Genomic DNA, 114247 nt, shown 5'->3' with positions numbered 1-114247 from the left:
CCTTCTTCGATGCCCTCACAGCTTGTGCAAAAGTCGTTGGTGGCAACCTTCGGCAACCTTCTGTCAGCATGTTTTCCGATTAGACAGTGACCTGTCAGACGGACACGATAACTGAGATGTCTGTGATAGCAAAGCGGTAGACCTTTTCAAGTCTAGATTAGGCCACATAGTTTTGGAATGCTCACAGCACCCTCTTTGTGACCATCTATCATTCGTTGCACTTCGGGACTGATCCTGAAAACGTGGCTTACATGTCGCTAGAGGCGCAACCACAGATTCCAGTACCCCTGGAATGGGTAAGGTCGTTCCTAGTCTCCCAAGCTCGTCCGCTTTACAATTCCCTGGAGTATATCAGTGACCCGGCAACCAGAACCGGGGGACTTTATTGCTGTTCAGCCAACTCGTTGAGAGATCTGCGACAGTCGATGGCGGTTTTTGTGTTCGGAAATCAGTTCTCCAGGGATTTAATGGCTGCCTGGCAGTCTGAGAAGATATTTATGTCAGTTTTCGTAATGACATTATATCTAGGCCATTCCCCCACTTACTTAATCGCAAGAATCCCCGCTTGATATGCACTACTGTGGTCGGGTAACCCAAAGCCCACCTGATCGTCTAGTTTGGAACCTTGCCTATAGAAGTCTAGGTTACTTCCATTACCAGGGATATCGTAGCTCCAATCGGTTCTATCAGGAATAGTGGTACAGTACTTTTTATCAAATAAAAAAAAAAAAAAAAATACAGCTCAGGGAGGGTGTAATCTACACTGCCTGGAACATCGGACATTGTATCAAGGATAACATCATAGCCGCCACATGACCAATGAGAAAGCTCCCTTAACCTCACGGCAGTGGTCGCAGCAATTTGTCTAGCCACAATGTCCAGAGGCATTAGATGTAGTATTAAATTCAGTGCATCAGATGGTGTCGTCTATAGTGCGGCTGTGATGCATAAAGAACCCATCCTTTGGATCCAGTTGAGTATTGAACAGTAGGTGGACTTTTGAAGCGCCGTCCATCACACCACAACACCATATAACAATATAGGTCTGACAACTGCAGTATATACCTAATGCATGACGCGCGGTCTAAGCCCCCAAGTTTTGCCAATGGCTCTCTTGCGGGTGTATAGGGCAAGAGTTGTCTTTCTCGCCCTTTCCAAAATGTTGGATTTTTAGTTCAATTTCCTGTCCAGCTAAATATCCAGATATTGATGTCCTCCTCAGGGCGGCTGTGATGCATAAAAAAGCCATTCTTTGGATCCGGTTAAGCATTGAACAGTAGGTGAACTTTTGAATTGCCGTCCATCAGACCACAACACCATATAACAATATAGATCTGTCAACTGCAGTATATACCTAATGCATGACGCGCGTCTAAGCCCCCAAGTTTTGGCAATGGCTCACTTGCGTGTGTATAGAGCAAGAGTTGTCTTTCTCGCCCTTTCCAAAATGTTGGATATTTAGTTAAATTTCCTGTCTAGCAAAATACCTAGATATTGATGTCCTCCTCAGTGGGTATTGAACAGTAGGTGGACTTTTGAAGTGCCGTCCACCAGACCACAACACCATATAGCATTATATGTCTGACAATTGCCGTATATACCCAATGAATGGCACGCGTTTTAAACCCCCAAGTTTTGTCAATGACTCTTTTGCAGGTGTATAGGGCAAGAGTTGCTTTTCTTGCCCATTCCAAAATGTAGGATTCGAAGTTCAATTTCCTGTCCAGCAAAACACCCAGGTATTTTGCGCTTTCTGTAAATGGAACATCCATCCGTTCGGGTATTGAACAGTAGTTGGGCTTTTGAATTGCCGTCCACCAGACCGCAACACCATATAGCATTATATATCGGACAACTGCAGTATATACCCAATGCATGGCACGCGTTCTAAACCCCCAAGTTTTGTCAATGACTCTCTTGCAGGTGTATAGGGAAAGAGGTGCTTTTCTTGCCCTTTCCAAAATGTTGGTTTTGAAGTTAAATTTCCTCTCCAGCAAAACACTCAGGTATTTTGCGCTTTCTGTAAATGGAACATTCTCCCCTCCCAAGGAGACTGGTGCCACTGTAGGTACCTTGCATTTCCTGTTGAAATGAACTGCTTCTGTCTTGCACGGATCTTCGCCTAGACCAGTTTCAGTAGCCCACAAACAGTGGCATAGAAAAGTCTACATATAAAACTCAAAAACGAAATTTTTTTAAAGAACAATTTTTTCTGTCAAATGTCTATTGTTGCTTAAATTGTTTATAATTCCCAGTATTATAATTACTTAACATTTTTAGGGTAGAATTTTATCCTAACTAGGCTACTGTCAATTTACGGAACTGCTATTTATGAAAAGGTATGTAGACATATCTGTGTCACTGTAGCTGTTGCACGTAAAGCTTCCTTAAGTATACCTCTTAGATTGCTGGGAAACTTTCCCCTTACTGCAATTGCAATGTCATCAGCATACATGACCACTTTTACACCTTTTTCTTCCAGAGTTAATAATATATTGTTAATGGCTATATTCCAAAGTAGAGGAGACAGTACACCTCCTCGAGGTGTTCCTCTGCTGCTTCATTCCTTTTTATATCCACCGATCCCAAGCCTGCCGTAATGCAGTAGTAAGTAAGTTGATAACAAACTTTCTTATGGTAGAGTTGATGTCTAGAAACTCCAACTCCTTAATGATTGACGTCGGTGTTACATTATTGAAAGCACCTTCAATGTCAAGAAATTCTACCATTGTATAATACTTGACAACGAGAGAACCTTCTATGTGAGTGACTAGGTCGTGAAGGGCTGTTTCTGTGGACGTGTCTTTACAATATGCATGCTGCTGGCGAGACAGTCGGGCGTAGCCGACTATATAATACCCTACACCTACCCTACAGTTATAAATTCGGGCAATATACAAATATATATGTATATGAGGGCTATATCTAAATCTGAACCGACTTTCAAACAGATCTTTTGAAAATTGTTGTTACTATGGCCAAATAAGTGCAAATCCGGTATGGGTGCTCCATTCGAACATTTGATGAAATCTTGCAGATATGTTAAAATCTGTAACAAAACCATCCGTGCCAAATTTTGTGCAGATCGGTTACAAATTGTGTTAATTACAGCCTTATAAGGACAAATCGAGCGATACATATACATGAGAGCTATATCCAAATCTGAACCAATTTTGATAAAACCTTGCAAGTATGTTAAAATCAGTAACAAAACAATTCATGCCAAATTTTGTTCAGATCGGTTGAAAATTGTAGCTACTACGGCCATTTAAGTGCAAATCGGGCGATACATACATATGGGAGCTATATCTAAATCTGAACCGATTTTGATGAAATTTTGAATCATCGTCATCAGATCAGTAACAAAACCATCCGTGCCAAATTTTGTGCAGATCGGTTACAAATTGTGTTTATTAAAGCCTTATAAGTGCAAATCGGCGATACATATATATGGGAGCTATATCTAAATCTGAACCGATTTCCAACCAAAATCAATAGTGTTCATTCTTTGGCCAAAAAAGTGATATGTGCAAAATTTCGTGATGATTGGACAACAAATACGAACTGCACTTTGATTACAAGAAAACATGGACTCACAGACGGACGGACGGACAGACGGACACCGCTAAATCGAATCAGAAAGTGATTCTCAGTCGATCGGTATACTAATCAATTTGTCTAGCTCTTCTTCTTCTTAGCGTTGCAAACAAACGCATAAACTTGTAATACCCTGTACCACAGTGGTGGTACAAACTACTAACATCATCAAAACAGCTCTTAAGCCGGCCCTTTAGCTTCATATATGGCCCTTCACATGATTTATTCAAATGTGGCGATCCCACATATGTAAGTGTTTATATATACAACAAAATAGCCACACTCACCTACACCCATAGCGGGTGGAAAACACAACACACAAGCATAGCTACAACATGATGACTGCGATAACATCAGCAGAAATATGTTCGCGCTTCGCTAAAACGGATGTGACAATGAGCGCGAACCGTCTTAATAACAATCACAACCATCATATCAACACAATCGCCATCATAATAAACATGACAGTATGGTGTCGGAAGTTGAGCTACTTATATCCTCTGTTAAATCCGCAGCTGTGCAAGCATAACAGAGAGCAAGGAAGAGTAACCGTGTGGGTGTGTATATGTGTACATGTGGTGGGTGGTAAGTTCAATTGTTTGCAAGAGCACCATTAACAACCGCCTCATCAGCACACAAATGCAACCTCCCTCCATCCCCTTTCTCATTCAAACTGATAAAACGTAATTTACGCGAAATCCATCTTATTTTACTTCTTGTGATTGTTGTGCTTTTATGTGTGTGTGTGTGTGTGAGAGAGATTGTCGCTGCATGCCGTGTTATCAACAACATTGCGACAAAAAAGCACAAATAATGAATACTAATTAAACATTGACAATATGAATATATTTCTCATTTTCCTCTTTTTAATTTTGTTGTTGTATTTCTTTACCGCCTTTTAGTGATGCGACGAAAGATAAACTTTTGAGAAACAATATGTAGCCAGACTATTGAAAGAGGAAAACAGGTACACTCAAAATTAAATGTGGGTTTTTGAAATCTATTCAATAAACCAGTAAGGAAAGGCAAAATACCCTACACTACCTAGTATACGTGCTACTTTGAATATATAAAACTTATCTCCAAATCTAGTGAGAATTTAATTTTGCATACCTATTGAAATATTGACATATCGGGTAAAAAATATATATGGAAGTAGTAAACATAAATCGGAACCGAATTTTATGAAATTTTGCACATGTATTGGGACGTTAAATTAAACACCTCGTGCTAAATTGTGTTAAGATCGGACGAAAACACCTTAAAACACTATATCGGATGAAATACATATATGGTAGCTATATCTAAATCTGGACCGATTTTCATAAAATTTTTCACACACATTAGGACGTCAAATAAAACACCTTGCGCAAAATCTTTTAAAGATCGGACTAAAATTGTGCCTCCACAGCCTTAAACGGCCATATCGGATGAAAGATATATATGAGAGCTATATCTAAATCTGGACCGATTTTGACGAAATTTTGCACGCATGTGACAACGTCAAACTCATCACCTAGTACTAAATTTTTTTAAGATCAGACCAAAATTGTGCCTTTTACAGCCTTAAAACACCATATCGGATGAAATACATATATGGTAGCTATATCTAAATCTGAACCGATTTATATGAAATTTTGCGCACATATGTAGACGTCAAATAAAACACCCCATGCAAAATTTTGTAAAGATCGGACCAAAATTGTAGCTTCTACAGGCTTAAAAAGCCATATCGGAGGAAATATATATATGAGGGCTATATCTAAATCTGGACCGATTTTCATGAAATTTTTCACATATATTAGGACATCAAATAAAACGCCTCGTGCAAAATATTTTAAAGATCGGACTAAAACTGAGGCTTCTACAGCCTTAAAAGTTCATATCGGATGAAAGATATATATGGGAGCTATATCTAAATCTGGAACGATTTTTATGAAATTTTGTACACATATGTAGATGTCGAATAAAGCACCTCGTGCCACATTTTGTAAAGACCGGATCAAAATTGTGGCTTCTATAGCTTCAAAAAGCCATATCGGATGAAATATATATATGGGAGCTATATCTAAATCTGGACCGATTTTCATAAAATTTTTCACACACATAAGGACGTCAAATAAAACACCTTGCACAAAATCTTTTAAAGATCGGACTAAAATTGTACCTCCACAGCCTTAAAAGTCCAGATCTGATGAATGATATATATGGGAGCTATATCTAAATCTGAACCGATTTATATGAAATTTTGCGCACATATGTAGACGTCAAATAAAACACCCCATGCAAAATTTTGTAAAGATCGGACCAAAATTGTAGCTTCTACAGGCTTAAAACTCCATATCGGAGGAAAGATATATATGAGGGCTATATCTAAATCTGGACCGATTTTCATGAAATTTTTCACATATATTAGGACATCAAATAAAACGCCTCGTGCAAAATATTTTAAAGATCGGACTAAAACTTTGGCTTCTACAGCCTTAAAAGGCCATATCGGACGAGAGATATATATGGGAGTTTTATCTAAATCTGAACCAATTTTAATGAAATTTTCCACACATATGAAGACGTCAAATAAAGCACCTCGTGCCACATTTTGTAAAGATCGGATCAAAATTGTGGCTTCTATAGTTTCAAAAATCCATATCGGATGAAATATATATATGGGAGCTATATCTAAATCTGGACCGATTTTCATGAAATTTTTCACACACATTAGGACGTCAAATAAAACACCTTGCGCAAAATCTTTTAAAGATCGGACCAAAATTGTGCCTCCACAGCCTTAAAAGTCCAGATCTGATGAAAGATATATATGGGAGCTATATACAAATCAGGACCGATTTTTATAAAATATTGCACACATATGTAGACCTTAAATAAAATGCACTGTGCCAAATTTTGGAAAGATCGGACCAAAATTGTGCCTCCGCAGCCTTTAAAGGCCATATCGGATGAAAGATATATATGGGCCGATTTTCATAAAATTTTTCACACATATGAAGACCTTAAATAAAACACTCCGTGCCAAATTTTTGGAAAGATCGGACCAAAATTGCGCCTCCACAGCCTTAAAACGCCATATCGGATGAAAGATATATATGAGAGTTATATCTAAATCTAAACCATTTTTTTTTTCAAAATCAATAGCGTTTGCCCTTAAGCGAAAAAAGTGTCATGTGCAAAATTTCAAGACAATCAGACAATAAATGCGACCTTTACCTTGAACACAAAAATACATGGACAGACGGACATAGCTAATCGAATCATGAAGTGATTCTAAGCCGATCGGTATACTTAGCAACGGGTCTAACTCTTAGCGTTGCAAACAAATGCAGAAACTTATAATACCCTGTACCACAGTGGCGGTGTAGGGTATAACCCTGTTAAAAGAGAGCTAAGTTCGGCCGGGCCGAATCTTATATACCCTCCACCATAGATTCACCTTGGATCGCATCGCAAACAAAGGATAATGAATAAGAATTGCTAACATTGAGCTGACATAATGTCTTAAAGTGTCAAGACGATCAAAAATATATGTACTTAATGGGGTCTTAGACGAACATTTCGAGGTGTAACAAACGGAATGACGGAATCGGTTTGTAACACCTCAAAATATTGATCTGAGACCCTATAAAGTATAAATATTCTTGATCGTTATGACAGTAGTCGATCTAATCATATCCGCCTGTCCGTCTGTCCGTCCGCCTGTCTGTCCGTCTATCCGTCCGTCTGTCTGTCGGTTGAAATCACGCTGAACACAATGTAGAAGCCATTGTGTAATATTTCAGTTCATTTATTCTGCTTTATAGGGGCTCAAGAAGCAAAATCGGAAAATAGGTTTATATGGGAGCTGTATCAAGCTATAGATCGATTCAGACCATATTAAACACGTATGTTGAAGGTCATAAGAGAAGCCGTGGTACAAAATTTCAGCCAAATTAGATGAGAATTGCGCCCTCTAGAGGTTCAAGAAGTCAAGATCCCAAATTGGTTTATATGGCAGCTAAATCAGGTTCTATACTGATTTACGCCATACTAAGCACAGTTATTGGAAGTCATAACAAAACGCCTCATGCAAAATCATTGGCTCAAGAAGTCAAGATCCATGATCGTTTTATATGACAGCTATACCAGATTATGAACCGATTTGAATTATACTAAGCACAGTTGTTGAAAGTGATACCAAAACATTACGTGCAAAATTTCAGTTGAATCGGATGAGAATTGCTCTTGAGGCTCAAGAAGTGAAGACCCAAGATCGGTTTATATGGCAGCCATATGGACCGATTTGGCCCATTTACAATACCAACTAACCCACACTAATAAAAAGTATTTGTTCAAAATTTCAAGCGTCTAGCTTTACTCCTTCGAAAGTTAGCGTGGTTTCGACAGACGGACGGACATGGCTATGGAATATATATACTTTATGGGGTCTCAGGCGAATATTTAGAGTAGTTACAAACAGAATGACGAAATTAGTATACCCCCATTCTATGGTGGAGGGTATAAATAGCCACATTTACTATCTGATTTTTCTGAAATTTAGGTCAGTGAGTTGTGTTAGTCCCTTCGACATTTTTCTTCAGTTTGGTTCAGATCGATCCAGATTTTGATATAGCTGACATATAGACCGATTAGCCGATTTAGGGTCTTATGCTCATAAAAGCCACATGTATTATCCTATTTTGTCGAAATTTGAGACAGTGAGTTGTGTTAGGCCCTTTGCCATTCTTCATCAATTTGGCCTAGATCGGTCCAGATTTGGATATAGCAGCCATATAGACCGATCTCTCGATTTAAGGTTTTGGGTCCATAAAAGGTGCATTTATCATCCGATGTCGCCGAAATTTGGCGCAGTGAGTTGCGTTAGGCTTTTCGACATTCTTCTTCCATTTGTCTCAAATCGGTCCAGATTTGGATATAGCTGCCATATAGACCAATCTCTCGATTTAAGGTTTTGGGTCCATAAAAGGCTCATTTTTTTCCCGATTGCTCCGAAATCTGGGATAATGAGTGGTGTTAGGTTCTTCGACATTCTTCTTCAATTTGGCTCAGATCGGTCTGTATTTGGATATAGCTGCCATATAGACCGATTTAAACTTGTATAGGGTCAGCTGCTTATAATCGATTTATTTCATTTTACATGTTGCTTTCACATCTGTTGGTGATTTTTCTTTGAGTGTATCGTCTTGAAAGTGAAAATTGCATTAATAACGAATGAAAAAACAAACAAAATATATCATAATAATGAATAAAAAAGAAAATAACAATGTTGCCAATGTATCAAAAATAATTTTCATAGCCTTTGTGATGAAAAGGAGACACCATGCTGTACTTAAAGACCAAATAAATAAAATATTGAGTGAGAATTAAATTATTTCTTGTTCTTTATTACGTTTGCCAGAAAAAGAAATATCGATCTTAATTCAATTTGAGAGTATATTTTGTGAGAGTAAAACATTTTTTGTTAAAATTTTATCTCTTTTATCCGCAGACATCGCTCTACGGGCAATCTTATGGCATTTCTGTCGGAACATTGGAGTCGCTCAATCCACCAGTTTGATGAGAGTAAGGTTGTGGCTCTGGATATCTCCATGGCATTTGATAGGGTCTGACATGGTGCTCTACTAACAAAGCTTGTCGCATTTGATGTCGGTAATGGCTTCGTTCGATTTATTTCGAGCTTTCTCAGAGATCGCACTATACGAGTGGTTATAGATGGGTTTTCATCCAGTGAGCATAAATTGACCGCAGGTGTACCCCAGGGCTCTGTCCTTTCTCCTTCACTTTTTTGTATTTTCTTCAACGATCTGTTGAGTCAGACATCGAATGCGATCTACTCATTTGCGGATGATAGTAATCTCTGTCATTCGTACTCATTCGACCATAGGACGAGTCATCGAGAGATTGAGGACAAGAGGCGGGTTATGGACGATACACTCTGCCAGGATTTATTGGCCATTTCTGTCAATTTTTTCAGGATTTGGAGCAGTGTGAATATCTGGTCCAGGGTGGATTTAAAAGGCCTAAAGCCGCATTGATAGGGCCCAATTATCTCATTGACTTTAGATTTTAATCTTTCACACAATACGCTCGAAAGTATCTTGTATGCGATGGGGAGGAGACTTATCTTGTATGCGATGGGAAGGGAAATAGTATGCTGAAGTTCCAATCATCGGGAATGCGTTCTTCTAGCCAGATTGCGCAGATAAGCTGTGGCATACGCCTTATCACCGTGTCGCCTCCGGTCTTAAATAGTTCAGCGGGTAACCCGTCGACTCCTGCTGCCTTGTTGTTCTTTAGTCGCGTCACTGCTACTTGGACCTCATTCTGACTAGGAAGTAAACATTCTATACCGTCATCAGGGATTGGTTCTGCGGTATCCTCTTCGCCGCCAACATCGGACACTACCAGTTGGGTAAAATGTTCTTTCCATATCAACAAGGGAACATGTTATCTGTGTCAGTTTCCAGATTTCCTTCTCTGTCTCTGCAGGAGGATGCGCCTGCACCAAAGCCATGGGTTTGATGTTTAATTCTTTGCTAGAATTTCCGGACTTCATTCTGACTGCTGTACATCTCAATTCGCTCACACTCACGTCTTTCCATTTCCTTTTTCTTTCTGCGGAATAGACGTTTCTCCTCTCTCCTTTTCTCCCGATACCTCTCCTTCATCTGGCGCGTTGCTACTGACTGCAGGGTTGCTCTGTATGCCGCATTCTTGGCCTCAGTAGCATCTCGGCACTCTTGGTCGTACCATGGGTTTCTTGGAGGGGGCTTCCGGTAACAAAGTACGGATTTCGCGGCATTTTCCATGGTGTGGGCAATAGTTTGCCACTACGTCATTATATCATAGGAACAAGGAGTGCTTTCATCAAGTAGTTGGGTCAGTCTAGTGGAGTATGCCGCTGCCATTTGTTGTGCTTGCAGCTTTTCAATGTTCACCTTCCGTGTAGTGTCAGATCGTACTTTCCTCGCCATGTTCAAACGGGTGCGAAATTTTGCTGCAACAAGGTAATGATCCGAATCTATATTCGCTCCATGGATTGATCGTACATCTAAGACGCTGGATGAATGCCTACCATCGATCACAACGTGATCAATTTGGTTTCTCGTGTTTTGATCGGGTGACAACCATGTGGCTTTGTGGATATTTTTATGTTGAAATCTGGTGCCACGGCGAAATCTATCAGCCTCAACTCATTACTGGACGTTATCTCGTGGAGGCTATACTTTCCGACTGTTGGGTACTTGTGAAAGCACATGAGGCAGTGCTTGGAGTATTTGAGAGAAAGATTCTTTGTAAAATATATGGACCAGGTTGCGGTAATGGAGAATATAGGCGACGTTCCAATGAAACAACGGTTATTACTACTAAATTTCCATGAACATTCAATGAGTGCAGTCTGATTAAGTTTTAAGCTCATTAGCCTTCTTAAAAATACAGATACTTATTAAGCCTATTTTTCCTGTTTAAAGCACCTACATACACACATCTACATGATTTACCATATGAAGGTCATTTACTTAAAGGAAATGTAATAAAATGGAATGCATGTCATGCAAAACCATTTGCATTTCAATTGTTGTTGGAATGAAAATCAACAGACCATCCTTGCAACTCAGCCTGTTGCAGGGTGTGATGTTGCAACTCGGACAAAAAATAAAAGACACAAATGCCACATTAATGAATTGCATACAGAACAAATTAAAATTAATTTGCAATATTGTTGTCTGTCTTTCAATGTTTTCTCCTTTTTCAGTGTAACTTATAGAAGGGAAGAGGAGAAAAACGCAGCTACATACAAAGGATTTCAATTGCGAATGGGGAATACGTGCATGGCTTAAAGATAATGAAGACAATCAACGGGTAAGCTTTTATTGGTTTCCTTTGATGGATTGGTAAAATTAAGATGCTTAAATCGATGAAAATATTGTCAATACAGACTTAAGGTAAATAAAAACTTTCTTTCTTCGTGTGGAAAAATTGTCACTTATTTCTGAAAATATGAAAAGCATTAAATTTATGGCCAACATGTTGTCTAACTTAAATAGGAAACCTTCAAATCCAATAAGCATGACGAAAAAAATTACGAAAATTTCGGCCGGGAAGAATCTTAAATAATATAAGTACTTCAATATTGTCTTCCAATGCGTCAATTGAAGCGGGCTTATCAGTATAGACATGAGCTATAACATAGCCTCACAAAAAATAGTTTAAAGGCTTTAAATTGCATGATCTAGGCGGCCAATTAACTCGTCTCGAAAGTGAAATAAAATGTTCACCGATCTCGCCTCTCAATAAGTCCATTGTTACGCGTGCTGTATGGCATTTGGTACCGTCTAGTTGAAACCACGTGCCATGCACTTTGGGCAAAAAAAAAAGTTGGATATCATTTCACGATAGCGCTCACTATTCACATAACGATTCGCATTATATTTGAAGAAGTACGGTCCAATAGTACCGCCAGCCCATAAACCGCACGAAACTGTGATTTTCATACCCACCACCGAAGGATGGGGGTATATTCATTTTGTCATTCCGTTTGCAACACATCGAAATATCCATTTCCGACCCTTTAAAGTATATATATTCTTGATCAGCGTAAAAATCTAAGACGATCTAGACATGTCCGTCCGTCTGTCCGTCTGTCTGTTGAAATCACGCTACAGTCTTCAAAAATTGAGATATTGAGCTGAAACTTTGCACAGATTCTTTTTTTGCCCATAAGCAGGTAAAGTTCGAAGATGGTCCAAATCGGACTATATCTAGATATAGCCCCCATATAGACCGATCCTCCGATTTAGGATCTTAGACCCATAAAAGCCACATTAATTATCCGATTTTGCTGAAATTTGGGACAGTGAGTTGTCTTAGGTCCTTCGACATCCTTCGCCAATTTTTTCCAGATCGGTGCAGTTTTGGATATAGCTGCCATATAGACCGATCTGCCGATTTAGGGTCTTAGACCCATAAAAGCCACATTTATTATCCGATTTTGCTGAAATTTGGGAGAGTGAGTTGTCTTAGGTCCTTCGACATCCTTCGCCAATTTTTTCCAGATCGGTGCAGTTTTGGATATAGCTGCCATATAGACCGATCTGCCGATTTAAGGTTTTGAGCCCATAAAAGGCACATTTATTGTCCGATGTCGCCGAAATTTGGGACAGTTAGTTGTGATAAAACTTTCGATATTATTTTTCAATTCGGCTCAGATAGGTCCAGATTTGGATATAGCTGCAATATAGACCGATCTCTTGATTTATAGTTTTGGGGCCATAAAAAGCGCATTTATAGTCCGATTTCGCCGAAATTTGGGACATTGAGTTGTGTTAAGCTCTTCGATATGTATCTGCAACTTGGTCGAAATCGGTCCAGATTTGGATATAGCTGCCATATAGACCCATACCTCGATGGAAAACCTTGGCCCAATAAAAGGCGCTTTTACAATCCGATTTCACTGAAATTTGACACAGTGCCGTATGCTAGGCTTTTCGACGTCCGTGTCGTCTATGGTACAGAGTGGTTTATTTTTAGATATAGCTACTAAAAAGAGCAAAATTTTTGTTTTACACAGTTGAACAATGACTTGTACTTATTAGTATTTGGTCCAAATCGGAACATATTTCTATATAGCTGCTAGGGGTCATAAGGTATACATTTTTCCCCGGATTTGACGAAAGGTGGTTTATATATATACCCGAGGTGGTGGGTATCCAAAGTTCGGCCCGGCCGAACTTTACGCCTTTTTACTTGTTCTGGATGCATTGGTAGCTCTTGCAATACTTCTGGCTGATCTTTACTTTAAAAAGCGACAATTCTGCTTATTTACGCAGATTACGCTTATTACGCGCGTCCGCTCATTCGCTGTCTTCGCGGGTTCAAGTCTAGAAAATTTTTCGCTATATCATTTTACGGTCGGCATAGGATATGACCCAACCAAGTCCATTTTCTCTTTCGGATTTCTACTACGTACTTGACACAGCTATTGAAGGTCAAAACAGAACACTATATGCAAAATTTCAGCCAAATCGAACAAAACTTGCGGCTTAAGTAGTCAAATCGGGCTTAAGTGGTCAAATCGGTAGATCGATTTATATGGGAGCTATATCAGGTTATATACCGATTTAGGCCGTACTCGGCACATTTATTGGAAGTCATAGCAGAATACTATGTGCAAAGTTTCAGCCAAATCGGACAAAAATTAAGGCTTCCAGGGGCTCAAGAAGTTAAATCGGAAGATCGGTTTATATGGGAGCTATATCCAAATCTAATCCAAATCCGATATAGCCCATTTGCAATCTCCAAAATTCCAAATGGCTAGCTCTACGCGTTTGACCGCTATCGTGATCTTGACAGACGGACACGGCTAGATCGACTCAGGATGTTGAGACGATCAAGAATATATATACTTTATGGGGTCCGAGATCAGTATTTCGAGGTGTGACAAACGGAATGTCTAGATTAGTCCTATGGTGGTGGGTATAAAGACGTGTTAAGCTCGGCCGTGCTGAACTTTGGATACCCAACACCATGGATTAATTAACCATCCTGTTTTATAACAACTCCACTAACGTATCCATAATAATATGCAAATGGGGACAGGTATGGATTATATTTCATTCGGGTCCCGAAAACTCTTATATTAGTCACAATTTTAGCGAAATCGGGCAACAAATCCGCTTGCTATGGGATTGCAAATTTTGCCCTTCAACATTCCACTAAGGAACAGGGGCAAACTTCTCCCATATCAATGAGTGTAGGCCGATTTAAGTTTAAGCTTAATTATAAGGGACCTCCTTTTAATATCCGAATCCGAACGGCGTGCCGCAGTGCGATAGCCTCTGCGCAGCGGTGGCCTCCATGGGATTAAGACCCTTAATTAGTAGTTCGGTCTATATGAAAGCTACATCTAAACATAATCTGATCTGGACCATATGCTGGTTGGATAACGGGTGGCTTTTTACAAGTCAGAGTATCAAATTTCAGCGTAATCGGTTAATAAATGCTGCTTTTATGGTCTTAGGATCCTAAATCAGCAGATCGCTCTATATGACGGCTAAATCTAAACATGGTCCGATCTGAACCATATATAAGAAGGACGTTGGAAGGCTTAAAGCAACTCACTGTTTTAAATTTCAACGAAATCCGGTAATCAATAAAGCTTTTATGGGCTTCAAACCCTTTATCGGAAGATCCGTTTATATGGCAGCTATATCTAAATGTAGTCCGATCTGAATAATAAAGCTTCAGACCCTTTATCAGCAGATCTGTCTATATGGTAGCTTTATCTAAATATAGTCCGATTTGGGCCAAATTGAAGAACGATGTCGTAGGGCCCAACATAACTCGCTGTCTCAAATTTTGGCGAGATTGGACAATAAATGCGCCTTTCATGGATCCAAAACCATAAATCGAGAGATCGGTCTATATGGCAGCTAAATCCAAATCTGGTACGATCTGAGCCAAAGAAAGATGTCAAGTGGCCTGACACAACTCACTGTGCCAAATTTTGACAAAATCGGATAATAAATGCGTCTTTTATGAGCCCAAGACCCTAAATCGGCTGATCGGCCTATATGACAGGCATATCCAAATCTGGACCGATCTGGGCTAAATTAAAGAGGGATGTCGACTGGCCTAATGCAACTCACTGTCTCAAATTTCAGCAAAATCGGATAGCAAATGTGGATTTTATTGGCCTTAGACCTTAAATCGGCGGATCGGTCTATATGGGGGCTATATCAAGATATAGTCCGATATAGCTCATCTTCGAACTTTACTTGCTTATGGACAAAAAAAAAAATAATCTGTGCAAAGTTTCAGCTCCATTTCTCTATTTTAAGGGACTGTAGCGTGATTTCAACGGACAGACGGACGGTGATCAAGAATATATTGGGTTGCCCAAAAAGTAATTGCGGATTTTTTAAAAGAAAGTAAATGCATTTTTAATAAAACTTAGAATGAACTTTGATCAAATATACTTTTTTTACACTTATTTTCTAAAGCAAGCTAAAAGTAACAGCTGATAACTGACAGAAGAAAGAATGCAATTACAGAGTCACAAGCTGTGAAAAAATTTGTCAACGCCGACTATATGAAAAATCCGCAATTACTTTTTGGGCAACACAATGCATGCTTTATAGGATCGGAAATGGATATTTCGATGTGTTGCAAATGGAATGACGAAATGAATATACGCCCATCCTTCGTTGGTGGGTATAAAAATCGCAGGTTATAACTCAGGATTCATTCAACTCACCTCTCGTCATTTCTGCGCATTCGTTGTGAGTGCAGAACAAAACCATGGATGTTGAGAGACCAAATACAGTTACAAGGGGTCTCACAGTTTTAAAAACTCGGTAAAAAGGGCGTTACTCTGATATTGACTGTAGTAACTGGTACGAGTGTTAAGGGATCTCTTTTAAATTTTATTAATTCTGAGTAGGAAGTGCAGCTTTGAGCCTTCAATCGGAAAATAGGCCACGTAGCTGTCATGTAAACTAAGATCGGTTTATATGGCAGCTATATCAGGTTATGGACCGATGTGAACCATACTTGGCACAGTTGTTGGATATCATAACAAAATACTTCGTACAAAATTTCCAATCCAATCGGATAAGAATTGCGCACTCTAGAGGCTCAAGAAGTCAAGACCCAAGATCGGTTTATATGGCAGCTATATCAAAACTTGAACCGATATGGCCCATTTACAATCCCAACCGACCTACAGTAATAGAAAGTATTTGTGCAAAATTTCAAGCGGCTAGCTTTACTCCTTCGAAAGTTAGCGAGTTTTTCGACAGACAGACGGACGGAGGGATGGACGGATGGACGGACGGACGGACAGACGGACGGACGGACAGACGGACGGACATGGCTAGATCGACTTAAAATCACATGACGATCAAGGATATATATAATTCATGGGTCTCAGACGCATATTTCGAGGTATTACAAATAGAATGACTAAATTAGTATAGCCCCATGCTTTGGTAAAGGGTATAAAAAATCACGAAGCGTAGCCAAAAAAATGTTCCTATGTGGTGGGTATATAGTTCATTCCGGCTGAAACGAATGACGGTTTAGTCGCTTATTTGTCATCTTCTTTTATTGGGTTTCAATTAATCTCCTTCTTAGTCCAATACATAAATTCTTATAAATATGCTCTCTATGGGTTGCCCAAAAAGTAATTGCGGATTTTTTAAATGAAAGTAAATGCATTTTTAATAAAACTTAGAATGAACTTTAATCAAATATACTTTTTTACACTTTTTTTTCTAAAACAAGTTAAAAGTAACAGCTGATAACTTACAGAAGAAATAATGCAATTACAGAGTCACAAGCTGTGAAAAAATTTGTCAACGCCGACTATATGAAAAATCCGCAATTACTTTTTGGGCAACCCTATTTTTTTTTGTGAAATTCTTGTATACTGATTTTTTTTTTAAAAATACTATAAAAATGGCATATATAAATATTTAACATATTTTAACAAAATTCTTATTAACTATATTGCAAAATACAAATCACAGCTCTATAAAATAAATAAATGGCGAGTAACTCATTTCAGAACCCATTTCAAAAGGCAAGCAAAGCCAACTACAATAAATTGCGCTGTAAATTGAGTACCACGCCCATTGCCACCAGTATCAGGTGGCCCTGGATAAATGGGCTCATCTGGGTCCTCTTCCCTTTCATCGTCCTCCTGAGGCATATAGTCATGGCAGGTGGGGAAATTTTTGGGCACTGGCAACATCTGGTCATTGTTGCCCACCTTGAGTACCAAAGCCATACCAATTTCAGCATGAAATTCTATGTGACAATGGAAAAGCCAAAAACCAGGATTATAGGCTTCAAAGCGTATTATGGTGTAGCCACCATCGGGTATGGTAACAGTGTCCTTGACAGGAGGGCTTATCAGATTGCGCTTGAGTAGGTTGTAGCGATCCAATTGTTTGATCTGGAAAGGGAAAATGGCAAATGAAATGGAGGAAATGTTAGGGGCTCATGCCTACTCACCATTTCAATGGTCACATTAGATCCCAAACGTTCCATTCCCACCACACGAAAGGCATTGCCATGCAAATGGAAAGGATGATTGGCATCATAGGTGAAACCCTCATCCACTATGATCATCTCCACGATGGCATTGAGAGGCACCTGCAGCACATGATGACATTTGCAGAACTCCACCCGACAATCAATGCCTTGTTGGGCCAAACTGCTTTCATTGCAAAATATGGACTCATCGATGGTATCTCGAGCAGGCAGCAATGCGGTATGAGGAAACTTCAAGGAGATGTGATTGAGTTGAGGAGTAAAAACACGATTCGCATCATTGATGGTGTCATTCACGCCATAATAATCGCTGGGATGAAATTCGGGATTATCTTTGCGATAGAAATCATAGTAGACAAAGAATTTGTAGTCAGCCACAGGTTTCAGAGCATCACGATCTATGCCCGGAACCTTATCGTAGGCTGGCAAAGCATTTAGCTCAGCCATATTTAGATGGTCAACATAACCCGTTCCCTTGTTCATGGAGTTGAGTTCTATACCCTGCGGCTGATGCTGATAACCCAAATCACCCTGGGGCTCTTCAACTGGGGCATTGGCATAGTGCAAAATGCCCACCTGAAAGGCGGAGGTAAAACGTTCATCACAATCCATAAGACCCTTGAGGCGAATCCAATAATTGCCCACAGGTTGATTGGCATTGACAACGAAGTCGAAACGTTCTCCGGCATAGGTGATTATGGACCCCACATCTACAGCTTCGAAATCGTAGCCATCTGAATTGATGGCTGTCAAGGTGTGATTGTCTATGGAAATCTTTATGGGGCAATTCAGAAACTCTGCATTGATTACACGAAAACGGTAACGAAAACCTCGGCTGACATTGTACTGATGCAGGGGAATGAATTCCAAGGGTACCTTGGGATCCAAAGCACGTTTGGTCAAATGTCTGACTTTAACCTCTGCGTTCAAAGATTCTTCTTGCACTGTGGCCTCCTCCTCCTCCTGCTTCGCTAGAGTTTCATTGCCCACCGTTTGGTTGTTCTGCGGGGCCAAACGTGCCGAACGTGATATCTCATTTTGTTGAATTCTCAAACTATGCACCTTGGGGTCGTTGGAGGGATGCAACATGACAACATCATCATCCAGCTGTTTGTCTGTAACAAATTCCTCCTCCACCTCCACAGGACTCTCGGTTAAGGTTTGGGGGGAAGATTTTGGCATTTCCGTTGTCCAAACTCCACCATTTCCTGTGCGAGGCAAGGGTTTCTCATTCTTCTTTATGTCCTGCCATATGCCATAGTAATAGCGTCCCTTGCCATTCAATAGCAAATTCAGAGGCTTATTATCTCCCTTCGAATGATGATGGGAGGCAAACATGCTAATGCCTGGCACATGCACCCAGTCTTGCAGTATCATTTTGTGCTCACTCAAATCGAAATCGTATAAATGTCCATGGGGATCTTCAGAGCGTGGCCTCTTCACTATGAAAGCTCCAAACACGCCATCGCCTCGTTGCATCCCGGTGTGTGAATGCCAGAAGTGGGTGCCCGAATTCTCCGCCTTAAACATATAACGGAAGGTGGTGTGTGGTGATATGGGACATTGGGTGATATGTGGCACTCCATCCATATAGGGGGTCTCCTTCATATGCATACCATGAAAATGTATGGTGGTACTCTCTCCCAGCAAATGATTCTTGGCATCCACCACTACTATGTCATTTTGACACACCTCTATGGTGGGCCCGGGCATCATGCGATTTACCACCGTCACCGATCTTGCTATGCCATCTGCCGATATGCAATGGGGTCTTTGACAGTCTGTTACATTTTTGGGACAATTGTAGCAAGCCTTCGAAAAGGTCTCATACCATTCCACCACAAAGGTGTAGTGACATGTTTGTGGTGGCTCTCCCACTTTACACTCACGAACACACGAGTGATTGCTGTAAAATTCCTCTGTCCATATATCTTCGGATTTGTTGGCAACACTCGATGCCGGTGTGACAGCTCTTGATTGCTTACAATATTGACAACAGTTTTCAATGTAGATTTGTTCTGCTGGACAGTTTTTGGGTAATTCTGGACAGGTTTTTTGATAGGCATTAATGATGGGCACTCCATTGGGTAGCTGAGAACATTCGAGTAGGGTGCAGTCTTCATTGTTGTGCCATGTTGTGCCGATTTCATAGACTTCATTGCCCAAACGGCATTTAGTTTGCACACATTCACCGCAACAGGAGCCTTCCTTTGGTTTGACCTCCGAGTCCTGAAGGAGAAAAAACACAAGGATAAAAGAAATCAGTAAAAAACAAGTAAAAGCGTGCTAAGTTCGGACGGGCCGAATCTTATATACCCTCCACCATGGGCAAAGAAAGGGTAAAATAAAAGATTCGGACCATAATTGAAATGTTGAAGACCCTAGTAGAAGTCATTGTGTAAAATTTCAGCGAATTCAAATAAGCCCTTTAAGGACTCAAGAAGTCAAGAAACAAGAGATAAAATAGGGCGATCGGTTTACATGGGAGCTGTATCAGGCTATAGACCGATTCAGACACGTATCTTAAAAGTCATGGGAGAAACTGTTGAACAAAATTTCAGCCAAATCGGATAATAATAACGCCCTCTAGAGGCTCAAGAAATCAAGATCCCCGATCGGTTTATATGGCAGCTATATCAGGTTATGGACTGATTTAAACTTTAACTGACATAGTTGTTCGAAGTCACAACAAAACAAGTCATGCAAAATTTCAGCCAAATCGATTAAGAATTGCGCCCTCTATTGGCAAGAAATCAAGATTCAAGAACGCTTTATATGACAGCTATATCAGGTTATGGGCAGAGTTCGACCATACTCAGCACAGTTGTTGAAAATTGTGACAAAACACCTTATGCAAAATATCAGCCAAATCGGATAAGAATTGCGCCTTCTGGTGGCTCAAGATTCAAGTTCGGTTTATATGACAGTTATATCGGTCATACAAACCGGATTTGAACTATACTTAGACAGGTTTAGGAAGTCATAACGAAACACGTCATGCTGAATTTCAGCCAAATCGGATAGGAAATGCGCCCTCTAGAGGCTAAAGAAGTCAAGACTCCAGATCGGTTTATATGACAGCTATATCAGGTTATGGACCGATTTCAACCATACTCAGCACAGTTGTTGGAAGTCACAACAAAGCACCTCATGCAAAATTTCAGCCAAACCGGATGAGATTTGCGCCCTCTAGTGGCTCAAGAAGTCAAGATCCAAGATCAGTTTATATGACAGCTATATCAAAACATGGACCGATATGGCTCATTTACAATCCCAGTCGACCTACACTAATGAGAAGTATTTGTTCAATATTTCAAGACTATAGCTTTACTTCTTGGAAAGTTAGCATTGTTTCGACAGACAGGCGGACAATTGATTTTGTGAACCTCTAAAGGGCGCTATTATTACTCAAAACAAGTAAAAGCGTGCTAAGTTCGATCGGGCGGATTTTTATATACCCCCCATCATGGATCAAATTTGTCGAGTTCTTCTCCCGGTAACTCTGTTATGCTGTTTCAGGCTATAGACCGATGCTGTTTTCGGCTATTGACCGATTCATACCATATTTGCCACATATGTTGAAGGCCAGGGAGAAACCGTTGTTCAAATTTTCATCCAAATCGGATAATAATTGCGCTCTCTAGAGGCCCATCGGTTTATATGACAGCGATATCAGGTTATGGACCAATTTCCACCATACTTAACACAGTTGTTGGAGGTCGTACCAAAACGAGTCATGCGAAATTTCAGACAAATCGGATGAGAATTGCGCCATCTAGAGGCCCATTTGGCCCGATTTGGCCCATTTACAATCCTAAGCAACTTACGCTAATAAAAAGTATTTGTGCAAAATTTCAAGCGGCTAGTTTTACTTCTTCGTAAGTTAGCGTGCTTTCAACAGACGGACGGATGGACAGACAGACGGACGGATGGACAGACAGACGGGCGGACATGGCTAGATCGACATAAAAAGACATGACGATCAAAAATATATATACTCTATGTTACAAACAGAATGACGAAATTAGTGTACCCCTATCCTATGGTGGAGGGTATTCAAATAAATTTGACCATAAACATTCCACTAAGGAGCTGAGGCAAATTTTTCACATTTCACTGAGTGCTGCCCGATTCAAATTTTAAGCTCAATGATAAGGGGCCTCCTTTCTATAGCCGAGTTTGAATGGCGTGCCGCAGTGCGACACCTTATTGGGGAGAATAACACATAAGGCATAGTACCTCATAAATGTTGCCAGCATTAGGAGGGTTTAACCACCGCTGAAATTTTTATCTGATGTTCTCGCCAGGGTTCGAACCCAGGCGCATATGCCGACATGCTAACCTCTGCTTTACGATTACCTGCAATTGTTACTCGATTTGCCTGACATTTTGGAGGTGGTGTATTTCTATGACTTCTAACTGCCATGTACGGTCCATGTCGGTCAATAACTTGTTACGGCTCATGTAAATTTGAACAAGTAAAAGAGTGCTAAGTTCGGCCGGGCCAAATCTTGGGCACCCACCATCCGGAGACCGGTCTATATGGGAGCTATATCAGATTATAGAACGATTTGGAGCGTATTTGGAAGTGGTAACAGATCATCACATGTAAAATTTCAGCCAAATCTGTCATATATTGCGGTTTGTAGGGACCTAAGAAGTCAAATCGGGAGATCGGATTAAATGGGAGCTATATCAGGTTATAGACTGATTTGGACCGTATTTGGTGCAGTTATTGGATGTCGTAACAGAATACTACATGGACAATTTCAGTCAAATCGGACAAAAATTGAGGCTTATAAGGGCTCAAGAAATCAAATCGGGAAATCGTTTTATATGGGAGCTTTATCAGGTTATAGACTGATTTGGACCGTATTTGGCGCAGTTATTGGAAGTCGTAACAGAACACTACATATTCAATTTCAGCCAAATTGAACAAAAATTTCGGCTTCCTGGGGCTCAAGAAGTCAAATCCGGAGATCAGTTTATATGGGAGCTATATCTAAATCTGAACCGATATGACCCCTTTGTAACCCTCAACGACCTTAGTATCTGTGCAAAATTTCAAGCCCCTAGCTTTACGCGCTCGACCTCTGTCGTGATTTCGATAGACGGAAAGCGTGCGGACGGACGGACATGGCTAGATCGACTCAGAACGTCGAGAGGATCAATAATAAGGCTCAGACCTTGAGATAAGAGTGTAAGATATTAATCTTATATGCCCTCCACCATAGATCGCATTTGTCAAGTTCTTTCAATCTAACCATTCCGTTTGTTACACTTCGAAATATTCGTCTAAGACCCCATAAACTATATATATACAGGGTGGCTGATGAAAGCCGCTACCAAAAAAAAATGTAATAACTTTTTTTCTATTTAATGAATGTGGTCGATTTTTTTTTTATTTTGCAGATTGATTCTTAGATTTGACAAAAATGGATAACTGGGACACCGAAACAAGAATTTGGATTGTCCGCCGCTATCACGCACTGGAGTCTGTAGTTTCGGTTCAAAGAGAGTATAGACGCACGTTTGGCGGCAATCCTCCGAGCAGATGGACCATAATGAGACTTGTAAACAATTTTGCCGAGCATGGGACAGTCAACAGAAGACCTTACCATCGAAACCCTTCAGTTCGAACGGAGGAAACAATCGCTGCTGTAGCTGCTGCGATACAACACAATCCAAGAGTTTCGACAAGAAGCTTATCTGCTCAAATGGGTATAAGCAGACAGTCATTACAGTCAATTATGCACAAAGATTTGGACTTATTCCCATATAAAATTCAAATGGCCAACAAACTGAACGCTGCAGACTTGCCGATTCGCTTGGAATTTTGCCAGAAGATGCTTCAAATGGTGGAAGAGGATGGAAACATGTTGAACTGTCTTTTCATGTCTGACGAGGCCCATTTCGATTTGAACGGCAACATAAACAAACAAAATTGTCGAATATGGAGTGCTTCCAACCCACAGACACTCCATGAGACGGAATTGCATCCACTTCGTGTCACAGTGTGGTGTGCAGTTTCATCACGTTTCATTGTCGGGCCCTACTTCTTCGAAGAAAACGGTCACCCCGTTACGGTTACTGGAGACCGCTACTTGAACATGTTGAGAGAGTTTTTCTATCCAGAATTACGCCGAAAGAGAATTTCTTTTAACTCTGTGTGGTTTCAGCAAGATGGTGCAGGTCCTCACATAGCCCAACCTGTTATGACAGAATTGCGACGAAAATTTCCCAATAAACTGATATCCAGAAACTCCACATTCCGTTGGCCACCCAGGTCGCCTGACCTTACTGCACCTGACTTTTTCTTGTGGGGTCATTGCAAACAGGAAGTTTACAAAGCAAAACCAACAAATTTGAATGAACTAAAGCAATCCATTCGAGCAACAATTGCGGCTATTCCTGTCTCAACTCTCCAAGCAGTAATGAATAACTTTTTGCTAAGATGCCGCACATGCATCAACGAGCAGGGGGGGCATTTAAATTCCATTATTTTTAAAACAAATTAAACTATATTTAATAAAATTGAACGAGCTTTAACATGAATAAAAGAAATATGTATTCCATACACCGAAAAAAAATTATTTGAGTTTCTTAATGTAGCAATATTCATCAGCCACCCTGTATATATATATATATATATATATATATATATATATATATATATATATATATATATATATATATATATATAGTTTATGGGGTCTTAGACGAATATTTCGAAGTGTAACAAACGGAATGGTTAGATTGAAAGAACTTGACAAATGCGATCTATGGTGGAGGGCATATAAGATTAATATCTTACACTCTTATCTCAAGGTCTGAGCCTTAATCATATCATTATACCCTACACCACCGCTGTGGTTGAGGGTATTATAACTTGGTGCATTTGTTTTCAACCCTAAGAAGGAAAAGAGCTACCCCCATTGATAGGTATGCCAATTGGCTTAGAATCGCTATTGATTTTGAAAAAAAACGGTTCAGATTTGGATAGAGCTCCCATATATATCTTTCATCCGATATGCCCTTGTAAAGTTGGGGAAGCCACAATTTTGATGACATCTCAGTACGAGTAACAGAAATTTCATCAAAATCGGATCAGATTTAAATGTAGCTCCAATACATTGGAGGCCACCATAGCGCAGAGGTTAGCATGTCCGCCTATGATGCTGAATGCCTGGGTTCGAATCCTGGCGAGACCATCAGAAAAAAATTTTTAGTGGTGGTTTTCCCCTCCTAATCTTGGCAACATTTGTGAGGTACCATGCCATGTAAATCTTCTCTCCAAAGAGGTGTCGCACTGCGGCGCGCCTTTCGGATTCGGCTATAGAAAGGAGGCCCCTTATCATTGAGCTTAAACTTGAATCGGACTGCACTCATTGATATGTGAGAAGTTTGTGCCTGTTCCTTAGTGGAATGTTCATGGGCAAATTTTGTTATACGCACCACCGAAGGATGGGGGTGTATTCATTTTGTCATTCCGTTTGCAACACATCGAAATATTAATTTCCGACCCTACAAAGTATATATATTCTTGATCAGCATAAAAATCTAAGACGATCTAGACATGTCAGTCCGTCTGTCTGTTGAAATCACTCTTCATTCTTCAAAAAATAGAGATCTTGAGCTGAAACTTTGCACAGATTCTTTTTTTGTCCATAAGCAGGTTAAGTTCGAAAATGGGCTATATCGGACTATATCTTAAAATAGCCCCCATATAGACCGATCCTCCAATTTGGGGTATTACGCCAATAAAAGCCGCATTTTTTATCCGATTTTGCTGAAGTTTGGGACAGTGAGTTGTGTAAGGACCTTCAACATCCTTCGTCAATTTGGCTCAGATCGGTTCAGAGTTGGGTATAGCTGCCATATAGACCGATCCTCCGATTTAGGGTCTTAGGCCCATAAAAGCCACATTTATTATCCGATTTTGCTGAAATTTGGGACAGTGAGTTGTCTTAGGCCCTTCGACATCCTTCGTCAAATTGGCTCAGATCGGTCCAGAGTTGGGTATAGCTGCCATATGGACCGTTCCTCCGATTTAGGGTCTTAGGCCAATAAAAGCCACAATTTTTTATCCGATTTTGCTGAAATTTGGGACATTGAGTTGTGTAAGGCCCTTTGACATCCTTCGTCAATTTGGCTCAGATCGGTTCAGATTTGAATATTGCTGCCATATATACCGATCCTCCGATTTAGGGTCTTAGGCTCATAAAAGCCACATTTATTATCCGATTTTGCTAAAATTTGAGACAGTGAGTTGTGTTAGGCCCTTCGACATCCTTCGCCAATTTGGCCCAGATCGGTCCAGAGTTGAGTATAGCTGCCATATAGACCGTTCCTCCGATTTAGGGTCTTAGGCCCATAAAAGCCACATTTATTATCCGATTTTGCTGAAATTTAGGACAGTGAGTTGTGTTAGGCCCTTCGACATCCTTCGTCAATTTGGCCCAGATCGATCCAGAGTTGGGTATAGCTGCCATATGGACCGTTCCTCCGATTTAGGGTCTTAGGCCAATAAAAGCCAAATTTATTATCCGATTTTGCTGAAATTTGGGACATTGAGTTGTGTAAGGCCCTTTGACATCCTTCGTCAATTTGGCTCAATTTGCCATATTGGCCGATCCTCCGATTTAGGGTCTTAGGCTCATAAAAGCCACATTTATTATCCGATTTTGCTAAAATTTGGGACAGTGAGTTGTGTTAGTCCCTTCGACATCCTTCGTCAATTTGGCCCAGATCGGTCCAGAGTTGGGTAAAGCTGCTATGTAGACCGATCCTCCGATTTATGATCATAGGCCCATAAAAGCCACATTTATTATCTGATTTTGCTGAAATTTGGGACAGTGAGTTTTGTTGGGCCCCTTGACATCCTTCTTCAATTTGGCCCAGATCGGTTCAGATTTGGATATAGCTGTCATATAGACCGATCCTCCGATTAAGGGTCTTAGGCCCATAAAAGCCACATTTATTACCCGATTTTGCTGCAATTTAGGACAGTGAGTTGTGTTAGGGCCCCCAACATCCTTCGTCAATTTGGCTCGGATCGATTCAGATTTGGATATAGCTGCCATATAGATCAATCTCTCGGTTTTAAGTTTTGGGGCCATAAAAGGCGCATTTATTGTCCGATATCGCTGAAATTTGAGACAGTGAGTTGTGTTAGGCTCTTTGACGTCGTTCTTCAATTTGGCCCTGATTGGTCCAGATTTGAATATAGCTGCCATATAGACCGATCTCTCGATTTAAATTTTTGGCCCCAAAAAAGGCGCATTTATAATTGGATTTAACTGAAATTTGACACATTTACTTATGTTAGGCTTTTCGACATCCATGTTGTATATGGTTCAGATTGGTTTATTTTTAGATGTAGCTACCAAAAAGACCAATATTTTGTTATACACAATTGAACAATGGCTTGTACTTATTAGTATTTGGTCCAAATCAGATCATATTTCGATATAATTGTTATGGGATATAAGGTATGCGAATTTCACCGGATTTTGATGAAAGATGACAACCGATGGCTTACAAGGCGTTAAGTTCGGCCCGACCGAATGAATGGAAAAGTTCTTCAAAATCGGTTTAGATTTAGATGTAGCTCCCATCTGTAAAATTTGATAATTTGAGATCTTAGCCCCCCAAGAAAGTTGGGCTGGCTTTGCTAATGACTCCCATATATATATTTTAGCCGATATTTGCCTTTAAAACAACGGTAGCCAGAATTTGGGTCCTATTGTAAAAACATCTTGCTATGCTATGGGGTATTTTAAAGTCAGCAGGGCATGACTTTTCCGTACTGGCTTGAACTTAAGTTGTAAATGAACTTACTATATCACAATAAAAGTCACCACAATTGTCCTTTTTAACAACTTCCACCGCAACTCCCTGCTTATTTAGTTCACAAGAATGCAAGGCGCAAGCGTCCTGTGGCGAAATCCATAATGAGCCAATAGGTTTAGCTTCTTTGATGTCATTAATGAAAACCTCACAATAGTCATTTGTTGTATATTCTGAAATGATAGGTAATGAGGGGAAAAAATTTAATTAATTAAAATGTAAAAAGAAATACAATCACGCATACATTTTATTAATAGTTGAAGAACATATGCTTATTTTAATATCATCCTTCTTTAAATGAGACTGTTCTACAATTCCCACCTGTTCAACGAAAAAAATCCCCATTGCCTTATCAAATGCGTATGCCTTTTTGTGGTTTCTCTGTTAGATCATATTCTAACCGCAAAGTCAGCTAAAAAAATCTACTTTCATTGATTTGGGATTTTTGTTAAACAAAATTTCCCCGCCACAACCTCTGCAGAGACGATTTGAATTATAGGTCTTGTGTACCAAGTTTACAAAGTGATCGCATGACCAAAAATTCCAAAAATCATAACAGGTTTCAAATGCACCACGCCATTCGGGGATTTTACGATGAAATTCCACATTTTCATACAATGAATAATGGGCAGAAAAAGCCCGTCATTAGACACACTTTATTAATTTCATAACTTGATTGAACTAAGAGAGACTTCTTCATCATTTCACTAATAACGAGATGACAATAATAATAACAAAGTGTATGTGGGGAAATGGGCAGATAACATATCATCTAAAGGGGGATTACCTGGATAGGTTAAGAAAACAAAGATTTACACAACCTCAATAAATGTTCTACTAGGAATTGTTGTTGTTGTTCTAGCAGTGTGTTGTAGACTGAGGCGGCAGCCCTTGCCAATGAAAGCCTCCATCGGGTCAATCCGGTACGTACAACCGGCTGCCATGGGATGGACAAGGCATTGTAATTAGCTTCAATGAATTTTTTTATGATTTTTTATACGCACCACCATAGGATGAACTTAAACTTATCTATTAATTTATAATACATCGCAATATTGATCTACATAGAAATAAATAGCACGAAAAATTTTTCGATTAAAAATTTAATTGAAAATAAAAATGTTTTCTATTACACAAGTAAAAGCGTGCTAAGTTAGGCCGGACCGAATCTTATATACCCTCCACCATGGATCGCATTTTTCGAGTTCTTTTCCCCGGTATATCTTTTTAGGCAAACAATGGACAGAAAAACAAGAAAAAAGATGTTAAGTTCGGCCGGGCCGAACATTGAATACCACCCACCTCGGGTATATATGTAAACCATCTTTCATCAAAATCCGGTGAAAATTACATTCCTTATGTCCTATAGCAGTTACAACGAAATATGTTCCGATTTGGACCAAATACTATTAAGTACAAGTCATTGTTCAATAGTGTATAATAAAATATTGGTCCTTTTAGTAGCTATATATTGGGTTGCCCAAAAAGTAATTGCGGATTTTTCATATAGTCGGCGTTGACAAATTTTTTCACAGCTTGTGACTCTGTAATTGCATTCTTTCTTCTGTCAGTTATCAGCTGTTACTTTTAGCTTGCTTTAGAAAAAAAGTGTAAAAAAGTATATTTGATTAAAGTTCATTCTAAATTTTATTAAAAATGCATTTACTTTCTTTTAAAAAATCCGCCATTACTTTTTGGGTAACCCAATATAATAACCTGATATAACTGCCATATAAACCGATCTTTAATTTTGATTTCTTTAGCCACTAGATGGCGCAATTCCTATTCGATTTGGGTGAAATTTTTTATGAGGTGTTTTTTGTTATGACTTTCACCAAATGTGCTGAGTTTAGTTAAAATCGGTCTATAACCTGATATAGCTGCCATATAAACCGATCTATGGTCTTGACTTCTTGAGCCCTTAGAGGGCGCAAATTTCTATCCTATTTGACTGAAATTCGGCTACACGTATTTTGTAATGAATTCCAACATCTATGCTGAGTATGATCCTAATCGGACAATAACCTGATATAGCTGCCATATAAACCGATCTTGAATCTTGACTTCTTGAGCCACTAGAGGGCGCAATTCCTATCTGATTTGACTGAAACTTTGTATGAGGTGTTTTGTTATGACTCTCAACAACTGTGCTGAGTATAGTTGAAATCGGTCTATAACTTGATATAGCTGTTATATTATAAACTGATCTGGGGTCTTGACTTCTTGTGCCTCTAAAGGGCGCAATAATGCGTTCCAACATCTGTGCTGAGTATGGTTCTAATCGGACATATAAGCTGCCATATAAACCGATCGTTAATTTTGATTTCTTTAGCCACTAGAGGGCGCAATTCCCATACGATTAGGGTGAAATTTTATATGAGGTGTTTTTTGTTATGACTTTCAACAAATGTGCTGAGTTTAGTTAAAATCGGTGTATAACCTGATATAGCTGTCATATAAACCGATCTGGGGTCTTGACTTCTTGAGCCTCAAGAGGGCGCAATTCTTATCCGATTGGGATGAAATTTTGCACGACGTGTTTTGTTATGATATCCAACAACTGTGCCAAGTATGGTTTAAATCGGCCATAACATGATATAGCTGCCATATAAACCGATCTGGGGTCTTGACTTCTTGAGCCTCTAGAGGGCGCAATTCTTATCCGATTGGGATGAAATTTTGCACGACGTGTTTTGTTATGATATCCAATAACTGTGCCAAGTGTGGTTCAAATCGGTCTATAACCTGATATAGCTGTCATATAAACCGATATTGGGTCTTGACTTCTTGAGCCTCTAGAGGGCGCAATTCTCATCCGACTAGAATGAAATTTTGCACATAGTGTTTTAGTATCACTTCTAACAACTGTGCTAAGTATGGTTCAATTCGGGCCATTACCTGGTATAGCTGTCATATAAACCGATCTTGGGTCTTGACTTCTTGAGGCTCTAGAGTGCGCAATTCTTATCCGATTAGAATGTGTTTTGTTATGATATCCAACAACTGTGCCAAGTATGGGTCAAATCGGTCCATAACCTGATGTAGCTGCCATATAAACCGATCTTGGGTCTTGACTTCTTGGGTCTTGACTTAGAGAGCGCAATTCTTATCCGATTTGCCTGAAATTTTGTACGACGAACCCTCTCATGACCATCAACAAACGTGTTTATTATGGTCTGAATCGGTCTATAGCCCGATACAGCTCCCATATAAATCGATCTCTCTATTTTACTTTTTGAGCCCCCAAAGGGCGCAATTCTTATTCGAATTGGCTGACATTTTACACAGGTTTCCAACATATAATTTAATTGTGGTCTAAACCGGATCATATCTTGATATCGCTCTAATAGCAGATTTTTCTTTCTTTCTTTTCTTAAATCATTTTTTGCCTAAGAAGAGATGCCGGGAAAACAACTCGACAAATGCGATCCATGGTGGAGGGTATATAAGATTCGGCCCGGCCGAACTTAGCACGCTTTTACTTGTTTTCTTTTATCATATTTTTGCCTAAAAATAGATACCTGGAAAAGAACTACACAGATGCGATCCATGTTGGAGGGTATATAAGATTCGGCCCGGCCGAACTAAGCACGGTTTTACTTGTTAAAATCTTAAGCGATTTCAATAGAAAAAGTTATTTACCCTAAGATTATTTTAATATGAGCACCCGTAATAAATATCTGTGTCAATAAATGAATTTCAAAGAAAACATTCAGTGGAGTGTAGAGTGTTCAGTGGTTACAATTACCATTGACATGCACTGTAGCTAATTAATTATTTAGTTAACAAATTAAATGCATTATCTTTGTATTCTACATTCACCCATAGAGTGATACGAGGGAATTGATTTGTGGTCACCATTCTAGTAACGGCTAGCGAATGTTTCATGATAAATGAAATGTTAAAATAATTATTTTGTTTATCGATGTGTGATCACAACATTAGCAACCAAAAGACATTACCGGCATCTGGCCAAGTCTGAATGTCTGTCTGTCTGTCTGTTTGTCTATAAATCACTTTCAATCACTGGCGTATGAACTATTGGTGATTTTATAACAAAACGATTTTTTTATAAGAACTTCAAGCTTAGAAAACCAATGGTTGCCATACAGACGGGCAGTATTAATTTTTGAATGTATGGTGGGGACTAGATTTCTATTGGGGTGAACATACCACCATGTCCGCTTAGATGTTAAATGGTGATGACAATTACAAAATGTTGTACAGTCCTACTTTGATTGACAACATTCTAAATCACTTAAAGTTGAATACAAAATATTTTATAGATTATTTACTTGTCTAAAATCGATAACTTCTGATGGCTTATTGATGTTTACATGCTTGGGCATTTTCAAGAGGGGGATATTGGTAAATGCAGGGGAACAAAGTACATGGGTGCTGGAAAAGAGGTATTCAGTGCTACAAAAACGAAATAAAATTTAAAATAAAACCAGTAATGAAAGGCAAAAGTCGGGCGGTGCCGACTATATAATACCCTACACCACGAGTCTACGTACTGGTGTTAATATTGGGTTGCCCAAAAAGTAATTGCGGATTTTTTAAAAGAAAGTCAATGCATTTTTAATAAAACTAAGACTTAAAGCAAGCTAAAAGTAACAGCTGATAACTGACGGAAGAAAATTTGTCAACGCCGACTATGAAACCTATGTTGAAATCTAGTCAGACTTTAATTATACATAGTATAGTCCGAAATCCACCGTAGTCAGGAAGGATATGTAAGGGTCTAACACATCTTATTGTACCAAATTCATCGGTGAAAAAAATCAACTTTTATGGGCCTAAGAACTTAAATCGGGAGATCGGTATATGTACAAGGCAGTTGTATTCAAATATAGACCGATCTTAATAATATTGAACACTAATGCCGATGAGCCTAATACAGCCCACTGTGTCAAATTTCAGCGAAATCGCTGAAATATGCTTAGGACAATAGTCCTCGGTACGAATGTCGAAGGGCCTAACTTTACTTTACTTCAATTGGCTATGACAGAATATTTGTTCCACTAGCCGAACGTAGAATAGCGTTCCAAGCGCCTCGATCTTCTGCGCTCATTCTAAAATCTCTGATACCAAGTTTCGAGGTGTCTCCCACAAATTGATCTTTCCATCGGGCTTTTGGTCTTCCCGGTTTGCGCGTAGCACCGTGTTTGCCTTCAAAAGACTTCTTTGCTGGAGCTTCTTCATCCATTCTGACAACATGACCTAGCCAACGCAGCCGTTGTATTTTGATGCGTGTAACTATGCCATCGTCGTCACGCGGCTCATACAGCTCGTGGTTCATACGTCGCCTATATTCTCCGTTAACGCAAACTGGTCCATATATTTTACGAAGAATCTTTCTCTCAAATACTCCAAGCACTGCCTCATCTGCTTTCACAAGCACCTATGCTGCAGAACCATATAACAGCACGGGTAGTATCAGTGTCTTGTAAGGAGTAGTCTTCGTCTGTCGAGAGGTGACCTTGTTTCAAAACTGCTTACTTAGTCCAAAGTAGCATCTGTTTGCCAGTATTATTCTTCGCTTTATCTCAAAACTGGTGTCATTCGTTTCGGTTACGGCGGTGCCGAGGTACATAAAGTTCCTGACTATCTCAAAGTTGTGGTTCCCAACTTTCTCCATTTTCTTTATCGGCTCGGTCGTGCAAGGCTTTTTGGGAGTTGAAACTATACATTTCGTCTTATCTTCATTTACTGCCAGACCCATTTTTACTGGCTCTCTCATTCGAGAGTCATATTTCTGAGAAATATATCAAATTTCTAAGAATTCGGACAATATATGCGCCTTTTATGGACCCAAGACCTTAAATCAAGAAATCGGTCTATATGGCAGCTATATCTTAATCTGGACCGACTTAGGTCAAATTAAACAAAGATGTCGAGAGGTTTAACACAACTCACCCAAAGTTCGAGTTCGAACGGCCTGCCGCTAAGTGACATCTCTTGAGGGTGAAGTTTTTATAGTTCAAAGTACCTCATAAATGTCGTCAGCATTAGGATGGGATAACCACCGCTGAACAATTTTCCAATGTTCCTGCCAGGATTCGAACCCAGGCGTTCAGCGTCATAGGCGGACATGCTAACCTATGCGTTACGGTGGCCTCCTGACACAACTAACTGTCTCAAATTTCAGCGAAATCGGGTGACAAATCTGGCTTTAATGGGTCGAAGACCTTACATCGGCAGATCGGTCTATACGGGGCGCTATATCAAGATAAAGTCCGATATAGCTCATCTTCGAACTCAACCTGCTTATGGAAAAAAAATAATCTGTGCAAAGTTTCAGTTCAATATCTAAATTTTTAAAGACTAAAGCGTGATTTCAACAGACAGACGGACGAACGGACAGACTTGGCTAGATCGTCTAAATCGGGAGATTGGTTTGTATGTGACCTATTAGGTTATGGACCGATTCAGACCACACATAGGCTAAAGATCATAGAAGAAGTAATTGTAAAAAATTTAGCCAAGTCGTATAGGAATTGTGCCCTCTAGAGGCTTAAGAAATCAAGACCCGAGATCGGTTTATATATTGCAGCAATATCAGATTATGAACCCATCTAGACCATACTTGGAGCAGTAGTTGGAAGTCATAACAAAATCAAGACCCGGGATCGGTTTATATTACAGTAATAACAAAGCATGGCCCGATTTAGCTCATTTACAATTCCAACTGACCTGCACTAATAAGAAGTATTTGTGCAAAATTTCAATCCAGGCAAATCGGTTAAGAATTTCGCCCCCTACAGTCTCAAGAATTATAATCGGGAGATCGATTAGATGGGAGCAATATTAGGTTATGGACTGAAAGGTTGCAGAAGAAGTCGTTGTGCACAATTTCACCTAAACCATATAAGAACTGGCCCTTCTAGGTGCTCAAAGATTGAAATCGGGAGATCGGTTTATATGGGAGATAAATCAGGTTATAGACCGATTTGGACCGTGCTTAACACAGTTGTTGGAAGTCATAACAGAACAAAAGTTGCGGCTTCCAGGGGCTCAAAAAGTCAAATCGGGATATAGGTCAGGTTATAGACCGATTTGAACCGTATTTGGCACAATTGTTGGAACTCACAACAAAACCGGACATGCTCAATTACCAAATCATACAAAAATTGCGGCTTCCAGTTGTTCAAGAAGTCAAATCGGGAGATCGGTTTATATGGGAGCTATATTAGGTTATAGACGGATTTAGACTGTACTTGACACAGTTGTTGGAAGTCATAGCATAACACTATGTGCTCAAATTCAGCCAAATCGGACAAATATTGCGGCTTCCAGGGGCTCGAGAAGACAGATCGGGAGATCGGTTTATATGGGAGCTATATCAGGTTATAGACCGATGTGAACCGTACTTAGCAAAGCTGTTGAAAGTCATAACAGAACACGCCATGCCAAATTTCAGATAAATCGGATAGGAATTGCGCCCTCTAGAGGCTCAAGAAGTAAAATAAGGAAATCGGTTTATATGGGAGCTATATCAGGTTATTAACCAATTTGGACCGTACTAAGCAGAATTGTTGGAATTGTTGTTGGTCATAACAGAACACTACATACAAAATTTTTGCCATATTGGAGCAAAATTGCGGCTTCCAGGGGCTCAAGAAGTCAGATCGGGAGATCGGTTTATATGGGAGCTATATCAGGTTATAGACCGATTTGGACCGCATGTGGTACAGTTCTTGAAAGTCATAACAGAACACCGCAGTTATTGAAAGTCTAACAGAACACCGCTTGAAAAATTTTAGCCAAATCGGACAAAAACTGCGGCTTTCAGGGTTCAAGAAATCAAATTCGGATATCGGTTTATGTGGGAGCTATATCTCAAACTGAACCGATATGACCCATTTGTGATCCCCAACGACCTTCATTAATAATAAGTATCTGTGCAAAATTTCAAGCGGGTAGCTTTTCGCGTTCGACCGTTATTGTGATTTCGATGGACGGACGAACGGACATGGCTAGATCGACTTAGAATGTCGAGTCGGGAATGGGTATAAAAATTCGTACATTTTAGTACCAAAATTGGTACTTTCTTTACAAATGGAGCATTTGGCATGCAGGTACAACTAGAAAAAATATGATGGATGACATGATCTTTTTACAAGTTGGAGCTAAAGATCTGAATTTGACATAAGGTAAAACATAGAATTGTATGATGGGCGACTAAATGGGGTTTTCTCAATTAGAACATTTGGTACTTAAATTGGTACTATTAGGTAATTTCTTTATAGATGGAGCTAGAGGTAAGAAATAAATGGTGGATGACTAAATGATGTATTTAAAATTTCGTACATTTTGGTGCCAGAATTGGTACCATTTTGTACTTTCTGTTCAGATAGAGGTATGAAATTCGGCATGTAGGTACAACCAAGAAATATATGTACAGTACAGTTAGGTAATAATACATACAAAATGGTACTTTCTTTGCGAATTAACCTTTATACCTTGATGATTTATATTGATTAACATAATAATTTTTCTTATGCATTGTTATTTTTGGTACTTTCTTTACAGAAGGTGACATATTTCTGAAATTGTATACGCAATTATTACAAAACTTCATAAGCTAATAAACCTAGTGACTAGTGATCTAGGTTTTTGGAAGTCCTATACTAAAAAGTAGTCAAAAGAGAAGCGAAGTGGACCACCGGTATGCTATTTGTTCATACACCGGTCTCTCTCTCTATGCTTACTTTGCTTATAAAAGCAGCATATAACTCCTGTGTCAACGATATTTGAATATATCTTATATATCCGTGTTAGTGGATATCCATAGTTCGGCCCAGCTGAATTTAAAGCGTTTTGAAGTCATAATAGTTCAACTTTAAAATACCAAAGAAAAAAAACTATCACCAAAAATCTACGAGTATTATTGAAGGTAATTTTTTTTACACCTATCATTGCACATAACAATGTTTGCCCTTAGATATTTTCTGATTAACAAATTGATCATTAATTTTAAAATCCGTTTGCCATAAACCGATAACTTGTTAACCGGCTTTTTATTACATTAAGAATTGCAATATTCCACAATGCAGCTAATTGTCCTCATCGTGGTGGTGTCTGTTTCCATCTTCTGACCCATAAAATATTATAGCCATTAATAATAAACCATGGCGTTTTTTGCTTGAGGGCCACACACATCATTGCTTGCATGTCGGCCCGTGATGGTATCGGCAACCGGATAAACATTCGTTTTAATTTTATTATAGAATATAATTAATCGATCTTAACAAATGGAAACAATGCCCATGATATGAACGTCACTGTTGACAACTAAATAAATAAATAAAATAAAAAAAAGTGTGAGAAAAAACCAAAGAAAAAAAATCACTACAACAATAACGAGAACATTACCATGAACTTGACACCGCGTGTGGAGACTACAGCAACACAAATGTAGGCATGCATGAATTGTGGCTAAAAAGCCCAGATTGTGAAACAAAGTGATTCATTTATGGACAATTGAGAACTCTTAGCGATAATTTATGGGTTTTTGATCGACGTTTGCGGATTTAAGGCAATTCCTGATAGTGTTTTGACAATGTATGGAGCACACCGTAGTCATTTTTGCATTGTAATCACTTGTACAGGGGTTTCCCAGTTAAATGATATTTTAAAGTGGGTTATGGTTTTCAATTGATCATACCTTTGAAAGTTATGTAAATAACGGATGTAGGGGTTCATGTTTTTTCTGTAGGGCTTTATGTATGAGTAAAAGATAATTTAAAGAAAGTAAATGCAAATGCTAATTTTGGCCTTGAAAATTCTCCTAAGGAACAGGACGTTTTGAGTCGATCTAGACAAGTCCGTCTGTCTGTCTGTTCGTCCGTCCATCTGTCGAAAGGATGCAAACTTTCGAAGGTGTAAAGCTAGAAGCTTGAAATTTTGCACAAATATGTTTTTCTTATATATAACAAGTAAAAAGGCGTTAAGTTCGGCCGGGCCGAACTTTGGATACCCACCACCTCGGGTATATATGTAAACCACCTTTCATCAAAATTCGGTGAAAATTTCATACCTTATACTCATATACCTCATACCGATCTGAACTATATACAAAACCTAAAACCTAGATATCGGTCTATATGGCAGCTATATCCAAATCTGGACCGATATATGCGATATTGCAGAAGTATGTCAAGGGGTTTAACTTAACTCACTGTTCCAAATTTCGGCGACATCGGACAATGAATGAGCATTTTATGGGCCCAAAACCATAAATCAAGAAATCGGTCTATATGGCAGCTATATCCAAATCTAAACCGATCTGGACCACATTGAAGAAATATGTCAAAGGGCCTAACACAACTCACTGTCCCAAATTTCAGCAAAATCGGATAATGAATGTGGCTTTTATGGGCCTTACATCATAAATCGGAGGATCGATGTATATGGCAGCTATATCCAAATCTGAACCGATCTAGGCGAATTTAACGAAGGAAGTCGAAGGGACTAAGACAACTCACTGTCCCAAATTTTAGTGAAATCGGATAAAAAATGTGGCTTTTATGGGCCTTAGACCCTAAATCGGAGGATCGGTCTATATGGCAGCTATATCCAAATCTGGACCGATCTAAGCCAAATTGACGAAAGATGTCGAAGGGCCTAACACAACTCACTACCCCAAATTTCAACAAAATCGGATAATAAATGTGGCTTTTATGGGCCTAAGACCCTAAATCGGCGGATCGGTCTATATGGGGGCTATATCAAGATATAGTCCGATATAGCCCATCTTCGAACTTAACCTGCTTATGGACTAAAAAAGAATCTGTGGAAAATTTCAGCTCAATATCTCTATTTTTAAAGACTGTAGCGTGATTTCAACAGACAGACGGACAGACGGACGGACATGTCTAGATCGTCTTAGATTTTTACGCTGATCAAGAATATATATACTTTATAGGGTCGGAAATGGATATTTCGATGTGTTGCAAACGGAATGACAAAATGAATATTCCCCCATCCTTCGGTGGTGGGTATAAAAATCAAAAATAGATTTGTTTGTTTGTGTGCTCCTTATAGACTCAGTAACGGCTGAACCGATTTTCTTGAAATTTTCATTGATGGTGTACTTTTTGATATCTGAAGGGGGAGAGGACCCTCCCCCTTACCCTAATTCTCAGAAACGCCAGATTTCGAAGATGGGTGGTGTGATTTAAGCCAAATTTTGTGTGCTCTCTTTTAATAACCTACAAATAAAAATTTGGTATCCAAAATTTCGGATGGGGGGAACCCGGGGGGGTGGGGGTGGTCGTAGAGGGCGCCCCACCCCAAAACCTACCAAATATATATACACACCAATCACGACAATATGGGACTCAAATGAAAGGTATTTTAGATTAGAAAACGTATCTGATATCCAATTGTCGGACCAAGTGTTTAGAGGACCACCCCAATCCCCAAAACACCCCTAAATGGGACATATTTGCCGACCATGGCAATATGGGATTCAAGGTATTTACGAGTCGAATACGAATCTAATATCCAAATGTGGGACCACGTTTCTGTGGGTCCACCCCTTCCCCAAACAGGACTTATTGACTGACTGACCATGGCAATATGGGGCTTAAATGAAAGGTATTTGAATGTTGAATACGAATCTGACCAAGTGTTTGAGGGGCTGCCCAAGTGTTTAAGGGGGCCGTCCATCCGCGAGAACATCTCCCAAAGAAGACAAATTTACCACCATAGCAATATAGGGCTCAAATGAAAGGTCTTTGGAAGTAAAGCACGAATCTGATATCAATGTTTGAGAAAAGTGTCTATGGGGCCACCCCACCCCTCATAACATCATCCAAATAGGAAGTATTTGTTTGACTATTGCAATATGAGACTCAAATAAAAGGTATTTTAGAGTAGAATACAAATCTGATATAAATTTTCAAAGCCAAGTCATTGAGTGGCCGCCCCATCCCCCAAACCACCACCCCAAACTGGTCATGTTGGACGACTATGGAAATATGGGGCTCATATTAAAGGTATTTGGGAGTAGACCATGAATCTGACATCAACATTAGGGACTAACGGTCTAGGGGACGTCCCACCACCATAACAACCCCCAAGTAGGACTTATGTGCTCACCAAGACAGTTTAGGCCTTCAACAAAGTGGAGCTCGATATTCATAGTTTTTAGGGCCCATACCCAAACCGGACATATTTGCTGGATTTGGCAATAAGGGGTTAAAGTGAATAGTATTTGAGATTAGAAAACGAATTTGTTATCCAATTTTGAGGCCAATGGCAATATGGGGTTCAAATATATAAGAATAGAGCAGGGGCTTAGTGATTGGGGGACCATCCCACTTCCCAAAACACCCATAAATCGGGCATATTTACCGACAATGTCAATGTGGGGCTTAAATAGAAGGTATTGGGGGGTAGAGCAAGAATTGATACCCACTTTCGGTACCAATTTTCTATGGGTCTACCCCTTTCCCAAAATACCCCTCAAAGAAAAATTTTTTGATATCCAAATGTAGGACCATGTATTTAAGGCATCACCCCTTCACCAAAACACCCCCAAAGGGTAAAAATTTTTCGACCATGCCAATATATGGCTCAAATAAAAGGTATTTGAGATTAGAAAACGAATTTGATAACCAATTTGGGACCATGTGTTTGGGAGACGCCTTATCCTGTAAACTCCCCCAAACGCCAATGGCAATTTGGGGTTTAAATAAATGGAATTTGAGAGAAGAGCACGATGCCGATATTTTTCAGAGCCAAGTGTCTAGGAGACCACCTCACCCCCGAAAACACCCCTAAATCAGAAATCATGAGAATATTGGTCGGAAATAAAGTATTTTAAGAATGGAGTATACCTTACATCCAAACTTGAATTCGTTCACCAATCAAGATTATATGGGATTGTCAAGCGATATACTATTTTCGTAGCATGGTATTTCACCAAAAGCTCTTTAATTGCCGAAAATAAATATTCCAAGGAAAATTTTGTTTCATATAAAGTTAAAGAAGGCGCAGCAGAGGGGCCCGTTCCAGCTAGTTTTTTATAAGTGTAGGTCGGTTGGGATTATAAATGGGCCAAATCGGCCCATATTTTGGTATAGCTGCCATATAAACTGATCTAGGGTCTTGACTTCTTGAGCATATAAAGGGCGCAATTCTTATCCTATTTGGATGAAATTTTGTACAACAATTTCTCCCATGGCCGTCAACATACGTGTCAAATATGGTCTGAATCGGTCTATAGCCTGATACAGCTCCCATATAAACCGATCTCCCTTTTTTACTTCTTGAGCCTCTAGAGGGCGCACTTCCTATCCGATTAAGCTGAAATTTGGCATGAAATGTTTTGTTATGACTTCCAACAATTGTACTAAGTATGGTGCAAATCGGTTCGTAACCTGATATAGCTGTCATATAAACCGATCTGGGATTTTGATTTCTTGAGCCTCTAGAGGGCGCAATTGTTATCCGATTTGGCTGAAATTTTGTACAACAATTTCTCCCATGGCCCTCAACATACGTGTCGAATATGGTCTGAATCGGTCTATAGCCTGATGCAGCTCCCATATAACCCGATCTCCCTTTTTTACTTATTGAGCCTCTAGAGGGCGCACTTCCTATCCGATTTAGCTGAAATTTGGCACGAAATGTTTTGTTATGACTTCCAACAACTGTACTGAGTATGACTCAAATCGGTTCATAACCTGATATAGCTGTCATATAAACCAATCTGGGATATTGACTTCTTGAGCCTCTAGAGGGCGCATTATCCGATTTGGGTGAAATTTTGTTCAACGGTTTCTCTCATGACCTTGAAGATACTTGCCACATATGGTTTCATTTGTGGCATTTTTTAGTTAGATTGGCGTTGAAAATTTGTTATTATTCCGAGTATAACTGGCCTCTCACTCTTAAATACATGATCCGGAGCAAGTCTGGTGTTAACTCGTATTTATTTCTTGACCATATTGACTACTTTTGTAGCTATGCGATGGGCGCAAAGAGAAATTTATCATCCATATTCAGATTGTTATGGACGTGAATGTGAATTTCGAGTTAATAACACTCACGTGTTCAAACCACCTCATGATTCCATGATTTAATAAAAAGAGTGTTTATAGCCTTTATAAAAACTTCTTCTGATGTCACTGTCTGTAATATATGATCGTATAGAGAGTTTCACAACGTCTTTGGAGAACTACTCTATCTTTAATTATATAAGCAGTAAAATTTAATAGCTATTGCAAGGAACCCGATCGTTGCTATGATAATAAAAGTGTGCTAGAAAATGACAAGAAACAAGTAAAAGTGTTCTAAGTGCGGGAGGGCCGAATCTATTGGTTGCCCAAAAAGTAATTGCGGATTTTTCATACAGTCGGCGTTGACAAATTTTTTCATAGCTTGTGACTCTGTAATTGCATTCTTTCTTCTGTCAGTTATTAGCTGTTACTTTTAGCTTGCTTTAGAAAAAAAGTGTAAAAAAAGTATATTTGATTAAAGTGATTCTAAGTTTTATTAAAAATGCATTTACTTTCTTTTAAAAAATCCGCAATTACTTTTTGGGCAACCCAAAAAGTGGATCGCATTTGTCAAGTTTTTTATCCTTTATCTCTTTATGAACAAACAAAGGATAATTAATGAAAATTGCCATGTTATTGGAGCTATATAAGGATATGGGCCGATTCGGAACATACTTGGTTTAGATGTTGGAGACTATAGTAGAAGTCATTATGCAAACAAATATGGACTCAAGAACTAATATTGGTAGATCGGTTTATATGGGAGCTGTATCAGGTAATAGGCTATTCTGACCATATTTGGCATGCATGTTGAAGGTCATTGGAGAAGTCGTTGTACATAATGTAAGTCAAATACGATAAGGATTACGACCTCTGTTGGCTCAAGACATATAATCAGGAGCACGGTTTATATTAAGGTGAGCTTCATCAGGGTACGAACCGATTTGAAGCATTCTTGACATTACTGTTGGAAGTCGAAACAAAAGATTTTATGCAAAAATTCAGCCAAATCGGATAATAATTGCACACCCCAGTGGCTCAAGACGTCAACCGAGATCGGTTTATATGGCAGTTATTGCCACCTCGTACAAACATTCTGCCAAATCTGATAGAACTGCGCCATCTAGAGTTTGCAAGAAGTCAAGATCCCAGAGCGGTTTATATGTATGTCAGCTACATATATCTAAATATGAACTGATATGGCCTATGGCTGCAATCCCAGTAATGAAAATATGGTAGTTGCGGTTGTTACTTCAAAAAGGGTAGTGAAGACAAAGAAAATCGCTGGAAAATTTTAATCGAGGTTGTTGTTGTTGTTGCAATGTATTGTGTTCTATCATTCGTCTGCTTGATTCTGTTGAATTTCCAGATCCAGGAATTATGCGACTAAGATGGGATGCGTCCAGAGGGATCTGGGTCTGAGACGAGTGGGTCTGGCTGGTTATTTAAATAGGTGACGTGTTTGGTATGGTCCCTGGTCTCAATCGGGACGTTGGCATCAATCCTTGCTCTGCAGGAATTAAGGCAGCGGCATTTGCCGGATCGTAATTGAGCCAGAAATACTCTGGTTTGGTGTAATGGGACGGCGGTCGTTCTCCAAGGACCACATTCACCCGGCACCTACTGCCGTGTCTGCATGATTGTTGTCTAGGTCCACTTGATACGTCGCTTGATCTCTTTTGTTGAATGTTCAGATCCAGGAACACTGCGTCTAAGATGGGGTGCGTCCAGAGGGTTCTGGGCCTGAGACGAGTCGAGTTGGCTGGGTAGATAAACAGGTGACGTGTGTCGTGTGGTCCCAGGTCTCAAACGGGACATACATCCGGCACGTTGGCATCAATCCTTGCTCTGTAGGAATTGAGGCAGCTGCATCGGCCGGATCGTAATTGAACCAGAACTACTCTGGTTTGCAGGGGGTTCAGTTTTTCAGGTGTAATGGGAATCGGACATTCTCCAAGCATCACATTCACCCGATAGCTATTCCTATTCACTGCATCTGCTACCGTGTCTTCATGAATGTTGTCTAGTCTCACTTGATACGCCGCTTGATTTAGAGGTTCTCTCTTGTAGCGCAGGACCAGGTGGATACCGTCTCAGTTCGAAGGGCGGGATTTTGACAGATCTGAATATTATTCCACTGCGTGTCACAGAGCTGAAGGGACCACACTGGCGCCGCATTACTTACCACTGAGCGGCCAATTGCTTTGTATGTGGTCAACAATGTTTCTTGGTCAGCACCTCAACCACTTGCCGGCATGAGACTTGAGGACCTTGTTTCTACTTTTGACTTTATCGCAAATTGCTATGGTATATGAGGAGAATTTGTAAGAGATGTCAAATGTGACACCAAGTATTTTGGGACACCATCACTTTCAGCTACCCACGCACCTCATGCGTGTATGTAGTGGACAATGTGGCTGACGATTTAATGGCAGATATCTTCAGATTTCTTGCAGCGAAATGTGAGGCAAGTTCGTTGAGGTAAATGTTGAACCTATCGCAGATGTCATCAATGGGTGGGGGGCTTGATGTCATTATCCTACAACCGTCTGCATATAATACGATCTCTATGCCGTCTGGAGGGGGTTGGAATGGAGGATAGATAGCCCAACGGGGCTCGGGAGGTGTAGGCCCTCGAGCGTTTAGGCTACTGGTGAGAAAAGGGTGATCGGTCTGTACGGCTCCCCTTAAATCGGATACTTTCCAGGCTTCAGTAGCGGATTCACTCTGCCCATCTTCTAGACATCGGCTACTATAAGAGTGTTCAAAGACATGTTGAGGACAGTCGTAAGATTCTCGACTCCAGGTTGATCCAGATTCTTCAGCATCAGTGTAAAGATTCCTTCGGGGCCCAACGCCTGGGATGATTTGGCGCCACGGATGACATTCGTAACTTTGTCAACGGTAAATTGTGATAGCTGTTCTTCGATTCGGAGGACTCTACCGTAGTGCAGAGGTTAGCATGTCCGCCTATGAAGCTGAACGCCTGGATTCGAATCTTAGCGAGAAAATCAGAAAAAAGGGTCAGCTGTGATTTTCCCATTCTAATGCTGGCAACATTTGTGAGGTACTATGCCATGTAAGACTTCTCTCGAAAGAGGTGTCACTCTGCGGCACGCCGTACGGACTCGGCTATAAAAAGGAGGCCCTTATCATTGAACTTAAACTTGAATCGGACTGCACTCGTTCGGAGGAGGCCACCGTAGTGCAGAGGTTAGCTGTCCGCTTATGACTCTGAACGCCTGGGTTCAAATCTTAGCGAGTCCATCAGAAAAAATTTTCAGAAGTGGTTTTCCCTTCCAATGCTGGCAACATTTGTGAGGTACTATGCCATGTAAGACTTCTCTCGAATGAGGCGTCGCACTGCGGCACGCCGTTCGGACTGGGCTATAAAAAGGAGGTCCTTATCATTGAACTTAAACCTGAATCGGACTGCACTCGTTCATATGTGAGAAGTTTGCCCCTATTCTTTAGTAGAGTGTTCATGGGCAAAATTTGCATTTTTGTTCTTCGGCTCGGAGACCACTGATACTATGAATGGCTCTCCTCCTAGCCCTGTCACTCTCGGGATGCTCAATAAATTGACCGTTGAACAACCTGGTGCACCTCTTTGGATTGGTTACGCTTACGTCGCCAAAAGTGACTGAGGTCCTGTCGTCCCGTCTACCGGGGTTTGAGAGTGGCTCACAACTTGCCTTAATGTGATCTACTGTTAAGTCACTCTTGAACCCCGGTAGACGGGACGACAGGACCTCAGTCACTTTTGGCGATGTAACCATGACCAATCGAAAGAGGTCCGCCAGGTTGTACTCCGAGTTACGGTACTTAAGTTACATTGCTTCAAGTGTTCCAGTCACAAATTCCGCTTATGTTCGTTGAGTACCCTCTAAATTTCCAGATTCACCTCACTGATTCTGGGGTTAGTGGGGTCCGTGTAACGAATCCCATTACGCTCGTCTGTGAGTACCACTGCCTGGGGTATAGATCGGTTGGTATAAAGCGAACGGCTGGTATAAAGCCAGCGGCTGCAGCGTTAACGATGTCTCGGAATTTCCTCTCGGCAAGTACCTCATTTTAGGAGGGTGTCAGTTCACTGAAGCGGCGAATGGTGTACTGTCTGAAACCCCAACCCAATCGGCCTTCTTTTGATTGATAAACGTTCGGCGCTCAGAGGTTATGAAGTCGAGCGGTCGGTCGATGGTGAGATTTATGGAAAGGTACTCCGATCCCAAAGAAATGACGGTTTGCCAGGCAATGTCACTCAGGAGATCAGGGGATGCTATGAAAATGTCTGGCGAGCAGCTACGCCTCCTCGTAATCCAAGTGGGGGTATCCTCATTCACCGTGCAAAACGTGCAGCTCTCAATCTGCTCTGCCAAAGCTATGTCCCGCTGTTTTTTATCTAGGGAAGTATACCATATAACGTGATGCGCATTAAAGTCTCCTCGAATCAGACGATTATGACCAGATAGAAGCCCACTTATGTCTGGCTTGTAATTGTAAGCCTGGCCATTAACTTGGCCACAACTACCAACCGGCGATATGTACTGGACTTGACTGCTATCCCCACGCACTTCATGTAGGGGTCACTAGCTCCAGGAGCAGGCGAGATGGGTCTACACTGCACGGAATGCTGTATCACGATGGCCAATCTCGCACCTCCATTTCTTAAGCGATCCTTACGTACTGGTCTTGACTGCCTTCCCCACGCACTCCATGTAGGGGTCACTAGCGCCAGGCGCATGCGAGATGGGTCTACATTGCACGGAATGGTATATCACGATGGACAATCTCCCACCTCCATACCGTAGCACATTGTATCCGTGACAATTGTGCAAGCTGCAGGTTTTTGTCAGTTTTGTCTCTTGGATCGCTGGAACCAATATGTTCTTCCGATTCAAAAAGTCCTCCAACTCGTCGATCTTGCCTCTCAGACCATTGAAATTTAATTACAAACTAGTAAAAGCGTGCTAAGTTCGGCCGGGTCGAATCTTATATACCCCATGTCACATGGTCCGACGAAGAGGGCGCAGAAGGCGGCGTCGGCGACTCTTGTGACCCACTGCTGCCTATGTTCGCACAGCACCTTGCAACACATTCAGTGTGACTATACTCCCGTAGTGATGTTAGGGCAGAGCAAGATCAAAGAAGTACCCACTCCATGCACCGGTCACACCTCACCGACACCGACCGATGATGGAGGCGGTTCTGGTTAACCGAACAGAACCAGGTTCCGGGGTTTTTTCTCAATCCCGGCACGGACCACAAGCATGCGGTGAAGGCACTCCGGAATGTGCCTCTTCCATTACAAACAAGTAAAAAGGCGTTAAGTTCGGCCGGGCCGAACTTTGGATACCCACCACCTCGGGTATATATGTAAACCACCTTCCGTCAAAATCCGGTGCAAAACTCATACCTTATGTCCTATAGCAGAAATATGTGGAGGGGCTTAACTTAACTCTTTGTCCCAAATTTCGGCAACATCGGAAATAAGAGCGCTTTTTATGGCCCCAAAACCTAAAACCGAGAGATCGGTCTATATGGCAGCTATATCCAAATCTAGACCGATCAGTGCGATAATGCAGAAGTATGTCAAGGGGCTTAACCTAACTCACTGTCCCAAATTTCGGCGACATCGGACTATAAATGCGTGTTTTATGAGCCTAAGACCTAAAATCGGAGGATCGGTCTATATGGTAGCTATATCCAAATCTAGACCGATCTGAGCCAAATTAACGGAGGACGTCGGAGGGCCTAAGACAACGCAATGTCCCAAATTTTAACAAAATCGGATAATAAATATAGCTTTTATGGGCCTATGACCCTAAATTTGAAGATCGGTCTATATGGCAGCTATATCCAAATCTGAACCGATCTGTGATACGGTGAATGAACACATTTCGAACCGAACACTGATTTTGGTAATAAAATTCAATGATTTGCAAGCGTTGCTCGTTAGTAAGTCTATTCATGATGAAATGTCAAAGCATACTGAGCATCTTTCTCTTTGACACCATGTCTGAAATTCCACGTGATCTGTCAAATACTAATGCATGAAAATCCTAACCCCAAAAAAATCACCCTTTATATACCCGAGGTGGTGGGTATCCAAAGTTCGGCCCGCCTTCTTACTTGTTTTGTGTTTTCTTTATTAGGTCGGCTCCTTTTTGGACCGCCCTCGAATATCTTGATCTCCATTAAATTCAATGAAAATATCAATAGAGGAGTATGTGCCAAATTTTGTAAAGATTGGACGTAGAGGAAAACGTGCAAAATTTTAAATTAAATCTGAACCGATTACGGGCATACTCCGTTCACACTGTGTTAGCTGTAGAGGAAAACGTTGTGCCAAATTTTGACAAGATCATTTAGTAAATGCGATTTTTAGAGCTTTAGAAGTGAAAATAGGACGACATAGCTAGCAGTCTTCCCTAAGAGTTTAAGCTACTCAGAAATGTCTTCAGCAAATGTGATGTCATTATTGAAATGACTGTTGCCAAGCAGTTACTGTAAGCACGTCTTTATTTTATCGATATTTATTGCCTTATCATAAGCAGTCGTTAATTGCAGATTTTATGCAAACAGAACAGCGCAAGCCTTCCACAAAACGTGAATGTATGAAACCTAGTAACATTCTAACAATGCACTTTCACTATTTCCATATTTTCCGAAAAGTGCACTTTAATCCAGAAACACATTTTTTTTTGTAAAATAAAAAAAAAAAATATTTGTAATTAAAATCCATTGATGAGGTGCTTCAGAGTGCGATCGCTAGAGCCAAGCCAGAAGTACAAAACATCTGTATTTTCAACTTGAGCCAATTGCTTCTGATAGTCATGTTAGATACACGTGCTGTCTTGCCTGTCGATGTTCACACCTGTCGCAGAGCACGTTCCCAAAGATAATTGCCTCTCTAGTTTACTAATTATGGCTGAGAATTTTAATTGAAGACGATTGTTTGAGACGATAAAAGTTCTCACGCGCCGCCTGAATATAAATTGTGGGGAGATTGCGTAAAATGCAACGCTTCTAGCCAGCCAATGTCTGTATTGATAATCAGAATTGTGTTTGGGTGTAACATTGTAGAGATAATCAGTGCGGCAATTAAAATTCAATTTGTATTTATCCTTGAAGTAGGCGTCATTCTGTTATCCGAGTTAAAATGTCCCCTTTTAAATTGTTCAAGAGTTGTGCGTGTTTTCTTTGAATCGTTTATCGTTTGAAATTATCTCTTAAATAAGAATTTTTTGAGAGACATTGAATTTTCAATGCATTTGATCATCGGGAAGTGCTAAAATTAGATCTTGCAAAGTCTCTTGCCAATTGGGTATATTCAAATGAGGTAATCTTTGCTATTTTGGTCATTTCTTAGCAGTGTGATTGCCTTATATTTGACTGAAAAATCACAACCAGCTATTGTTGACGAACTTAAATACCTCAAAATGAACAAATTGTTTATGTATCTCAATATAAATCGTTATAGTGATAGTGGTAGCATTACCAAACCCCTTGGTGGTTGGCCCAATTTTCTCTATAAACAAAAAGCGCAAACAGACAAAATTTCAATGAAAATTTTTCCAAAGACAAAATTTCAATGAAAATTTTGCCAAAGACAAAAATTTCAATATACTTTTCTTCAAAGACAAATTTTAAAGAACATTTTTATCAAAAGTAAGCATGCCCACTTATGAAGCCGTAGGTCTGGGTTCAGATCCCAGCGTGAACATCAGAAACTAATTTTCAGCGGTGGTTATCCCCTTACAAAAGCTGATAACATTTGTAAGGTAACCAGCCATGTTAAAACTTCTCAAACTAGTTGTTGAAGCAGTTTTTTGTGCTCTATCTTTCGTCTGCTTGATTCTGTTGAGTGTCAAGATCCAGGAAATCTGCGACTAAGATGGGCTGCTGGGTCTGAGACGAGTGGGTCTGGCTGGGCAGTTAAACACGTGACGTGTATCATGTGGCCTCTGGTCACAATCGGGCATACATCTTGCACATCGGCATCATTCCTTGCCATGTGGAGTTGAGGCGGCTGCATCTGCTGGAATGTAATTGAGCCAGAACTACTCTGGTTTGCTGGGAGAGGTAAATTTCTTCAGGTGCAATGGGAGGCGGTCGTTCTCCAAGGACGTTGTCGGCAAGTGACTTGGGGACCTTGTTTTTATACCCTCCACCATAAGATGGGGGGTATACTAATTTCGTCATTCTGTTTGTAACTACTCGAAATATTCGTCTGAGACCCCATAAAGTATATATATTCTTGATCGTCGCGACATTTTATGTCGATCTAGCCATATCCGTCCGTCTGTCCGTCCGTCCGTCCGTCCGTCCGTCCGTCTGTCTGTCGAAAGCACGCTAACTTCCGAAGGAGTAAAGCTAGCCGCTTGAAATTTTGCACAAATACTTCTTATTAGTGTAGGTCGGTTGGTATTGTAAATGGGCCATATAGGTCCATGTTTTGATAGAGCTGCCATATAAACCGATCTTGGGTCTTGACTTCTTGAGCCTCTAGCGTGAGCAATTCTTATCCGATCAGAATGAAATTTTGCACGACGTGTTTTGTTACGATATCCAACAACTGTGCCAAGTATGGTTCAAATCGGTCAATAACCTGATATAGCTGCCATATAAACCGATCTTGGGTCTTGACTTCTTGAGCCTCTAGAGGGCGCAATTCTTATCCGATTAAAATGAATAAAATGAATTTTGCACAAATACTTCTTATTAGTGTAGGTCGGTTGGTATTGTAAATGGGCCATATAGGTCCATGTTTTGATAGAGCTGCCATATAAACCGATCTTGGGTCTTGACTGCTTGAGCCTCTAGCGTGAGCAATTCTTATCCGATCAGAATGAAATTTTGCACGACGTGTTTTGTTATTATATCCAACAACTGTGCCAAGTATGGTTCAAATCGGTTTATAACCTGATATAGCTGCCATATAAACCGATCTTGGGTCTTGACTTCTTGAGCCTCTAGAGGGCGCAATTCTTATCCGATTGGAATGGAATTTTGCACGACGTGTTTTGTTATTTTATCCAACAACTGTGCCAAGTATGGTTTAAATCGGTCCATAACCTGATACAGCTACCATATAAACCGATCTTGGGTCTTGACTTCTTGAGCCTCTAGAGGGCACAATTCTTATCCGATTTGAATGAATTTTTGTACGAAGTATTTCGTTATGATATCCAACAACTGTGCCAAGTATGGTTGAAATCAGTCCATAACCTGATATAGCTGTCATATAAACCGATCTGGGATCTTGACTTCTTGAGCCTCTAGAGGGCGCAATTCTTATCCGATATGCCTGAAATTTTGTACGACGGATCCTCTCATGACCATCAACAAACGTGTTTAATATTGTCTGAATCGGTCTATAGCCCGATACAGATCCCATATAAATCGTTCTCTCTATTTTACTTCGTGAGTCCCAATGGGCGCAATTCTTATACGAATTGGCAGAAATTTTACACAGGTCTCCAACATATAATTTAATTGTGGTCCGAACCGGACCATATCTTGATATCGTTTTAATAGCAGAGCAACTCTTTTCTTATATCCTTTTTTGCCTAAGAAGAGATGCCGGGAAAAGAACTCGACAAATGCGATCCATGGTGGAGGGTATATAAGATTCGGCCCGGCCGAACTTAGCACGCTTTTACTTGTTACTTTTGAATTTATCGCAAATTGCTGTGGCATGTGGGGAGAATGTGTAAAAGCTGTTAAATGAGACGCCAAGTATTTTGGGACACTTGATGGTCGGAATCATTTCTCTATCGGCCATCACAGTCAGCTTGGCATTCACCTCACGCGTATTTGTAGTGAACAATTTCTTGCAGCGAAATGTGAGGCAAGTTCGTTAAGGTAGATGCTTAACCTACCGCAGATGTCACCAATGGGTCTAGGGCCTGATGCCATGATCGTACAATCGTCTGCATATGATACGATCTCTATGCCGTCTGGAGGGGATGAAATGGAGGGGATGAAATGGAGGATAGCTGGAGGTTAAACAGTGCCAGAGATATCACCCCGCCTTGGGGTACTGCCTGTTTCACTCTACGGTGTTTCCACAAATGACTGGCGACCACACAGATATTTCGCGACCCAGCGTTTCAGGCCTGACTGGAGGGACGTGTTGCCGATGTCCTCAAATAGTTTGACATGGCTGACAGTGTCGAATGCCTCCTATAGGTCGAGTGCCAAGAGGACCATCCTATAACATGGCCTGGTCTGATTAAAGCGACGGAAAATGTGTGCGGTGATGGTATGCAAATCAGATGTTGTGCTCTGCAGTCTTCGAAATGAATAACCTGGCACAACCCTTCGGATCAGTCACGGTTACGTAGCTAAAAGTGACTGAGGTCCTGTCATCTCCTCTACCGGCGTTCGAGAGTGACTTAATAGTAGACCACAACATGTCTAAACCGGTGCCTAAGTTACATTCCTTCCGCGTATATTCGTTGACTACCCTGTTTATTTCAAGATTCTGGGTTAGTGGGGTCCGTACAACGCATTCCATCACTCTCGTCTCCGAGTAGCACTGCCTGCACAGGGAAATTCGGCCGCACTTGGGGTATTCGACCGGCTGGCATAAAGCAAGCTGCTGTTGCTCTCGGAATTTCCTCCCTGAAGCCAGACCAATCGGTCTTCTTCTGATTGATAATCGTCCGGCGCTCAGAGGTTACGAAGTCGGGTGGTCGGTCGATGGCTAGAATTATGGGGAGATGGTCTGACCCCAAAGAGATGATGGCTTGCCAGGATACGTCACTCAGGAGATCAGGGAACGCAATGGAGATGTTTGGCGATCTGCTACACCTCCTCGTAATCCTAGTTGGGACATCCTCATTCACCATGCAAAACGTGGAGCCTTCAATCTGTTCTGCCAATGCTATTCCCCGTTAGTCATTGCCTAGGGGAGAATACCATGAATGCGCATTAAAGTCTCCTAGATCTAGACGATTGTGGCCATATAGTAACCAACTTATGTCGGCAAGCTTGGCCACCAATTAGGACACAGCTACCAACCGGCGGTACGTACACGTTGTATAACTCTATCTCGGCAGTACCGGATCTGACTGCTATCCCCAGGCACTCCATGTAGGGGTCACTAGCGCCAGGCGCAGGCAAGATGTGTCTATATTGCACGGAATAGTATATCACGAAGGCCAATACTCCACCTCCATTCCTTGAGCAATCCTTACGTAGCACATTGTATTGGTGACAACTGTGCAAGCTGCAGGTTTGTCTCCTGAACCGCTGTGACCAATATGTTTTTCCGAATCATAAAATCCAACTCATAAAAGCAAAAATGATACACTTCCCGGTATTGGTCTGGCAATATTGGGGTTGGGATGCAGCTATTGCGTATATTGCGGCTCGGGAAAGGTCGGGGGAGTCACATAGTCAGACGGCGAAGACGCAGAAGGTGACGACTACGGCGCTTGTGACTCACTGCTGTCTATGTTCGCACAGCACCTTGCTCCACTCTATGCACCGGTTACACCTCACCGACACCGACTGATGATGGTGGCGGTTCTGGCAAACGAAACAGAACCAGGGTACGGGGTTCATTTCAATCTCGGCACTGACCAGAAGCATGCGGAGAAGGCACTCTGGGATGTGGAAAAACGAGCCCACACACTGAGGCGGCAGCCCTTGCCGATGTATGAAACCATCGGTTTAATCCGATGCGTACAACCGGCTGCCATGGGTGTCGTTAAATTGTGCCGCTAAGCGCCATGCCGTTTAGAGGCGGCTTACAAAGGAGGCCCTATATCAGTGAGCTAAAATTTGAATAGTTGTGCCCTCTTTGACATGAGCGAAGTATTTCCTGAAAGCCATCGTGGAGCAGGGGTTAGCATGTGCGCCTATGACTCCCTAGGTTCGAATCCTGGAGAGACCATCAGAAAAAAAATTTCAACGGTGGTTTTCCCCTCCTAATGCTGGCAACATTTATGAGGTACAATTAAAATTTGTTTGTTTGTTATCTCCTGTTCCATAGTGGAATGTACAGGGGAAAATATGTATGTATATCTAAATTTGAACCGATTTCTAAGAAATTTAGCAGTGATCTCAAAACACCGTAAAGAAATTTTCGTGTCAATATTTTATACCCACCACCATAGGATAGGGGGTAACACATCAATTAAGGGTCTTCAGCCCATAAAAGCCGCAATTATTATCCGATTCCGCTAATAAAAGCCTCCCGATATCCGACTCAAATATGGTCCAGATCGGTCTTTATTCAGATATAGCTGCCATATAGACCGATCTGCCGGTTAAGGGTCTTAAGCCCATGAAAGCTTTCCGGGTTTTTCTGGAATTCGCACAGTGACTTGCACTAAGCCTCCCGTCATCCGACCACAATATGGTCCAGATCAGAGTTTATTTGGATATAGCTGCCACATATACCGATCTTCAAATTTTGGGTCTTAATCCCATAAAAAGCGGAATTGTTGCCTGACTTCGCTGAAACTGTGACTTGTACAAGAGTTCGCGAAACCTGAATGAAATATGATCCATACCAGCCCCCATTTGCATATTGTAAAAGATATGGTAGTGAAGTTGTTATAACAGAGGATGGTGGTGGGTATCAAAAGTTCGACACGTCCAAACTGAACAGCACGCTAACGTTTGAAGGAGAAAAGCCAGCCGCTTGAAATTTTGTACAAATACTTCTTATTAGTGTAGGTCGGTTGGGATTGTAAATGGGCCATATCGTCAATGTTTTGACATAGCTGCCATATAAACCGATCTTGGGTCTTGACTTCTTGAGCCTCCAGAGGGCGCAATTCTAATCCGATTGGAATGAAGTTTTACACAACGTGTTTTGTTACGATATCCAACAACTGTGCCAAGTATGGTTCAAATCGGTCCATAACCTGTTATAGCTGCCATATAAACCAATCTTGTGTCTTGACTTCTTGAGCCGCTAGAGGGCGCTATTCTAATCCAATTGGAATGAAATTTTGCACGACATGTTTTGTTATGATATCCAACAACTGTGCGAAGTATGGTTCAAAGCGGTCCATAACCTGATATAGCTGCCATATAAGCCGATCTTGGGTCTTGATTTCTTGAGCCTCTAGAGGGCGCAATTCTAATCCGATTGGAATGAAATTTTGCACAACGTGTTTTGTTATCACTTCCAACAACTGTGCCAAGTATGGTTCAAATCGGTCCATAACCTGATATAGCTGCCATATAAGCCGATCTTGGGTCTTGACTTCTTGAGCCGCTAGAGGGCGCAATTCTAATCTAATTGGAATGAAATTTTGCACAACGTGTTTTGTTATCACTTCCAACAACTGTGCCAAGTATGGTTCAAAGTGGTCCATAACCTGATATAGCTGCCATATAAACCGATCTTGTGTCTTGACTTCTTGAGCCGCTAGAGGGCGCAATTCTAATCCAATTGGAATGAAATTTTGCACGACGTGTTTTGTTATCACTTCCAACAACTGTGCGAAGTATGGTTCAAATCAGTCCATAACCTGATATAACTGCCATATAAACCGATCTTGGGTCTTGACTTCTTGAGCCTCTAGAGGGCGCTATTCTAATCCGATTGGAATGAAGTTTAACACAACATGTTTTGTTATGATATCCAACAACTGTGCCAAGTATGGTGCAAAGCGGTCCACAGCCTGTTATAGCTGCCATATAAACCAATCTTGTGTCTTGACTTCTTGAGCCTCTAGAGGGCGCAATTCTAATCCGATTGGAATGAAATTTTGCACGAAGTTTTTGTTATGATATCCAACAATTGTGCCAAGTATGGTTCAAATCGGTTCATGACCTGATATAGCTGCCATATAAACCGCCCTTCTTTTTATCAAATTGTATGTTTAGAGAAAAATTTTACAAAAATTTTGCTTTCAGAGAAAATTTTATCGCGATTTTGTCTTTTAAGAAAACTTTATTGATATTTTTTCTTAAGAACAATTTTCATAAATATATTGTCTTTAGGAAAACATTTTACTAGCCTTTATAATAGTTGGCTTGTTATTCAAGCTGTCCATGTGTTATCTAGCAATTCAGGAAAAACATATTCCATATTCATAAAAAAAAACTGATTTTATTTATTTTTATTAATAGCAAATAAATTAAAAAAAACTTACCAATGCCCTTTCCATTTGCCAACGTTGTAGCTGAAACATTTGCCGTTGTTTTCAATGCTGGCGAAGTTGCTATCGAAGGTTGTGCTATCAATTCGGCTGTTCTTGAAGTTGTTGCTCTCAATTCTCTTCCATGGGCCGGATGTGGTATTTGGACAAGTGAAAATATCACAGCCAACAGAATAGTTCTCCTCTCCCAACTCAAATGGTAGCGTACAGCCATATTGACATTTGTAGTCGCACTCTGTGTGCAAATTGGTTGTTTCCGTTGATTTCCGTTTAACACCGGCATGTTGGCATAATTAATCGATCTTGAGTGAGTTAAACACTAAAGAATCGAGAATGAATAGTTTTGTCTAGTGGCGCACCAAGCACAAATGCTCTGCAAACAAAAGAAGACACAAAAACAACATGAATTTTTATATCTTTGAATTGCTGATTTAAGCAACAATGAAAAAAGAAAAAACAATAAAAAAATATTGGCAAATGTGAAACGGCAGCAAATGTATTCACTCCACATTGGTTTTGGTTCGTTCGCACAAACTTCAATGAATTATTAACAAAGGCATTATTAATTAATGAGTGGCTTCGAGAAATTCCCCAAAAACTAAGGTAAATGTTTGCGTTAATTTATTGGCTTGAAACTGTCACGAAGTCATCGAAACAAACACAAGGGGCTACACTGAAGTTGCTACTGGGCATTTTAGCACAGTTGGGTGGGAATAAATAGCAGTTGTTATTATTCAAAATGGACTGTGGGAATACAATACAAATGAAAGATGAAAATTTATTGATTAAAATTTAAAGATTCGGAATATATATTCGGATAATTCCGCTAATGGCCGTTTGTGGTATAAATTATTGCCAAGCACAAATAAGTGGTTAATGTGAAAGCTTGGGGAGCTAAATTTCAACTTTCAACCCAATTTTTGACAGGTCATGGTGCTATAGAAGCTACCTGTATCGCTTTGGACTTGACTCCTCTCACGGTTTCCAAAATGTCGTACAATGGATGAGGGACATGTTGTACTCACATGATGCAGATGCGCCATAGATCGCAACAGGTTAGAACCCTTAACAAATAAACGGTAAATGGCAGAGGTTATAGTAACCGTCCGTCCAGCAGAAATCAGAGAAGAATTGGGACACGATAGGCGCGTATACAACGACATTCTACAAAAGACTGAAAGGTCTCAATAGCAACACAGAGCTACTGAGGTGCAGATAGTGACTGAGAAAGTGGGGGCAAGACTATAATAGAGCCGGCCTAACCGCGAAATAATACCATCTGACATTTCGGCGCGGATCGGATCGGGGATAGGAGATGGGCTGTGGTTTAATAAGTAGAAATCGTACATATGTTTCAGTACAGACTGAATACATCTTTCAAAGATTCAACACCTGCAATGCAGCAAAAAAGACAGGCAGACAGCTAGACAGATAGATGGAGCTAAATCGAATCAGAAAGTGGTTCTGAGTTGATCTGTATGCTTATCAATAGGTCTGTCTCTCTTGCTTTTGCGTCTTACAAAATAAATTCCCTAGGTTATCATACCCTGCACCTGTAGTAGCGAAAAAAGTAATTAAGTAAAAAGGCATTAACTTTGGATACATAGATAAACCACCTTTCGTCACAATACGGTTAAAAATGCCTCATATATGAACCCATAGCAGCTATATCTATTTATAGTCCGATCTCCCTCATATTCAGGAAGGCTATGTACCGGTCTAACATAGCTAATTGTACCAAATCATTAGTTAAAAAAGTAAAAGCTTGCTAAGTTCGGCCAAGCCGAATCTTATATACCCTCCAGCATGGATCGCATTTGTCGAGTTCTATTTTCGGTATTTCTTTTTAGGTAAATAAAGGATAAAAGAAAAGATTTGCTCTGCTATTAGAGCGATATCAAGATATGGTCCGGTTCGGACCACAATTAAACTGTATTTTGGAGACCTGTGTAAAATGTAAGCCAATTCGAATAAGAATTGCTCCCTTTGGGGGCTCAAAAAGTAAAATAGAGAGATCGATTTATATGGGAGCTGTAGCAGGCTATAGACCGATTCAGACCATATAAAACTCGTATGTTTAAGGTCATGAGAGGATCCGTCGCACGAAATTTCAGGCAACTCGGATAACAATTGCGACCTCTAGAGGCTCAAGAAGTCAAGACCCAAGATCGGTTTATATGACAACTATATCAGGTTATAGACGAATTTGAGCCATATATGGCACAGTTGTTGGCTATTATAATAAAACACGTCATGAAAAATTTCAGCCAAATGGGATAGGAATTGCGCCCTCTAGAAGCTGAAGAAGTCAAGTCCCCAGATGTGTTTATTTGACAGCTATATCAGGTTATAAACCGATTTGAACCATGCTTGGCACAGTTGTTGGGTATCATAACAAAATACTACGTCTAATAACTCATTCAAATCGGATAAGAATTGCGCCCTCTAGAGGCTCAAGAAGTCACGACCCAAGATCGGTTTATATGGCACCTATATCAGGTTATGGACCGATTTGAACCATACTTAGCAAAATTGTTGAAGATCATAACAAAACACGTCGCGCGCCCTCTAGAAGCTCAAGAAGTCAAGTCCCCTGATCTGTCTATTTGACAGCTAGATCAGGTTATGGACCGATTTGAGCCATGCTTGGCACAGTTGTTGGATATCATAACAAAACACGTCGTGAAAAATTTCATTTCAATCGGATAAGAATTGCGCACTCTAGAGGCTCAAGAAGTCAAGACCCAAGATCGGTTTACATGGCAGCCGTATCAAAACATGGACCGATATGACCCATTTACAATACCAACCGACCTACACTAATAAGAAGTATTTGTGCAAAATTTCAAGCGGCTAGCTTTACTCCTTCGGAAGTTAGCGTGCTTTCGACAGACAGACGGACGGACGGACAGACGGACGGACATGGCTAGATCGACATAAAATGTAGCGACGATCAATAATATATATACTTTATGGGGTCTCAGACGAATATTTCGAGTAGTTACAAAAAGAATGACGAAATTAGTATACCCCCCATCCTATGGTGGAGGGTATAAAAATATCTAAAAATAAATTACTATGCAATTTTGGCTCCAGAAAATTTTTTTATGAAATTTTATCTATAAAAAAAAAAAAAATTTATTAAAATTTTTCTAAAACAAGTAAAAAGGCGTTAAGTTCGGCCGGGCCGAACTTTGGATACCCACCACCTCGGGTATAAATGTAAACCACCATTCATCAAAATTCGGTGAAAATTTCATACCTTATACTCATATACCTCATACCGATCTGAACTATATACGACACGATGTCGAAAAGCTGAACATAAGTAACTGTGTCAAATTTCAGTGAAATCGGATTATAAATGCGCCTTTTATGGGGTCAAGACTTTAAACCAAGATATCGGTCTACATGGCAGCTATATCCAAATCTGGACCGATTTGGGCCAAGTTGCATAAACATGTTGAAAAGCCTAACACAAAGCACTGTCCCAAATTTCGGAGAAATCGGACAATAAATGCCTCTTTTATGGGCCCTAAACCTTAAATCGAGAGATCGGCCTATATGTCAGCTATATGCAAATCTGGACCGATCTGGACAAAATTGAAGAAGGACGTCGAAGAGCCTAACCAAACTCACTGTGTCAAATTTCAGCGACATCGGACAATAAATGCGTCTTTTATCGCCCCAACACCTAAAATCTAGATATCGGTCTATATGGCAGCTATATCCAAATCTGGACTGATCTGTGCGATATTGCAGTAGTATGTCAAGGGGCTTAACTAAACTCACTGTTCCAAATTTCGGCGACATCAGACAATAAATGAGCCCAAAACCATATATCAAGAAATCGGTCTATATGACAGCTATATCTAAATCTGAACCGATCTGGACCAAATTGGAGAAATATGTCAAAGGGCCTAACACAACTCACTGTCCCAAATTTCAGCCAAATCGGATAATGAATGTGGCTTTTATGGGCCTTACACCATAAATCGGAGGATCGATGTATATGGCAGCTATATCCAAATCTGGACCGATTTAAGCCAAATTAACGAATGATGTTGATGGGTCTAACACAACTCACTGCACCAAATTTCAACAAAATCCGAAAATAAATGTGGCTTTTGTGGGCCTATGACCCTTAACCGGAGTATCGGTCTATATGGCAGCTATATCCAAATCTGAACCGATCTGGGCCAATTTAACGAAGGAAGTCGAAGGGCCTAAGACAACGCACTGTCCTAAATTTCAGCGAAATCTGATAATAAATGTGGCTTTTATGGGCCTAAGACCCTAAATCTGAGGATCGGTCTATATGGCAGCTATATCCAAATCTGGACCGATCTGAGCCAAATTTACGAAGGAAGTCGAAGGGCCTAACACAACTCACTGCCCCAAATTTCAACAAAATCGGATAATAAATGTGGCTTTTATGGGCCTAAGACCCTAAATCGGCAGATCGGTCTATATAATGGGGGCTATATCAAGATATAGTCTGATATAGCCCATCTTCGAACTTAACCTGCTTATGGACAAAAAAAGAATCTGTGCAAAATTTCAGCTCAATATCTCTATTTTTAAGGACTGTAGTGTGATTTCAACAGATGGACGGACGTACATGTCTAGATCGTCTTAGATTTTTACGCTGATCAAGAATATATATACTTTATAGGGTCGGAAATGGATATTTCGATGTGTTGCAAACGAAATGACAAAACAAAATATACCCCCATCTTTCGGTGGTGGGTATAAAAAAAAATATTTTATTGTAAGAACAATTTATATGAAATTTTCTCCAAAAGAAAAGAAATTGTCTGTAATGAAAAATTTTGTATAGACAATGTCTAAAGAAAATATTTCTATGAAATTTTAACTAAAGATTTTTTTTTTGAAATTTTCTCTACAAAAAAAAAAATCCTTTCTTTTTAAAAATGTTGTGAATTTTTTTTTTAACAATTCAGTGAATTTTCCTCATGGAGGTCACCGTAGCGCTGGGGTTAGCATGTCCGCCTATGACGCTGAACGCTTGGGTTCGAATCCTGGCGAGACCATAAGAAAATATTTTCATCGGCTGTTTCCCCTCCTAATGCTGGCAACATTTGTGAGGTACTATGCCATGTAAAACTTCTCTCCAAAGAGGTGTCGCACTGCGGCACACCGTTCGGTCTCGGCTATAAAAAGTAGGCCCCTTATCATTGAGCTTAAACTTGAATCGGACTACACTCATTGATATGTGAGAAGTTTGCCCCTGTTCATGGGCAAAATTTACATTTGAATTTTCCTTAGTGCTTTTTACATGAACACAACTGTAGTCTTCACCTTTTCTTTGTTAGGTTTTAAATACCTCATAATTAAAACCGAAATTAATTAATTTGAATTTTTGACAAAATACCTACGAATTTTGTTTACTTTGTTTAGTCATTCAAGCGGAAAACTACTTTGTGTTTACTTATGTTTTTTTTTTTGCAAAAGCAACCACTAAAAAAGGTTCCCATTAACTTAATGACAATGTTAGATCCGATAACATAAAAGATGATAGCAAAATAATAAAAATATAAATGAATTTAAATGCGATTAGATCAATTTCTTGAGTTTGATCAATAATTCTCAAGTGGTCTTTGTTATCTATGTGGGAACATTTCATATTTTTCTGCCATTATGTTTTTGTTAACCACTAATGCGAGGAAGAATGCACGCAACTCAATAAACGAATCCATCCAACAATTCTAATCACAATGTGTTAAGACAAAGTAAACATTTTTATTATCATTTGTTGTTGTTTGTTGCCAACTGAGTTTCTGAGAGGACTTTTTTTTTTTAATTAGCTTATTATTGTTTTTTTTTATTGAATTATTGGGTTTTTTAATTTTCACCATCATCATTCGGGCATTGTTGCAAAGTACAATCGTGTAAGTCAATAACAACATTAAAATGCTAATTGATATGCTATTTGACTCGATTGAAATTAAAAAATGTTGATTTTTTTTTTATTTTTTGCATTGATGCAAGTGCTATAATTATATCATAAAGACGCTTGAAACGAATATTAATTAGCTGGGAGAAGTATATTCGCATGTTTGTTAATTTTAAATTTAGACTATAAAATGGTATGGAACAAAATATGGCAGCAGTGGAGGGGCTAAAGAACCTTCTTTATACTATAATTGGTGCAAATTGGGATAAGGTAATTGTTTTTCTATATGTACAAAACAAAACACAGCCAGAAGGCTGAGAACATACAAGGTAGCTGGCACGAAGTGTTGCCAAGCTCTCACTGGTATATCTGTCAAACTAGAAATGACAACTACATAATACAGCTACTCTAATTTACATTTGCATTGGAGGCCACCGTAGCGTAGAGGTTAGCAAGTCCAACTATGACGCTGAACGCCTGGGTTCAAATCCTGGTGATACCATTAGAAAAATTTTTAGTGGTGGTTTTCCCCTCCTAATGCTGGCAACATTTGTGAGGTACTATGCCTTGTAAAACATCTCTCCAAAGAGGTGTCGAACTGCGGCACGCCGTTCGGACTCGGCTGTAAAAAGGAGGCCCCTTATCATTGAGCTTAAAAAATCTTTAATCGGACAGCACTCATTGGTATGTGAGAAATTTGACCCTGTTCCTTAATGGAATATTCATGGGCAAATTTGCATTTGCAATTAACAGCATTTGTTTAAGATTTTTCTTTAGTTAGTAATTTGTGATAGAGTACAAGCATTATAGTGTGATTGCGTTACATTAGGCTGAATAATCACAATTGACTATTGTAGGTGAACTCAAAAACCTCAAAGTGCCTAAAATGTGTGTGTATCGCACCCAAAATCATTATAATGATGCCAATCACCATAATGCAAATGCAAATTAGCCCATGAACATTTCATTAAGGAACAGGGGCAATTTTCTAAAATATAATTAAGTGCTGTGAGCTTCAGGTTTAAGCTCAATGATAAGGTGCCTCCTTTTTATAGCCGAGTCCGAACGATGTGTTGCGACACGTCTTTGGGAAGAGGTTTTTACATGGCTGTCATACATTTTTTATCAAATGTCATAGGGGCTCACAAATGTCGCCAGCGTGAGGAGGGAAAGTCCATCGCTGAAAATTTTATTCTGATGTTTCCGCCAGGATTCGAACTTAGGCGCGCTGAACGCCTAGGCGGACATGCAAACCTCTGCCCTACGGTGGTCTCAACGGCTCCATAATGATGGTAAAAAAACTGCACCATTATCTGAAATGGTTCGGCGAGTGAAGACTCGAATTCAGCGAAATCTACGCCATTATAAGTTCCAAAAGGCACAAGATCTTTCAATAAGGCTACAAAAAAGATAGACTCAAACAAGAAACAAGGCGTTAAGTTCGACCGGGCCGATCTTTGGATACTCACCACCTCGAGTATATATGTAAACCACCTTTCGTCAAAATCCGGCATAGCATACCTTATGCCCCACAGAAGCTATATCGAAATATGTTCCGATTTGGACCAAATACTAATAAGAACAAATCATTGTTTAATTGTGTTAAACAAAATCTTGGTCTTTTTGGCAGTCATATCCAAATATAAACCGATCTGAACTATATATGACACTGATGTCGAAAAGCCTAACATAAGTTACTGTTTCAAATTTCAGTGCAATCGGATTATAAATGCGCTTTTTTTTTGAGTCAAGACTTTAAATCGAGAGATCGGTCTATATGACAGCTATATCCACATCTGCACCGATTTGGGCTAAGTTGCAGGAAAATGTCGAAGAGCCTTACATAATCCACTATCCCAAATTTCGGCGAAATCGGACAACATATGTGTCTTTTTTGGACCCAAAACCTTAAATCGAGAGATCGGTCTATATGGCGGCTATATCCAAATCTGGACCGATCTGAGCCAAATTGAAGAAGAATGCCGAAAAGCCTAACACAACTTACTGTCCCAAATTACGGCGAAATCGGACAATAAATAAGCCTTTTCTGGGCTGAATACCTTAAATCGAGAGATCGGTCTATATGGCAGCTATATTCAAATATGGACCGATTTGGGCCATAATGCAGAAAAATGTCGAGGGTCTCAACTTAACTTACTGTCCCAAATTTCGGCGACATCGGACAATAAATGAGCCTTTTATGGGCTGAAAACCTTAAATCGAGAGATCGGTCTATATGGTAGCCATATCCAAATCTGGCCCGATCTGTGCTATAATACAGAAGTATTTCAAGGGGCTTAACTTAACTCACTGTCCCAAATTTCGGCGACATCGGACAATAAATGCGCCTTTTATGGGCCTAAGACCCTAAATCGGCGGATCGGTCTATATGGCAGCTATATTCAAATCTGGACCGATCTGAGCCAAATTGTTGAAGGATGTCGAAGGGCCTAACACAACTCACTGTCCCAAATTTCAACAAAATCGAATAAGAAATGTGGCTTTTATGGGCCTAAGACCTTACGTCGGTAGATCGGTCTACAAGGCAGCTATATCCAAATCTAGGCCGATTTGTGCCAAATTGAAGAAGGATGTCGAAGTGCCAAATGGAACTTATTGTTCGGAATTTCAGCAACATCGGGTAATAAATGTGGCTTTTATTGGCCTAAGACCCTAAATCGGCGGATCGGTCTATATGGGGGCTATATCAAGATATAGTCCGATATAGCTCATCTTTGAACTTAACGTGCTTATGGACAAAAAAGAATCTGTGCAAAATGTCAGCTCAGTATCTCTATTTTTTAAGACTGTAGCGTGATTTCAACAGACAGACGTACAGGCATGGCTAGATCGTGGTAGAATTGTACGACGATCAAGAATACGTATATTTTACAGGGCCGCAAATGGATATTTCAATGTGTTCTAAAGGGTATGCGAAAATCAATATACCCCCATCCTTCAGTGGTGGGTATAACAAGTAAAATCGCGCTAAGTACTGCCGGGCCGAATCTGATATACCCTCCACCATGGATAGCATTTGTCATGTTCTTTGCCCAAACAAAGGATCATGGATTAAAAATTGCAATGCCATGGGAGCCATTTTAGGCTATGTACCGATTCGGACCATACTTGGTTTGAATGTTGCAGACCAAGTACCTAGTAAGTAAGTCATTGTGCAAAATTTCAGCTAAATCGGATAAGCATTGCGCCATATAGGGGCTCAAAATAAAATTGTTTAATCGATTTGTATGGGAGATTTGTATGGGAAGTTATGAAACGATTTGGACCATACTTGCCATGGTTGTTGGAAGTGAAGACAAAAGACTTCGTGCAAAATGTTTACCAAATCGGATTATAATTGCGCACTCTAGAGGCTCAAGAAGTCAAGATTCAAGATCGCTTTATATGGCAGCTATATCAAAACATGGACCGATATGGCCCATTTACAATCCTAATTGACTTACACTAATAGGAAGTATTTATGCAAAATTTCATGCGCCTCGCTTTAGTCCTTCGAAAGTTAGCGCGGTTTACACAGATTTACAGACGGTCTGACGGACGGACTATTTCGTCTTAAAATGTCATGATGATCACGAATTTATATACTTTTTGGGAAATTAGAGCAATATTTCGGCCCGGCCGAACTTAATGCGCTATAACATGCTTGAGTCTCAGTTGAATATTTCCAGGAGACACAAACGGAATGGCGATGTTAGTTTGTCTCCATCCTATGGGTATAATACGCCTGTATGGATGCACTGCAGAAAGCCATTGTATGGGTAGGGGCCAACATACCGGCAGATTACTTGCTTGTAGCTTACAACTCGTTTTTAATACCCTCCACCATAGCATGGGGGTATACTAACTTCATCATTCAGTTTGTGTCTTCTCGAAATATTGAACAGAGACTCAAACAACTTATAGCGCATTAATTTCGGCCGGGCCGAGTCTTGTGTGCCCTCCACCATTGTTCCCATTTGACACATATTCTTTGTATGACTTTTCCAAATATTGGTTTGCCCAAAAAGTAATTGCGGATTTTTCATATAGTCGGCGTTAACAAATTATTTGCACTGCTTGTGACTCTGTAATTGCATTCTTTCTTCTGTCAGTTATCAGCTGTTACTTTTAGCTTACTTTAGAAAAAAAGTGTAAAAAAAGTATATATGATTAAAGTTTATTCTAAGTTTTATTAAAAATGCATTTACTTTCTTTTAAAAAATCCGCAATTACTTTTTGGGCAACCCAATATATAGGAGATACGTATATAGATACAGATGGTACAGAGAAACGAAGTGGTATTAAAATCTTCACCCGAGTGTTTATATGACGAAAGCCGTTGCCAATTGCATTTCAAATGATTCACACTATTTCTAGATGTTGCAATCATTATAAGTTCCTCTAATCTTGACAATCGTCACAATGATATAACTTGTCAACTCTGATATCACAACTTTTATTTGAATATACTTTGAACTACTGTGTGGTGATGTGTGAAACAGTTGCTCTTGTGATTTATGGTGATTGATTGGTGCGTTAAAATTTTCCATTTGAATTCGCATATGGGCTTATTTTGATTATTAGAAATAAATTGAGTGATTTGTCAAACGACCTGCTGCAATTTCTTGGGAATTCTTTATCACCTTTGATAATAAAGTCAAGTACTCAAATGAAATAATAAAATGACTTTTAGATACTTGCGATATATGTAATTGAATTTGACATTTTCCATCATGGAAGGCATACTAACTTCGTCAACCCATTTCAAACATGTCGAAATATTGGTTTAAGATTCAACTTAATTTCCCGATAACATTGTATTAAAGAAAAGTGAATATTCGCGTCTATCGATGAGTGCAATCCGATTGAAGTTTTAAACTTAATGATAAGGAGTCTTATTGGTGGAGAAGTTTTAATAGCGCAGGACACCTCAAAAATCTAGTCGGCATTAGTAAGCAAAATTTAAGAAATGTGTAATTGCCTATTTGATGCTTATGTGATCAATGTGGTCATTGTGGTCACTCTAATTGACAAACATTCCCTTGTGTATACTTACTTATCATTTTCCTTAAACTCGTGCTACGTTTGGCAGCCCGAAATAATTGCCTCCTTTAAGGGTACTGAGAGTAAACCAATCTTTTTCAAAGCAAAAAGCTGTTTCCTAACAAGTTGAAGAACATGCACTCATGAAATTTGGCAGTGGTGACCTGGACTTGTATGCCTTATATGAAGGTCCTGAAAGATGCCAAAAGTGGAAAATTTTTATTTTTGACTGGCATTGAAGGAATTTTGCTTATGCTGTTGTCGCAACATATGCATTTTTTCATAACTATTGGTTTGCCCAAAAAGTAATTGCGGATTTTTTAAAAGAAAATAAATGCATTTTTAATAAAACTTAGAATGAACTTTAATCAAATATACTTTTTTTACACCTTTTTTCTAAAGCAAGCTAAAAGTTACAGCTGATAATTGACAGAAGAAAGAATGCAATTACAGAGTCACAAGCTGTGAAAAAATTTGTCAACTATATGAAAAATCCGCAATTACTTTTTGGGCAACCATATCAAAGAGCCCAAGTCATTGAATTGAGGAGATCTCTATCTTAATGGAACTGCAACAGATGCGGCTGGAATGGCAAGCAGCGACAATGGGTTTTCAAAAATAATTCTTTTTATGCCCACCACTATTGCAGTAAATCGTTCCGTTCCATTTGTAACACATCGAAATATTGATGTGAGATCCAACAAAGCATATGTATTCTTGATCCTCTTGACATTCCAAGTGGATATAGCCACGTCTGTTTGTCTGTTGAAGCACGCTAATTTTCGAATAAGTAAGGCTAGTGTATTGAAATTTTGCAAGATTACCTATAGTGCAAGTCGGCTGGGTTGCAAATGGGCCATATCGTTTCATGTTTTGATATAGCTGCCTTATAAGCCGATCTTGTAACTTGACTTCTTGAACCTTTGGAGGGCGCAATTGTTATCCGGTTTAGATGAAATTTACCTGTCTAATAATCCGATCTTGTAAATTGACTTCTTGAACCTGTAGAGGGCGCAATTGTTATCCGGTTTAGATGAAATTTAGCTGTCTTATAAGCCGATCTTGTAACTTGACTTCTTCAACCTCTAGCGTGCGCAATTGTTATCCGATTTGGATGAATATTTGCATGAAAGGTTTTGTTTTGACTTCCAATAACTGTGCCAAGTATTGTTCAAATGGGTCTATAACCTAATTTAGTTCGCATATAAACCGATCTCCCAACTTACCATCTTGAGACCCTGAAAGCTGTTTAAAATATTTCACTAATGTTTCTAATCGATGTAGGTCTTTGGGGATGGCAATTTGGCGATATGAGGACAGATTTGGATTTAGTGCCCATTTAAGCCGAGTTCCTAGATAACTTAATTTTCATCCGATTTGGCTGAATTCCGGAGTTCCTAGATAACTCAATTTTCATTCGATTTGGCTGAATTCCGACCTGACTTTCAACATCAGTGCCTAGTATGATCCGAATTGATTTTTATACCCACCACCGAAGGATGGGGGTATACTCATTTTGTCATTCCGTTTGTAACATATCGAAATATCCATTTCCGACCCTATAAAATATATATATTCTTGATCAGCGTAAAAATCTAAGACGACCTAGACATGTCCGCCTGTCTGTCCGTCTGTGTGTTGAAATCACGCTACAGTCTTTAAAAATAGACATATTGAACTGAAACTTTGCACAGATTCTTTTTTTGTCCATAAGCAGGGTAAGTTCGAAGATGGGCTATATCGGAATATATCTTGATATAGCCCCCATTAAGACCGATCGGATGATTTAGGGTCTTAGGCCCATAAAAGCCACATTTATTATCCGACTTTGCTGAAATTTGGGACAGTGAGTTGTGTTAGGCCCTTTGACTTTCTTCGTTAATTTGGCCCAGATCGGTTCAGACTTGGATATAGCTGTCATATAGACGGATCCGACGATTTTGAGTCTTAGGCGCATAAAAGCCACATTTATTATCCGATTTTGATGAAATTTGGGACAGTAAGTTGTGTTAGACCCACCGACATCCTTCGTCAATTTGGCCCAGATCGGTCTAGATTTGGATATAGCTGCCATAAAGACCTATCCTCCGATTTAGGGTCTTAGGCCCATAAAACCAACATTTATTATCCGATTTAGATGAAATTTGGGACAATGAGTTGTGTTAGGCCCTTCGAAATCCTTCGTCAATTTGGCCTGGATCGGTCTAGATTTGGATATAGCTGCCACATAGACCGATCCTCCAATTTAGGGTCTTAAGCCCATAAAACCAACATTTATTATCCGATTTTGATTGAAATTTGGGACAATGAGTTGTGTTAGGTCCTTTGACATTTTTCGTCAATTTGGCTCACATTGGTCCAGATTTGGTTATAGTTGCCATACAGACCAATCTTTCGATTTAGGGTCTAAGGCCCATAACAGCCGAATTTATTATCCGATTTTGCTGAAATTTGGGACAGTGAGTTGCCTTAGGCCCTTCGACATTCTTCGTCAAATTGGCTCAAATCGGTTCAGATTTGAATATAACTGCCATATAGACCGATCCTCCGATTTAGGGTCTTAGGCCGATTAAAGTCACATTTATTATCCGATATTGCTGAAATTTGGAACAGTGAGTTGTGTTAGGCCCTTCGACATTCTTCGTCAAATTGGCTCAAATTGGTTCAGATTTGGATATAACAGCCATATAGACCGATCTCTCGGTTTTAGTTTGGGGCCATGAAAGGCCCAATTATTGTCCGATGTCGCTGAAATTTGGGACAGTGAGTTGTGTTGGGCCCTTCGACGTCCTTCTTTAATTTGGCCCAGATCGGTCCAGATTTGAATATAGCTGCCATGTAGACCGATCTCTCGATTTAAGGTTTTGGGCCCGTAAAAGCCACATGTATTAACCGATTTTGCTGAAATTTGGGACAGTGAGTTGTATTAGGCCCTTCAAAATTCTTCTTCAACTTGGCCCAAATCGGTTCAGATTTGGATATAGCAGCCATATAGGTCGATCTCTCGATTTAAGGTTTTGGGCCCATAAAAGGCGCATTTATTGTCCGATGTCGCCGAAATTTGAGACAGTGAGTTGTGTTAGGCCCTTCGAGATTCTTCTTCAATTTGTCCTAGATCGGTCCAGATTTGGATATAGCTGCCATGTAGACCGATCTCTCGATATATGCATTTATTGTCCTATTAGTCTTTTCGACATCCGTGTCGTATATGGTTCAATCGGTTTACCTTTGGACATATTGGGTTGCCCAAAAAGTAATTGGGGATTTTTTAAAAGAAAGTAAGTGCATTTTTAATAAAACTTAGAATGAAATTTAATCAAATATACTTTTTTACACTTTTTTTCTAAAGCAAGCTAAAAGTAACAGCTGATAACTGACAGAAGAAAGAATGAACGCAGAGTCACAAGCTGTGAAAAAATTTGTCTACGCCGACATCAGCAATTACTTTTTGGGTAACCCAATAGCTACCAAAAAGACAAGGATTTTGTTCTACAAATTTGAACAATGACTTGTACTGATTAGACCACCTAATATCCGTGTCGAATTTGGTCCAGTTCGGACCATATTTCGATATAGCTGCTATGGGTGCATAAATTATGCATTTTTCACCGGACTATGGCAAAGGTGGTTTACATATATACCAGAGGTGGTGGGTATCCAAAATTCGGCCCAGCCGACCTTAACTATTTTTACTTGTTTTTAGGGCCTAAAAAATTTCGCTCAAATCGCAAAATTAGTGTAAGGGGGGAGGTCCGCCCTTCTTCAGATATCAACAAATTTAGTACCCCATTTTCACCTCTGGATCATTATGCGCCATCTGTGAACATTTCCTCAAAGCTATCAAACATTTGAAGAAAATCGGCATAGCCGTACGGATCAGGCAAACAAACAAACACAAATCGATTTACATATATGAGAAGATAAGGCTAGATCAACTACGTTTTGGGGATTATTTATGTACACTTGCTTAACTAAATCCTTATCAACAATAGCTCTCACTGAGCAACCTACTGCTCGTAAACACTCGTCGCGCGATTAGGATGCTAGATTTGTGCTCTATTCCGAAATTATTTTCTATTCTTTCAACACCGGATCACAAATTTAGATGCCATATTTATTTTCTAATGCTAAATACATTTCATTGAAGTCCCACATTTAAGTTTTAGGCTTTCTACCCAACTTCAGTTAAAGAAGGTCACCGAAGTAAGTAAATTGTTATTAATCGCAAAACAAGATGCCTAGAGTTGATAATGCAAATAAAAAACATACATATATTTAAAGGTGTACGTGGGCATAAGCATGCAGGTAAACACTAACAAACTACGCTCTGGTCAGTGGTGCTCGCATGGAAAAATCCCCTCAATAGCTCACATGTAATTTTAACAACATTATTATTATTAATAGTCAAGATGTATCCAAAATATTGTAAAACCAATTAATTTTAAGCGTATGACTGACCCAAATGTATCGACACAAGAAATGGGTGGGATGTATGGATGAGACCGCTCGGGTGAGGGAACGAAGGACGGAATTGAGTGGTGAGTGTTAAAATTCATAAAGCGAATTTAATTTTTGAAGTGTGACAACGGTGAAGTGTGTGATAATTGACCGTGGTAACAATGTCTATTTGATGAAAGACAACAATAACTATAACAACAACAACAACAATGAACAATAATAATAATCGTTTTAACAAGAAATGTAAACAAAAACATTAACGCCAACCCATCGAACCAAGTCGACCGACCGACCAACTCTGCAAACAGGTCAACACTACATGAATCTTGGTGTTGTTGATGTTCAATGTAAACCCGAATGTTGAATGTAAACACTCACACACAAACACACACACACACGTGAATTACAAATAATCAAACAAATACACATAACAAACACAAAGCAGAAAATGACAAAATAAAATAAACACCGATATTGAATTGGATCGAATGGATGGGAATGGATTGGAATGAAATGGAAATTATGCAATTTTATGTTGATGTTAAACAAATTAAAACACAAATGAATCATTTATGCACAAGCATTGTGTGTATCTTACGATAATTTTAAATGTTATTATTATTATTGTTATGGTTGTCAGTTGTTATGGTTGTCGATTGCTTTTGCTTTGCAGATTAACAAGCATTTAATATGAACACTAAGGTGGGTCATAGTTTAAGATTAGAGGTGTTAGCATTAAATCATTCAATTAAATTAAAAACAAGACTAGCAAAAACATCACCATGAAGTCTGCACAAAATTCTAACGAATGAAAATAGTTGAAGGGAATACCTTCGTGTAATTTTACAAACCAAATTTCTCACAAATCTGGCAAAAATTGAAGCTTCTAGGAGCCGAATAATGCTAATCGATAAATCGGTGTATGTGGAAGCTATATCAGGTTATGAACCGTTCTGGGTCATACCACCGCGGCTGTTGGAAGTCATAACAGAAGACTTCGTGCACAATTTCAACCAAATCGTACAACAAATACGGCTTCCAGCGGCTCAGGTTGACAAATCGAGAGATCGGCTTATGTGGGAGCCTGGGACCCGACGGCTCAACCGTAAATTGACAAAATTTCACATTAATAATCTTATATATAAAAATCAAATTGTGTTTGTTTGTAGGTTTGTTTGTTTGTATGTTTGTGTGTTCCTTATAGACTCAGAAACGGCTGAACCCATTTTCTTGAAATTTTCACAGGTGGTGCATAATGACCCCGTGGTGAAAATAGCAGGGGGCGGACCCTCCCCCTTACCCTAACTTTCAAAAACGGCAGAATTCGGATATGGGTGGTGCGATTTAAGCGAAATTTTGTGTGCTCTCATATAGTACCCTAAAAATAAAAATTTGGTACCCAAATTTCGGATGGGGTACCTAGGGGGCTGCCCCACCCTAAAACCCACCAAACATATTTTTAGACAAATCACGACAATATGGGACTCAAATGAAAGGTATTTAGGATAAGAAAACGTATCTTATATCCAATTGTCGGACCAAGTGCTAGGGGGACCACCCCAAGCCCAAAAACACCCCTAAATCGGACATATTTACCAACCATGGCAATATGGAACTCAAATGAAAGGTATTTGCGAGTAGAATACGAATGTGATATCCAAATGTGGCACCACGTTTCCGGCGGTCCACCCCTTTCCCATACGAATCTGAAAAATCCAAATGTGGGACCACGTTTCTGGGGGTCCCCCCCTTCCCCAAAACACCCCCCAATCAAGACTTATTTACTGACCATGGGAACTTGGGGCTTAAATAAAAGGTATTTGAGTGTAGAATACGAATCTGATATCCAAATATGAGACCAAGTGTTTGGGGGCCGCCTCTCCCCAAAAATCTCCCCCAAAGGGGACACATTTACGACCATAGCCACATGGGGCTCAAATGAAAGGTCTTTTGGAGTAAAGCACAAATCTGATCTCAATGTTCGGGAAAAGTGTTTAGGGGGCCACCCCACCCCCACAACACCACCCAACCACCAAAACACCCCTTAATCGGACATATTTACCGATCATGGCAATATGGGACTCAAATGAAAGGTATTTGCGAATAGAATACGAATCTGATATGCAAATGTAGGACCACGTTTCTGGGGGTTGGACCCCTTCCCCAAACAGGACTTATTTACTGACCATGGGAATATGGGGCTTAAATAAAAGGTATTTGAGTGTAGAATTAGAATCTGATATCCAAATATGGGACCAAGTGTTTGGGGGGCCGCCTCGCCTCAAAAACATCCCCCAAAGGGGACAACTTTATGACCATAGCAATATGGGGCTCAAATGAAAGGTCTTTGGGAGAAAAGAACGAATCTGATATCAATATTTGGGAAAAGTGTCTATGGGGCCACCCCACCTCCACAAAACCCCCCAAATAGGAAGTATTTGCTGACTATTGCAATATGAGGCTCAAATAAGAGGTATTTTAGAGTAGAACACGAATCCGATATATATTTTCAAGGCCAACTAACTGAGATGCCGCCCATCCCCCAAAACACCCCCCAAGCCGGTCATGTTTGCCGACTATGGAAATATAGGGCGTATGTAGGAGTAGACCACTTATCTGATATTAGCACGAGGAGCCAACTGTCTATCGGACGTCCCAACACCATAACAACCCCCAAACAGGACATATTTGCTCACCAAGACAATTTGGGTCTTAAAGAGAGGGGAACTAAATATTCATAGTTTTTAGAGCCAATACCCAAACCGGACATATTTGCTGACTCTTGCAATAAGGAGATTAAATGAGATTAGAAAACGAATTTGATATCCAATTCTGAGGGCAATGGCAATATGGGGTTCAAATAAACGATATATGAGAATAGAGCACGTTGCTGATATATTTTCAGGGGTTAGAATTTGGGGGACCACCCCATTCCCCAAAACACCCCTAAATCGGGCATATGTACCGACCATGACAATGTGGGCCTAAATGAAAGGTATTGGGGGGTGGAGTAAGAATTGATACCCATTTTCGGAACCAATTTTCTGGGGGTCTACCCCTTTCCCAAAATACCCCACAAACAGCAATTTTTGAGTGACCATCGCAATATGGGGCTCAAATAAAGGTGTTTGGGAGTAAAATACGAATTTGATATCCAAATGTAGGACCATGTATTAAGGGCATCAAACCTTTTCCAAAAAATTTCGACCATGCCAATATGTGGCTCAAACGAAAGGTATTTTAGATAAGAAAACGAATTTGATAACCTATTTTGGGGCCATGTGTTTGGGGGACGCCTCTTCCTGTAAACTCCTCTTAAGCCAGTGGCAATATGGGGTTTAAACGAATGGTATTTGAGAGAAGAGCACGATGCTGATATTTTTTCAGGGCCAAGTATCTGGGGGACCACCTCTCCCCCGAAATCACTACTAAATCAGACATCATGAGAATATTGGGCTGAAATGAAGTATTTTAAGAATGGAGTACACCCTACATCCAAACTTAAATTTGTAGACCAAAAAAGATCGTATGGGATTCAGGTAAAGGCACTTATATTGTTAAACTGTTAGTCAAGCGATATACTATTTTCGTAGCATGGTATTTCACTAAAAGATCTTTAATTGGCGAAAATAAATATTCCAAGGAAACTTTTGTTCCATATCAAGTAAAAGAAGGCGCAGCGGAGCGGGCCTGGGTCAGCTACTATAGCATATAAATTAGTGATCGTCGTGACATTTTATGTCGATCTAGCCATGCCCGCCCGTCTGTCCGTCCTCCCATCTCTCTGTCGATAGCAGAATAACTTTCGAAGGATTAAGGCTAGCTGCTTCAAATTTTGCACAAATACTTCCAATTAGTGTAGGTCTGTTGGGATTGTAAATGGGCCATATCGGTTTATGTTTTGGTATAGCTGCCATATAAACCGATCTTGGATCTTGACTTCTTATGCCGCTAGAGGGCACAATTTTCATCCGGTTTAGCTGAAATTTTGCATAATTTGTTTTATTATGATTTGCTTAGTATAGTTGATGTGCTGAGTATAGTTGAAATCGTTCAATAACCTGATATAGCTGTCATATAAACTGATCTGGGGTCTTGACTTCTTGAGCCTCTAGAGGGCGCAATTCCTATCTGATTTGGCTGACATTCGGCACGACGTGTTTCGTTATGAATTCCAACAACTAAGTATGGTTCAAATCGGTCTATGACTTGATATAGCCTGAAACCGAACTTGAATCTTGACTTCTTGAGTCGATTTGGCTGAAATTTTGTAAAACGGCGTCTCTCATTACCTTCAATATACGTGTCAAATATGGTCTGAATCGGTCTTTAGACTGATACAGCTCCCATATAAACTGATCTCCCCATTTGACTTCTTGAGCCCGTAAAGGTCGCATTTCTAATTCATATTGGTTGAAATTTTACACAATGACTTCTACTACGGTCTCTGAATTGTACCATAACTTGATATAGCTCGAATAGCATAGCAGTTCTTTTATTTTATTCTTTGTTTGCCTAAAAGGAGATACCGGCAAAGGAACTCGACAAATGCGATCCATGGTGGAGGGTATATGAGATTCGGCTCGGCCGAACTTAGCACGCTTTTACTTGTTTTTCATAAAACTTTTGTCTTTAGAGAAAATTTCATAGAAATTTTGTATTTACAGAAAAATTTTGGCTGTAGAGAAAATATTATTGAAATTTGGTCTTTTGTGAAAATGCTGTCCTTAGAAACAATAGTGAGAAAAAAAACTATATAAATTTTGCTATTGGAGAAAATTTCATTGAAATTTTCCATGACCCCTCCTAATGTCTATGCACTCATAAGTGTGCCTTGTACCAGTATTCAATTATTTATGTAAGTTGAGGTTTTAATGCATCAGCATAGTTTTAGCAGCAATTTAATTGTCTCTTTAATAGCTTTGGGTTATTCGTATTTCTGCGGAAAGGAAGTGAAATAGATTTATATCCGTTATCTTAGCCATTAGTGAACTACATTCGCATACAATTAAGAGCATAGCATTTGTATGGTGGATATGTTGAAAACTATGCGCCACATGACATATTGACTTCCTGAAATATAACTGCAGTGTCACTAAGGCACATGGAAGGTGGACACAAATACACATCCATACATTAAGTGTGTACAGGTACTTTTGCAGTAAAGTAAAAAATTGCCACTAAAGATTTGCTGGAGAGTTGGCGCAGCCTTTAATCTCTTTTGCTTTTTATTTAAGTAAAACAGCTGGGCTTCATAAAACATATCTTCGATGCTACAAATTGATGGTGGTAAAAAAACCTCCAACAGAAATTTCCAAGCACCCAATTACCAAACTCTCAAAATTTTGTTCGCTCTCAAACACTCTTGCTCTCTTTCTCTCTTCTGCTTTCATATAGAGTACGCCATCTACAAACAATAAAAATTTGCACACATTTTTAAGTACAAGAGAACCCTTAATATCAAAGGAACAAGTAAAGGCGTGCTAAGTTCGGCCGGGCCGAATCTTATATACCCTCCACCATGGATCGCATTTGTCGAGTTGTTTTCCCGGCATCTCTTCTTAGGCAAAAAAGGATAAAAGAACACAGCACAGTTATTGAAAGTCATAATAAAATACGCCATTCAAAATTTCAGCCAAATCGAATAGGAATTGCGCCCTCTAGAGGCTCAAGAAGTCAAGACCCCAGATCGGTTTATATGACAGCTATATCAGGTTATGCACCGATTTGAACCTAATTGAGCACAGTTGTTGGATATCATAACAAAGCATGCCGTGCAAAATTTCATTCCAATCGGATAAGAATTGCGCCCTCTAGAGGCTCAAGAAATCCAAACCCAGGATCGGTTTATATGGCAGCTATATTAGGTTATTGACCGATTTGAACCATACTTGGCACAATTGTTGGAAGTCACAATAAAACACCTCATGCAAAACTTCAGCCAAATCGGATAAGAATTGTGGCCTCTAGCGGCTCAAGAAGTCAAGATTCAAGATCGGTTTATATGACAGCTATATCAGGTTATTGACCGATTTGAACCTAATTCAGCACAGTTGTTGGATATCATAACAAAGCATGTCGTGCAAAATTTCTTTCCAATCGGATAAGAATTGCGCCCTCTAGAGGCTCAAGAAGTCAAGACCCAAGATCGGTTTATATGGCAGCTATATCAGGTTATTAACCGATTTGTACCATACTTGGCACAGTTGTTGGATATCGTAATAAAAAAAGTCGCGCAAAATTTCATTCCAATCGGATAAGAATTGCGCACTCTAGAGGCTCAAGAAGTCAAGACCCAAGATCGGTTTATATGGCAGCTATATCAAAACGTGGACCGATGTAGCCCATTAACAACTCCAACCGACCTACACTAATAAGAAGTATTTGTGCAAAATTTCAAACGGCTAGCCTTACTTCTTCTAAAGTTAGCGTGCTTTCGATAGACAGACAGACGGACATGGCTAGTTCGACTTAAAATGTCATGACAATCAAGAATTTATTTACTTTATGGGGTCTTAGACGAATATTTCGAGGAGTTACAAACAGAATAACGAAATTAGTATACCCCCATCCTATGGTGGAGGGTATAAAAATTCGGCAGTTGGTTTTTGCTAAGAGTTATTATACCCACCACCGTAGGATAGGGTGTATATTCATTTAGTCATTCCGTTTGCAACACATCGAAATATCAATTTCCGACCGTCCAAAATATATATATTTCGGATAGTCCTAAAATTCTAAGACGATTTTACGATGTCCGTATGTCTGTCCGTCCGTCCGTCTGTTATTATCACTCTACAGGCTTCAAAAATTGAGGTATTAAGCTGAAATTTGGCACAGATACAACCTTTTGACGCACGCTGGTTAAGTTCTTGAACGCGTCAAATCGGACCATATTTGGATATAGCTGCTATATAGACCGATTTTCCTATAAAGGGTCTAATGCCATAAAAACTTAATTTTTTATCCGATTTTGCTGAAATTTTAAACAGTGAGTAGTTTTAGGTCTTTCGACATCTGACCAAAATATGGTTCAGTTCGGAATATATTTAGATGTAGCTGCCATATAGACCGACCTCCCGATAAAAAGTCTGAAGCGCATAAAAGCTTTATTTATTACCCGATTTCGTTGAAATTTTAAACAGAGAGTAGTTTTAGGTCTCCCATCATCTGACTTAAGTATGGCTCAGATCGGACTATATTTAGATATAGCTGCCATCTAGACCGATCTCCCGATGAAGGGTCTGAAGCCCATAAAATCTTTATTTGTTACCCGATTTTGCTGAAATTTTAAACAGTGAGTAGTTTTAGGTCTCCCGACATCTGCCCAACTATGGTTCAGTTCGGAATATAGTTAGATATAGCTGCCATATAGACCGATCTCCCGATAAAGGGTCTGAAGCCCATAAAAGCTTTATTTATTGACCAATTTCGCTTTGAAATTGAAATTTGAAATAGTGGATTATTTTAAGCCTCCCGACGTAAGTTTGGTTCAGATCGGACTATATTTAGTTATAGCTGCCATATAGACCGATCTCCCGATATGGGGTCTGAAGGCCATAAAAGTTTTATTTATTACCTTATTTCGCTGAAACTTAAAACAATGGGTTATTTTGAACCTCCCCACATCTGACTCAATTATGGTTCAGTTCGGACTATATTTAAATATAGACCGATTTGCCGAAAAAGGGTCTGAAGCCCATAAAAGCTTTATTTCTTGACCGATTTTCGAAATTTGAAACACTGAGTAGTTTTAGGCCTTCTAACATAGGATCCAAATATGGTTCAGATCATACTATATTTAGATATAGCTGCCATATAGACCGATCTCCTGATAAAGGATCTGAAACCCATAAAAGCTTTATTTTTTATCCGACTTCGCTGAAATTTGAAACAGTGAGTAGTTTAAAGTCTCCTAACATAGGACCTAAATATGGTCCAGATCGGACTATACTTAGATATAGCTGCCATACTGACCGATCTGCCGATAAAGTGTCTGAAGCCCATAAAAGCTCTATTTATTACCCGATTTCGTTGAAATTTGAAACAGTGGGTATTTTTGGGTCTCCCGTCGTCCGTCCCAAATATGGTTTGTATCGGACAATATTTAGATATAGGTTCCATACAGAGCGATCTGCCGATAAAGGGTCTGAAGCCCATAAAATCTTATTTATTATACCCACCACCGAAGGATGGGGGTATATTCATTTTGTCATTCCGTTTGCAACACATCGAAATATCCATTTCCGACCCTATAAAGTATATATATTCTTGATCAGCGTAAAAATCTAAGACGATCTAGACATGTCCGTCCGTCTATCCGTCTGTCCGTCTGTCCGTCTGTCTGTTGAAATCACGCTACAGCCTTTAAAAATAGAGATATTGAGCTGAAACTTTGCACAGATTCTTTTTTTGTCCATAAGCAGGTTCGAAGATGGGCTATATCGGACTATATCTTGATATAGCCCCCATATAGACCGATCGGCCGATTTAGGGTCTTAGGCCAATAAAAGCCACATTTATTATCCGATTTTGCTGAAATTTGGGACAGTGAGTTGTGTTAGACCCTTCAACATCCTCCGTGAATTTGGCTCAGATCGGTCCAGATTTGGATATAGCTGCCATATAGATCGATCATCCGATTTAGCGTCTAAGTCCCATAAAAGCCAGATTTATTATCCGATTTCGCTGCAATTTGGGACAATGAGTTGCGTTAGGCCCTTCGACATCCTCCGTCAATTTGGCTCAGATCGGTCCAGATTAGGATATAGCTGCCATATAGACCGATATGCCAATTTAGGGTCTTAGGCCCATAAAAGCCACATTTATTATCCGATTTTGCTGAAATTTGAGACAGTGAGTTGTGTTAGGACCTTCGACATTTTCCGTGAATTTGGCTCAGATCGGTCCAGATTTGGATATAGCTGACATATAGACCGATCATCCGATTTAGGGTCTAAGTCCCATAAAAGCCACATTTATTATCCGATCTTGCTGAAATTTGGGACAGTGAGTTGTGTTATGCTTTTCGACATCTTTCTTCAATTTGGCCCAGATCGGTTCAGATTTGGATATAGCTGCCATATAGACCGATTTCTTGATTTATGGTTTTGGGCCCATAAAATGCTTATATATTATCCGATGTCGCCAAAATTTGGGACAGTAAGTTAAGTTAAACCCCTTGACATACTTCTGCAATATCGCACAGATCGGTTCAGATTTGGATATAGCTGCCATATAGACCGATATCTACGTTTTAGCTTTTGGGGCCATAAAAGACGCATTTATTGTCCGATGTCGCTGAAATTTGAGACAGTGAGTTTGGTTAGGCTCTTCGAAGTCCTTCCTAAATTTTGCCCAGATCGGTCGAGATTTGAATATAGCTGCCATATAGACCGATATCGCGATTTAAGGTCTTGGCCCCATAAAAGGCGCATTTATAATCCGATTTCACTGAAATTTGGCACAGTGACTTATGTTAGGCTTCGACATCCGTGTCATATATGGTTCAGATCGGTCGGAACATATTTTGATATAACTGACATGGGACATAAGGTATGAAATTTCCACCGAATTTTGATGAAAGGTGGTTTACATATATTCCCGAGGTGGTGGGTATCCAAAGTTCGGCCCGGCCAAACTTAACGCCTTTTTACTTGTTTTTTATCCACTTTCGCTGAAATTTGAAACAGTGAGTAGTTTTAGGCCACCCGCCATCCGACTCCGATTTTGTTGAAATTTGAAATACAAAATTCAACAGAGAACAATCAATGTCCGTGCCAAATTTGGATGCATAAGTTATCAAATTTTCACCAGATTGTGGCGAAAGGGGGTTCACATATACAAACGAGGTGGTGGGTATCCAAAGTTCGACCCGGCCAATCTTTATGCCTTTTAGCTTCTTTTTTTTGTACCAACCACCGTAGGAAGGGGGTATATTCATTTTGTCATTCCGTTTGCAACACATCGAAATATCCATTTCCGACCCTATAAAGTATATATATTCTTGATCCGTGTAAAAATCTAAGACGATCTAGCCATGTCCGTCCGTCTGTCCGTCTGTCTGTTGAAATCACGCTACAGTCTTCAAAAATAGAGATATTGAGCTGAAACTCTGAACAGACTCTTTTTTTGTCCATTAGCAGGTTAAGTTTGAAGATGGGCTATATCTGACTATATCTTGGTATAGCCCCCATATAGAACTATTCGGCGATTTAGGGTCTTAGGCATATAAAAGCCACATTTATCATCCAACTTTGCTGAAATTTGGGACAATGAGTTGTGTTCAGCCCTTCGACATCCTCCGCCAATTTGGCCCAGATCGGATCAGATTTGGATATAGCTGCCATATAGACCGATCCTCCGATTTAGGGTCTTAGGGCCATAAAAGCCACTTTTATTATCAGATTTTGCGGAAATTTGAGACAATGAGTTGTGTTAGGCCATTTGACATCTTCCGCCAATTTGGCCCAGATCGGTTCAGATTTGGATATAGCCCCCATATAGACCGATCCGCCGATTTAGGGTCTTAGGCCAATAAAAGCCACATTAATTATCCGATTTTGCTGAAATTTGGGACAATGAGTTGTGTTAGACCCTTTGATATCCTCCGCCAATTTGGCCCAGATCGGTTCAGATTTGGATATAGCTACCATATAGGCCGATCTTCCGATTTAGGGTCATAGGCCAATAAAAGCCACATTTATCATCCGATTTTGCTGAAAATTAAGACAGTGAGTTGTTTTAGGCCCTTTGATATCCTCCGCCAATTTGGCCCAGATCGGTTCTGATTTGGATATAGCTACCATATAGACCGATCCTCCGATTTAGGGTCATAGGCCCATAAAAGCTACATTTATTATCAGATTTTGCGGAAATTTGGGCAGTGAGTTGTGTTAGGCCCTTCAACATTCTCCCTCAATTTGGATTAGATCTGTCCAGATTTGCATATAGCTGCCATATAGACCGATCTCTCGGTTTTAGGTTTTGGGGCCATAAAAAGCGCATTTATTGTCCGATGTTGCCGAAATTTGAGACAAAGAGTTAAGTTAAGCCCCTCCACATATTTCTGCAATTTGGTCTAGATCGATCACGATTTGCATATAGCTGCCATATAGACCGATCTCTCGATGTAAAGTCTTGGCCCCACAAAAAGCGCATTTTTAATCCGATTGCACTGAAATTTGACACACTGATTTATGTTATGCTTTTCGACATCCGTGTCGTATATAGTTCAGGTCGGTTTATTTTTAGATATAACTACTAAAAAGACCAATATTTTTTTATATACAATTGAACAATAACTTTTACTTATTAATATTTGGTCCATATCGGAACATATATTGATATACAGCGGTCAAAAAAGTATTCATCATTAGCAAAATTGATAATAAATTCACTTATTTTGGGTAATTGAAGAAAATTTAAAGTAAACAAATAATGCAGTTTTATGCAATAGTTTATTTTTCGTAATATGTTTTAAAATAAATTCAAAAAATAAATTTAATTAGCGCAAAAAATGCAATTTTATATAATAACACCAAAAACAGAACAAAAAAAGTATTCATCATTGATGTGCTATCATCAAAGTCAAATTCAAATATTATTTGGGAATCCCCCTTTTCTGTTTTATTTAGTAAAGGAGGCTTTGCCCTTGACAGCAAACATTTAATTTCATTGAAAATATAGTTTTTGTCAAAATGGGTCGTAAGCAGAACGAGGTTTCTGATGAGGTAAAAGTTTTGATAATAAAACACCACAGGAATGGTTTAACTCAAAAAACTATCAGTGAAATATTAATATTAATATTATTATATATAATAGATGCTATGAGGCATAAGGTATGCAATTTTCACCGAATTTTGATGAAAGGTGGTTTACATATATACCCGAGGTGGTGGGTATCCAAAGTTCGGCCCGGCCGAACTTAACGCCTTTTTACTTGTTTCCCAATGAATTTGACTTAATAAAATCAATCAGAGCTTTAAATACATTAACACCGGTATTCACAAAACTTGATGTAGATTTGAAATAGGTTTTTTTACATATTTCCTTTATAGAACTGTCACATATACCTATTTTAAGGCTTAGTTAGGTTTTTTTTGAACAAGGCCTTTAAAATATAATTTAAAAAAACACAAAAAAATTCTAATTTTAACATTCGCAAACAAATCTTTAACCTGGCATTGATGCTCCCCCGTCATGTGACTTTGTGGTAGGTTAGGTTGTTATGAAGACATCAAGAAATGTCGCGTAGCTTAGTTTAAGTATGTATTTTTTTATACAATGACTTCAACCAAAACTTGTTTGCGGCATCCCACAAAAAGTCCCAAATTAAATTGTCATAAACACCGAATGCTGGTGTTTATGTCAATCTTTATTGTTCGTAAAGTGTGAATAAGAATTATGGGATTTGTTTTTTTTGTCGCCGTCGTTTCTTACGTTGTTGCCGTAGAAATATCGTTGATAATGAGATTTCATTTGACATTTACTTGTATTTTAGAGGGAATATAAATAGGATGGGAATAGCATTAGTTATTAATTTATACAACCGGAACATGTGTATTAAATTATAATTGTTTGTAGCTGTTGTGAAGTTTAAGTAAAATTATTTATTTTAAACTCTTTTAATATATATTAATTAGTTTTTGTTAAGTTTTTTTTTTTTTTTTTCAATTTATGGTCTGCTTAATTATAGTGCCAAGTGTCCAAAAACATGCAATAGATAATTTTTTAAATGATTCATATTTTTGGGAATTGGTTTTTTGGCTGTGAAATTTCTAATAATGTCTGAGACTGTTTTGTTTTCCCTAATAAATTAAGATCTCGTTTTAAAATTAATAATTTGGAATATATGCATATCATATAAGCCATTTAATGACGCATTTGGAATTTTCAATTTGATAATCAGCGAATTAATGTGCTAATAAACTGTGCTGATTACCTTTTGATTCCCGGCTTCGTTAAGAAACAAACTGTGTGAATCATAACATTTGAAATGTAAATAAGTATAAAACAAGTAAAAGCGCCAAAGTCCCTAAACCAGCGGATCGATCTGTATGGGGCTATATCAAGATATAGTCCGATATAGCCCATCTTCAAACTTAACCAGCTTATGGACAAAAAAAAAAAAACTGCGCAAAGCCACGGTGATTTCAACAGATAGATGGACGGACATGTCTAGATCGTCTTAGATTTTTACGCTGATCAAGAATATATATATTTTTTTTATGGATCGAAAATGGATATTTCGATGTGTTGCAAACGGAATGACAAAACGAATATACACCCACCCTTCGGTGGTGGCTATAACAACAACTTTTGTCGCAAAACCGACGACAAAATTTGTTAATTTTCCTGCACAATTTAATTTGAATCTCAACGACCCAAAGTACAATTTTATTGCTGAGAGGCACTCTTTACAATCTAACATATAACAACAACAATATTATTCAAAAGCAAAACAACACAAAAACCATTTTACCAACGATGGCACACATGAGCATGCACAGCTTTGGGGTGTGTTGGTGGTTAGTTTTATTGTCTTTGTTCGGACCGCGCTGCTTTTTATACCCACCACCGAAGGATGGGGGTATATTGATTTTGTCATTCCGTTTGCAATACATCGAGTTATCCATTTCCGACCCTATAAAGCATATATATTTTTGATCAGCGTAAAAATCTAAGACGATCTAGACATGTCCGTTCATCTGTCTGTTGAAATCACGCTACAGTCTTTTAAAAAAGAGATATAGAGCTGAAACTTGGCAGGTTAAGTTCGAAGGTGGGCTATATCGGACTATATCTTGATATAACCCCCCCTATATAGACCGATCCGCCGATTTAGGGTCTTAGGCCCATAAAAGCCACATTTATTATCCGATTTTGCTGAAATTTGGTATAGTGAGCCCTTCGACATCCTTCTTTAATTTGGCACAGATAGGTCCAAACCATGCAGACCGATCTCGCGATTTAAGATATTGAGCCCACAATGAGTTGCGTTAGGCCCTTTGACATTTTTCTTCAACTTGACCCAGATCGGTTCAGATTTGGATGTAGCTGCCATATAGATCGATCTCTTGATTTAGGGTCTTGGGCCCATAAAAAGTGCATTTATTGTCCAATGTCGCCGAAATTTGGAACAGTGATTTGTGTTAGGCCCTTTGATATCTTTCTCCAACATGGCCCAGATCGGTTCAGATTTGGGCACATTTATTGTTCGATTTCGTCGAAATTTGGGACTGTGGGTTGTGTAAGGCCCCTCGTCAGCCCTCTTCAATTTGGCCCATATCGGTTCAGATTTGGATATAGCTAAATGGACCGATCTCGCGATTTAAGATATTGAGCCCACAATGAGTTGCGTTAGGCCCTTTGACATTTTTCTTCAACTTGACCCAGATCGGTTCAGATTTGGATGTAGCTGCCATATAGATCGATCTCTTGATTTAGGGTCTTGGGCCCATAAAAAGCGCACTTATTGTCGAATGTCGCCAAAATTTGGGACAGTGATTTGTGTTAGGCCCTTTGATATCTTTCTCCAACATGGCCCAGATCGGTTCAGATTTGGATATAGCTGCCATATAGACTGATCTCTCGACTTAAAGTCTCGGCCCCCTAAAAGCCACATTTATTGTCCGATTTCGCCGAAATTTGGGACTGTGGGTTGTGCTAGGCCCCTCGTCAGCCCTCTTCAATCTGGCCCATATCGGTTCAGATTTGGATATAGCTGCCATATGGACCGATCTCGAGATTTAAGATCTTGGGCCCATAAAAAGCGCACTTATTGTCCGATGTCGCCAAAATTTGGGACAGTGATTTGTGATAGGCCCTTTGATATCTTTCTCCAACTTGGCCCAGATCGGTTCAGATTTGGATATAGCTGTCATATAGACTGATCTCTCGATTTAAAGTCTTGGCCCCATAAAAGCCACATTTATTGTCCGATTTCGCCGAAATTTGGGACTGTGAGTTGAGCTAGTTCCCTCGTCAGCCCTCTTCAATTTGGCCCAGATCGGGTCAGATTTGGATTTTCCGATAAAAGGTCTAATACCCATAAATGCTTTATTTTTCATCCGATTTCGCTGAAATTTGAAATAGTGGGTAGTTTTAGGCCTCCCGATATCTGACCCAAATATGGTTTATATCGGACTATTTCTATATATAGCTGCCATATATACCGATCTGCCGATAAAGGGTCTGAAGCAAATAAAAGCTTTATTTATTACCCAATTTCGCTGAAATTTGGAAAAGAGGGTTATCTTAGGCCTCTTGTTATCTTATCTAAATATGGATCAAATCGAACTATATTTAGCAATAGCTGCCATATAGACCGATCCCCAGATAAAGGGTATAAAGCCCATAAAGGATTTATTTTTTAACCGATTTCGCTGAAATTTGAAATATTGAGCAGTTTTACACCTACTAACATAGGACCCAAAATGTGGGTCAGATCGGACTATATTTAGATATAGCTGCAATATAGACCGATCTCCCGATAAATCGTCTGAAGCCCATAAAAGCTCTATTTATTACCCGATTTTGATGAAATTTGAAACAGTAGGTAGTCTTAGTTCTCCCGACATCCGTCCTAAATATCTTTCGGATCGGACTATATTTGAATATAGCTGCCATACCGATCGATATCTCGATAATGGGTCTGAAGCGAAGAAAGGCTTTATTTTTTATCCAATTTCGCTGAAATTTAAAACAGTAAGTAGTTTTAGGCCACCAGCTATTACACCCAAATAAGGTAAAGATCGGGCTGTATTTAGATATAGCTGTCATATAGATAGATGTGCCGATTAAAGGTCTGAAACTTATAAAAGCTTTATTTTGTAGCCGATTACGCTGAAATTTGAAACAGAGGGTTATCTTAAGCTTCGTGATATCTGACCTAGATATGGATCAAATCGGACTATATTTAGATATAGCTGCCATAAAGACCGATCTCCAGATAAAGGACCTACAGTCCATAAAAGTTTTATTTTTCAGCCGATTTCGCTGAAATTTGAAACATTGAGTAGTTTTACGCCTCCTAACATAGGACCCAAATATGATTCGGATTGGACTTTATTTAGATATAGGTGCCATATAGACCGATCTGCCGATAAATGGTCTGAAGCTCATAAAAGCTCCATTTATTGCCCGACTTCGCTCAAATTTGAAACAGTCGGTAGTCTTAATTCTGATATACAAAATTCAACACCGACTTATAGTTATTAGCCCACTCCATATCCGTGTCGAATTTGGGTGCATAAGTTATCCAATTTTCACCGAATTGTGCCGAAAGGGGTTTCACGAAGGGGGTTTACATATATACCCAATGTGGTAGTTGTCCAAAGTTCGGCCCGGCCGAACTTAATGCCTTTTTACTGATTTCGGTGTTCCACATGCTAACCAGCATACAGTTGTGGTTTGTTTATACATGCTGAACTTCAATTTTTTGTCGTTAAATTTTAAACAAAATTTTAGCCATTCAAAAATCTCAAATCAGTTGCTCCTTTCTTCACGTAATAAAAAATAAATTTATTGTTTTTTTTATGCATATAGTACTTGGACACGTATTGATTGCACTTAAAATAAGTTCAGAAAAATATATAATTCAAATGTGGGCATTCCTTTGTATATACGTGATTTTATACTTAAATCTTGAAATTTTTAATGCATTCTCAAAAAAAGGGAAAAAAGTAAAATTTTTGTATATTCTGAAAAAATTCGTGGATAGATATGATTTTAATTAACTCATATTAAATATTTGTTTTTGATAGTGTATTTGGATTATGATGTGATTAAACTTTAGACCACATACTTGGTACATATGTACCAACTTTGATTTTGTAGCTAATTTTTATACCCACCACCGAAGGGTGGGGGTATATTCATTTAGGCATTCCATTTGTAACACATCGAAATTTCTATTTCAGATCTAGCCAGGATGGGGGTATATTAATTTTGTCATTCCGTTTGCAACACATCGAAATATCCATTTCCGACCCCATAAAGTATATATATTCTTGATCAGCGTAAAAATCTAGAAATGTCCGTTCGTCTGTCTGTTGAAATCACGCTACAGTCTTTAAAAATTGAGATATTGAGCTGATGCTTTGCGTAGATTCTGTTTTTGTCCATAAGCAGGTAAAGTTCGAAGATGGGCTATATCGGACTATATCTTGACATAGCCCCCATATAGACCGATCCGCCGATTTAGGATCTTAGGCCAATAAAAGCCACATTTATTACCCGATTTTGCTGAAATTTGGGACAGTGAGTTGCATTAGGTCCTTCGACATCCTTCTTCAATTTGGCTTAGATCTGTCCAGATTTGAATATAGCTGTCATATATGCCGATCCTACGATTTAGGGTTTTAGACCCATAAAAGCCACATTTATTATCCGATTTTGCTGAAATTTGGAACAGTGAGTTGTGTTGGGCCTCTCGACATTCTTCTTTAATTTGGTTCAGAACGGTTCAGATTTGGATATAGCTGCCATATAGACCGATCCTCCGATTTAGGGTCTTGGGCCCATAAAAACCACATTTATTATCCGATTTTGCTGAAATTTGGAACAGTAAGTTGTGTTAGGTCCCTCGATATCCCTCTTTAATATGGATCAGATCGGTTCAGATTTGGATATAGTTGCCATATAGGCCGATCCACTGATTTAGGGTCTTAGGCCCATAAAAGCCGCATTTATCATCCGATGTTGCTGAAATGTGGGGCAGTGAGTTGTCTTAGGCCCTTCGATATTTTTCTTCAATTTGGCTCTGATCGGCCCAGATTTGGATATAGCTGCCATATAGACCGATCTCTCGATTTAAGGTTTTGGGCCCATAAAAGGCGCATTTATTGGCCGATGTCGCTGAAATTAAAGACAGTGAGTTAAGTTAATCCCCTTGATATACTCCTGCAATATGGCACAGATCGGTTCAGATTTGGATATAGCTGCCATATAGACTGATCTCTCGGTTTTAGATTTTGGGGCCATAAATGGCGAATTTATAGGCCGATGTCGCCGAAATTTGGGACAGTGAGTTAAGTTAATCCCCTTGATATACTTCTGCAATATGGCACAGATCGGTCCAGATTTGGATATAGCTGCCACATTGACCGATCTCTTGATTTAATGTTTTGGGCCCATAAAAGGGGCATTTATTGTCAAATGTTGCCGAAATTTGGGACAGAGAGCTAAGTTAAGCTCCTCCACATATTTCTGCAATTTGGTCTAGATCGATCAAGATTTGCATATAGCTGCCTTATAGACCGATGTCTCGATTAAAAAGTCTTGGCCCCAAAAAGGCGCTTTTATAATCCGATTTAACTGATATTTGACACTGTCGCGTATGTTTTAAATCGGTTCTTTTTATACCCTCCACCATAAGATGGGGGGTATACTAATTTCGTCATTCTGTTTGTAACTACTTGAAATATTGGTCTGAGACCCCATAAAGTATATATATTCTTGATCGTCGTGACATTTTATGTCGATCTAGCCATGTCTGTCCGTCTGTCCGTCCGTCCGTCCGTCCGTCCGTTCGTCTGTCTGTCGAAAGCACGCTAACTTCCGAAGGAGTAAAGCTAGCCGCTTGAAATTTTGCACAAATATTTCTTATTAGTGTAGGTCGGTTGGTATTGTAAATGGGCCATATCGGTCCATGTTTTGATATAGCTGCCATATAAACCGATCTTGGGTCTTGACTTCTTGAGCCTCTAGCGTGCGCAATTCTTATCCGATCAGAATGAAATTTTGCACGAAGTGTTTTGTTATGATATCCAACAACTGTGCCAAGTATGGTTCAAATCGGTCCACAACCTGATATAGCTGCCATATAAACCGATCTTGGGTCTTGACTTCTTGAGCCTCTAGAGTGCGCAATTCTTATCCGATTGAAATGAAATTTTGCACGACGTGTTTTGTTATTATATCCAACAACTGTGTTAAGTATGGTTCAAATCGGTCTATAACCTGATATAGCTGCCATATAAACCGATCTTGGGTCTTGACTTCTTGACCCTCTAGAGGGCGCAATTCTTATCCGATTAGAATGGAATTTCGCACGACGTGTTTTGTTATGATACCCAACAACTGTGCCTAGTATGGTTTAAATCGGTCTATAACCTGATATAGCTGCCATATAAACCGATCTTGGGTCTTGACTTCTTGAGCCTCTAGAGGGCACAATTCTTATCCGATTTGGCTGAAATTTCGCAAGACGTTTTTTATTGTTACTTTCAACAACTATGTAAAAAAAAGTACAAGTCGGTTCATAACCTGATATAGCTGCCATATAGACCGATCTGGGATCTTGACTTCTTGAGCCTCTAGAGGTCGCAATTATTATCCGATTTGCCTGAAATTTTGTACGACGGATTCTCTCATGACCATTAACATACGTGTTTATTATGGTCTGAATGGGTCTATAGGCCGATACAGATCCCATATAAATCGATCTCTCTATTTTACTTCTTGAGCCCACAAAGGGCGCAATTCTTATTCGAATTGGCTGACATTTTACACAGGTCTCTAACATATAATTTAATTGTGGTCCGAACCGGACCATATCTTGATATCGTTTTAATAGCAGAGCAACTCTTTTCTTATATCCTTTTTAGCCTAAGAAGAGATGCCGGGAAAACAACTCGACAAATGCGATCCATGGTGGAGGGTGTATAAGATTCGGCCCGGCCGAACTTAGCACGCTTTTACTTGTTTAAATATAGCTACTATAAAGATCAATATTTTGTTATACACAATTGAACATTGACTTTTACTTATTAGTATTTGGTTCAAATCGGAACATATTTCGATATAACTGCTATTGGACATAAGGTATGCAATTTTCAAAGGATTTTGAGGAAAGGTGGTTTACATAAATAACCTAGGTGGTGGGTATCCAAAGTTCGGCCCGGCCGAACTTAATGCCTTTTTAATTGTTATATTGGGTTGCCCAAAAAGTAATTGCGGATTTTTTTCAAACAAAGTAAATGCATTTTTAATAAAACTTAGAATGAACTTTAATCAAATATACTTTTTACACTTTTTTTCTAAAGCAAGCTAAAAGTAACAGCTGATAACTGACAGAAGAAAGAATGCATTTACAGAGTCACAAGCTGTGAAAAAATTTGTCAACGCCGACTATATGAAAAATCCGCAATTACTTTTTGGGCAAGTAGGGTCGGAAATGGATATTTCGATGTGTTACAAATGGAATGACAATTTGAATCTACCCCCATCCTTCGGTGGAGGGTATAAAAAGGTAATTTTAGCTATTTTCTGTTTATAGAGCTTTTTTAATTCTTGTTGAATAAGGCTGTAAGTCTATGAAAATTGTCTGTGGACTATCTAACTAACCATCACATTCCACTTAGACAATCACAAGAAAATAAACTTAGTTTATGTGATTTAAATGTTCCCTATGCATGCTGGATGGCATGGTATGTATGAAAAATAAAGCACTAAAACTAGATTAGCTTATAGTTCTAACCATTTTAATTAGCCAATTAACACATACCCAGCTATTGCTAAAAAGTTACCCAATCTGTGTCTTCTGCACATGCAAAGAATTCCAACAATTGGCTGATGGTTGCTCAAATTATTTTTCCAAGAAAAGTAGAAGTTTGGGTATAAGTTACCTAATGAGGTTTGTAAACTAAGACAGAAGGCAAAATCAAAGAATTTATGTTCATACATAGTATGAACATAGGGGTAATTAAATATTTTTCACTCACTTAAAGTTAAAAGGTTTCAAAGTCAAAGTTAATAATGTTTGAAACTTCTATTTCCTTCATATGTGCCTGTACGCGTGGGCTGTTAATGATAGAATAAATTATACATGCAAATATTTATTCGAATTTTAAACATGACAAAACATGCAGGTGTTTTTTTTGTATATTTCTATAATAATATCTAAATGCGATACTGGCGAAATAATGCAAAATTCGAAACAAACTCGTGATATTTATATATAAAAGTATAACAAAAGATATACAAAACTCGTGATTTTAATATATTGGGTTGCCCAAAAAGTAATTGCGGATTTTTTAAAAGAAAATAAATGCATTTTTAATAAATCTTAGAATGAACTTTAATCAAATATACTTTTTTTCTAAAGCAAGCTGAAAGTAACAGCTGATAACTGACAGAAGAAAGAATGCAATTACAAAGTCACAAGCTGTGAAAAAATTTGTCAACGCCGACTATATGAAAAATCCGCAATTACTTTTTGGGCAACCCAATATAAATATATAATATGAGTCGACTATACAATGCTATACTTGTTTACAAATGCAAGAACTTACAAAAGGCATGATGTAAATGGAACCTTTATATAAATTTGATCAGAATAAGATTTTCCAGACTAAGTGATCGATATATCGGTAGAGCATTTCGTGCAAAACTCGCCAAAGGGTTATATAGGCACATGACGGCAATGGTAAATGGTATTTGACAGAAGAGAATGATGCTGATATCAAACTTTGGGGCCAAGTGTTTGGGAGCACCTAATCTCTCATACCCAACCAACCAAATTCGGAAGTAAGAGCTTGGTGGTATATCTCACACCCAAATGTCCCATGAACATTCCTTTAAGGAACAGGGAATGCTTATTGAAGAAAGATGTTGAAAGGTCTAACACAGCTCACTGACTCAAATTTAGACGATATCGTATAATAAATTCGCCTATTATGGATCCAATACTGTAATCCAGGAGATTGGTATATATGGCAGCCATATACAATGTAGACAGATCTGAAGCATATTTGACAAGCACGTCGAATGGTCAAACATAGATCACTACGCCCAAAATTAAATCGGCAGATTGGAATGTATTTTGACAGTATATTTTAGTTATTTACTTACAACAGCTAATGGCAACTGGGAAACCCATACGCATTTTCGCCCATAGGAATAGACAGAAGTCGACCTTGAAATGGATTCAGATCAAGTGTTTCTGTAATCCAAAGCGAATAAGGTATCGTAAGCCCGCAGTCACGCATGCGCTCAGTCGTCGCATATGAACCCGCAGAAATGGATATGGCTGGAACCAGCAACATCATCGAAATCGGAGTAACAAATTCTATCCTAGATTTGCTCCAGCTAAAACAAGTAAAAAGGCGTTTAAGTCGGCCGAGCCGAACTTTGGATACCCACCACCACGGGTATATATGTAAACCACCTTTCGAGAAAGAATGCGCCTCTTATGGGCCCAAAACCTTAAATCGAGAGATCGGTCTATATAGCAGCTATATCCAAATATGGACCGATCTGACCCAAATTGAAGTGGGATATCGAAGGGCTTAACACAACTCACTGTCCCAAATTTTGGCAAAATCGGACAATAAATGCGCCCCTTATGGGCCCAAAACCTTATATCCAGAGATCGGTCTATATGACAGCTATATCAAAATCTGGACCGATCTGAGCCAAATTGAAGAAGAATATCAAAGAACTTAACACAACTCACTGTCCCAAATTTCAGCAACATCGGATAATAAATGTAGCTTTTATCTGTCCAAGACCTTATATCCAGAGATCGGTCTATGTGGTAGCTATATTCAAACCTGGACCGATCTGAGCCAAATTAGAGAAGAATGTCAAGGGGCTTAACACAACTCACTGTCCCAAATTTCAGCAAAATCGGGTAATAAATGTAGCTTTTATCTGCCCAAGATCTTAAATCGAGAGATCGGTCTATATGGCAGCTATATCCAATTCTTGACCGATCTGAGCCATACTAACGAAGGATGTCGAAGAGCCTAACACAACTCACTGTCCCAAATTTCAGTGAAATCGGATTATAAATACACCTTTTATGGGGCCAAGACTTTAAATCTAGATATCGGTCTATATGGCAGCTATATCCAAATATGAACCGATTTGGGCCAAGTTGCAGAAAAATGTCGAAGAGCCTAACACAACTCACTGTCCCAAATTTCGGTGAAATCGGACAATAAATGTAGCGTTTATGGTCCCAAGACCTTAAATCAAAAGAACGGTATATATGGCAGCTATATCCAAATCTAGACCGATCTTGGCCAAATTGAAGGAGGATATTGAGTAGCCTAACACAACTCACTGCCCCAAATGTCAGCAAAATCGGATAATAAATGTAGTTTTTATGGGCCCAAGACCCTAAATCAAGAGATCGGTCTATATGGCGGCTATAACCAAATCCAGACCGATCTTGGCCTAATTGAAGAGGGATGTCGAAGGGCCTAACACAACCCACTGTCCCAAATTTTGGCAAAATCGGACAATAAATGCGCCTCTTATGGGCTTAAAACCTTATATCGAGAGATCGGTCTATATGGCAGCTATATCCAAATCTGAACCGATCTAGGTCAAATTGAAGAAGAATGTTAATTGGCCGAATACAACTCACTGTCCCAAATTTCAGCAAAATTGGATTATAAATGTAGCTTTTATGGGCCTAAGACCCTAAATGGGCCTATCGATCTATATGGGGGCTATATCATGGACAAGAACGACGGAATGACAAAATGAAGGTATTTTATTTGACGCCCTGAAATGTGTGCAAAATTTCGTTAAAATCGGGCCAGATTTAGATATAGCTACCATATATATCTTTCATTCGATATGGCCTTTTGAGCTTGTAGAAGCCACAGTTTTGTCTGATCTGTATAAGGTTTAGCGTGAGGTGTTGTATTCGATGTCCTCATGTGTGTGCAAAATTTTTTCAAAATCGGTCGATATTTAAATATAGCTCCCATATATATCTTTCATCCGATAGGGACACTAAGGCTGTAGAAGCCACAGTGTTTATCCGATTTTACAAAATTAAGCACTAGACATTTCATTTAACGTTCCAATACGTGTGCAAAATTTCATCAAAGTCGGTTCAAGTTAAGATATAGCTCCGACATAAATCTTTCATTCGATATGTTCCTCTAGTCTGTAGTAGCCACAATTTATGTCCTATCATAAAAAAATCTTGCAACACATAGAAATATCAATTTCCGACCCTACAAGTACATACATGTCGGATCTTCGAAAAATTCTAAGACGATTTAAAGATGTCCGTGTGTCTGTCCGTCCGTCCGTTCGTTGTAATCACTCCACAGCCTTCAAAAATTGAGATATTGAGGTGAAATTTGGCACAGATACGTCTTTTTGATGCACGCTAGCTAAGTTCCTGAACGGGCCAAATGGTAACATATTTGGATATAGCTGCCATATAGACCGATCTGCCGATAAAGGGTTTAATAAATTATATATTTTAGCCGATTTCTCTGAAATTTGAAACAGTGAGTATTTCTAAGCCTCCCTACATCTGACTGACATATCGTTCAGATAGGACTGTATTTAGATACAGCTATCATATAGATCGATCTGCCGATCAAGGTCTGAAGCCCATGAAAGCTGCATTTATTACCCGATTTCGCTGAAATTTTAAATGGTGAGATTTTTAAGCCTCGCGTCATTCGACATAAATATGGTTTAGATCGCACTACATTTGGATATAGCTGCCATATAGACAGATCTCTCGGTAAAGAGACTGAAGCCCACTAAAAAAAATATTTTTTCCGATTTTATTTAATTTTTAAATAGTGAGTTGTTTTAAGCTTTCCGTTATCCAACCTTAATATGGTTCAAATCAGACTATATTTAGATGCCATTTAAACCGATCTGTCGATAAAGGGTCTGAAACACATAAAAGCTATGTTTTTTATCCGATTGAGCTGAAATTTGAAACAGTGAGTAGTTTTACGCTTTCAGACATAGGTCCCAAATATCGTTCAGATCGGACTATATTGAGAGTCTGAAGCCCATACAAGTTTTATTTATAAACCGATTTCGCTGAAATTTGAAACACAAAGTAGTTTTATGCTTTCCAACATATGACCCAAAAATGGTTCAGATCGGACTATATTGAGATATAGCTGCCATATAGACCGATCTGTCGATAAAGGGTCTGTAGCCTATAAAAGTTTTATTTATTAACCGATTTCGCTGAAATTTGAAACAGTTGTTTTGAGCCTTCCGATATTCGAGTTTAATATGATTGTCAGGTCAGACTATATTTAGATACAGCTGCCATATAGACCGATCTCCCGATTAAGGGTATGAAGCCCATAAAAGATTTATTTTTTATCTGATTTCGCTGAAATTTGAAACAGTGGGTAGTTTGCGGTCTCCCAAAATCCGTCCTTAATATGGTACAGATCGAACTGTGTTTAGATATAGTTGTCATATAGACCGATGTGCCGATTAGGGGCCTGAAGCTCATAAAGCTTTATTTTTTATCTGATTTTGTTGAGATTTGAAGTACAAAATTCAAGAGTGACTTATAAAGGGTGATTTTTTTGAGGTTAGGATTTTCGTGCATTAGTATTTGACAGATCACGTGGGATTTCAGACATGGTGTCAAAGAGAAAGATGCTCAGTATGCTTTGACATTTCATCATGAATAGACTTACTAACGAGCAACGCTTGCAAATCATTTTCAGTGAATCATTTTCAGTGAAATCATTTTCAGTGAATCGACAAATTTTGTTCAGCGATGAGGCTCATTTCTGGTTGAATGGCTACGTAAATAAGCAAAATTGCCGCATTTGGAGTGAAGAGCAACCAGAAGCCGTTCAAGAACTGCCCATGCATCCCGAAAAATGCACTGTTTGGTGTGGTTTGTACGCTGGTGGAATCATTGGACCGTATTTTTTCAAAGATGCTGTTGGACGCAACGTTACGGTGAATGAACACATTTCGAACCGAACACTGATTTTGGTAATAAAATTCAATGATTTGCAAGCGTTGCTCGTTAGTAAGTCTATTCATGATGAAATGTCAAAGCATACTGAGCATCTTTCTCTTTGACACCATGTCTGAAATCCCACGTGATCTGTCAAATACTAATGCATGAAAATCCTAACCTCAAAAAAATCACCCTTTATTTAGTAGACCACTCAATGTCCGTGCTGAACTTAATGCCTTTTTACTTTTTGTTGTTAAAACAGCAGATTTTGTTCGTTGAAATAACAGTGCGGAAGGTTTGCTAGAACTATGTTTGCTGTAACTGCTGTAATATCTGCTTTCCCTTTTTCAGCAAACAAAAAACGTTGTTTAAGCCAACATTTTTGCTGTTTTGAATAACAAATTTCGTTGAGTGTACAAATTCATGATCTTGAAGAGTTATCACATCAACCTAGCATTTTTATCAGGTTTCGTTAAAATTGTTTAAGATTGTTGCAGATGATTGTTTGTTTTTGTTCTACCAAAGAAGAAGTTATTGAATGCTGGAAAATCCCCCGCTCAAAAATACAAGACATCATAACAACTTTACCACCAGCTAGCCATAGCTGGTTTAGTGTGGTAAATTACAAACATATCCAATTAACCGCTATAACAGCGCTATGTGCGTTCTAGTTGACCATAACCAGATAGGGTGAAGGACGTTTACATGGCTTAAGAAACAACGGCATTACCTTTTGGGGGGTTTCCACTTGACAAAACCAGATGGTCAGGAATATCACTTGGCAGAGTAGACGGGCAAAATGCTGTTGTTTTGCTATTACGCTTTGGCGTAATACTCACAAACACTAGGCTAATACTTTGATACGATTTGAAATGATAGCAACAAAACTAGTGTTTACATATCATCTAAGATAGCTAGATATCCGTTATAAATGCTTTTGTTTAAAAATTCGTTATCTCTTTGTCAGGGACGCGTTTCTTTTACTTTTTGGCTATTCATCCACACTGATAAAATAATGAGTTATTATTTTGCAATTTTTTTCTTTTATTTTATAAAAACTCTTTTTTTCAATAATTGCTTTTTAATTGATTTCTTTTATTCACTTTTTTTACAAAGAAATCCTTAAAAACAAATGAAATTGGGAAATTGCAAACAAAAACAGTTAACCGCTGCCCGTGAACTTAGCCGATTAACGTTCTGAACGCGACTAAACGATCATAAAATGCACCAATGGCTATATGAACGAATGAATGAACCAAAACAGTCAACAACATCATGTGTTGTTGTTGCCGTCGTCGTTTCTGTTGTTAGCGGCTTTCAACCAATTCAAAGAGGTGCTCAACAACCGATGACAGATCATTTAGCCATTCATGACTACTGTTAGCCGAATGACTCTTTGCGATCATGTTAACAGCAGTCATAGCAGTGGGTGAGCGCCCAATGGCATAACATACGAAGCGATTTTGCTTTAGTTAACATTGGCATTTTGGGAGAGCCAGAGAGATAATAAGTGAATTTGATAACAGTGTTAAGCCGGTAGAGGCCAAATGAGAGTTAAACAAAGAAACACCTGTTCTTTGAACTCTTTGTGGGCATAGCAGAGTGTTGTCAATGTGAAGAAATTCATAAAAGCAAGAAAAAAAGCGTTAATCGCTGGGGATACTGTTAAAAATTCCACGCTAAAGCTCTACTTTTATACTAACCACCATACTAAGGGGGTGTACTAATCTAGTCATTCCATTTTTAACACCTCGAAATATTCGTCCAAGTCCCAATAAAGCACCATATTCTTGATCGTCTCGACATTCTGAGTCGATCTAGCAATGACCGTCTGTCGAAATCACGATAGTGGTCGAACCCATAAAGTTAGCGGCTTGAAATTTTGCACAGATATTCAATATTAATGTAGGTCGTTGGGGATTGCAAATGGGACATATCGGTTCATTTCTGGATATGGCTTCTATATAAACCGATTTCTCGATTTGCCTTCTTGAGCCCCTGGATGTCGCAATTTTTATCAGATTTTAATAAATATACACTCAAAAAAATTTTCTATTCAAACAGCAAAAAATATTGCTTAAACTGCAGTTTTTGTCTGCTAAAAATGGGAAAGCAGACAATACTGCTGTTTCAGCAAACATAGGTCTGCTGTATAAGCAAATATTTTTTACTGTTATTTCAACTAGCAAAATGTGCTGTTTTGAGTAATCAAGTCTGCTGACAAAACAAAAAAAAAAAAATAAATTACATTGCTTGTTACTTGTTTTGATTACTTTAGGCTTTTTAATACCCACCACCGAAGGATGGGGGTATATTCATTAAGTCATTCCGTTTGCAACACATCGGAATATGCATTTCCGACCCTATAAAATATATATATTCTTGATCATCGTAAAAACCTAAGACGATCTAGCGGTGTCCGTCCGTCTGTCCATCCGTCCGTCTGTCCATCCGTCCGTCTGTCCATCCGTCCGTCTGTCTGTTGAAATCACGCTACAGTCTTTAAAGATAGGTATTTTAGGCTGAAACTTTGCACAGGCTCTTTTTTTTTGCCCATAAGCAGGTTAAGTTCGAAGATGGGCTATGTCGGACTATATCTTGATATAGCCCCCATATACACAGATCCGCCGATTTGGGGTCTTAGGCCCATAAAAGCCGCATTTATTATCCGTTTTTGCTGAAATTTAGGGCAGTGAGATGTGTTGGCCCACTCGACATCCTTCTACAATTTGGCTCAGATCGGTCCAGATTATAGCTGCCATATAGACCAATCTCTCAATTTAAGGTTTTCGGTCCATAAAAGGCGCATTTATTGACCGATTTTGCCAAAATTTGAGACAGTAAGTTGTGTTATGCCTGTCGATATATTTCTGCAATTTGGTCCAGATCGGTTCAGATTTGGATATAGCTGCCATATAGACCGATCTCTCGATTTAAGGTTTTGGACACATAAAAGGCGCATTTATTGTCCGATATCGCCAAAATTTGGAACAAAAAGCTAAGTTAGGCCCGTCGACATCTTTCAGCAATATGACCCAGATCGATCCAGATTTGGATATAGCTGCCATAAAGACCGTCACCTCCATTTAAGGTCTTGGGCCCATAGAGGGCGTATTTTTTATCCGATTTCGCTGAAATTTTGAACAGCGAAACCATTCTGCTATTTGGCCCAGATTGGTCCAGATTTGGATATAGCTGCCATATAGACCGACCCCTGGATTCAAGATTTTGGGCCCATAAAAGGCCCATTTATTGTCGGTTTTCGTCGAAATTTCGGATAGTAAGTTGTGTAAAGCCCTTCTACATCCCTCTTCAGTTTGGCCCAGATCGGTTCAGATTTGGATATACCTGCCATATAGACCGATCTTTCGATTTAAAGTATTGGCCCTATAAAAGGTTGAAGTTTGACGCAGTGACTTATGCTAGGCTTTTCGACGTCCCTATCGCATATGGTTCAGATCGGTATATATTTGTATATGGTTACCGAAAAAACCAATATTTGTTCTAGACCCCTCAAAGTCCGCGTCGAATTTGGTCCAAATCGGACCATCTTTCGAAATAGCTTCTATGCGGGCATAAATTATGCATTTTTCACCGGATTATGACGAAAAGTGGTTTACATATATATCCGAGGTGGTGGGTATTGACAGTTCGGCCAGGCCGAACTTGACGAGTTTTTATTTGTTTAGAAATTTTGTTGAAAGAGATGATTTTAATTTTTGGAACGTTACTGTAAAGAAGCTTCCTGATGCATCCATTCGTATACATTTCGAAATGTGGCTGAGCTAGCTCTAATTTTTATTCCCACCACCATAGAATGGGGGCATACTAATCTAGTCATTCCATTTGTAACATCTCGAAATATGGATCTAGGGCCCAAAGAGATTTTATTTTCTTTTCGTCTCGAAATTCTGATTCAAACTTGCCATGTCCGTCCGTTCGTCAGTCTGTCAAAATCACTACAGCGGTCGAATGCGTAGAGCTAGCTGATTGAAATTATGCACAGATACTTTATATTGATGTAGGTCGTTGGGGATTGCAAATAGGCCATATCGGTCCAACAATTGTGTAAAGTACGGTCCGAATTGATTTATAACCCATTTAAACCTATCTTCCGATTTGACTTCTTGAGCCCTTACAAGCCTCAGTTTTTGTCCGGCACAACTGTGCCAAGTACGGTCCAGATCAAAGACATATTTTTATGACCAAGTCTTTCAAGAACGTCTCACTTCATAAACTCCCTTTAAAACACTCAAATATATGCCGACTTTTTAAAGCAATCTGGATGATTCAACGGTAGGAACTAGAAGGCATCTTCCTTTTTCTGTTCCTGTGGTATCACAATGGACTAAAACGTCTAAGTGAGTCTGATGGCATACTGCCACGTAAACCTAACCTAACCTAACCTACCGACTATAGTAATGTGTAGCTCAAATGTGGTTTTTGGGAGTAGCGTATGCATTTGATATCCAATTTCAGGGAAAAGTGTTTGGCTACCCCAGTCCATCACCAAAACCAAGAGAATGAAGTAGATCTAACATTCAAACATTAAAGGGTGTAATCTCAAAAACACCAGATTTCGGAGATGGATGGGCCGATTTAAGCGAAATTTAGTTCGTGTTTCTTATTAGTCAAAAACATTCTTATTTAGAGTGGGATATCTAAAGGGGCCACGCCACCTCCAAGGCCCACCAAATGGAAATATGAACCAATAATGGCAATATGGAGCTCAAATGAAAGGTATTCGGGAGTAGAACACTAATATGATATACACATTAGGGCGAAATATCTGAAAAGTCGTACCAGCATTCCCAAACATAACTTTTTTTCTGACCGTTCCAGTATAGGGCTCAGATAAAATAAGAGAATGAAAGAATATGCAGCGGAGCGGGCATTGTCCAGTGATCACTATCATAACCATCCACTCGGCCAAACTTAATTACATTTGTAATTGCCTCATATGTGTAAACCTGTTAACCATAAAGTCAATTTTACTAAAAAAGTGTAGCTAAATGTAGGCAATTAAGGCAATCATAATTTTTTTGGTTTAAATTATTTAAATAAAATAATTGCATTGACCTTAGAACATAATTTTTAATGTAGCAGTAACTATAAAATTTTCTGTTCCCAAAAGAAGCACCATCATAGCATGAGTGAATACTATATTCGTCATTCCGTTTGTAACTCATCGAAATATACCTCAATAAATATATTTTCTAGATCGTTTTGACATTCTATATCCGTCGGTCTGTCTGTCGAGAGCACGCTAATGTTCGTAGAAGTAAAGCTAGGAGCTTCAAATTTTAGAAAAACTTCCTATTAGTGTAGGTGGGTTGGAATTGTGAATGGGTTATATCGGCCCATGTGTTGATATAGCACCAATGTAAACCGATTTCTTGATTTGACTTCTTGAGCTTCTAGAGGTGTGACTTTTTATAAGCCAACGACTAAACTTTAGGCTACTTTATACATGCTTTGAAAATATATCTATTTAGGATTCGAAGTAAGCTTGGTAGTAGGCAGGGAGAAAAATTAATTAAATGGCGCCCAACGTGGGGCCTCAACAGTGTTTTTCGATTGAAATATGGTATTTTGTTTGAAGTGTTTTTATCGCCTACTTCAGCTGTTGAGGTCCAATACATACACACATACTAAATGAATGGCTTATGATACCATAGGAGATATCTTGACATTTTCACACAGATACACCTTCTCAAATCTTAGAGGAGGATTTCATTAGAAATTCAAACCTTTTTTCTAAGGTTTTCACACAGCATACGATACGAGTCGGATTTTGAGGCTGGCCTTTTGTCAGACTTCTACTCCCACACGTATGAACAATTTTTAGGAACTTACCTTAGGAATGAGTTTCACTTCGTATGGTATTGATGAAGAAAAGTATTGTACCGTGTTGTTGGGTTAACTTTTATCCGAGTAGTGACGTTTAACTATCTTTAATTTATTTTTTTTTTTTTTTTTTTTAATATTTTGTGTAAAAATTGTTTAATATCTTTAAGAATGCCTGTTACTCGAAGTGTTGAAGATCTGACAGTAGAAGAAGTGAATAGAGACAATAGCGTGTCTTTTGTCGTCAATGGTGAGGACGGAAATATGGAAGAGACTGGACCTACGACTAGGTCAAAGACAAGAAATATTCGCGACGCTTCTAGAAGATCACAGAGCGTAGCAAGGGATGTTGCTGGTTGTTCTACCAACTCAATAGATGAGAATAGAGTAGAAAATATGAATTCTGAGTCAGTTTATGATTTGAGAAGAGAGTTAACCGCATCAATTACAGAAGAAATTGGTAATTTGATAACGGGGCTTAATTTAGATCAGGATAGAGGAAGAACTGTTGACTCAACCACTGAGATACATCCTAGAGAAGCTTATACTCCTCCCTTTTCTTCCGAGAAGACTATGAATATAATAAGAAATTGAAGATTAGCCTTTACTGGAAATAGTGATGATATCCCCATGGACGAGTTTATCTATAGGCTCAATATTATGACGACAAATCTTTTAGGTTGCAATTAAGGCTGACGAGAATTGGTAAGACAGCAGGTTGGGCGGGTAAAGGGTCCAGAGCAATAACCTTACATCTAATGTTGCACACTAACTATTAATACCATCCGGGTTCTCAAGCTCGCTAACACTAACACTAACACACACACACACACACACACACAACACATGACACAATAGCTGCCTTACACTTTACTTTTATGTGCACGCATTCGAATTAGTCTCCAAAGGAAAAGAACTGCCCCAGGACTGAGCACGGCCGGGCCCAGAAGGCAGCGACTTCGGAGGTGATTGAACCAGAAGGGTGGATCGTCAAATAGGGCGGAATTCATGTCCGAGTTGGCTGAAATTTACCACGTGGCATTTTGTTATGACTTCCTAAAACTGTGCAAGATATCATTCAAATTGATTCATAACCTTATATAGCTCCCATAAAACGCAATCTTCCGATTTGACTTCTTGAGCCTCTAGATGACTGCAAAAGGACTTCCACTATGACCTTCATTGTCAATGGCAAGTGTGGCTCGAATCGATTTATAATCTGAAAAAGTTGCCATATATACCTATATAACCTATATCTCGATTTGTGATCGGTCTATATGACAGCTATATCTAAATATAGTCCAATCTGTACCATATTTGGGTCGGATGTTGGGAGGCTTAAAATTGCACGCTATTCCAAATTACAGCGAAATCGGATAAAAATTAAAGCATTTATGGCCTTTAGACCCTTTACCGGCACATCGGTCTATATGGCAGCCATATCTATATAAAGTCCAATCTGAACCATAATTAGGTCAGATATCGGGAGGTTTAAAATAACCCATTGTTTTAAATTACAGCATAATCGGATAATAAATAAAGCTTTTATGAGCTTCAGACCCTTCTTCGGCAGATCGGTCTATATGGCAGCTATATCTAAATATGGACCGATCTAATCCATATAAAGGTCAGATGTCGGGAGTCTTAAAATAACCCACTGTTATAAATTTTAGCGAAATCTGCTTTACTTGCCCCTTCAATATATATTGGTGTTTGGTTTCATAGATGACACTTTTAACGGAAACATTCATCGTACATTCCATCAATCCATTTTATTTGGATTTTCTAGTTCATGCCTCGTTCACAACTAAAATTTCCAACCCTCATTCCATTCGCTATCTTCTGAACATGATCTAATGGTATTTCGCTCTGTGAGTGTGTCATCTGTAATTTCCATATTCTCATTTCCTACTGATCTATACCAATCTTAGTCATTTGTTAGCGGAATTTTTAATTAAAGCTCGCATGTATAGGAAATATTTACAAACTGAATTGAAACTGAATGAGATATTGGTATCAGGATGGTGCAACTCACAGATCAAACAATCATTTGATTGCTGTTATCAACATGACGAAAAGAAAGACTCCACCTATTGAAAAATACTGAAAAACAAGTAAGGGCGGTTTAAAGTCAAGCAAAGCCGACCTTTTGATACCCTACACCACATGGGATATTCAGACAAAGTCGTAGAAATTAAAACATGAAAAATTTCAATTGAAAAATTTAGACCAAAATCTGTACATATAGACGGAAGTCATGGAGGAAACTGTTGAAAAGTTTGATAAATGCGCTTGCAAATGCGCTAAAAGTCAAAAGTAAGAGCGTGCTTAGTTCGGCCGGGCCGAATCTTATATACCCTCCACCATTGATCGCATTTGTCGAGATCAATGCGCGGTAACTCTTTTTAGACAAACATAGAATATTGAATAAGAACTGTTTTGCTATTGGAGCTATATCAAGTTATAGTCCGATTCGGACCATAAATGAATGCTGAACATTGCAGAAGTCATTGTGTGGTATTTCAGTTCATTCGGATAAGAATTGCTCCTTGTAGGGGCTCAAGAAGCAAAATCGGAAGATAGGATTATATGGCTGCATCTGTATCAAGCTTTTGATCGATTCAGACATTATATTAGACGCGTATGTTGAAGGTCATGAGAGAAGCCGTTGTACAAAATTTCAGCCAAATCGGATGAAAATTGCGCCCTCTAGAGGCTCAAGAAGTCAAGACCCGAGATCGGTTTATATGGCAGTTATATCAGGTTCTATACCGATTTACACCATACTTAGCGCAGTTATTAGGAGTCATAAAAAAACACCTCATGCAAAATTTCAGCCAAATCGGACGAGAATTGCGCCCTCTAGAGGCTCAAGAAATCAAGACCCAAGATCGGTTTATATGACAGCTATATCAAAACATGGACCGATTTAAACCATACTTAGCTTAGTTGTTAAAAGTCATAACAAAACACTTCATGCAAAATTTCAGCCAAATCGGATAAGAATTGCGCCCTCTAGAGGCTTAAGATGTCAAGACCCAAGATCGGTTTATATGGCAGCTATATCAAAAAATGGATCGATTTAAACCATACGCAGCGTAGTTGTTGAAAGTGCTACTGAAACATTACGTGCAAAATTTCAATAAAATCGGACGAGGATTGCGCCCTCTAGAGGCTCAATAAGTCAAGACCCAATATCGGTTTATATGGCAGCTATATCAATAAATGGATCGATTTAAACCATACGCAGCACAGTTGTTAAAAGTCAAAACAAAACACTTCATGCAAAATTTCAAATATCCAAATCGGATAAGAATTGCGCCCTCTAGTGGTTCAAGAAGTGAAGATCCAAGATCGGTTTATACGGCAGCTATATCAGGTCATAAACCGTTTTGAACTAAACTTAGCATAGCTGTTTGAAGTCATAAAAAAATTCTTCATGCAAAATTTCAGCCAAATCAGATAAGGGTGCGCCCTCTAGAGGACTAAAAAACAAAGATCCAAGATCGGTTTATATGTCAGCTATATAAGGTTATGTACCGATTTGCTCCATACTGAGTACAGTTATTGGAAGTCATAGCGAAACACCTCATGCAAAACTTCATTCAAATCAGATAAGAATTGCGCCCTCTAGAAGCTCAAGAAGTCAAGATCCAAGATCGGTTTATATATCAGGTTATAAATTATTATAAAAAGTCATTACAAAACTTTTCATGCAAAAATTCAGTTAAATCGGACACGAATTGCGCCCTCTAGAGGCCTAACAAGTCAAGATCCGAGATCGCTTTACATGGCAACCAGATCAGGTTATGTACCGATTTAACCAATACGTAGCACAGTTGGGCGGCCACCGTAGCGCATAGGTTAGCATGTCCGCCTATGACGCTGTACGCCAGGGTTCGAATCCTGGCGAGACCATCAGACAAATTTTCAGCGGTGGTTTTTGCCCGTCTAATGCTGGCAACATTTGTGAGGTACTATGACATGTAAAACTTCTCTCCAAAGAGGTGTCGCACTGCGGCACGCCGTTCGGACTCGGCCATAAAATGGAGGCCTCTTATCATTGAGCTTGAACTTGAATCGGACTGCACTCATTGATATGTGAGAAGTTTGCTCCTATTCCTTAGTGAAATGTTCGTGGGCACAATTGCAAAATTTGCAGCATAGTTGGTGGAAGTCGTAACAAAACACCTCATGGAAAATTTCAGCTAAATCAGACGAGAATATCGCCCTCTAGAGGCTCAAGAAGTCAAGACCCAAAACGGTTCATATGGGAGCTATGTCAAAACATCGATCGATTTGGCCCATTTACAATCCCAACCGACCTAATGTAGGTAAAATATATTTGTGCAAATTTTCAAACATCTAGCTTTACACGTTCGAAATTTAGCGTGCTTTCGACAGACGGATGGACGGACAGGCAGATAGACGGACATGACTAGATCGACTTTAAATCTCATGACGATCAAGAATATCCATACTTTAAGGGGCTTAGACGCATATTTCGAGGTGTTACTCGCCAGTGATCTGAGGAGCCATAAGAGAATCTTTCTTGCCAAATTTGGTGAGGACCGGTTATTGAAGTATTATTCAAAATCGGAGCTGTATTTAAACCATAACCGATTTCGACCAAAATCGAAACACACAGAATCGATACATAAAAGTAGACATTGTACAAAGTTTTGAAAAATGTGTTAAACAATACGATGATAAAGGCTCTAAAAGTGGAAATCGGTTCACAATTAGATATAGCTCCGTATATTGCTTCCATAAATTTCAACAGCGGTGCCAAAGTTTTAAGGAATCTTTTATACCAAATTTCGTGAGAATTGATTTATAAATAATCATATAAGAGCAATATTAATCCAAATCGGGCGAAAAAATATATGGAGTCTCCATATATCCAACGCTGAATCGATTGTTTCCAGTTTCAATAGATTTCCCCTCTAGGCCACATTTGATGACGATCGGATAAATAATCACTTTGTCCAAAAGTGAGCATGGATAGACAGGCGGATCGATGGTCAGACAATCTAAATCTTAATCGAATCTGAATGTGATTATCTGTCGTTCGGTATACTTATCAATGGGTCTCTCTTTTCTCCTTCTGGGTGTTACAAACAAATGCAAAAAGTTATAATACCATTTACCACAGTAGTGGTGAAGTGTATAAATAGTCTTCCACTTTATAGTCTCAGACAACCACCTGACACTCAATCAAAAGATATTAACATAATATTGCAATCCCGTGAGACTAGGGATGGCTAAACATTTTGGGTGCTCAAAAAACCGCTGCCTGAAAAATTCGGTTTTTATCGGTTTGATTTGGAATATTTGAAACCAATGTAGCTTAAGAGAAAAATCCACTTAAAACCAGTGGAAACTTTTCTTTGTAAAACACAAAAAAGATAGGAAAAGTCAATTGGTTAGTTATGAGTGACAAGAATTGTCCAAAGCGGCAAGAAAAGGAAAATCGCCTCTGGGCCTCCAAGGAGGGTCCAAATGATGGCTCTTAGACCACCTTCGCCAAGGATGACCGCGGACTCTTATGCAAACGTAGCAAGATCTGCCCATGTTGCAGCAATGAATACTCTGGTGGTTGCACCGAGCAGCGATGCGGCTCAGAGGTCGGCCCACGCTATGGGCTATTTTATACGGAACTAGCTGACCTGGGCCCGCTCCGTTGCACCTTCTTTTACTTTATATGGAACAAAAGTTTCCATGGAATATTCATTTTCGACAATTAAAGATCATTTAGTGAAATACCATGCTACGAAAATTGTATATCGCTTGACTAACAGTTTAACAATATAAGTGCCCTTATGATCCCATATGATCTTTATTGTTCTATGAATTTAAGTTTGGGTGTAAGGTGTACTCCATTCTTAAAATACTTCATTTCAGCCCGATATTCTCATGATGTCTGATTTAATGGTGTTTTCGGGGGAAAGGTGGTCCCTAGAAACTTGGCCCTGAAAAAAATTCAGCATCGTGCTCTTTTCTCAAATACCATTTATTTAAACCCCATATTGCCATTGGCTTAAGAGGAGTTTTCAGGATGAGGCGTCCCCCCAACACATGGTCCCAAAATAGGTTATCAAATTCGTTTTCTAATCTCAAATACGTTTCATTTAAGCCACATATTGATATGGTCGAAAAATTTTTCCCTTTGGGGGTGTTTTTTTGGGAAAGGGATGATGCCCTAAATACATGGCCCTACATTTGGATATCAAATTCGTATTCTACTCCCAAATACCTTTATTTGAGCCCCATATTGCGATGGTCACTAAAAAATTGCTGTTTGTGGGGTATTTTTGGGAAAGGAGTAGACCGCCAGAAAATTGGTCCCGAAAGTGGGTATCAATTCTTGCTGTACCCCCCAATACCTTTCATTTAAGCTCCACATTGACATGGTCGGTAAATATGCCCGATTTAGGGGTGTTTTGGGAATTGGGGTGGTCCCCCAAACACTAAGCCCGGAAAATATATCAGCAACGTGCTCTATTCTCATATATCTATATATAATTTATTTGAACCCCATATTGCCATTGCCCTTAAAATTGGATATCAAATTCGTTTTCTTATCTCATTTAATCTCCTTATTGCAAAAGTCACCAACTATGTCCGGTTTGGAGTATTGACCCTAAAAAGTATGAATATTTAGTTCCACTCTCTTTTCGACCCAAATTGTCTTGGTGAGCAAATACGTCCTATTTGGGGGGTTGTAATGGTGGTGGGACGTCCGCTAGACAGTTGGGCCCTAATGTTGATACTGTGGTCTACTCCCAAATACCTTTAATTTGAGCCCAATATTTTCATAGTCGGCAAACATGACCGGCTTGGGGGGAGTTTTGAGGGATGATCGACCACTCAGTAAGTTGGCCTTGGCAATATATATCGGATTCGTGTTCTACTCTAAAAACCCTCTTGTTTGAGCCTCATATTGCAAAAGTCAACAAATACTTACTCTTTAAGTTGTCTTGTGGGGGTGGGGTGGCCCCATAGACACTTTTCCAAAATATTGATATAAGATTCGTGCTTTACTCCCAAAGACATTCCATTTGAGCCCCATATTGCTATGGTCGTAAATGCATCCCCTTTGGGAGAGGTGTTTGGTGAGAGGCGGCCCCCCAAATAATTGGTTCCATATTTGGATATCAGATTCTAATTCTACACTCAAATACCTTTTATTTAAACCCCATATTCCCATGGTCAGTAAATAAGTCCTGTTTGGGGGGTGTTTTGGGGAAGGCGTGGACCCCCAGAAACGTGGTCCCACATTTGGATATCAGATTCGTATTCTACTCGCAAATACCTTTCATTTGAGTCCCATATTGCCATGGTCGGTAAATATGTCCGATTTAGGGGTGTTTTGGGGGTTGGGGTGGTCCCCCTAACACTTGGTCCGATAATTGGATATCAGATATGTTTTCTTATCCTAAATACCTTTCATTTGAGTTCCATATTGTCGTGATTGGTCTAAGTATATATTCGGTAGGTTTTAGGGTGGGGCAGCCCCCCTAGGTACCCCATCCAAAATTTGGATACCAAATTTTTATTTTTAGGGTACTATATGAGAGCGCACAAAATTTCGTTTAAATCGCACCACCCATCTCCGAGATCTGGCGTTTCTGAAAATAAGGGTAAGGGTTTTCACCATCTGTGAAAATTTCAAGAAAATCGGTTCAGCCGTTTCTGAGTCTATAAGGATCACACAAACATACAAACAAACAAACACAAATTGATTTTTATATATAAGATGTAGACTGCTGTTTGGGCAGCTAAGATTGCTGGTTTTGCCGACACCTTCAAGAGGCTGGGCTCTGACGTGGAGAAAGGGAAGACATTGTTTGGCCTGGGTTTGAGCCTGGCTCCTGATATGACTTAAGTGCATTTTTGTAAATTTAGATTCGGTAGCGTCTCGACATAGAAGTCACCACTTACAACTATTCGTGGAGGAACGTAAACCGGGTGTTTTGATGCTGGAACAGCTGGCGCTGCTTGGCGGCCTGTCATAATTTTGCTTTGAAGGGTTACTCGATTTATAGACAGGAAAGGACTCGCGGTGCGATCTGTTTGAGGAAGAATGTCCTTGGTGAAAGGGTTGATGTCGACCTTTCGAGAATGGAGGAAACTGTTGTCGCAGTAAACATGATATGGGCAGGATGCTTTTGATATATTTGTACCTTAGACCCCAGGATATTTGGGGTGTATGTGATCTGCGTGCAGTGGAGAGAATTATTGGAGTCGAGGAATCCATATTTGAAGTGGACCTCAATGCGAGGCATTGCTATTGGGGGGATTCTGCAGAGAACACTTCCGAGAGGAGATTGAAAGAATGGCTCGAATGAGTCCAACGGTCGTAATAAGACCTGCCAATGGACCGACAAGGATACAGGGGGCCAGTTCATAGGACGTTCATAGATAATACAATGAGACGGGATTAGGACTGGAGACAGACAGTGTACGGCCTACAGACGCTGGACTATGAGCCAGTTCATAGAGCGCAGGAGATATCTATCTTGGTTGACCGCATTGAGGAGCAGACTCCGAGGGTAATCTACGATTACAAGAGAATGCGGATCGCGATTCTGAACGACGAACTAGCGGAGAGGCTTCGAGGGTGTGCGCCGCCTATACACTGTAACGCCGATATATAAGAGATAGATCTGGCAGTTAAGGCCCTTATCGAAGGCCTGGTAGGCAATTCCGAAAATTAGGCTCAGAGGGGGTGGCTTGGCACAACTTCCACCGGACATTCTGGCACTTATTGCCCAGAAGAAGACACTCCATATAAGACTAAACAGGCTGCCCGACACACGTAATGCGAGCGAGGTACGGGCCATCGTAAAGAACCTCGACAATATTATTCAGCAACGAATTCGCTTAATCGAGAATGACAATTTTATCATAGGGCTGGAGGGGACCACTCCCGGAAACAATGCAAATACAAATTTTGAACATTCCACTAAGGAACAGGGGCAAACTTCTCACACATCAATGAGTGCAGTCCGATTTAAGTTTTATGCTCAATGAAAAGGGACCTACTTTTTATAGTCCGAACGGCGTGCAGCAGTGCGACACCTCTTTGGAGAGAAGTTCTTACATGGCATCGCACCTCACAAATGTTGCCAGCATTAGAAGGGGAAAACCACTGCTGAAATTTTTTTCTGATGGTCTCGCCAGGTTTCGAACCCAGGCGTTCAGCGTCATAGGTGGAAATGCTAACCTCTGCGCTACGGTGGTCTTTCGGAAATAATTTATTTCGAAAAGTGAAGCGGTACAGGGTCAGAAGAGTGGGAAGCAACATAGCCGATGGTCTTTCAGAAATTATTTATTTCGAAAAGCGAAGCGGTACAGGGTCAGAAGAGTGGGGAGCAACATAGCCGATTTGACGATTTGGTAAGGGCGAATGCAGATTCGCTGGCATCGCATAGGCCCAGTGCGATGGCCCCATGAATCGACCGAATGAGGAGGAACGTACGCCCATGAATGTATTTGGCCGGGATTGAACGGCCGAGAAGTAATGATAAATGGGTCCTCGGCCCCCCGTTGTCACTGGTTAAACACTCGGAGGTGGGCTCTATCTCTCGCCGACTCAATACTAGAAAGTGAGAGCTGTGTTGAGGACGGCATTCCGAACTTAGTACTTAGGAGGCGGTATCAGTGGGCCTGGGCCTATATGGCATAGATTTTCAACCACGGATTGAACTTAGGGTACTTCAACGTGGCGTAGAAGAAATCGAGAGTTATCTCTATGCTGAAAAGGGGAAAGGAGCCGAGTGACCCGACTTCGTATAGGCCTTTGCCACTCTTTTCTAGCCTGGGAAAGGCGTTCGTTACCATCAACTACAGGATAAGCGAAAATTTGGAGGACTCGGGGACACTGGGCGTTTTCCAGTTAGGTTTCCCTAAGGAGACGGCCACTTGGCAAGCCCTGATGACCTTGCCGGACAAGGGGATTTCAGGCCAGGAGCCCTACAATTGCTGCCAGTCTTGATTTTGCGAAGGAGCAAGACGGTATCAGGCAGAAAATGGCTATGTCCTCAAGTAGTTTGTTCAGCCATGCTAAACTACTTGAGGACATCGCCAACACGTCTCTCCATCCAGGCCTGAAACGCTGGGTTGCGAATTATCTGTGTGGTTGCCAGTTATTGGTGGAATTTAGGGATAAGAAGTCGAAGTACCGTAGAGTGAAACTGGGAGTTCCCCTAGGCTGGGTTATATCTCCGGCACTGTGTAACCCCTACCTATCCTCCATTCCACCCCATCCAGACGGCATAGAAATTGTATCATATGCGGACAATTGTACGAGCATCTGGCCCCCCTTCTGCGATAGGTTGAACGACGACCTCAACGAAGTTGCCTCTTATTTCGCTGCAAAAGATTTAAAGATATGTGTCGAATTTTTATAACTGGAGGAGAGAACCGGTGATCCATCGGTTTTTACCTATTGCTATGTTGGTTCACATAACCAACCTGATGGTAATTAAGCCATGCCTCATGTCGAGCAATACTTCCTCATTGTGAATTCATTACGACAACTTTTTTGGAAATTAAAAAAATAAATCACATGCACGCTTCTTACTACTCCTCAAGCTAATGAATCTGTCTACCTGTCTGTCAAATCTTCCACAATCATCACACAATAGTTTCTAGGTCATTGCCAAGAGTTTTATTAGCTGCACTACTCCACCACCGACCGATCACCCTAACTCCTCTAATGGGCGTCATTGTGTTGTTAGATCTTCAATTTGTTTATATTTTTCCCGCCAAATTGTAGTTGGGAGAAGGAAAACAAACAGCCAATTTGTTTGTTTTATCTTGACGGACAGCATTTCTTATCGGTGAAATAAAAACGACAAATGCCTAATTACCAATGCTCATTATGTTGTTAACATGCAAACGAACAACGATCACCAGCGATTGAGGGGTGCCAGACACACAGACAGACATATAGCTTTAAACACAATTTAATCGTTTTTATTAACACGATCAACGTAGATGAAGGCCGAGATAACACAAAGGCCGTGATGTTATACAGCTGTTGGCAGTTAACAGAGTTGTGAAAGCTTTACATGGCTAAAGCTTTTAATTAACAGTTGGAGAACTTTGTTAAAAGGTAAAAGCGGCTAAAGCAGTTTACAGAATAGACGAAAGTTTTACTTTTGCATGACAACAGCATGTTAATATTGCTTTTTTAACCAAAAATGGGATATTTAAGATTCTAAAACGGAAGAAATGTAGCTGCACAACGCCGACTATATGAAAAATCCGCAATTACTTTTTGGGCAACCCAATAGTTTTTATTGGTTCAAATGACAAAAATGTGTGGAAGTATTATATTGTGTTGCCCAAAAAGTAATTGCGGATTTTTCATATAGTCGGCGTTGACAAATTTTTTCACAGCTTGTGACTCTGTAATTGCATTCTTTCTTCTGTCAGTTAACAGCTGTTACTTTTAGCTTGCTTTAGAAAAAAAGTGTAAAAAAAGGATATTCGATTAAAGTTCATTCTAAGTTTTATTAAAAATGCAATTACTTTCTTTTAAAAAATCCGCAATTACTTTTTGGGCAACCCAATAAATTTCACAATACATTTACTTTTGCTCGATATGACC

General features: G+C 39.5%; 1 protein-coding gene across 2 annotated transcripts; it reads right to left on the bottom strand.

The window, feature by feature from the left end:
* Positions 1 to 16687: 16687 nt before the first annotated feature.
* On the bottom strand, positions 16688 to 98050 carry LOC106085031 (uncharacterized). 2 transcript variants are annotated; one of them, XM_013249031.2, is made up of 6 exons: positions 97511 to 98050; positions 66628 to 66806; positions 55649 to 56027; positions 27505 to 27686; positions 17626 to 19893; positions 16688 to 17566 (listed from the first exon to the last, which is right to left on the bottom strand). In XM_013249031.2, exons 3-6 carry the CDS (start codon positions 55935 to 55937, stop codon positions 17168 to 17170), a joined length of 3138 nt encoding a protein of 1045 aa, XP_013104485.2. In that variant the 5' UTR covers positions 55938 to 56027; positions 66628 to 66806; positions 97511 to 98050; the 3' UTR covers positions 16688 to 17167. The 2 variants fall into 2 exon arrangements, with proteins under 2 accessions (XP_013104485.2, XP_013104484.2); XM_013249030.2 differs by lacking the exon at positions 66628 to 66806.
* Between the last annotated feature and the right edge of the window lie 16197 nt (positions 98051 to 114247).

Source organism: Stomoxys calcitrans, chromosome 4 (assembly GCF_963082655.1).
Source record: "Stomoxys calcitrans chromosome 4, idStoCalc2.1, whole genome shotgun sequence".
NCBI classification, from domain to species: domain Eukaryota; kingdom Metazoa; phylum Arthropoda; class Insecta; order Diptera; family Muscidae; genus Stomoxys; species Stomoxys calcitrans.
This window is presented reverse-complemented; position numbering and strand designations above follow the sequence as displayed.

Bases quoted from the DNA above. Each gene is read 5' to 3' on its own strand.
- LOC106085031 (XM_013249031.2), bottom strand. From the start codon at position 55,937: ATGCCGGTGTTAAACGGAAATCAACGGAAACAACCAATTTGCACACAG. The intron at 27,687-55,648 runs GTAAGTTTTTTT...CTATCATTTCAG, and splicing joins GGCAAATGGAAAGGGCATTG to AATATACAACAAATGACTAT. The intron at 17,567-17,625 runs GTGAGTAGGCAT...TTCCCTTTCCAG, and splicing joins CTAATGTGACCATTGAAATG to ATCAAACAATTGGATCGCTA.